Source organism: Meles meles, chromosome 7, assembly GCF_922984935.1.
Source record: "Meles meles chromosome 7, mMelMel3.1 paternal haplotype, whole genome shotgun sequence".
Classification (NCBI taxonomy): domain Eukaryota; kingdom Metazoa; phylum Chordata; class Mammalia; order Carnivora; family Mustelidae; genus Meles; species Meles meles.
Genome location: NC_060072.1, coordinates 3,566 through 141,776, shown reverse-complemented (window position 1 = coordinate 141,776; position 138,211 = coordinate 3,566). Strand labels below are relative to the sequence as shown.

Here is a 138,211-nt window from a genome sequence, read left to right as displayed (position 1 = left end):
GAGACCCGTGACCCCAACAGAACCCAGGAGACCGTAGCCTGGGATATAACTCCCTGGAGACCCCCGGGGACCAGGACACCCGGGCGATCTGACCCTCTTCACCTAAAGGCTGCGGCTCAGGCTCCTGGTCAGGGACAGAAGTCACATGACATTGACCCCCGGGTCCGGCGCGGCTGGCCGAGGCCAGTACCAGGCCAAGGAGGGGCGGGTCGCGACAGCGGACAGCCGTGCCCTCCGCGGGCGCTTCCGCCTCGGCGCGCCCCGCCCCCGTCCCCGCCCTGCGGTCCCGTGACCCTCCGCGCGCGGCGGGCCGGGGCGGGGCTCGCGGGGGCGGGGCCTCCAGGGGGCGGGGCCTGCCTGGGCCGGGACCGGGTCGGGGTTGGGCTTGGGGGCGCGGGGCGCGGGGCGCCGGGTGGCTTGCGCTCGGCCACCTTCGCACCCCGAGGCCGTTGGAGGGGCTGGAGCGGGCCCGGCTGGAGCGGCGCGCGGGGTCGGGCGGGGCCCCCACACCTCGGGCTGGGATACTCGGGTCCTTTTGGAAAGGCCCTGAGCGCAAGGGGGTGTGCGGGCATCGCTGGATGAGCCACGCGGAACGAAGGCGGCGGAACCCACCGACTGCTGGCTTTCCCCCCGACGTTACTTCCGGCGAGACAGCAAATTCTTTCAAACCCTTTCCCCTCCGTGTGTGTGTACTGGGTGCGTGTGCGTCTGGGTGTCTGGGGTCTGGCCTGCCTTGGGGTTGCCCAGTGGGACGAACCCACCGGCGGGAGATGAGTGGGCTCTGGCTCCATCACTGGATAACCTTGGACAGATGACTTCACTTTTGTGGTCCGCAGTTGGTTTAGCCGTCTCCAAGTCAGAGGGAGTGCCCAGGAGGAAGGTTAGGTGGGTGTTTTACCCTGCAGTAACTGGGGCCCCCAGCCCGCAGCTCAGCTCCCTAGGACAGCTCCCCCCACCCCAGGAAACTCTCCAGGGCAGCTTTCTGGCCTCAGTTTCCCCCACAAGCTCAGGGCATCCCTCTGGGACTTCTGACATCAGGAAGACCAGGACCTGGGTTTCTGGTTGGGGAGGTTCCTGACCCTGGAACCCACGGGAGAGTGGACAGCGCCCTGAATGGCCTCTGGGAACAAGGGTTGGGGAACAGGACACAGCTTCCACTGAAGCCCGACCCCAGCTGGGGAGCTGGCATTTTCCCAATGAAACATGAAAGCTCAAGACAAGGGGGAGTGTGGGGAGCAAAATTTGAAGGGCAGGAACTCTCAGAGATGGGGCTCAGGTTGTGGTCAAGGCTTGCTGCTGACCTTATGGGGAAAGGAAGGATCCAGTCTCTGGCAACCCAACTCCTTGGTGGCACGTTCCAGGGTGGTTTCTGGGCCTTTGCGTGGGAGCGGTATGGGGCTGAGTGGCCAGGACAGGAAGTTTTTCTGTGGCCCAGAAATCTTTGAACCTGTAATTGGAGCTATCACAGCTGGTCGGCGCTGTGAATTGGAGTTTAAAAGGAGTTAACCAAAAGCACTTTTCTTCCCTTTCAGCCGCAAGCTGGAAACTACCCCAGGCAGCCAAGGACCTGCCCTGATTCTTGGGAAGAGCCTGCCTGCGGCTGTGATGTTATGCAAATGGCTGGCATCTCCCCCTGAGGTTCCTGAAGGCGGCTCAGGTGTGTGCACACGGGACCGCTGCGCCAGCCCAGCCCTGACCTCTAGGTAGGGGGAAGGTCTGTGTGCTGCCAGCTCTGTTTGTTCAAAGCCAAGCCTCTGCAGGCGGCTGAGTCTTTTGGAGATGTGAGTTCTTTTTTGGCGTTGCTGCAGGAGCTGGCAGGAGGGTCAGCTTGGGATAGAGGCCTGATGGGAGGCAGCCTGCCAGCCCGCATGATGTGGTCTGGACGCCTGGGACATTGCTAATTTGGAACTGACGCCCACAGTCAGGAGAGGGGCCTTGCAATGAGTGGTGCTGGTCTTGTCTTTCTGTGCCTAGGACAAAGGAGGAGAGGCCTCTGTCTCCTGGGCCTGTGTGCGGTGGGTGGGGTGGGTGAGGGCTTCAGGGAGAACGAGAAGGGGTTCCGCAGTCGTTCCCGGGGCTGGCTGCTGTGGGGACCCACGACATCAGAAGCCATCTGTGGAGGCCTCCAGCTCGTCCTTGTTGCCCTCAGCAACCACTGTTCCTGTTCTGGCCCACCTGGGGGGGGGGGGGATTTCCTCCCCTGGAGCCACCTTGATGTGGTGTGGTTGGCCCCAGTTCCAGAAGGGCACAGCGGATGGGTGCATGTCTCAACCAAGGGAGGGAGGTTTCCTTGACCAAACTTTAGTCAGGCTCCTGAACCTGCTCCTAGGCCCATCTGTGCACCTCTTCGTAAATCCCAGTTTTAGCAAAAGCGCTTCCCCTCGTGTGATGAAGCTGGGATGCTGAAACGTCCTTGGCTTAGTGGTGTTGAAAAACAAAATTCAACTGAATAAATGTAAAGATCTAATTAGCTTTATTCAGTGATTCTTGGATCAGGCAGCATCCCATCCAGTACGGAGAAAGGAGCTCCAGGGAGTTGTACAAAATGGGAGGATTTTAGAGGTAGAAGAAAGGGGACAAGGAAGTTAAAAGAGTGGATTGCTTCAGGCAAGGTCACCTTTCTTTAGGGAAGGCAGGGGTCTCATCACACACATGACCTCACTGGGCTGACCAGGAAAGCCCACTACTGTGAGAGGCTGGAACCGCAGTGAGGTTAGGGTATAAGTCTTGGGGCGCTTAGCAAAAGTGACAACGCTTTGGAGCCTGTTGTTTCTTTTCAGCAGCGGAGAAAAAGACTGAGACGCGAACCTGCCCCGTTGTCCCCCACGTGTCGTTTAGAGGGCCTGGAGGACATCCCCTCACCAAGATAATAAAGGGAGGGGAGCAGCAACACTCCTGAGAGGCTCTGGGGAGGCTAGACGCTGTAGGGTGGAGATGAAACAAAATGAGGAGATAATGGGGAGGCAGAAGCCATGCGGCCAGGCAGGTGTGGTCATCGTGATGATCAAACACAGTGGTGTGGACTCAGAGGCCCTTGGCTCATTGGCCACGGAGTCACCCTCCAGGACACATAGGGGAGTGCCAGTGGAGGCTTGGGTGGTGGTGGAAAGACCCTGGGTCTCAGGAACTGGCCTGGACTTGACTCACAACGCAGGAAAGTCACTCCAGCTCCTCTTCCAATTCCTGGACATGAGTCATTCACAGACCCCGAGCCCTGTGCCAGAGGGAAAGACCTGGCAGAAACACCCAAGGCCATGCTAAGTCTTCCCTGTGGCCTCCCCTGCAGGGAGGTGAAAACTTTGCCAAGATTGCTGTGCACTGGGAGGGCGGGGGTGGGGTGTGGGGGAGGCACTTGAAGCTTTCAGGGATTGTCAGGTACTGGTTTCGAGCTAAAGCCATTCCCTGGACACAAGTCCGTCTCACGGTGGACACAGTGGCTATGCAAATTTATCTTGTATTAATTTCCCCAGTCGCCAAGATATATCAAGCAGCCAATGCAGCACTATTTGCTGGGCCAGGCAAGGACTTCCAAGGCAGGCCCCATGAGGCCTCCAGAACGCCACTCGAGTATCCGTTGAGGAAACACCACCTACTTTGACAGCTAAACCCCCAAATCTCAGGAACTAAGTACAACAGATTTTATTTCTTGTTTTCAGAAAGTCCAGTTTGCAACATTGGCAGGGATGGTGGGGGGCGGGGCTCTTCTCCATACAGTCATTTGGGGACCAGGACAAAGGAAGTGCTGCTATTTCCAACATATGGATTTAAGGTCATCCAGGATACCTACATCCAGCAAGCAGGAGGGCGAAGAGAAAGCGTGCAGGCTTGAGCAGGAGGCCTTTATGGGTTAGGGTTAGAGTAGCACATAGCATTTCTACCCAGATCAGTTCCAGAACTCTGTGACATGACCCTACCTGGATGCAAAAGGGGTTGAGAGGTGTGGCCTACTGGGGCCAGCAGTCGGGGCCCCAGCTGTCCAGCGCTCGGTCTGTCAACTGCGGCAGAAGAGTGACTCCCTGGAGAACCAGTTCCATGGTGCTGCTGGGGCCGGGGTGCATTTCTCGAAGCTCAGACCAGACGCTTCTCTTTCAGTCCTTCCAATGACTTTGTAGGCACTAATCCTGGTGTATTAAATTCCTTTTTGGTCAAATTAGCTATGCACGATTCTGTAATCTATAGCCAAACTCTAGCTTTTGCATTCAGTGAGATGAGAGGTTGGGGAACTGGGGGTCCAGTGTGTGAGGGATCACTTGGAGGGACATGCGTGTCAAAATCCTGGGGTGTTTCAGTGACTTAGTCAGTTAAGCATCTGATTCTTGATTTCAGGATCATGAGTTCAAGTTCCTAGTTGAACTGGGTGTGGAGCCTGCTTAAAAAAAAAAAAAAGATGCTGGGGCACCTGGGTGGCTCAGTGGGTTAAGGCCTCTGCCTTCGCCTCAGGTCATGGTCTCAGGGTCCTGGGATCAAGCCCCGCATCGGGCTCTCTGCCCAGCGGGGAGCCTGCTTCCTCCTCTCTCTCTCTCTCTGCCTGCCTCTCTGCCTACTTGTGATCTCTGTCAAGTAAATAAATAAAATCTTTAAAAAAAAAAAAAAAGACTGTCTCTCCCTCTCCCCTATGCTCACTCACTCTCTCTCAAATAAATAAATAGAGCTTAAAAAAAAAAAATGCCAAAATCCCAAGTGAATGAGAGGACGTAGGTGATCAGTTGGGACCCATTGGTACAGTGCCATATTCCTAGTACCTCATATTTTGGGGTCTGTGTGTGTGTGTATAGGTCTATAATAAACATTTTAAAATGTAGAATGTTCTTCTGTTATTTATGCATTCATTTAACACCTGTCCAGCAAACAATCATTGAACAGTTACGTGTGCTGACTGCTGTGGTTGAATAAGAAAAGCATTTCCGGGCGCCTGGGTGGCTCAGTGGGTTAAAGCCTCTGCCTTCGGCTCAGGTCATGATCCCAGGGTCCTGGGATCGAGCCCCACATCGGGCTCTCTGCTCGGCAGGGAGCCTGCTTCCTCCTCTCTCTCTGCCTGCCTCTCTGCCTATTTGTGATCTCTGTCAAATAAATAAACAAAATATTAAAAAAGAAAAGAAAAGAAAAGAAAAGCATTTCTGAGGGACCTGACTCAGTAGGTAGAACATGCACTTCTTGATCTCGGGGTTGTAAGTTCAAGACCCACACTGGGTATAAAGATTACTTTAAAAAGTTAGAAAAAAAAAGAAAAAGAAAAAGATTTTCAACAACTTAACCCAAATGCAAAACACTTGGAAATGTTCACTAGAATATAATTTGCCTTCTTTTAAATGTATATAGCTGAGCTTGAAAGAAAGCAAGGGGGGCGCCTGGGTGGCTCAGTGGGTTAATGCCTCTGCCTTCAGCTCAGGTCATGATCTCAGGGTCCTGAGATCGAGCCCCGCATCGGGCTCTCTGCTCAGCAGGGAGCCTGCTTCCCCCTCTCTCTCTTTGTCTGCCTCTCTGCCTCCTTGTATATTGTCTGTCAATTAAATAAATTAATTAAAAAAAAAGAAAGAAAGAAAGCAAGGGATATCCCCAGAGACACTAAATGAAATGGAAGCTAAAAGCAAGAGGGTAGGAAAGCATGTTATCAGGGACATTCTCAGGATTTTTAAAGATCCATAACTTCAGTGATGGGCTAGAAAGACTAGGAAAAAAATTTGATTTTCAAAAAAGAGAAAAGATATTGTGATGATCTCACCACAAGACGCAAATACAATCTCTCCTCAATTCATAAGGATAGACGTACCTTCAAATGGGTGTGGGTTTTAAATATGTATTACCTGGGTGGTTTGGAATTGAGCTGAAGTGGTTGTCAGTTGGCAGCACGGGGGCATCTAGCAGGAGCAAATGCAAATAATCTCTGGAGGACCACAGTCGTAACTCAGTCTCCAGGTTCTCACAGATTGGGTTAGCCAAACATGAGGTCACAATCTAAAATTACAAACCATATAAGTATGCTAAAAATGTTCACAGAGATAAAAGATGCATGAAAACCTGGACAAGAGATGAGAAATGGTCAGAAAGGATCTGGAAAAAAAAAAAAAGGGAAAGACTCTGATAGATTTGAAAATGAACAAAGGGGGCGCCTGGGTGGCTCAGTCGGTTAAGTGTCTGCCTTCGGCTCAGGTCATGATCTCAGGGTCCTGGGATCGAGCCCCACATCGGGCTCCCTACTCAGCGGGAAGCCTGCTTCTCCCTCTCTCACTCCCCCTGCTTGTGTTCCCTCTCTCACTGTGTCTTTAAAAAAAAAAATCTCTAAAAAAAAAAAAAAGGAAAATGAACAAAGTATAACTATTTTTTAAAGATTTATGTATTTATTTGCGAGAGAGAGAGAGAAAGGGAGGGAGAGGCAGGGAGGGAGAGAGAGAGAACAAGCAGGGGGAGTAGCAGAGGGAGAGAGAATCTCAAGCAGACTCCCCATTGAGTGCAGAGCCTGGTGCAGGGCTGGATCCCAGGACCCTAAGATCATGACCTGAGCAGAAATCAAGAGTCAGATACTTCATTGACTGAGTCACCCAGGTGCCCCCAAAAATATCACTTTAGAAAACAAAAATAAAATTGAAATTTCAGTGTGCAGATTAAACAGCAAACTAGACACAGCTGAGAATTATTGAATTGGAAGATGGCCCAACAGGGACACCTGGGTGGCTCATTCAGGTAAGCGTTTGCCTTCAGAGAGACCTGATCCTGAGATCAGGTCATGATCTTAGGGTCCTGGATCAAGCCCTGCATTGGGCTCCCTGCTCAGTGGGGAGCCTGCCTCTCCCTCTCACTCTGGCCCTCCCCCTGCCTGTTCTTAGGCTCTCCCTCTCTCTCTCAAACAAATAAATAAAATCTTAAAAAAAGAAAAAAAGAAGATGGGTCTACAGAAATTACCCAGAATACAAAATAGACTGGGAGATGAGAATATTCTAGAATGAGAGGGTCAAACATATTTAAAAATTTTTAAATCTTTAAAAAATTTCATACCTTATAATTTCATAAAATACATTCACAACATTGTAGAACCATTACCATTATCCATTTCCAAAACTTTTCATCATACAAAACAGAAATTCTGTACCCATGAAATAATAGCTACCTATTCCCTCCTCTCCCAGCCCCAGAAATAGCTCATAGAAGTTGATCATATGTTTGCCCAAGTTGATCATACGTTTGCCCTTCTGTGAATCAGTTATTTCACTTCACATAATGTTTTCAAAGCTCATCCATAAGATTAACATATTTTTACAGAGGATACTGAGGAGATAACAACATTTAAAAAGATGATAACTGGGAAGTTCCAGATTCGATGAAAGACGTAGGCCCTAAGACCCAGGAGTCATAACAAACCCCAAACAGGACAACTAAAACCAAAACAGCACCTATATGTAAATTGAAATGGAATCATATTAAAGACGACAGGCTCTTAAAAGCATCCAGAAAGAACAAATTACCTACAGAAAGAATAACAACTTAACAGCATGTATTTCAATGTCAGCAGTAGAACCCAGATGACAATAGAATAGTAAGTTAAAAATGTGGAGTGTAAATAACTGTTAATCTAGAATTGTACACATAGGTTGACAGATTGCTAGCTGCCTATTCTAATTTTTTAAAAAAATATTTTATTTAGTTGACAGAAATCACAAGTAGGCAGAGAGGCAGGCAGAGAGAGAGAGAGAGAGAGAGAGAAGGAAGCAGGCTCCCCGCAGAGCAGAGAGCGGGATGCAGGGCTCGATCCCAGGACTCTGGGATCATGACCTGAGCCAAAGACAGAGGCTTTAACCCACTGAGCCACCCAGGCGCCCCTAGCTGCCTATTCTAATATCCATGAGGCTTTCTTCCTTATTAACAGAGCCCTGATTTTGATGGGGGGGGGGCAGTCATGTATTCACCCAAGAAAGAACTTCATTTCCTAAGCTTGCTTGCAGCCAAACTCAGTCTGACCAATGAAATAAAGTCGAGTTATTGGGTAGGGTTCAAAAAAAATTCCTTAAGGAGGTCAGACATCTGTTCATGATGAAAAACTCTCTGCAGATGACAACTCTGCCTCTTCTAAGAGGACCTTCTAAATCTAGTAAAGGCCATCTACCGAAAAACCTTCACATCATATCATACTTAATGGTGAAATATCGGGTACTTTCCTCCCATGAGTGAGAGCAAAGCCAGGCTGCTTGCTCTGACTACTTCTATATGACACTGTATTGGTGGTCCCAGCCATTGGAATAAGGCAAGAAAAATAAATAAAATGGAGAAAATTCAAAAGGAATAAGTATTTTGTTATTTGATGATGACCTGATTGTGTAGAAAATCCTGAGGAACCTATAAAAATGCTACTAGAACTAAGTGAATTTAACAAGTTTACAGGCTACAAAGTTTATATACAAAAATATATACTTTTTTTGTAGATAACTTTTTTTTTGGCTAGTATACTGGATATACTATACTAACAAAAAACAATTATAAAATGAACTTGGGGTGCCTGGGGGGCTCAGTTGTTAAGCGTCTGCCTTCGGCTCAGGTCATGATCCCGGGGTCCTGGGATGGAGCCCCACATCAGGCTCCCTGCTCAGCAGGGAGTCTGCTTCTCCCTCTCCGACTCCTCCTGCTAGTGTTCCCTCTCTCACCGTGTCTCTCTCTCTGTCAAATAAATAAATAAAATCTTAAAAAAAATAAAAAAGGAAATGAACAAAGAAAAAAAGAGACCAGGGTGCCTGGGTGGCTCAGTGGGTTAAAACCTCTGCCTTGAGCTCAGGTCATGATCTCAGGGTCCTGGGATCGAGTCCCACATCGGGCTCTCTGCTCAGCAGGGAGCCTGCTTCCTCCTTTCTCTCTGCCTGCCTCTCTGCCTACTTGTGATTTCTGTCTGTCAAGTAAATAAATAAAAAAAACCTTCTAAGAAATTAAGAAATCTGATATTAGTGAAAATATAAATGTAGATTGAAGGAAAAGTCAGGACTAGACCTGCATATATGTGATCAACAGATTTTCAACAAACGTGGAAAGACATTTCAGTGGAAAAGCAAAGTCTTTTCAAAAATGGTGCTGGGAGGGTGCTAAAGCAGTAAGACCCATAGAGACAGAATTGGGTCCAGGGGCTAGCAGAGGGGGATGGAGAGTTACCGCATGACGGGCATGGTTTCTGTGTGGGGTAATGAAAAAAGTTCTGGAGACTGACAGACAGCGGAGATGGTTGCACAATAATGCAGATGGACTGAGCGAGACACTTACAGTGGCTAAAAGGGTGTATTTTATGTTATATATATCTCACCACAGCAAAAACCATTTTGAAATAATTTGAAAAGTGGCCCCAAACAAATGGACATCCCAAAACGGAAAACACAAATATCAACCTTTTTTGACATCACAGATAAAAACTAATTTGAAAGGCGCCTGGGTGGCTCAGTGGGTTAAAGCCTCTGCCTTCAGCTCAGGTCATGACCTCAGGGTCCTGGGATTGAGCCTTGCATTGGGCTCTCTGCTCAGCGGGGAGCCTGCTTCCTCCTCTCTCTGCCTGCCTCTCTGCCTGCTTGTGATCTCTGTCAAATAAATAAATAAAATCTTAAAAAAAACTAATTTGAAATTAATCATAGACCTAACTGTTGCAAATAAAACTTTCAAGATGAAAACACAGAGGAAAAGTTTTGGGATTTTGAGGTAGGCAAAGATTTTTTAGGACATAAAGAATATGACAAATAAAAGAAAAAATGTGAATTGATTATATAATAATGAAAGTCTTTTATTCTTTGAAAAGAAAATGCCTTTGAAAAGGCAAGCAACAAAATTAGAGAACTTTAGACAAAAAAGCTTGTGTCCTGAATACATAGAGATACTAAATTTCAGTAAGTCAAACTACTTAGTTTTTTAAAAATGGGGGAATAGACTCGAACAGACGTGTCACCGAAGAAGACGTGTGAATGGTCTATAAGCCAAAAGAGGCTCGACATCACCAGGGAAATGCAGATTTAAAGGACCAGGAGGTACTGTGACCATCCATTAAAATGGCCACAATTAGGAAAAAGTCAATGCCAAGTCTTGGCAAGGACGTGGAGGAAATGGAAGAAGTTGGAATTTAAACTGATATTACCATTCTGGAAAACTGCTTGCCAATTTCTTAAAAAGTGAGCGTCCCCCGATGGTAAGACATAGCCACTCTAGGTGTCTACCCAAGAGAAGCAAAAGCCACACAGACACGTGCAAGTGCTCACAGCAGTTCTGGTCATAATCGTTCCAGACTGTAAAAAAGTATACATTTCAACGGATGAATTCATAGGCAAATGTGGTATTTTCTTTTTTTAAAATAACTTTATTTATTTTGGTGGGGGAAGAGGCAGGAGGAGAGAGGGAGAATCCCAAGCAGGCTCCGCCCTCAGGACAGAGCCTGATGCCGGGCTCGATCTCACGACCCCAGATCGCGACCTGAGCCCGAACCAGAGTGGGACGCTCAGCCCACCGAGCCCCCCAGGGGTCCCCAAGCGCAGCATTTTCCTGCAGTGGAATCTCACGCAGAACGAAAAGAATGAAGAGTGAAGTTCACCCCTAGAAGCGCTTCCCTTGAGGCTGGAGGGCAGGGGTGGGGAGGCCGGAGGGTGCGCGGGCACAACGCCCTGTCACCGAGGAAGGCGACAAGGGGCTGAGACCTCTCTGGGCGACAGGCCCCTTCCCTGGCCCCGCGGGCTCTCCAGCCCCCTCCGCTCCGCGCAGGGAGCAGGTCCGTGGCCCAGGCCCGACGGAGCGGACTGCACCCCACTCAGCCGTGCGCCGGCCCTGGGGGGGCTTCTCTGTCTTCGGATCCCGTCCGGCAGAGGCCCCTAAACCGTGTTCCGCCTGCAAGTCCTGTGCCTGTCTTCCGACACAGGGAAGGATTTATTATTTCGAAATAGTAACACTGCTGTATTGTACACTTAAAAATGGCTAGGATGGTGACTTTGCTGTTATGTATTATTTACCAGAACAACAAAAAACCCACAGAGTTCTTGAATTGTCAGTGACCTTTGCAGGGAAGAGTAAACTTGTGGGTAAAACTCATGCTCTTGAGAGAAAAGGTAATTGGAACCCTAAATGTGAAAGGAATTAGGCAGATATTTCTGCCCTTAATTTCACAGTTAAAATAATATTTAAAATCGAATGCTCTAAGAGTATATGACGAAGATCAGTCGTCCCTTCACATCACTCTATATGAAGAATGCTCATTAGAAGGCGCTCTGGAGATGACAGAAACCAAACCGGAATCAGCTCTATGGTGTTAATAAAAACTGTGCTCATTGTGCACCAGGCCTATGGTTAGCATTTCATATTCACTGAACTCATCTAGGCTACACAATGGCCCAGGAGGCCAGGAGCCAGCCTTTGACCTGCGAAGGCAAGTGCTTGCCTCAGGTCCAGCAACTGAAACAGGACCCGGCACGTGGCCAGAATAAATGGGGGAATGACAATGCCTACCATCGTCCCCAGCCTAGCAGAGTGTGGCATGGTGTTCTGGAGACATAGGAAAGACAGAGGGAAGGTAAGAAGCTTTTCCAGGCCATGTGGGTATTTGGAGGCTGAACTGGGATTTTAATCCCGACAACTGCTCCAAGGCCAAACCTTCAACCTGCCAGTAGGTGGCCTCTCAACCGAGAAGGGAAATCTATTGGCTCTTGAAACCAAATTCAAGAAAAACTGAAGTGCTTTCAGATTCCAGGGCGTGTTTAGGGACTTACCCTTCAAAACCTCCTCTGTCCCCCGTACCTGTACTTCCCCAACTGTTGCTCTCTTCTTAAGGCTGGAATCTTGGTCACCTGTAGCTACTGAGTTCATGGCTCTTATGTAACCCAAGAGTGGAGAACAGTTGTAAGAGATAAAATCCCAGCACAAGTGGTGTCTTGTGGGCCTCAGTCTTGAAGCATCTGCCCTTGTTTGGCTCAGGTCACGGTCCCAGGGTCCTGAGATCAAGCCCCACATCAGGCTCCTTGGTCAGTGGGGAGCCTGCTTCTCCGTCTTCCTGCTTGTGTGGTCTCTCTCTCTCTCGCTGTCAAATATATAAATAAAATCTTAAAAAAAAAAATCCCAGGGCAGGATTGTCACTTGCCCTGCTTGGGTCCCATGCCCACTGCCATGGTTCGAGTCCTGGGTTCTCCACTGTCCAGCCTGCATGACTTTGGACCCATTACATTACTTACTCTTGATGGCTTTCGGTCCCTCGTCTGTGCCACAAGAATAATACCAGTGGCTTGCTCAGTGAAAGACATGTAGCGCTCAAACACCTTAGTAAGGAATGAATTTTCATAATTCTTATTGCATATTTTTTTATTTAAGAAATTTTCATAAAGCTTTGTGGTGGTCTCTCTGTAGAAAACTCCCCGTGAGGCTGTAACCCTTGCCTGCCCCCATCAGTTTTGAGGTTTGAGTTATATTCTTCTTTGTAGTCTCCACGAAATTAATGTACAAGTAGTCCGGGGACAGTGGGACTCCTCTGAAGGGACACATTCAGGCTGCTTAGGGTCCCCACATAAATTAGGCCCAACTGAGTTCATAACTTCAAATTACAAAATTTTCACAGAAATAATCTGCCACAGGTGAAGTTGGTCGGCACCGTAGATTAGATTAGGCAAGATTAGACCACCAAAAAGGTCATATAATAGAACTAAATTGACTAGAAATTTAAAAATCAATACTTTTTAAATAATTAAAGACAAGATGTTTTAAAATGGCATTAAGTAAAAAAAGACAAAAAGTAAAAAAAGGCAAAAGCCAATATAAAGAAAGAGTGAGCAGATTTGATAATGTACCACATTGAGCTTCTAGAAATAGAATCTGTGGTCATTGAAACTGAAAACTCTATGAAAAAAAAAAAACAACATATGAGGAGGGGCTCCTGGGTGGCTCAGTGGGTTAAAGCCTCTGCCTTCAGCTCAAGTCATGATCCCAGGGTCCTGGGATCGAGCCCCGCATTGGGCTCTCTGCTCAGCAGGGAGCCTGCTTCCTCCTCCTCTCTCTCTCTCTCTCTCTGCCTGCCTCTCTGCCTACTTGTGATCTCTGTCAAATAAATAAATAAAATCTTTAAAAAAAACGCAAAAAATCAAAACTGAGGAGACCAAACATGAGGAGAATTAACAGCAGGTTAAACATAGACAAAGAGAATATTAATGAGGTGGAAATCAGAATTGGGAAATTACCCAGAACAGAGCACACACAGAAAAAAAAAAATACGGTGAGGAAAATAATTGTCAATTTAGAAGTCTACATTGCTAAACTCTCACTCAAGAAAGAGCAAAATAAGACATTTCAAAGACTGAAAGAATTTCTCACTAACAGATGTTCATTAAAAGTATCTCGAGCGTGTGCTTTCCGGAAAAAGAGACTTCAGCCTCGAAGGAAAAGGAAGTGAAGTGTAAAGCAGCGCTGGGCAGGAGATGAGAATGATCAGTCGGGAGGCAACAGCGGTGAGGACAAGGACCTGGAGGGGGAGGCGAGAGATCACAGGGAAGGGATCTAAGTTCTTCCTATTCCATAGAAGGGAGGAGGGGAGAGTAATTGACTGTAGGATTTGTCAATTATGCAGGTAAAATGTTAGTGTATTTATGAAAGTGATAGAGAATGCAAAACTTCCAAGCCAATGGGAGTTGAGGGAAAGGGGAATAAAGAACACTTGACCGGTAAGGGAGAAAAAGGAAGCATAGATAAGACAGACGCCTATCTTAAAAAGATAGACAACCCAAAATAAGATAGTAAAGATCTATTAAAACCTATCACCAACCATAATAAACACACCATTAAAGGCTGAAAACTATAAGATTGATTTTTTTAAAAAAAATCTAGCTACAGAGACTGTATATCAAAAGCATACTTAAGATATAAGGAAAAGGATAGAAAAAGATATATGAGGTCAATACTCACAAAAAAGGGCTATGGTAGATTAATTATTGGAAAAAAGAAAATTAAGGCAAAAACATTATTAGGGATAAAGACCAGTAGTGTATAATAACAAAAGGAATAATTATCAGGAAGGTATAATAATCTTAAACCTCCTAGCTCTTAAAAACCGAGTCTCAAAAATATAAAACCCAAACAGGCAGATTTCGTGGAGAGATTGCTAAAACAAATAGCATAGTAGTGGGATTTTAACCCATTTCTTTTAGTTATTTCTAAATCAAGTAGATGCAAAATCAGAAAAGGCATGGGATATTTAAATAATACAGTTAACACGCTGGGTATAACGGAGATTCTGTATCTCCTTGCACACAACAATTCCTATGGAACAGATAGGAAACCTTTATAGAAAGAGCCAATGCAGCCACGCTACAAGGAAAGTCTCCACACAATCCCAAAAGATAAGGGCTATGCAGACCACCTCCTCTGACCATATACAATAAAGTAAGAAATCAGTAACTAAAGGTTAGTCCTCCCTCCAAAAAAACCTATTATGCATTTGAAAATGTAAAGAAGCATACTTTCAGCAATTCCCAAGCCCAAAGAATTGATATTAGAAAATCAGAAGAACATGAAATTAAAAATACTACTTATCAAGACTTAAGGGACATTAACTGAAGTGCCACTTGGAAATATGTAAACTTAAAAGCTTACTCTCAGAAAAGGGAAAGACTAAAAATTGAATTAAATATCCAACTCGAGAGATTAGAAAAAGAATCATAACACAATAAAAAAAAGATAATAGAACAGAATAAAACCAAATAGAAAATACAGATGATTAGCAAAATAAAAAGTTGATTCTTGTAAAAAAATATTTATTTATTTATTTATTTGGCAGAGAGAGAGAGAGAGAGGTGCAGGAGCACAAGCAGGGGGAGTGGCAGGCAGAGGTAGAGGGAGAGGCGGGCTCTCTTCTGAGCAGGAAGCCTGTTGTGGGGTTTGATCCCAGGCCCCTAGGGTTTTGATCGGAGCCAAAGGCAGACACTTAACCTACTGAGCCAACCAGGTGTCCCTAAAAAGCTGATTAAAAAAAAAAAGGTTTTATTTATTTATTTGACAGAGATCACAAGCAGGCAGAGAGACAGGCAGAGAGAGAGAGGGAGGATGCAGGCCTCCCGCTGAGCCGAGAGCCCGATGTGGGGCTCGATCCCAGGACCCTGAGATCATGACCTGAGCCGAAGGCAGAGGCTCAACCCACTGAGCCACAGGCGCCCTAAAAAGCTGATTCTTTAGAAATAATTTGTATTCCCAGAAAAGTAAAACTTAGTGTATCAGACTCAGGATGAAATGGGACCTAAGTATATTGATGGACATTAAATAAGTGGAGGGAATCAAACTTAGCCCAATATGACACCAGCCGCAGAGAGTTTGACAGTGAGCTCGACATCCGAGGGTTCCTGTCTCCCACAAACTGCTCCAGACTTTGGGAGAGGGTCTGAGCTGCAGAGAAGGTTGGGTATGAAGAGCTTGTGGGTTGGAGCTTTGGAGCCCACACCGTGTCCCGGGCACTCCTCCCGGGCCACAGACACAGGAGGGAACCACAGGTAAGAAAGTGAATCCGAGTATGTTAGGACAGGTGCTGGGGAAGAAAGAGGCCTGGATCAGAGGGAGGCGGGTGGAGGGGCAGGGGAAGCAAAGTGCAGAGGGAGAGAAGAAGGGCAGTCCGTGGGGGGCGAAAAATGCCCCACCCAGCGGGCATGGAACCCGAGGGGGAGTGGGGGAGCTGGGAGAAGCTGCTGAGGGAGGGCAGGGCTGGGATTTGGGGGAGGAAGTGGGCCCCAGGAGTGTGAAAGGAGGCAATAAACTTTGCCAGGAGAGGAACCCACCACAGAGGCCAGGAGGGTATGGACCACAGATGCTGGAAGCGGGCTTAAGAATGGGAAGGTGCAGGGAATGAAATCAAGGCCACCAGACGACTGAGGTTTGGGAGGTCAAGGAGGAAGAGCACAGGGTGGGGTGCGGTGGGGGAGGCTGTGGTGAGGCAAGGGCCTTTGTGTGGCCTATGGGCCTGGGCCAGCTGCGTGGGTGTGGGTTGGGGCCCATTCGGGGATGTGCCAGGCACTGTTCTAGGTGCTTTGCCCACATGAGTCCCCCAAGGCCCTGTGGGGCCTGTTTGCGTCTGAATGTGTGTGGTGAGAGAATGTGGGAAAGAAGCAGGGAGGGTGAGAAACATTTTTCTGGAATCTTGGCCTGGATGGAAAGAGTGGGAAGCAGACGGCCATGGGTCTGTTGACGGGACAGGGACACGGGTGAGGAGGGGCTGGGCTGGGACAGGGAGGTTGGCAGAGGGAGGCAAAGGGTGGCTCTTCCCGGGAGGCGGAGTTTTGCTGAGTGAGGGGCTGCTCAGGAGTTATGGGGGGCCGGTGAGGGGCCTGGTTCTTTTATTCCCAACAAAATAAAGGGCAAAGACACCCACCATCCTTTGGCTTCATCCTCTGCAAACCCACCATGCTGCAGGGATGGAGGGACGTAATGTGGGTTAGGTGCTTCTGGGTTCTGTTATTTTTGCTGTTTGCTGGGGTGGTGGTAAGAGCCGGGGGAATGTGCAGGCTTGGAATTCATTCATTATGTGCCCATCCTATGTGCCAGGCACTTTGTGGAACCAGGACAGAACCAAGCAAGGGCTCTGGTATCTCCTGGTGCCGGGCCCACCTAGGCCTGGAGACCAAAGATCTGTTGGTTGCCGATCAGCAAAAAAGGAGATTTTCCCCTAAAAGATTTTGTGGCTGCACTGCCGGGCGGGCAGTAGGTTGGGGGGGGGGGCAGCGCTGGGAGGCTGCAGGGGCTCCCTTGAAGTCCCAGTTGGGTGGGCAGCTTGGCAGGGCGAGTGCAGAGGTCTGGGCTGCGGGGCTGGTGGTGAGGAAAGGTGCGGCCTCCTCTTGGCCTCCTGCCTTCATCCCCCGAACCAAGCACTCTAGCAAGCAGGTTCCTGGCCTAGCAGCCAGCCACGGAGGGATGAAAGGCTGGGAGCTGGGAGTGAAGGCAGCTGGGGTGGTGGTGGGAGGTTGGGGAAGGAGGGTGGGCAGGAATTGTGGGTCTGGTGACTTGGTGGGGGGTGGGGGCAGGAAGGTAGTGGAGACAGGAGAGGGGCTGGGAAGCAGCAGTTTCCTCTCTCTAGGGCTGGGCCACAGGAAATCCAACCCTCGCGCTTCCCAAGGTGCTTCCTGCAGATAAAGTGGCCTTCTGACAGGCCCCTTCCTGCTCCCCCCTTCCCCCAGCCCTCCCATCCTGCCTCAGTCCCCAGGGGACCCTCTGCTCCCCCACTCCAGCCAGGCCGGTGACCTTGGGAAGAGTCTGGACAAGGGGGTGGGAGGTCTGGGCATCCTGGGGCCACATTTCCCGGCAGGGAGGGTCCAAACCGGCTTGAGGAGAAAGCAGGACCAGACCCGCAGACAGCGCTGGAGATTCGGCTCTGTGGGGTCAGTGGAGTCCTGGGAGGCACAGATTTTTTTCCTAAAGGGGTAGCGTATGGAAGAGGAGGGAGCCAGGGCTCCCTCAGGGGTTAGGGCTGGTCCTTGGGAAGAAGGCCTTGCTCTGGGGTGATCAGAGATCGCTCTGTGGGCAGAGGGGTGGGTATGGGGGGGGCTTTGTGTTGGGTGGTAGTTGTCAAGGTGGCTCTGTGGGGATTGGTCTGCTCTTGGAGGGGGTGCCAAGTGCTGTTCATGAGGGGTTAGGGTGTTTCCAGGTTGTCATGGGGGAGGAGTAGGGAGGTTTTCCTCTGTGTAGGGGGTTCATTCAAGTTTATTCCTGGGAGCCTCGGGGGATCCAGGGCTGTTCTAGGAGAAGGCTGGGGAGGTTGGTGGGGGGAGCCCAAAGGCTCTTTTCTAACGGGGACGAGAGGCTGGGTCATGCTTGGTTGTTCTGTGAACATTATCAAGCACGTCCAGTGAAAGGGCAAGCAGCTCCGCTATGGAGTTCGGGGCCTTTCTTTGGGGGCACAGTCAAGGCACGTTGGGGAGTTCTGGGGAAGTCAGGAGCTGTTTCTCGGGAGCCCAGGGATATTCCGACAGTTAGGGGCTGCTCTTAGCTCTCAGGGGTCTTGGGGGCGCAGGTTAGGGGTAGTTCTGTGCGGTTTATCAGGGTTGGGGGGGTGAAATGCTCCAATGGGGCGGTGGTGCCTGAGCTAGTTTCTTTACTGCGCTCCCCTCCTCTCCGCCCACTCATCACCCCCTCCCGCGTTGCCACGACAACGTAGAAAACTAAAATTCACTTCCCCAGGCAGGTGGAGACTAGTAGCGCCCCCTCCCCTAAGCCTGTCCTCATAGGTCGCGCCCCCATCCTGTCGTCGCTAAGGGGACGGGAAGGGGGAGACAGGCGTTGGTCTAGGCAGACCACGGGGCCTGGAGAGTGCGGAGGACGAGGCGGCCGTGGAGTCCAGAGCGAACTCCGCAAACTCGGCCGGGGATGCCCGCAGCCGCGCCGAACACGATTTCGGGTGGTCGTAAGGGTTAAGTCGGAGGGTTCACCGGCTCTCGCTGTGGGAGAGCCCCTAGCCCTTCCCTGGCCCCAGGTCGCCTCCGTCTCACACCCGGGGCTGGGGCAGCCTTGGTCACCGTCATGTCCCCCGGGCCTTGAGTGGGGTAGGGAGGTCGGTAGAATGGGGGAGAAGCTGCCACCCCCGGAAATTAATTCTCCCGTTTTTCTCTCCCCTTCCCGCCCTCTCCGGTCCCCGTGCCCAACGCGGACCCCACCCCAGCCTCAGGACCCCCGTCTCGCGGAATCTCCGCCGGTGGTCCGCGGATGCTCGCACGCAGCCGAAGGGCGGCGCGGCCCTCGCGGCTCAGCCACTCCCCCCACGCCAAGGCCTAGGTCTCCCCACACCCCCCGCGCAGCCCCCAGGGCCCCCGCCCCGTGGGGCGGCCCGGGCCCTCCGCACGAACCCTCCCACCTCACCCCGGGGCCCCCAACAGTCCCCCTCGCCCCCGGGCCCCGGCTGGCCCTGAGCCCTCCCGGCCCCCGCCTCCGGCGCGGCCCCCTTGCCACCCCCGCTTCCCTCTCGGCTCAGGCCCCCTCCCCCCGCCGCCCCCGCCCCCGGGGAAGGCAGGCGCCGAGCGGAGCCGGGGCCGATGCAGCTGAGCCGCGCCGCCGCCGCTGCCGCCGCTGCCGCCGCCCCTGCGGAGCCCTCGGCGCAGCTGTCCCCCGCGCCGGCCCCGGCCCCGGCCCCCCCCGGCCCCCTCCCGCGCAGCGCGGCCGACGGGGCTCCGGCGGGGGGGAAGGGGGGGCCGGGGCGCCGCGCGGAGCCCCAGCGCGCTCCGCTCCCGGCCGCGAGCCGCCCGGGCTCCGGCCCGGGCGCCGGCGCAGGGATGGACGGCCCCGGGGCCAGCGCCGTGGTGGTGCGCGTCGGCATCCCGGACCTGCAGCAGACGGTAAGCCCCACCGCCCGGCCCGGCAGCGCCCCCGCCCTCCTCGCCCAGCCCCCACCCCAGCCCCGTCCACCAGCCCCCCCCCCACCCTCCCCACCCCCCGCGCGCTCGGAGGCGGGAGCCGGGGACCCCAGGCCCGCGGCTACTCACCCCTCCCCCGCCGCCTCCGCGGAGACCCTCCCCACCACCCGGGCGGGGGCGGGGCCCCGGGGAAGCACCGCCCTCGGGGCGGGTCCTCGCGCGCTGGACGCGGAGGCGCCCGGTCCCGGGCTTCGGCTCGGGAGCCCCGGAGTCCTGCCGGGGCTCCCGGGACTTGGTCCCCCGCGCCGGGCCGGGCGGGGCCGGGCCGCGCTCCTGCGGTCCGCACTCACGATCCCGCTCCGCCGCAGAAGTGTCTGCGCCTGGACCCGGCCGCGCCCGTGTGGGCCGCCAAGCAGCGCGTGCTCTGCGCCCTCAACCACAGCCTCCAGGACGCGCTCAACTACGGGCTCTTCCAGCCGCCCTCGCGCGGCCGTGCCGGCAAGTTCCTGGACGAGGAGCGGCTCCTGCAGGAGTACCCGCCCAACCTGGACACGCCCCTGCCCTACCTGGAGGTGAGCGGCGGGCGGGGGCGCGCGGCCGGGGCGCGGGGGGAGCGCGCGGGGCACGACCCGGCAGTTCCGTCACCAGAGCCGTGAAGGGCACGGCCGTGAGGGACGCGGACCGGAGGAGTCGGCCGGGCGCGCGCCTGTGCGCGCGTGTGCGTGTGTGTGCGGGAGGGGGTCTGCGTGAGCCCCGCTCGCGAACGGTGCATACGGTGTGCGTGCGAGGCGCGGGTGCAGTGTGTGGAGCGTGTGAGGTGTGAGCAGTACGTGTGTGCAGTCCGCGTCTCGTGCTGGGAACGCGGAGGGCTTCTGCGGGGTGGGCTGTCGGCGCGCAGAGCCGTGCGTGGACTCAGCCGCGCCTTACCTGTGTCTGCACATCCGTGCCCCGCCCCCGCCCCTGGAGTCTCTGAGGGCACACCTCAGTCTCTCGTTTGCTCACCCGCATTCACGATGGAAAGGGTGTTGAGTGCGCTGTCAGGAGTGGGGACACAGACTTACTTACAGTTTGGGGTGGTGGTGGCAAGTGCAGTGAGCATTATGGTGGCTGAGCTCACAGTTGGCTTGGCCGCTCTGGTGGCAGAGGGAAATGGGGTCAGCTCCACTCAGGGCATGTCTAGGAAGGTAAGCCTGGAATCAGGTCTTAGAAAAGGAGTGGCATTTGCCAGGGAGCCCTGGGGGTGGGAGCGAGAGAAAGGGCGTTGCAGGTTAGGGCACAGCAGGCACGCGCCCCATCGGAACTTGGTTCTGGCGCTGGGTCCGTGGTAGAACGTGTGAGGTTGGTGTGGCTGGCAGGCTGAGGAAACAGGACTTGGTTTTGTGCGTGCATTTGCTCACTCAGCCCAGGTGGGTGCCTTTTCTCTGCCTTTTCTTTACCTGAGCAGTTTCGATACAAGAGGCGAGTTTATGCCCAGAACCTCATTGATGATAAGCAGTTTGCAAAGCTTCACACAAAGGTAAGGAGGAAGCCACAGAGGAGGGGACTCCAGAGGTTACCTCCCGGCCCCCATGAGCAGGGTTCCCTTGACCCCAGGCTTCACTGGATATTGTGATATCAAAAACACCGTTTAAAAATTCCCAAGAGCTCTTCCTCTGCCCCCAGCACCCTCCACCCCGGCTTGGGGCTGACCGCTGTCCTTCCAGCTTGGCTCAGTCTGTTTTCTCTTGCGTCAGGGGCCCAGAGCAGGTGCTGGGGCAGCTGGGGGGCTGGGTGTGGACTCCAGCACCATGGCTGTTGTGTGGGTGGTCTACTGACGGGCTTCAGTGAGATCAGACTCTTGCTCACCCCTCTGGGGGGCCCCTGGCTGGGCGTGGTGGTGGAATATGACAGCACGTGGTGTCTTGGTGAGAACCTGGGTGGAATGGGAGTAAAGAAGCACCTGATGTTCTGTGTAGGGGACCTGGGGCGGGGCGGGGGGGAGGACCAGGACCCTAGCACTTAGCGGTCACCCAGTGCTGGGCACCAATTATTAGGCACTCACTAATTTTCTCCTGGGAGGCACTATTGTTACCCATTTTCCAGATGAAGATACTGAGTCCCAGAGAAGTTATGTGACTTGCTTGTGGGTGTGCAGCCGTGAAACTGGGGCTGAATCCAGGTCTGTCTGACGCTGGGGTCCTGTGCTTAGGCGGACCTACTGAGTGCCATTGCTCGGTGGACCTGACCCCAAATGTTCTTTGGGGGCTACCTCACTGCCTTCTCAGAATGCAGGAGAGGCATTGTGGGTGCCACGGCCCCTACCCACAGGCAGCCTCCCTCAGCTGCCGCCTCAGGTTCCAGTGACTAGTGGACCTTTGCTTACTGGACACTTCATTGACAATCTTTGGAGCTTGTCTCTGTCTAGGAGAAGGATCAGAGCATTGGGCCACAGTGACCCCTCTGTGACCATGGAGCCTCCATGCCAGGCTTTTCTGCTGCCCCCAGGGTACATGGGGGTCAGAGGCCATGATTTTAGCTGGGCGGAGACTGTGCCTTCGCTCTCCACTCGCCCCAGTGTGATCCTGTCACTCTGCCCCCACCATGGCTGTCTCTTAAAACTGTCGTGAGCAGCTCACAGAACACTGGTGACTGTTGACCCCCAATGAGTCCCACTTGTTCTTAGATTGAGATTTTTTTTTTAAGATCTTATTTATTTATTTGACAGAGAGAGACACCATGAGAGAGGGAACACAAGCTGGGGGAGTGGGAGAAGGAGAGGGAGAAGCAGGCTTTCCACTGAGCAGGGAGCCCGATGCGGGGCTCCATCCCAGGACTCTGGGATCATGACCTGAGCTGAAGCCAGAGGCTTGACTGTTTGAGCCCCGGACGCCCCGGATTGAGACTCAACCTGCCCAGCCCCGATGTGTCTACCTGCCCCTACTCTGACCAGCCCTCGCATCACACTCGTGCCTCTGGGTCGGGCTAAGTTCTCTCCCCATCGTGAGCACCCTTCCTCCTGCTCGATGGTCCAGACTCACCTTAGGGGGCCACCTCCCGTGGGCTTCCTCTCCTATTTGTGATGCAATCTGTTTGGAGAAGATGGGGGCCTCGGCCAAGGTGCCTTGCCATGCGGCGTCTGCAGCGCCAGCCTCACGGAGGCTCTGCCGAGTGAACTAATGCGCGACTAGGTCAGCGAGTGCAAGGCAGGCCCAGTCAGGTCGCAGGAGGGGCGGCCTGCAGGTGAGGAAGGGCCTTGGGGATAAGGGTCTGCCTTGGGGTGGACGCATGGAGAAGCAGGAACGGGACCACCTCGGAGTGCCAGGCTGCGGGCTGGGAGGGGGGGCGCTCCTGCTTGGGCGCCCTGGGCTGCTGCAGGCAGGGTGGGGCCCATGCGGCTGAGGCTGGCAGCTGGGGTTTGCCCTGGGGCATGACCAGGGCAACCTGGCCTCGGTGAGGGGCTGGCCCAGCTGAGACCGGCGGTTGCGGTGGGCCTGGCATGCAGGGAAGGGCTTCAGGCAGCGCACAGGCCCAGTGAGCTGAGGTGGGCCATGTGGGAGTACAGGGCTTAAGGTGACAGGAGGGGGTGACGAGGTCATGCTGCAGGGTGACAGGCGTGAGCAGGTGGGGCAGCAGCTCCTGTCGGGTGACAGGTGGCCTGAGGCTTGCTGGTGGACGTGGGGAACTGTGCTGCTGGGCTGACCAGGACGGCTGGGCATTCCAGGCAAACCTGAAGAAGTTCATGGATTACGTCCAGCTGCACAGCACGGACAGGGTGGCCCGCCTACTGGACAAGGGGCTGGACCCCAATTTCCACGACCCTGACTCAGGAGGTGAGCAGCAGAGCAAGAAGGGGCCTGGTCTTGGAATGATTGGGACCTTAACCTTCCTCTGTCTGTTGAACCCAGAGTGTCCTCTGAGCCTCGCGGCCCAGCTGGACAATGCCACGGACCTGCTGAAGGTGTTGAGGAACGGCGGTGCTCACCTGGACTTCCGCACTCGAGACGGCCTCACCGCTGTGCACTGCGCCACGCGCCAGCGGAATGCCGCAGCCTTGACGGTCAGTGTGGGCGGGTCCCTGGCCTGGAGGGGCACAGGGCCCAGCTGGGGGAGGAAGCCGGGCCCGCCTGAATGCTGGGGCTCCTTGCCCTCAGACCCTGCTGGACCTGGGCGCTTCACCCGACTACAAGGACAGCCGCGGCCTGACGCCCTTGTACCACAGTGCCCTGGGGGGCGGGGACGCCCTCTGCTGTGAGCTACTTCTTCACGACCACGCTCAGCTGGGGACCACAGATGAGAACGGCTGGCAGGAGATCCATCAGGTGGGCAGGGAGTGGGGGCACGGGGGGGGGGGGTCTTGGCCTCTGTCTAGGGGTCGGGGGAGGCTCCCGGCTCTGTCAGACAGTGGGGGCTTGCCCGGCCCTATCGGCAGGACTGGGGTCCTGGACTGTGTTCAGGGACCCAGCTTCGTCTCCCTTACCTCCCAGGCCTGCCGCTTCGGGCACGTGCAGCACCTGGAACACCTGCTGTTCTACGGAGCTGACATGGGGGCTCAGAACGCCTCAGGGAACACAGCCCTGCACATCTGTGCCCTTTATAACCAGGTGTGACCCTGCGTGCACGTGCGTGTGTGCGCGTGGCTGCCCCTTGCAGTGCTTGCCTGTCTAGTCCTGCTCTTACTTCATGGTGCGTGTTCTGTGTCCTGCTGCGAACTGCGGCCTTCCAGGCCGGTGTGTGCACGTCCTGAGCACACCCTGAGCACACGTGCACATGTGTGTCCCGAACAGCTGGGAGTGAACTGTGCACATCTGGGCTTTCCGGGCCAGTGGGACGCTTGTGTGTCGTGTCTACGTTGTCTGCTCATCCCCCTGCTGTGCATATAGGCACTGGACACACAGCTGTGGGGGTGTGCGCCCTGGGCCCCCCTCTGTGCCCCATCCCAGCCACGCCCCTCTGGCTGCCCTACTGTGACCCCCATTCTGACCCCCCCACAGGAGAGCTGTGCTCGAGTCCTGCTTTTCCGTGGAGCTAACAAGGATGTCCGCAATTACAATAGCCAGACAGCCTTCCAGGTACAAGGGTGAGGAGGGTGACCAGAGCCCTGGGTGTTTGTCTCCGTGTGACTTGCTCTCTCTGGACCTTGGTTCTTTCCCCGTAAGGCAGTAAGGGAGCTCTCACTGAAGGACTGGCCAGGGTGAGAGAAGAAGGGGTTGGGCCAGTACAGGGCCCGCTCAGGGAGGGGCCTTCACTGTGCATGGTTCCCTTGTCTTCCAGGGAGAGAGGAGGGTCACAGGGCTCTGGGGTCAGGGGAGAACCAGTGTGGGCTTGACCTGCCAGAAACAGGTGGGGGTGTAGAGGCCAAACTGGGGTGAGAGGATTAGTTACGGTCCCTGACTCAATTCAGGTGCTATTTTGAGCCCCTTGTCCAGCTGGGTTTTGTTCTCGGCTCTGGGATGAACAGGCACACGAGTCTCTGTGTGCCCTGGAGTTTGTGGGTGAGGGAATGAAGACCGCATTATGGGAACTTTTCGACCACGGAGGAGCTGGGATTCTGTTTTCAGTGGAAGTGAGGGCCTTCAGAGGTCTCCTCGGAGACGTAAGGAAAACAGGTAGGTCCTCTGTGGCAGTCCAGCCAGGGGACAGACGTAGCAATGGAAGAGCCAGTGGGTTTGGGCGAGCCTGGAAGGGCCTGTTGGATGACCAGATGCAGAGACAAGGGAAGGGAAGAAGGAGGGTGACAGGTACGAGGCAGCGGTGGGTCATGGCTGAGACGGGAGTGATGGTGTGTCTGACGCAGCTGTTAAGAGAATCAGTAGGGTGACCCGTAGGCCTGGACTGTCTTGGCTTTAGCTCTGAAGTCTCATGTCCTGAGAATCCTCTTAGTCCTGGGCAGAATGGGGTGGTAGGTTAGACAGGGGCCAGGGTCCGAGCCTGGGGCCCCCAACCAAGGAAGACTCCCACACAGGAGCCCAGGCGGGATGCACAGGGGTTGGGGGGCAGGTTTGGCGCCCCTGAGTCTCACCCTCCCTCCTCAGGTGGCCATCATCGCAGGGAACTTTGAGCTCGCAGAGGTCATCAAGACCCATAAAGACTCGGATGTTGGTGAGTGCTGCCCAACCCAGGTCCCTGTTTGATATGGATTTGTGGGAGTTGTCAGGGCCCCAACAGGTACAGGGGTCAGTGGGGATGGTACAAGGGAGCCCCCATACCCTGAGCCTCTTCCTTGCAGCTGTGCTTTGGTCAAAGGTCCATTAATAGCCCGTGAAGGTCTGGAGAATCTGCCGAGAGCATGTTTCGGTTAGGGCTCAGGGTTGGGGCCATTGCTGAGTTTAGGGATCGACTTAGATTGAGAGTAGGGTTGAAGTTAGGGTCTAGGTTCATTTCCTGTTAGGTCATATGAAGGGTCAGCAGGGAACATGGGGCAGTGGATCTCAGCCATTGACCCTCAGTGTGTCACTCTGGCCTGGAGCAAGAGCCGGCCTAGGTGGTCCGGAGCATGCTTCAGTAGGACAGGATCACGCGAGAAAACAAAGCACAGCGGTCAGGATGCGAATGGAAAAGGGAAGAGCTATCTTCAGGGCCCTGAGCTCTGAATGAGGAGCCCAGGATATGTCTGACTCATGGTCCCAGAAGGAAAGCCAGGAGATGCCACCCGGTCTTGACTCTAGGGCAGGGAAGGAGGATGGGCATGGCCATCATGCTGGAGCCTCAAGGAGGTCCCCTCCCACTCCCACGTCAGTGGTGGGTGCCGGGTTGCTCTGGGACCTGTTCTTGGAATCCTGCCTTCTGTCTCCCATGTGCAGTAGGTGGGGCTGTGGGAGAGGGTAGGTCTCTCCTCTTGGAAAGGTGATCCCTGTGGCTAACGGCCCCAGAGGGGCTCCCTTCTTAGCTCCCTCTGCCCTGCGTGGACCAGGTTGTTCTGCCCATGGTTCTCTCTGGAACACAGACTCCCAGGCTCCCCTTTCTGCCATGGTTGCAGTGTCCCCATTAAAAAAACAAAACAAAGCGAAACAAACTTAAGTGACAGTAGACAGCAAAGGGCCCGGGCTGGTCTTGGTTCTGTTGGGAGGTTATGGCAGGGCTAGGTTGGATTTGAAGTGGGAGAAAGATTAAGGTCAAGTTCCTGTTTAAGGACTCCTCTGCTGTAGTCTCCCCTGAACAGACCTCCTTCAGTGAGGCTTGGTTCTGCATCTCTCATGTCCCAGGACGGCCAGGGGACACGATCATGGGTCGAGTCTCTACAGTTGGGGTGGGGCAGTCCCTCCACGGCGGCGGCAGTTCTGCGAGTGTCCGCAGGTCCGTGTTGAGTCAACGACTGAGCTAATGACATGGCACAGAGTTTGGGTCCAGGTTCTGGTTGGGAGAGAATGAGGATAAGGTTTGAGGCTTGAGTTGGGGACGAGAGACAGAGTGAGGGCTCAGTTAGGGTCTGGTTGTCAGCCTGGGAGAACCCCGGTTTGTATACATGTAGGATCCTCTCATCCTCTTGTGGCTGTTTGACCATGGGAAAGCTGCTTAGGACCTCTGTGCCTCAGTTTCTCTTTAGTAAAATATGTTTTTTTAATGGTTATTTGTCTGCCATTCCGTCCCCTGACCTTATGTGGGATTTGAGTCTATGCATCTGGACTCCTTGGTCCAACTGATTAGAGGGAGGAGGGTGTCTGGTCCTGGCCCAGAGAGACGAAGGCTCTAGCTGCCCCTCATTTTCCTGACCATGGGCAGAGATACTAGGGCTTCTAGGGTCCCCATTATTATGACTCACTGTCTGGTTGGCCTGGCGTGTGCTCGCCAGGCCAGAGTTGGCGTGTCGCTGCTGAGCAGGCGTCCAGTGCAGGTAGCCCCTGTGTGGCCTTGGCTTTGCTGCTGTGTACCCCAGCCTGCTCAGGGGTCGTGCATACACTCAGAGGAGGTAGCCAGACGTCCCTGAGCTATGGGTAATGTACACACGAGTGTTTACCAGGAGCCTTGTTATTTTAGTTTACTCTCTCAACAACCCTGCAAGGAGTGATGATTATTTGTCCATTTTTATAAAGGGGGTTTAGGGCAGAGGCTGTCTTTGGACCTGTCCTTGTCACCCCTACTCCCTCTGCTCACCCTCACCCTAGGGACACTCCCTCAGTGACAGTCACAAGTTGCTATGTCTCACCCTGGCTTGGGGACCCCGGACGGGCCTGCGCACAGAAGAGCTGGAGGGAGGCTCTCCCCATCTGTCCCCCTTCCTCAGGAAGGGAAGTCCTGGTGAAGGGTCTGATAGGCTGGCTTACTCTTCAAGAGACAAGACACCACGAACCCTACTGGCAGTCCTCTCCAGATTGATGGGCCCGAAGCAGAGACCTGGTCCGGGGGCTGCTACCTGGCTCTTCACCTCTGTCGCCTGGGGCCAAATTAGGGCCGCATTCTCTGCTGCGGTCTCCCACACACGCTTTCATGTTCTCGCCAACTTGCTGTCCCATTGTGCCGGAGGACGTTCTTCTCACGCTGGACCTAGGGATCTTGTTCAGTGTAAATTCTGACTCAGTGGCTGTGGGTGGGGCCGGAGAGTCTGCATTTCCGAAGAGTTTCAGCTCTGAGGTGAGGCTGATGTTCCATGGGCCACACTTTGCTAACAGGAGTCTTGGCAAATGAGGCCTCACAGGCCAAATTCAGCCCACAGTCTGCCCTTTTTTTTTTTTTTTTAATTGAGGCTTTAAAATTGAGGATTTATGTTTCATATAGAGTTAAATCCACATAACATTAATTAGTTTAAGTTGAATAATTCAGTGGTATTTAATACATTCACAGTGTCATACAACCACAGTTATTGAATTTCAAAAATTTTTGTCACCTGGAAAAAGGAGACCCTGTATATGTGAAGTAATTATTCCATGTTCCCCTCCCCCCACCTCCCTTACCCCTTAACGCACTTTCTGTCTCTATAGATTTACCTCCTCTAGACGCACAGGAGTAGAGCCCTACAAGACGGGGTCTTGGGGTCTGGCTCCTTCCACTCAGCTTGTTTTCAAGCTTCTCTGTATTGGAGGGTTTATCGCTGCTTCACTCTTTCTTTATGGCTGAATAATAGTCCTTTGTTTGTACATGTAACATTTCGTTTATCCACACGTTCTTCAACAGTTGGGTTGTTTCTACCTTTTGGCTATTACGAATATTGCTGCTGTGAACATGTGTGAAATGTATTTGTTTGGGTACCTGTTTTCAGTTGTTTTGGGTATAAAGTTAGGAGGGGAATTGCTGGGTCATAGGATAACTCTATGGGTAACTTTTTGAGAAACTGCCAAATTGGTTTTTTTTTTTTTAAGATTTTATTTATTTATTTGACAGAGAGAGATCACAAGTAGGCAGAGAGGCAGGCAGAGAGAGAGGAGGAAGCAGGCTCCCTGTGGATCCCAGGACCCTGAGATCATGACCTGAGTCGAAGGCAGAGGCTTAACCCTCTGAGCCACCCAGGCGCCCTGCCAAATTGTTTTTCACCAGTTAAATTCCTACCAGCAATGTATGAGAGTTTCAAAGTCTCCAATCTTTGCAAATACTTGTAATCCTCAGTGATTATTATTATTATTATTATTTTGTTATGGCCATTCTAGTCAGTGTGACATAGTACCTCATTGTGGTTTTGATTTTCATCTCCCTACTGGCGAATGATATTAAGCATCTTTTCATGTGTTTATTGGCCATTTGTAGATTTTCTTTGGAGAAATGTCAAGTCCTTTACTTATTTTTTAATTGCTCCTGGAGTGAGTTAGGAGGTGTTCTTTCCTCTTCTAGTTTTTGGAAGAAGTTGAGAAGGATGGGTGCGAGTTCTTCTTTAAGTGTTTGGTGGAACTCACCAGGGAGGCTGTCTGGCGCCGGACTTGCCGTTGTCGGGAGATTTGCGATCACTGAGCCGTGTCTTCGCTTGTTGCAGTCTGCTTAGAGTTTCTATTTCTTCTTTGGTCAGTTTTGGTAATCTGTATTTTTCTAGAAATTTGTTCGTCTCCTCTAACTTACCTAATTTGTTGGCACACAGTTGTTTGTAGTATTCTCTTTTAATCCTTTTTAATTCTATAAGATTGGCAGCAATGCCATAATTTCACTTCTGATTTTAGTTGTTTGTGTCCCTTTTCTCTGAGTCAGTCTAGCTATAGGTTTGTCAGTTTGATGAATATTTACAAAGAAACAACTTCTGCTTTCATTGATTCTCTCTATATTCTGTTCTTTATTTTATCTCTGTCTATCCTTATTTCCTTCCTTCTGCTAGCTTTGGGTTTGGTTTGCTTCTCTTTTTCTAGTTCCTTAAGAGGTGCACTTAGCTTATTGATTTGAGACTTACCCTTTTTTGATATACATGTTTACAGCTGTGGATATCCATTTTGGCAATGCTTTTGCTCCATCCCATAAGTTTTGGCATGTTTTTGTTTTTATTTTCTCAGTGTTTTCTAACTTCTCTGTGATGTGTTTTGACAACACTGGTTGTTTAAGAGTGTGTTGTTTAATTGTCATGTATTTGTGATTTTTTTTCAGGTTTTTTTTTTTTTTTTGTTGTTGTTCTTGAATTCTAGCTTCTTCCCTTTGTAATAGGAGAAGATATTTTATGTGATTTCAGTCATTTTAAAATTTATTGAGTCTTGTTTTGTGGCCTAACATGTAGTCTGTCCTAGAAAATGTTGCGTGTGCACTTGAGAATAATAGATATTCTTCTCTTGTTTTCTGTAGTTTTCTATACGCATATCTGCTAGGTCTAATTTGTTCAAGTCTCCTATGTCCTTACTGATTGTCCCTCTAGATGTTCTATCCATTATTGGAAGTGGGGTGTTGAAGTCTTAAATATTACTATGGAACTGTCTATGTCTCCCAATGTGTTAATGTTCATTTCATGTATTTTGATGCTCTGTTGTTTGGTGCATATATGTTAATAACTGTTAATGTATTTGATGAATTGACACCTTTATCAATATACAATGTCCTCTGTCTCTTGTAACACTTTTTATCTTCAAGTCTGTTTTGTCTGATATAAATATAGCTACTTAGCTCTCCTGGTTACTATTGACATGAAATATCTTCCTTTATTCTTTTATTTCAAACCTACTTGTGTCTTTGGATCCAAAGTGATTCTTTTGTAAATAGCATATAGTTGGATTGTGTTTTTTAAACCACCATCTGCTTTTTAAATAAAGTTTTACTGGCACTCAGCCACACCCATTTGCTTGCACATTGCCTGTGGCTGCTCTCGTGCTGTAGGGGCAGTGTTGAGTCCTCAGGACAGAGGCTATATGGCTTGCAAAGGCTGAAGTCGTTGCTATCTGATCCTTTACAGAAGTTTGCCAACCCTTGGTCTAGAACATCTTTTACAGTTTCCCTTGTTATCATTAACTCTCGATGGTCCAGTGCGGCAGTAGCCTGGTTAGATTTGTCATGTGTGGCCTGTTCTGCCTCTGCTAAAGCCTGTGACATGGGCAGTTCCAAGAGCAGATCTGAGTATGCCCAAGACCTTACTTGGCTGACCGGAGGAGCGGGCTTCTACCCCTGAAACTAGAGTTAGAGGCAGTTTGGGATGTGACCCCCTCCATGGGAGCTTCAGTCATAGGCTGGCCAACTGTCCTGGTTGCCCGGGACTGAGGCAGTTCCTGGGATGTAGGATTTTAGTTTTCAGATCTGGAAAGCAAACCAGGGTAAGTTGGTCACCCTATCTGGCTGCCCTGAGTCTCATCTGTACCCCCCCACTCCCATCCCAGTACCATTCAGGGAAACCCCCAGTTACGCAAAGCGACGGCGGCTGGCTGGCCCCAGTGGCCTGGCCTCCCCTCGGCCCCTGCAGCGCTCAGCCAGTGACATCAACCTGAAGGGTGAGGTGCAACCAGCAGCTTCGCCAGGACCCTCGCTGCGGAGCCTCCCCCACCAGCTTCTGCTCCAGCGGCTGCAAGAGGAGAAAGACCGAGATCGGGATGGTGACCAAGAGAATGACATCGGTGGCCCCACAGCAGGCAGGGGCAGCCAGAGCAAGATCAGGTAGGAGGGGTCTGGGAGGCCCTGACAGGGTCTGGGTGGGCAGGGTGTTTGGACCCAAGCAGGAGGAGCCGGCATGGAGAGGCAGGGAGAGACCTAGTGGTGCCTGGCACGCCTGCAGTGATGGGCTGAGGCTTGGGGTGGACGACTCCCAGGCCCCCCCCACAGGCCTCCCTGGATAGGAGAGGGAAGAGAGTGAGGCCTTGTGGGCTGGAGCAGGCTCCCCTATGCTAATTTGGTTGGAGCTGGGTTTGTCCTGGGGGGAACTCAGGGAAGATGTGGAAGGAGAGGGCTTGGCCAGCTCTGTGCCTCCCAAAGGTTCCTGCAGTGCTAGGGGGAGGATAAAGGCTGAGATAGGCAGGGCTGGGTGGTGTGTGGTAAGGGGTTAGGGACTGCAGCTTCATCTCTGTGAGGGCTTGAAACCTATAGGTGACCCCTAGCCCTGTCTCCAAGAGCGAGTCTTCGTCTTTCCCCCGACCTCTCCAGCCCTGTAGAACCCCAAGACCCTCTGCTTCTACTCTTTACCCCTTCCTGTTAGTGCTGGGACCCTGAGAACCAGGGCCACGGGAGGGACTTGCCATCCCCAGAACTTAGAGGAAGAAGCCTGGGCTAAAGCCCCACTGGCCTCGGTGGGCTGGACAGTGGGGAGTAGGTGGGTGGGCACTGGCTCTACAGACAGATGGTCGGGGTCCAGTGCAGACAGACCTGGTGTCTGCTGACCGTGGCCTTGGATGGGTCGACTAACCACTCTGTGCCTGGGGTCTCATCAGCAAGGGAGGAGTAATCCTCCTTGGAAACAGGTGTTTCCTTCGGGAAACCTTCCAGAACCTGGGCAGGTGAGGGGTTCCTACGGGGATCCCCTGGCCCACCGCACAGTCCAGCTGCTGCTGGTTAGGGCATCTCTCCTCCTGGCACTTGGAGGGCAGGAGCTGTCTTCCTGCTGCTTTCCCAGAGCCAGTCACACAGAGGTGCTCAGGAGACATTGTTGGATGAGTTACATGAACAGCATTTTGTTTTCACGACAACAGCTGGGCGAGCAGCATACGTGTGTCGTTTCCCTTCACTTTGGCCACGCGTGAGGCCGTGCTTTCTTAGCACTTTCTACAGGTGAGGGTCCCGATGTTCAGATGGGGGAAGTGACTTGTCTGAAGTCACAGAGCTAGGAAGCAGCGTAAGTGGGCCCCAGGCAGACCTGGTTCCCCAATTTTCTAAGCCTGAGTGTTCAGCAGAGGGCTTGGGTGCAGCAGGAACTTATGAAAGCAATTTCTCCCTTTGCCTTTGTCCCTGCTGGTGCAGCTGTAATCTGTGATGTCTCCTCTCTCTCTGTGTCTCTGCCCAGACTCCAACGCTGTCTGTCCTGCTCCAAATCACCTCAGTTCTCCCTTGAAGCTTTTGCATGTCCCATGGATTTCTTAAGGGTAGGACAGTGCAGTGGCTAAAAGAACAAACTTTGGGATGTTTCAGTTTTGCAGAAACAGAAACCTGTAGATGCCCTTGATGTATTTGTTGTATGTTCATTCATCCTCTTGGCAAACATAGAACTAAGACCTGCTCTGTGTGGGACGGCAGGGTTGTTACTGTTTTTCTACAAACATTTAGTGGGTGCCTAGAGTGCCAGATGTGGGGGGAGCTAATAGGGGGTCCTAAAGGTCTTGGAAGGACACGGACAGCTGGGGCCCAGGACTAAGAAGCAGTTAGATGGGCAGGGATTCAGGTAAGGGGAGCTCCTGGTGAGTGACCAGGAGGGGACTGAGGAAGTTCCGTGCACCATGGAGGGAGAAGACCCCAGGGAAGGAGATCCCCTTAGGTTAAAGGAGAGAGGGTGGCATTTGAGCTGGGGGCGGGGGGGGGGGGGGGGGGGGAGGTGGCGGTGAGGGCTGGGCAGTGTTGGGGGGAGGCCCAGTCTCCCCCCACCCAGCGCCCCCTGTTGGCAGAGCCTGGCATGGAGCCGCTCCCAGCAAAGTGTGGCGGAGTGCCCCAGCATCACAGAGCAGGGCAGAGAAAAATGGGGTTGTAGCTGAGAGGCAGTCATTGAACTGGACGGATGAGTAGGACTGGAGCAGCTGGAGTGTTGGGGACAGCATCATGAATAGCCCAGAGGAGGAAAAGGAAGATGCCCAACCTTGTGCCTGCAGTGTAGCTAGTTCTCACCTCCCGGAGAGCCCGGCTATTGCCTGAGAAAGTGGACCTGGACCGCCCAGGTACTGGGGAGCCAGTGCAGGCTTTCGAGCAGCGCGAAGGTGGAGGGCTTCGCGCCTCAGCCTCGGTGCCCAGGTCCGGGGAGCCGGCCGGGGAAGGTGGTCAGCACGGCGTGGTCAGCAGGGGCGGTCAGGGACAGGTGTCGAGGAGGAGAAGACCCGGGTCTGGAGGAGGATTTGGGCGCCCAGCCCGTGGCCGCGGCCAGGTGGCGAGAAGGCCGAGGCCCGAGCAGGGACGTGGGGGCGGACCGCTGGGGCAGCCCCTCCCGGCCGCGGAGCCGCCCCCCCTCCCCCGCCGCCGCCGGGCTCTGCCCACCGCGTTCCGCGCGCCCCGCAGTCCGACCTCTCCTCCGCCCTGCGCGCGCTGCGGCGCCCCTGCCCGTGGCCTCTCCCGCCGTGGGGCCGCGGCGAGGTGGCCGCCGGCGGAGCGGGAGGAGGGCCGCCGCCGCCCGCAGAGGGAGGAGCCCGGCCGCCGAGGAGGCGGGGCGCGAGGAGCGGCCGCGGCATGGAGCGAGCCCGGCGCGCCCGGGAGCGCAGCCCCGCGGCCCCGGAGCCCTGAGCGGGCGCGGCTTGTGCGCTGGCGGGAGCGGGCCGGGCGCGGCGGCGCGGCCCATGGAGCGGCCCCGGGCCGGGCCCCCGGCGGGCGGGCGGGCGGCGGCGGCGGCGGGCGGCGGGCGGCGGGCGCTGCGGCGGCGGCTGCGGTGAGGCCGGCGGCGGGGCCGGGCCGCGCGCCATGGAGGCCCCGGGCGCCGGCTTCGCGTGCCCGCTGCCCCCCGGCATCGCGTCCGTCACCTACGTGTTCGTCTACAGCCCGAGCGGGCCCGGCGGCCCCGGCGGACCCGGCCCCGCGCCCGGCCCCGGCCCGGCGCCCCCCGCGCCCCCAGCGCCGCCGCCCCGGGGCCCGAAGCGGAAACTTTACAGCGCCGTCCCCGGCCGCAAGTTCATCGCCGTGAAGGCGCACAGCCCGCAGGGCGAGGGCGAGATCCCGCTGCACCGCGGCGAGGCCGTGAAGGGTGAGGGGGGCGCGGGGGGCGGGGTCGCGGGGCGCGCGCGGTGGGGGGCACCCCTCCCGGGAGCACGACCGGGGTCCTCCGCGATCGTGGAAGGGCCGATGCCATTTTCGGGGTCTCTGTCGTTGGGGGCCTCCTGGAACTCCGAGCCGCTGTGGTCATTATGGGATGCATCAGCCACTGTGTCACCGTGAAGGGCTCCGTGTCAGGGAGGTGTCAGTCTTTACGGGGGTCCTGCCATGAGGGTCCCTCTCGGTCCTCTGCCAGTGTGGGTTCCCTGTTGTCACCATAGAGGTTCTTCTCGTCATGGGGGTGTTTTTGTGTCAGGATGGAGGTTGGTGTCGTTGGGTTTCTGTGGATTTCAAGGACCCAATCCCATCAGGGACCTTCCTCCAATTATGGGATTCCCGTGTCACTTCTGGGACTTATTCATTGGACATCCTTGTGATATGTGGGGACCCTGTCCCAATGTGCGGGAGATCTGTGACAATTATGTGAGTGCCTGTGTATTATGAAGGTTTCTGTCACTGACGCTTTCTGTGTTCTGGGGAGTTCCTGTGCCATGACAAGCTCCTCTCGTTATGGGGCCTCTGTCATTTTTGGGGTCCTATCCTCACGGGTGCCCTACGTCCATGGGATCCTGAGAAGGAGACAGCTGTGAGGTCAACCCTCCTTTGGGCCATTGTGTGGCCTAACCTCTTGGCCACAGCACAATGACCCTGAGCTTTTGGCAGTGACCCCTGGGGTGGGCAACAGAGCAAGGCTGGGGTTGGTTCAAGAGGTGGCAGGAGAGGGGTCAACTGGGAGGACAGGAGGAGGCTTGTGGCCCCTGCCTCTGCCTGGTGTCCCCCCTCGAGTGTGTCCATCTGTGTGTCTCTCTGTCCTCCACATGCCTCTCCGGTGCTGTGTCCATCTGTTCATTTCTGTCTGCTGTGTGGATCCCAACATCTTCCCAGGGAAAAGGCCGGGAGGATGAAGGAAGGGAAGGGAAGAGAAAGGGGTGAAGGGAGAGGTGGTGGGCAGACCCTGAGCCTGTGGTGGTGGGTGGGGTGATCCCTGGGTGTCCTGCGGTGCCCTGACAGCTGTCTGGCTTCTGTCCCTCCAGTGCTCAGCATTGGGGAGGGCGGTTTCTGGGAGGGGACCGTGAAAGGCCGCACGGGCTGGTTCCCGGCTGACTGCGTGGAAGAGGTCCAGATGAGACAGTATGACACGCGGCACGGTGAGTGACCCCACGCCCCTGAGCAGCTCCGAGGGGCACTGCCCTCTGTTCCCCTTTGGTCTTGCTCGGAGCTACATACATGGATATTCACAGAGGAAAGCCTAGAGTAAACTCAAAGACACGTTCAAAGTGGACACAAACTCATGTACATGACAGACACAGCGTGTACACCGCGTATGTACTTGTGGGTGCATGTGGGTGTTTCACAGCCATAGAGACACATGGGACCTGCTCACGGGACACACAGTATCATGGTGCCTCTTTCTGTGACCCCACACGTGACTCCCAGTGACCATAATCCACCCCCCACCCCCATAGTCCCCACAGAAATCCTGGGTGTTTGGAGTGCGAGACGCCTGTGTGGCTGGCAGACAAGTAAAGAGGTCAGGATGAGAAAAGAGGCGTCATTCCAAAGTGGACAGATTGTCCAAGTGGGCAGTGCAGGGAGGCCTGGGCCAACCAAGAGGAAATGAGGCCAGTGGGGCCCAGAGGGGCTGTTGTGGGTGCCTTGGGGCCGGGATGGTCTGAGGGCAGCAGTCGGGGGATGGCTGCAGCCTTCTCCTGGAGGGAGGATGTGAGGGCAAAGTTGCAGTTTCTAAGGCTGGGGAGCAGCTGTAGTCGGACCTTGCCGACTGCCTGGGCCTCCAGAAAGGAGCCTTCTGGGTGTTGGGATCCGAGGTGGTCCTGCCAGTAGTGAGTAGTGACTGCCCTTTTCGGAGCTCCCAGGCCAGGTCTGGCTGTGTGTCTGCAGTGAGTACTCAGGGCTCCTAGGAGGGCCCTAGACCCATGAGTGTTATTTCTGCCTTGGAGGTCTGGTGTCACACAGGGAGCCCCCGCCTGAGTGGTGACCAGTGGTAGTTAGCTGTGGCGTGTCTAGGCCGAGGATGCCCACGTCCCTCCCTCTGCACATGGAGGGCTTGGGCCCAGGGCTGTTGGTTGAGGGTTTCCCAAGGGGAGCCAAGCCCTGTGTATCCTGGACCTCTGCTCTATGTGCAGTGTGGCCAAGGCCCGGCGAAGCAGGAGCGGCTGCTGACCTCCCGAGCAGGTGCCCCTCCTCCTTACTTGACCTTTCCCTGTCTTGCCCTGATGGCTCTCCTGGTGGTGGGGAGCACGGAAAGGGACACCCACCTCCTGTTTTCTGCCTCCGGAGGGTAGGTAGGCAGTGTGTCCAGGTGTGGAATGGTCTCATAGGTCTGGGTCCTGGTACCAACTTCATGGAGGGAGGTGGGGAAGAAGGGGCCTCTGGATTCCTTGAATCGGGCCTGGGCCCTGTGCTCCCCGTGGGAGGGCAGTAAGGTCTCTGGTGTGAGAACTGTGTGGCTCCAGAAGCTGAGTTTGAAGCTGGGATTTGAGAGCAGCAAATCTCGATAATGCGTTCGATGTACACTGGGCCTTGTGTTAGGAGCGGGGTCACGGAGGCCAGCTATCTGCCTAGAGAGGGGCAGGTGTGCACAGCAGTGACCGCTGGTATGTTGGAGTGTTCCTGTACCTGCGGAGTGGGGGGAGCACACGGGAGCCCCCTGGGGTTGGCTGGGAGGAAATTGGAGAGCAGCCTTGCAGGACTGCTGGAACGCCGCTAGGTGGTCAGCTGCTGGGGCCAGGGGCAGAGCCTGTCCGCTGGGGCATGGCCTGATGTTCCAGATCTGCATGTGCTGGGATCTGGCGTGCTGGGATCTGGCTGAGATCTGGCGTGCTGGGATCTGGCTGGGATCTGGCGCGCTGGGATCTGGCATGCTGGGACCTGGCTGGGATCTGGCGTGCTGGGATCTGGCTGGGATCTAGCTGGGATCTGGCGTGCTGGGATCTGGCGTGCTGGGATCTGGCTGGGATCTGGTGTGCTGGGATCTGGCATGCTGGGATCTGGCTGGGATCTAGCTGGGATCTGGTGTGCTGGGATCTGGCTAGGATCTAGCTGGGATCTGGCGTGCTGGGATCTGGCTGGGATCTAGCTGGGATCCGGCACGCTGGGATCTGGCTGGGATCCGGCGTGCTGGGATCTAGCTGGGATCTGGCATACTCCTAGCCGCGTCAGGATGTCCGGTGTATGTTAGCACTTTTACATAAGAGAATCCTCTGACTTGTCGCACAGGTCTGGGAGGTGTGCAGTTGCTAGTTCCTTTCTAGGAAGGCAGAGTCTGGTGTAGGCTGGGGGCGGGGCCTGTAGGGTCTGTGCGGGAGCTGCTGTGCCTCAGGGGCTCTGGGTGGCTGAGGCTCCGGTGGGCATGGAGCAGTGGCAGGGCTGGGGTGGGGGTGTGAGGCTGGTCAGGGGGCCGTGGGCCCAGTGGAAGAGCTTCACAGCTTGTGGCAGGGCTGCAGGAGACTGAGGTGCCCTGTCTCGATGGTGCAGGCCATTTAGGGCTGGGGCAAAGGCCCAGGGCGAACAGAGTGAGGAGGTGGAGAGAGCTGGTGCGAGGGGTCACCTGGAGAGGGAGCTGCAGGCCTCCGGGCGAGGGCAGGGCTGCGAGGCCAGGGTGGCTCTGCTGTGTGTCGCCTGAAAGAGGGTCAGAGGGTGCCTGGCCGGTGGAGCCCTTTCCTGGGCGGGGAGAGGGCAAGCGGCCTGAGGGGGCTGCCTGCTGGCAAGGGGTAGGAGTAATCGATGTCCTCAGCCCAAGTCCTAGCCACCAGCTGCTCTGGTGTATCGTGTCTAATCTGGGACCCAGGGGCCGAGTTCTGCCTGAGGCCAGAGGGCAGCCCAGGACTGGGAACCCGCTTCCAACAGGCCCAGATCCAGAGAAAGATCTGCCTCTGAGACTGGAGCGGGGACAGAGAGGGACTTAGAGGCCAAAAAGGGGACACCGTGCCAGCACACACGGGCCCGGCTGATGCCCAGGGTCATCAGACACTGCCCCTCCCAGGCCCCTGGCTGGAGCAGGACGGGTGAAAGGGGCAGCTGCAGGCAGAGCCGAGAAGTGAGGGAAGTCCTGTGTGCACAGGGGGGTACGTGGGATACGGGGAAGGCTCTGGCCAGGTCCCCCTCCCCTCGCCCCTTCCTTCTTCCCTCCTCCCCCTCCTCTCCTCTCTCCCTCTCTTTGAGTACTTGGGGGGTCATGCTGTGTGTTTTCACTTCAGCTGGCTTCTATGTGTCTGATTAATAAAACTGGAAAATGAATTTGTGTTATGTAATAAATATAATTTGACAAAATCTAAAACCTGGAGGCTAATGAACTGCGGTTTGAGGGGGCTCTTCTGCAGGAAGGCGCTGTGACCATTTAGAAGTGGGGTTAGTTTGGAGAAGGGTGTGACAGGCAACAAGGGGTCGGATGCGTTCCCCCCCCTCCCCCCCCAGCAATGACAAGGCCTGGCCTGCTCTGGCCTTGGGAGTGGCAGGATGGTGGGTGCAGGTGCGTGACTGGCACTGTGTGGGAAGAGAAGAGAAGGGAGCAGATGAGCTGCGGGGAGGGTTAGGGTGATAAAGGCCATCAGAACCTCGAGGACCCTCCAAGTAGAATTTTCCATCAAGGAGAGGCTCTAAGGGGTCTGTCGACTTACCGAGAGTCATGTTAGTGGCAAGACCCTAAAAGCGAGACCAGTATTTTTGCCGACAGCTGTGTCTTCTGATGTTAACAGGAATTCCTTCACTTTTTCTGTCTAGCCACCACTCCGTCTACTCTCGTATCCGTCTATCCCTTGACTTACTCACCTTTCCTGCCGTTCGTCTGCCGTCCTGCCAACCCAGCCAGCCTACCCCTCTCTCTGTGTGTCCGTCTACCCACCCATCCATCCGTGGACTGATCAGTGCGTCCCTCTGACTACCGGTCCGGCTGTCCCCTCTCTCTCCACCCACCCAGCCCACTGACCCGTCCGCTCGCCCGTCCGCTGCCCTTCCAGTCTGTTCTCTTCTCCTTCATCCACTTCTACATCCATTTAACTTTGGTCAGATCTGTTTTTCTAGCTATATCTTGTTCTGTCTGTCCATCTGTCCTCCACCCGTCTATCCTTCCAGTCGGCATTCAGAGGGTCTGTTATGTGCCAGGCACTGTACGAGGTGCTGGGATCGTAGAAATGCATGAGATGTGGTCCTTACCCAGGAGGAACTCAGTCAGTCGTGCGTTCTGTCTCTGATCTCATCTCCTCTCCCTCCCTCCCTCTGCCCCAACTATACGAGCTGCTTGCTGTCCCCTGAGCATCCCAAGCCAGTCCTGCCATGTGGGCTTTGCCCCGTGGGCCCCTGCTGCCAGGAAGCCCTTCACCCAGAGCCCTCGGACTGCTCCCTAATGTTCTGGGCCTCTCCTCAACTGTCCCTTCCTGATGAGCCTTTGCGCGACCACCCTGGGACCGCAAACTTTCTCTGTGCCCTGTCCTGCTGGCTTCTCTCCTAACATCGGCCATCATTTGACCTGTCACACACATACAGTTTCCTGTCTTTCTGTTCTCTTTCTTCAATAGATGGTAAACTCTGTGGGGGTGGGGGGGGGTTTGTCCTGCTCTGTGCTGTTTCCTCAGAGTCCGAGACGAGTAGTGCTTGGTACCTAGTAGGTGCTCCCTAAACACTTGTTGAATGAATGAGTGAATCTTGAGAAATGCTGGATGATAGGGCAGGAGAGAGGAGCCGTGGCTGAGATGGGAGGCGTGCAGAGCTGTCTTGGGGTCCTTGGGGGTCCTGGAGAGCTGGAAGCTGGGGGGCAGGAGTGGGGGTGAGGTGCAGGGGGGTCTTACTTCCAGGAAGCTGGACAAGAAAGCCGGGAGCAGCCGGGTGGCTGCAGGTGTGGGCCGGAACCTGTGGGCAGGAGATCGGTGAGGCCATGGTGGGGCAGCAGGGGGACAGCTGGCCAGCCCTGTGACGGCTGTGATGGAGATTGGGGTCGAGAGTGAGGTGGCGACAAGGCTCTGTGGGGTGCAGTGACATCAGGAAGGGGTCCCAGCCCCACAGGGACCTCCTGCCCAATCAGAGGCAGGCCCTGGAGGAAGGGACCCTGGGAGGCTGAGCCTCCGGGGGCTCTTGTGAGGCTTTCAGTGAGGACGTGGCGACCCCTCCTGCCAGCGTGTGTCGTCTACAGCGCGACACGCCTGTAGGAACACAGCACTTACCCGTGACTCTGGGTCACACACGTGTGCCTACACAGGGTCACGCCTCCTTTGCTCTCGCCTCGGGGCTTGCCAGCTTTTTCTGAAGGCGGCCCTGGCCTCGCCCCGTCTGCTGTGTGCAGCCCCTCAGGAGAGAGATGAGCTGAAGCTTCTCCCCTTTATGGACCCTGAACCCCCAAGGCCAGGGTTTCCAACACGGTCCCCTCAGCCTTCTCGCCTTAGGGCCATGGGGCCTCCCACTTCCACAGGGGGGTGTGTGTGTGCGGGCAGAGGCTGGTGACCAGCACGCTGGAGGGGCAGTGCAGGTCAGCCGGAGGACGCGGCCCTCCATCTGCTGACACTTCCCTCAGAAACCCGGGAGGACCGGACCAAGCGCCTTTTCCGTCACTACACAGTGGGCTCCTATGACAGCCTCACTTCTCACAGGTAGGGCGGAGGGGGTGTGGCGCGCGGGCAAGGGTAGGCGTGCATGCGGGTGGCCGTCCCACACGGAGGGAGGACGAAAGCTGGTCGAGGAGGCCTGGGGGTGAGGACGGCAGAAGGGGGAGGTGACCCCAGCCCACCTCTGTCGTCTGCCTTCCCGCGTCTGTCCGGGGACACCTTCCCGGGGTGGGCTGTGCCTGTTGGGTCCTGTCTGGGGCACATCTGGGGTCCGCTTGCTAGCCAGTGCTCTCCGGCGGGGCTCTCCTCACCCCTCCCTGCTTCCCCCCCCCCCGCCCTGCCAGTGATTATGTCATTGACGACAAGGTGGCCGTCCTTCAGAAACGCGACCACGAGGGCTTTGGTTTTGTGCTCCGGGGAGCGAAAGGTAAGGAGGGGTGGGGTCTGCGAGCGAGCTGTGGGGCCGGGGTGGGTCCAGGTGTCTTATCTCGCTTCGACCTCGCTGTGCTCCTTCCTGCCTCCCCCTGCCCCACAGCTTCGCTGCTGTCCCTCACCCCTGCCCCATCCTTTGCCCCTGCCTACCCCCACTCTCTCTCTCCCTGTTCCCTTGGCCCCTGTCCCCCTGTCTTGCCCCTGACCCTCTCTTCTGGCCCCACTCTGCCTCGCTCCCCTGCTCCGACTCTGGCCTTGGTTTGGAACGTCCCAGTGCGAGGCCGTGGTCCCTTCTCTCCGCCCTGTTGATTTCCGAGGTCTCTGCTGGAGCGTGTCTGCTGGCCCGGGATCCTCTCTGGGGGGCTGAGGGCGGGTCTCCACCCTGGGCAGCCCCCGGGCACCCTGCCTCAGTCGTCTTCGGCTCAGCATGTTGAACCCCTTGTGGGAGGCTGCCGCGTGCCCGCTGCTTCCGCCCGGCTCTGCCGGCGAGGCACCCCCCTACCTGCCTCCCCCCACAGCGGAGACCCCCATCGAGGAGTTCACACCCACACCGGCCTTCCCTGCGCTCCAGTACCTGGAGTCGGTGGACGTGGAGGGCGTGGCCTGGAGGGCCGGGCTGCGCACCGGAGACTTCCTCATCGAGGTGAGGCTGGGCCTTGCCTGTGGGGCCAGGCGGGGTGCTGACCTCCAGTGCCCCGGAGGAGCCGCGGGGAACGCCCCCACCACCCCCCTGTCTGTCCCAGGTGAACGGGGTGAACGTGGTGAAGGTCGGGCACAAGCAGGTGGTGGCCCTGATCCGCCAGGGCGGGAACCGCCTGGTCATGAAGGTTGTGTCTGTGACGAGGAAGCCAGAAGAAGATGGGGCCCGGCGCAGAGGTGAGGGGCCGGGCTCCAGACCCGAGACCTTTGACCCCAGGCCCCGGTTCCCCTCTCCACCCCCGACCCCAGGCTGTTGACGTCAGATTGGTGAAGTGTCCAGCGTCCGGGGACCCGGGTGGGGGGGGGCTTCCCGGTCCCCGATGACAGACGACCAGCCCTGGGCCCCCCAGCCTCTGACCCCTGACCCCAGGTCGCCCCTCCTCAGATCCCCACCCCCTCCTTCCCGGCGTCCCCCAGCCCCTGGCGTGGAAGAGCCCTCCTTCCCGACAGTGCCAGCAGCTGCCTGGAGGCCGGGGTTGCCATAGCAACCGTGAGGTTGCCGCCGCCGCTTATTGTCGGAGGGAAGGGGGAGGCGGCACCTGAGGGAGAGGAAAAGCGTCTTCTCCCCGCGACGTCGCGGCACAGCCCGGGGCCGGGAGGCTTTGCCAGCTTGGGCCAGCCCAGCCCAGGTCCCGATTCGGCTGACCGCAGCCTGGTCCCCCGAGGGGCAGTGGCCTCCAGGGCTGGTGGGGGGGGGGGAAGCGCTGGAGCCGCAGGAGTCCAGCCTGCCGGGAGACCCCTCCCAGCCCCCACCTCATGGCTCCCGTGCCCCCCGGCTCGGCCCTCGGAGCCTCCAGGGTGGGCACCCAGGCAGGAGCTGGCTGGCGCCGTGACCCCTGCTGGGGCGCTTGACCACCCGGCTCCCGAGGCCCCAGCTCCCCTGGCCCCCGCCGGGCCCTCAGCACCCCCTAAGCTCCCAGCGCCATGAAGAAGTTTGCATCCAGCCGCAGCCTGAACAAGATCCTGGCTCAGTGCGACTCGTCGTCCCGGGAGTACGAGGAGATCCAGGCGGTGGAGCGCAGGTGGCACCTGCACCTGGCCACCCCCCGCTGCCTGCCGCTGGACAGGAGGGCCAAGGCCTCCCTCTTCTTTGCAGCCCCACCGCCCCCCAAGAGGGCCCCCAGCACCACGCTGACCCTGCGCTCCAAGTCCATGACGGCCGAGCTCGAGGAACTGGGTGAGCAGCAGGGGAGGATGGTGGGCGGACAGCCCCAGCGGGAAGCTAGGCAGTGTGAGCTGGGGCCAGAGCCCGGCAGGGAGAGAGGGGAGGAAGGACAGACCGACAAACTTGCAACGGTCAGAGGGAAGGGGGTGGGTGCTGAAGCGCTGGGCGGGGGGATGACACGTGGCTGGCACGAGGGCTGGAGACTGACGGGGAGCCGACCGGGACAGACGGTCAGGGAGCAGGACCTGGCCTTCCGGTGGGTCTGCGTGCATGTGCCCCTGCTGCCTCCGGCCGGGCTCAACCGCTACATTTCCTCTAGGGGTGGGAAGAGCAGGGGTCAGGGGACCTGGGCTCCCTCTGGGCGCTGCTGGCACCGGCTGCGTGGTCTTTTGCTTCTTGCTGCCCGCTTAGCCCCTGTCCACTCGTGAGTTAAGCAGGGGTTACGGTGAGCCGCTGACCTGACAGGGCCGTGGGAACATCTCAGTGTGAGGGTGGGATAGGCCCTCGTGAGCGATAGGAGGCGAAGAAGAGTGTGTTAGGGCTTTGATGAGGGCATGATCCCAGGATGACCCCCAGTAGTCTCATTGTGGGCCTGTCTCATTACATGTGACCCTTAACAGCCCCATCGTAGGCATGTCCCAATATGCAGGACTGCTCACATGCTCTGACTTCCTGTAATTCGAACCCAGTTCTAGTCCCAGACTTGACTAGGGCTCTGGCTGTGGAAAGAATGCTGACTCTGGTCCTAGGCTGGCTTCTGACCTCGTCCTGGCCGCAGGAAAGGCCCTGGTCCTGGTTCTAGATTGACCCTCAACCCTGGCTTCAGGCTTTGTTCTTCCCCAGCCATAGAAAGAACACTTACCTGTCCCCCCTACATTATTGCTGACCTTACTAATAGAGAGATCCTTGACCTCGTCCTGGCCACACACGTTGAGCCACCCTCCTTCCACGCAGGTGCTCTTGTCTGCATTGTAGGAGGAGGACAGTCACCAAGATAGACCAGGCTGACGTGGTCATACTTTTCTTCCCCATAAATACTCTGAATAAAGTAAAAGTCAAAAATAGATAGCCAACTCAAAACAAAGGAGGAGGAATTTCCCAGGTCTCAAGAAATAGAGGAATCAGTGAAGAAAGTGAGAGGAAGCTGCCGATGCTTCCACAGTCCAAGAGGGCTGGGACAGTATATAGACCCTGAGGGCAGGGCTTGAGGCTCTGATGCTTCCACAAAGCCAAGAGATGGGGCTGTGGACCCATGAGAAGTGGGAAAATTAGAACCAAGCCCAGGGGCTGGCATTAGCATCAAAAGAATTGGAAGTCACAGAAGAATAAGTAAGACACAAAATGAGGTGTTTAAATATGAAGTTTAAAGAAGTAATAGAATTCATAAAGGATAGCCCTTTATGACAGCCCATAAAGGACTGTATTCCTCTCCTCCCCCCCCCCAAAAAAAGGAATAAGCAGGTTTTAAAAGGATCCCTAAAGAACTGTTACTGAAAGTGTGTAGTCACTGAGATTAAAAAAAAATCCGAGTGGGATAAGCAGTACACTAGATTCAGCTGAAGAGAGAAACAGTGAATTAGAAGATAATTCTGAGGAAATAACCCAAAATGCACACAGAAAGATAGGGAGAGGAGAACTATCAAAGAGAATATGAGAGATAATGGAGGACAAGCGAGAAGATCCTGGTATGATGCGAGTTCCAGAGGAAAAGAACGAACTGATTGGAAAGAGGCAATATTTGAAGAGTAAATGGCTAAGAATTTTCTGAAATTGAACAAGGGTTCCGTTTGGAAGAAGTGTAAGTTCCAAACAAGGAGATCAAGATCAGTCTGCATCTAGACCTGTCACACGAAAACTTCCTGACGTCACGGACAAAGACAGGTCTTAACGACCAAAGCAGCCGGATGACTCGGAACCAGAGTTGTCAGCAGCAGCAGCAGATGCTAGAAGACGGTGGAAAAATAACTTAAGAGTCTTGAGCCAAAATGCTTTTCCCCCTAGAATTCTGTACTCAGCTAAGCCTGCTCATTGAAGACTGAGGCGGAGAAACCAGCAGACTTCTGGCCCCAGGGTCACAAGGGTCCAAAACTTATCACGGGGAGCTGATCCGTCTCACTGGTAGAGGGCCCAGACTGATGGATAAACCAGTACCAGTAGGCAGCTGGGTCTGTCTAGACACCAGACCAAGGCTGTGGTGGGTGGGTCCCGGGCGTTTCTTCCAGAGGCTGGCACATAGCCATGTTCAGCTACACATTCAGAAAGGATCCTCCTAGTTCTGCGTGAAGAGGGGTGTGGGCCTCCAGGGGCCGGGGGACGGAGCCCCGTGGAAGCAGAATTGCCTTCTGCTTCCTGGGATGCTTCTGTCTGAAGAAAGCAGTGAGCAGGAGAGCCTCCGGTCTCCGTGCACTGGTCTGGCTTCTCCTGCTGCTGGGCGGCAGGACTGTGCTGCACACCCTCGTCTTCTCGAGGGGCTCGCCGCTGCTGCCTCGGCGTGGTTTCCAGCAGTTCGTACCTGAACGGAGTGTGGGGGAGGACAAAGGGCCAGCTTTGCACAGAGGCTCCATCCACACCGCTGGGTGAGGAGGGGTCATCACTCTTGTTGAAGCGGGACCCAGACTCTCCCTGTAGCTCCATTCGGAGAAGGAGAAGCCCGCTGCCTCCAGAGGAGCTGCCCGGGGAAGTCGGACCGCGGCTGACCTTCTGTAGGGTTGAGGGGGCCAGGCCGGCATCAGGGTTTCCCCAGGTACCTGAGGATCGTCCCAGGTCTGGCTTTGTGCTTTCCTCAGATAGAAACTGGACCTGTGGGTTTATCGACAGCATGAATGCGCCGGCTCTCGGCCGCGGTGCTGAGAAGTGGCCGAGCCTGTTAGGGTGCTGTGGTCTCTTGAGAAGATGACCTGAACACATGGGAAGAAAGGCAAGTGTGAGGCCACAGAAAGGCAGGTGGCACGGGTGGGGACTCACGCCCAGACGGTTGCACACTGCTCCGTGGGTGTTGGGGAGAAGCCAGGTCCTGCAGGAGGGAGAGGAGGTCAGGAGTGCCCTGGTGGGGGATACTGTGAGCAGAGGTGATGCCCGGAAAGTGAGGGCCTGAGGTGGCCGGCAGAAACAGGTTTGAGAGGAACAGGTTGGGAGAGGAGCCCTCCTCCTGAGTCAGGTGGGGGGGAGGGGGAGACGCACCCAGTGCCCTCCAGCATGGGGGTTCCTGGTGACTACATGCTTGTCTGCTTGAGCCAGAAATGTGCTGGGGCTGCAGAGATCAGTGGAGACACAGACCAGGGAGGGCCTGGGTGGGTCTGAGTCCCTCCTGTTGATCTGCTTTCCCATGAGAAGTCTGGAACTTTGGGTCCCTTTTTCTTTTGTGATGAGAACGTCGGGGCAGGTAACGTGCCCGTGTGTGGCCCTGATGGGCCATGGTCTGGTGGAAACACTGTGCATGGAGCACTCAAGACTGAGCACTGCAGCTCTTAGCAGCCTCTGAGCTCGTTTTTGGTGGTGGTGGGGCGGTTGTGTCTTTTCTGAACAAACAGTTGATAGTGTGGACGCGTCCAGAGCATGTCTGTGTGTGCATGAGCGTCTTTATGCATGTGCGTGTGCACGTGCCTGGGTTTGCACGCACGCAGATACACGTGCCTGCTTGCGGTGGTTTCTACCTGAGTTTCAGGTACTGAGTTTCAGTGTACCACCTTGACATTTGGGCACAGTTGCCACTCGGGCTGATAGGGGGTGTAGGCCAGAGGGTGTAGGGGATCTGGGGGGTCCTGGTTGTTGGGAGGGGTGGGAAGTGGGGAAGCCGGGGACATGGGAGTGGGAAGGGGGCCCGGATGCTGAGGGATGAAGCCTGCCTCTTACCCGCTTTGCTCTGTTTCTCGATTGCAAGCCTCCATTCGGAGAAGGAAAGGGGGTGAGTCTTCTGCTCGGTCCCCAGGCTCCAGCTTTACCCCTGTCTAGCGAAGTGCTGATGTGTGAGGAGGTTCCATTTCAAGTCAGGGTGGTCGAGAAACCTGGGCTGTACCTTCCTGTTGGCCTTCCTCCTGGGAATCTGGTGTGGGTACAGCAGAGGGAGCTAGGGAAGGACGCATGGGGAGTTCCCAGGGGTGTGGCTGTGTGGGGGTGTCCTAGCAGGCAGAGCCGTGGGCTTTGGGGTCTCAGGTGAGTTGGGGTAGGGTGGGGTGTGAAGGCCACTGAGGCAGCCTGGTGAGGCAGAGCTGGGAGGGCCTCCCAGTGGAGGCCACAGCCTGTGTGGTGTCCTGGAGCTAGGTGGGGGAAGGGTTCCGAGTGCTCAGCTGTGGGTCTTCCTAGGGAGCATGGTGACTGGGCCAGTGGGGTGAGCAGCACTGGCCCATGTTGCTCCTTTCTGCCCGTTTTCTGGGGGCTCCTTGCACCTGGTGTGTGGTTCCCCTTTCTGTGCTGGCCTGTTGTGGGGTCAAGCCCAGTGTTGATGGTCACCCCTTCGGAGCAGAACTGGGGAGGAGCTCGGAGCTCCTCCGGCCCATATGTCCCCCTGCTGCTCCCTGCAGGCCTCACCGGTACCCTTTGAGGCCCCCTCCGGTATGTGGTGTGTGTCCAGCCTTGCCGCGAGGAAGGCAGCCTCCCTGTGGGGTCAGAGCCTGAGGTCCAGCCTCTGGTGAGATCTCAGGGCCTGGCCTCTGCGAGCCTCCTCTGTCTCTGGGTTGGGGGCCTGACAGGGGACTCATTTTTGGCTAAACAGGAGTCAGAGCCAGATGGAAGCCTGTGGTGGCTTTGTGGCCCCAGGCAGGTGTATCCACACTTTTGTCTCTGTGTCCACCCTCCCCTCACTCTGGGATCCACAGGGCCTTCCCTGTGCCAGGGCCGTGCTGACCCTGTCTGTCTGGGCCCCGGCTCTCCAGCACAGCCCACAGTCTTGCCCTCGGGGCTCTCCCATTGCTCCTTGCCCCAGTCCCAGGTTGGGTGCTTTCCCCAGTGTCTTTCTAGGTGTTGAAACTAGGTGTCCTCTAGGAACGCTTTTCTTCATCCTATGAGGCAGACGTACAAGCTGTTTCTCGAATATTTTGGCTCTGTCCCATAGCTCATCAGTAGGACTCTCAGGGTGCTGGGCTGTGGGCTGCACACTTCTTCTAGCTGGAGGGGAAGTGACGGGCAGTTCATCGCCCCTGCGGCCCCTCCTTCCTGCTTGGGTTCTGAGCTGTGTCCCCACCGCGGATGGAATCTTGAGAGCCAGTGTATGTGCGGCTGAGGGGAGGGTGCATTTCCCAAGCCCCAGACCTGGTTCTTCATGGGCTTCGTTTTCTTTCTTTCTTTCTTTTTTTTTTTTTAAAGATTTTTACATTTTATTTATTTATTTGACAGAGAGAGACACACACACAGCAAGAGAGGGAATGCAAGCTAGGGGAGCAGGAGAGGGAGAAGCAGGCTTCCCACTGAGCAGGGTACCCAATGCGGGGCTTGATCCCGGGATCCTGGGATCATGACCTGAGCTGAAGGCAGACACTTAATGACTGAGCCACCCAGGCGCCCCTTCATTTTCTTTTTTAAGTATCTAAAATACTTTATTGAAGACTGTATTTTCTAATAATGGTGGATGTTGTTGTCCACCTCACCAGCTTGGAGTTTGCAGAATTCTTGCTTCTTTTCTCTTTTGGAAATAATTCTTGGCTGGCCCCAGCAACACGCCCCCTCCATATCCAACAACATTTGCTTTGCTAACCTCACGTACGCACTGCTTTGGTTTCTGGGATTGCGTTCTTCTGGACCTAGAGATGCAGCCTCTAAAATCCACAGCTCAGGTGAACTCACGCCGTGTGGAAATGTTTCTTCTCCGTTCGTGTCTTTATGTCTGCGGTTTCTGGATAACATGGTGGTTAAGTCTGATCTCTTACTTGATCTGTGATCTGGAGCGCGTTATCTCCCAGAGCTTCCGTTTCTTCTTGGGTAGAATGAGCATCTTCTCTGTATGATTTGGAGGAATGAGAGAAGGGTTATGGGAAGCTCTCCTAACCGGAAGTCACCGAGGACCGAACCAAGGGTGGTGATTGTGGGTTCAGCTTCCAAAGGGAAATTCCTTGCTTCATTACAAAAACAAAGACGACGACCTCTTTCGAGCCCTCTCAGAGGCGATGGGAGCCATGCACAGGACCTGTGAGCTAGTCTGTAGGTGGGTTAGAGTTCTGCTGGTGAGCTGTCCCCTTTGTTGAACTCCTGTATTACTCAGGGCCCAGGCTGGACACGCAGCACATTCTGGGAGCACATAGGCTCTCTGGGGAAAGCGGGGCAGCATGTCTTCAGGGCTCACCCCGAGCCAAGTGGAGGTGTATCACTTCTCACGTCTGTGCCAGTTCTTACAGCTGACATGGAAGCAGTGGCCATTTTCACGCTCGCTTTATCAGATAAGGAAACTGAGGCACTGAGAGGTTAAGTCAGGACAGAGTGGGTACGCGGTGTGGGTCTAGTCTGGGTTGGGGGCCAGCTGGCTGGAAGGAGCTGACTTCTTTCCCCATGGCGACCGCTGAGTAGGGGGTGTTGGGGCTGACTGTGTCCTCTGATGGGGGGCATTCTGTGCGAGGCCGAGTGCGACCAACATACGGTCCTCTAGTCTTGCCAGAGCCTCTAAGGCCTTGGGGATTCAGAGCGTGAGTGATGACGCCGGTGAGCCGGCCCCCGCCCTCCTGCACCCCACGTGCTGACCCGAGTGCCCACCCCAGTCAGCCAGGCTCAGCTGCTCTTCTGGGACACACGTATCTAACAAAATTTCCAAGTTATGGTGATAAGCAAAAACACCACTTGTAAAAACATGAAACAGCTTTAATAAAAATAAGCAAACACAGCTCTTCTTTAGGATGGGTTTGAACACTGCCCAAGGCCTCCTGGTGCCTTTCTCCCTTCCTGGGCCTTATTCCCCGTCAGCCTTCCTCCTTCCGCGCCTTCCCTCCCAGGGCCTTCCTCCTGTCTCAGCACCTCCCTCCCAAGGTGGGGCTGCTCTTGGGACAGGGACTGGGGCGGGGTGCAAGGGTCTCTGGTCTCCTAATCTGCATTAGGGCCTTTTTAAATTTTTTTTTGTCCCTAGCCTGGGACCGAGAGCTCTGTTTTCAGAAGGCTCCCCTGTTCACTTGTTCTTGACTTACTTGCCTCTTCTGTGGGCGCCGGCTGTAGACCAGGCTTTGTCCTGGGTCTGCAGCCCCACCAGCAGCTTGTCTCTTGGTGCAGCGGCCCCGACAGACGAGGAACGCCAGGTGCTGAGGAGAAAAGCGAGAGGGCGAAGGGAAACAAATTCAGGACGTCCCCGGGCTCTGAACAGTGCTGTCCCTCCCCGGGTCCTCTCCCCAGTAGTCAGTCAGGCTTCTCCTGGAGTGGGGCTGGAGGGGTGACCCGGCCCAGCTGCTGAGGACAGAGCGGCCACGGGACTCAGATGGGATGTATGTTGCTTGGCTCCCGGTTTCCCCGGTCTTGCGTCTGGAGGAAGGGACGTGGGGTGGGTGGGGTCCAGGGGCTCCCTGAGCAGCCCCAGGTGGACCAGGCTTTCTGGGAGGACTCAGCAGGGGGGCTGCACAGGGAAGGAGCCAGTTAGGGTCCAGGTTGCTGAGACGGTGCCTCCCCCGGCTGCGCAGAGAAACTGGATGAGATCCTGGCGGCCGCCGCGGAGCCTGCGCTGAGGCCGGACATCGCGGACGCCGACTCCAGAGCCGCCACCGTCAAACAGCGGCCCACAAGTCGGAGGATCACCCCCGCCGAGATCAGCGTAAGTCACCCCAGCAGCCGGGGGGCACGGGGGTCAGAGCTCCCTGTCCCCTGCTGCTGTGTGTGTGTGTGTGCTTCTGGGGTGGAAGCCCATCATTTGGCCCCTCCTCTCCGGGGCAGGGGTGAAGGGCCGCACGGCTTCTCTGCTCACACATGGGCAGATCGGAGCCCCTAGAGCCACAGGTTAACACAAGGCTGGGTGCTCACTGCCCTGGCTGTGGGTTCAGTATCTCCTGCACAGTCACACCCAGGACCTCCTAGAGCACCCCGGCCTTGTGGAGGGTACAAGGCAGTGTCCCCCCCCCCGGCCACTCCCCTCACCCGGCATCTTCTGGGCGACTCCTCCAGCCTCACCCACATCAACCCTATCCATACTCTATGCCCAGGGCCCCCCTGGCTGTGTCCTGCTCCCTGGAGACCTCAGGACCTGGGTCCGCGTCCTGGGTCAGGCCCCATCTGCGCTGGCCCCACTGGAATTAGTGCTTGGGGTGTTTGACCTCAGGCTGCGGAGGATGGCTGGGGCTGGATGGGCAACTGGGAGCCCCAGAGCCTCCGTGTAACCCCCCAACTCCCACAGTCTTTGTTTGAGCGCCAGGGCCTCCCAGTCCCGGAAAAGCTGCCCGGCTCCCTGCGGAAGGGGATTCCACGGACCAAGTCTGTAGGTACGGCTGGGCTGGGGGCTGCACGGGGCTGGAAGGAACGGGGCGGGGGCTGGGGTTGCTGTGGGGCTGGAGGACACTGTCTCCCCTAACCCTCCTACTGGGGCTTCTGGTTTTCCTCTGAGAACTGCCTCTCCCAAGTCACAGCCCAGGAATCTCCTTGTTTGTGGGCATACGTGGGGTCAGTCCTTCCCCCAATCCAGATACACTATGCCAGAAGAGACCCTGAGGCTTCCTTACTCCATCCGCCGCTCCCCGTCCCGTGTGCCCCATCCACCGCTCACCGTGCAGTGTGCACACCCCTTCTGCTCCTCTTGTCCCACGGTGTCACCTTCCTGTGCCTTCCGTAGACACCGCGTCCCTGTCCCTGGGTTTTCTACTCCTGTCCTGGTTTCTTCCTCCGTAGCGTGAATACATGTCAGGTCTCTAACCCTAGACTTGCCTTTGAACCTGCCTGCCCCTCGCCCTTGGTATTGCTCTGTATCTCTTTTCTCCTTCACAGCCAGTTTTCTCCAGAAGCCACCTATACGTGCTGTCCCTGTCCCCAACCTGCTCCTCAGCCTGGGGCAGATGAACTCTGTCCCTGCCTAAAACGGAAATCGCTCCCACTAGGGGCACCAGTGGTTTCCAGGGTATTCTTTCCAGTGAACACATGACCATCCCTCCAACCTCAGCTGGCATTTGTCTTTCTGTTCCCTCCTCCATGACACTCACCTTCCCAGGGCTTTAGGACATTTCTCGGTTCTTCCTTCCGCTCGCAGGCTGCTCAGTCTTTAATGCCGCTCCCCCGCCCCAAAACACACCCCACTAAGTGTGGGTCCTTCGAAAGACTGTGTCCTTAGTTTCTTTGCCTTCTGCACCTGTCTCCTTGGGACCTCGTCACGCCCAGCACTGCTCTCACATCCCCACTCAGCCATCGCTCTTGGCCAGGTCATCTCACAAGCCCCACCCACTGCTCATCGCTCTAGGCATCTAGGCACCCTCCCCGCCCACCTGTGCGCCCACCTGTGCATCCGTTCACCTACAGACTCGTCCACTTCTCCGTCCGTCTGCCCATGTGAGCCCCACCACACCCGTGATCTTTTCACCACCAAGTAACGCTTAGCACTTACTACAACACTGTTTCCTGCACACTGGCTCATTTAAGACTTCAGCAACCCTGGTGAGGTAATATTATTAATACCTCTGTATTACAGATGAGGAAACAGGTAAAGAGGTAAAATGACTTGCCCAAGGTCACACAGCTGCCTTACCCGTCTTCTGGTAAGATATCAGGCCAGCCCATTGCTCAGGCCTGGCCAATGGGGGCTTTCTGCTGAGCAGACATCACCTTACGTCCCTCCGGTTGACCCACAGGGGCTCTTCGTTGCCTTGGGATCCTGTGGCCCGGCCCCAGGTCTCTCCTACTTCATCTGGGAAGCATTTATCTCCATTTCCCTCTTACCTGGTGTACCAGAATTTGCTATTTCGCACCTGCCCTCACTCTGCCTAGATGGCCTGTCCCTCAGCCTAGCCCAGTGCTGGGACTGACCACCACGGGTCCAGATCTCAGTGTCTGCCCTGTAGGATGTGAGCCTCTTGGTGGGGTTCCTCCTGGACCCTCCTGTGCTGACTCCGTGAGTGACTGAGAGGGGTTCATCTTCAGTCTCCTGGCCCTGGCTTGCTATGTCACCAACATGTTGGCCGAGGTGTCAGATTCCCAGAGTTTTCCCCCCTTGTGGCCCTGGGCACATGATTCGGTCCTTGAAACTTCAGGGTCCTTTTTTTTTTTTTTTTTTTTTAAAGATTTTATTTATTTATTTGACAGAGAGAGATCACAAGTAGATAGAGAGGCAGGCAGAGAGAGAGAGAGAGAGGGAAGCAGGATCCCTGCTGTGCAGAGAGCCCGATGCGGGACTTGATCCCAGGACCCTGAGATCATGACCTGAGCCGAAGGCAGCGGCTTAACCCACTGAGCCACCCAGGCGCCCCAAACTTCAGGGTCCTGATCAGTAACTTGAGGACCGTCTCGTGTCTGCCTTCAAGGCTGCTCTGAGGCTGACTCAGTGGGCTGTCCTACGGGCACAGGACAGGCAACAGCTGCTGGAATTGTTGGTAGACACAGGCTCTGCACCCTGAAGCTGGCACACAGTAAATGTTGGAGAAATGCTTGCTGTGTTTGTTGGGCAGGTGTTACAGGATTACCTGGGCTGGTGACAGAACCGATTCCCCGTTTCATCCCAGCCGAGTGACTTGTCCGCACCCTAAGTTAGGATTCGGCATGGCAAATCTGCTTAGGGGCGCTCGGCGGGTGTTGACGTGCTGTATAGTAAGTGCAGTGGGGAGGGGACCTGCAATGAACCCGGCCCCGACGTCTGTGTCCAGTGGAGGGGGTGGAAGGCAGATTAAAAATGACGACAATGAATGGGGAACTCAGCCTTCTCGCCGGACACTTCTAGGTGCTCAGTCCTGTGCTGCAGGCTTTAAATGGCCCTGCGCTGGCACCCCAGCCCCGGGGCCAGCACCCCTCCCGAGGTCAGGAGGTTAAGGAACACCAGCCGGTAACCCTAATGCTGGGGTTCAAGCCCCAGTCTTTCCAGGAAGGCCCGTCTCTGCTGTGCCCTGGGTCCAAGAGCTGTCGTGCAGGACAAGATGGCAGCGGCTTGGTGTTGGAGGCCTGGGCCAGCCACACCGGTGGCTAAGCGAGCGGGTAGCCGGGAACAGGCGATCTGCACAGTAGCGAGTTCATAAAAGTGTGACCAAGCACCGAGTGAAGCCAGGGGTGCATCCCCAGGGCGCTCCGCCAGACACCGTGTGTGTCCGCACGGACGGGCCATCCGTCCATCTCCTCAGATCCGGCCAACACTTGCAGCCTAATGGAACACACCTGTAGCGCAGGGGTCCATACCGTGTCCATTAGGACACCTGGGAGGTCTTGCCGGGTTCTGGCCCGGCAGAGGACAGTGCGGCCCCTGAGCACTCCAGCCCCAGCCTGGCGCAGAGCCGTACCCAAGCACATCAAGGCAGACAGCGTGGGTGTCATTTTAAGATTGTGTTGCTCATGAGATAATTGAGTTTCAGAGGGGCTCAGGGCCTGGCCTGGGGTCGCACAGCCAACAGGGAGTAAAACTCAAACATGTATCAGGTGCTTAGTCTAAAGTTCCATTTTAGTCCTTCCTCCTTCCTTCTCACGCAGCGTTCCTGAGGTTTAACCACTAAGGTTACCACAGTGACCGGGCAGTGTCCCCCAGGCAGTCCATCTGGGTCTCCGGGCTTATCTCTTCCCAGAGCACCTTCTCACCTGGGCACCAGCTGTCTTTCTGCCAGATGCATGGCACGGGTGGCCACAGTCGGCTTCCCCTGTGACTACAGTCCCTGTATCATTCCTGCTCTGGGAGTGCGTCCCCCTAATTTTTGACCCTCTCCCTTCCTCCCATCTCTGGTTGCCACCAGGGAACTCCCAGCTGCGTCGTTCCACCTGCTCGTTCCACTGTTGTGGTGTGGCCTTGCTCAGTCTGGGATGGAAGCCAGCAGCCTGCGTCTTCTCTGCGGCTCTGTCTTCACCACTGGGGACGCTTCTTGGGCCCTCTCAGTGTGGTGGGGCTTGGGCAGGTCTTGGCCCCAACCCGATATACCCGAGTCCTTTCTCAGTCCATTGGTGGAGCCCTCCTTGGCCTTGTATCAGAACTAATACCTTCCCCAAGTCTTCCCAAGAGCCCTCCCAACCCAGCCGGGGGCTTGGGGTGCAGGGCCTGGGTATTGGGAGAGGAGCCCAGACTGGGGGCCTTCCTCAGATTCCATGCTCTGGGCTCTGCACCTCCCCTTTTGGTCCCCAACCCCAGCCTCCAAGCCCTCCCTGACTCGTCCTCCCAGTCCAATTAGCGCTTCCCGCGGATTTCTAAGGGGGCGCCTTCGCAACCCTTGCGTCTGGGACCACGGCTGCCCTCTGCAGAGGGCGGGCGCTGGGGTCCGCGAGGGCCTCGTCTCACTGGCCCCGCTCTGTCCGCAGGGGAGGACGAAAAGCTGGCGTCCCTGCTGGAGGGACGCTTCCCGAGGAGCACGTCGATGCAAGACCCTGTGCGCGAGGGCCGCGGCATCCCGCCCCCGCCGCAGACCGCGCCGCCCCCCCCACCCGCTCCTTACTACTTCGACTCCGGGCCGCCCCCCGCCTTCTCGCCGCCGCCCCCTCCGGGCCGCGCCTACGACACAGTGCGCTCCAGCTTCAAGCCCGGCTTGGAAGCGCGCCTGGGCGCTGGGGCCGCAGGCCTGTATGATCCCGGCGCGGCCCTGGGGCCGCTGCCCTACCCCGAGCGGCAGAAGCGCGCGCGCTCCATGATCATCCTGCAGGATTCGGCGCCGGAGATGGGCGACGTCCCCCGGCCGCCGCCTGCGGCCACCCCGCCAGAGCGCCCCAAGCGTCGGCCGCGGCCGCCGGGGCCCGACAGCCCCTACGCCAACCTGGGCGCCTTCAGCGCCAGCATCTTCGCGCCCTCCAAGCCTCAGCGCCGCAAGAGCCCACTGGTGAAGCAGCTGCAGGTGGAGGACGCCCAGGAGCGCGCCGCCCTGGCCGTGGGCAGCCCGGGCCCTACCGGTGGCAGCTTCGCCCGGGAGCCCTCCCCAACGCACCGGGGGCCTCGGCCAAGCGGTCTCGACTACGGCCTTGCGGACAGCCCCGGCCTCGCCTTTGGGGGCCCGGGGCCCGGCAAGGACCGGCGGCTGGAGGAGCGGCGCCGCTCCACCGTGTTCCTGTCGGTGGGAGCCATCGAGGGCAGCCCTCCCAGCGCCGACCTGCCCTCCCTGCAGCCCTCCCGCTCCATCGACGAGCGCCTTCTGGGGACCGGCCCCACTGCCAGTCGTGACCTGCTCCTGCCCTCCCCCGTCTCTGCTCTGAAGCCATTGGTCAGCGGCCCAAGCCTTGGGCCTTCAGGCTCCACCTTCATCCACCCACTCACCGGCAAGCCCCTGGACCCCAGCTCCCCCCTGGCCCTCGCCCTGGCTGCCCGGGAACGGGCTCTGGCCTCCCAGGCGCCCTCCCGGTCTCCCACGCCGGTGCACAGCCCTGACGCTGACCGCCCTGGGCCCCTGTTTGTGGATGTCCAGGCCCGAGACTCTGAGAGAGGGGCCCTGGCCTCCCCAGCCTTCTCCCCCAGGAGCCCGGCCTGGGTTCCTGTGCCTGCTCGCAGGGAGCCGGAGAAAGCACCCCGGGAGGAGCGTAAGTCGCCGGAAGACAAGAAGTCCATGATCCTCAGTGTCCTGGACACGTCCCTGCAGCGGCCAGCCGGCCTCATTGTCGTGCACGCCACCAGCAATGGGCAGGAGCCCAGTGGGCTGGCGGCTGAAGAGGAGCGTCCGGGCACCCCAGAGCTGGCCCCCACCCCCGCGCAGTCCGCAGTGGTGGCAGAGCCCCTGGCTAGCCCCCGGGCTCAGCCCCCTGGCAGCGCCCCGCCCAGCGACCCCGGGCCAGGCCAGGGCAGCTCCGAGGAGGAGCCGGAGCTGGTATTCGCTGTGAACCTGCCGCCTGCCCAGCTGTCCTCCAGTGACGAGGAGACCAGGGAGGAGCTGGCCCGCATTGGGCTGGTGCCGCCTCCCGAAGAGTTTGCCAACGGGGTCCTGCTGGCCACCCCACTTCCTGGCCCAGGTCCCTCGCCCACCACGGTGCCAGGCCCGGCCTCAGGGAAGCCGAGCAGCGAGCCACCCCCCGCCCCTGAGTCTGCGGCTGACTCGGGGGTGGAGGAGGCTGATACGCGCAGCTCCAGCGACCCCCACCTGGAGACCACGAGCACCATCTCCACGGTGTCCAGCATGTCCACCCTGAGCTCGGAGAGTGGGGAGCTCACCGACACCCACACCTCCTTCGCCGACGGACACACTTTTCTACTCGAGAAGCCACCAGTGCCTCCCAAGCCCAAGCTCAAGTCCCCGCTGGGGAAGGGGCCGGTGACCTTCAGGGACCCGCTGCTGAAGCAGTCCTCGGACAGCGAGCTCATGGCCCAGCAGCACCACGCCGCCTCCGCTGGGCTGGCCTCCGCTGCCGGGCCTGCTCGCCCTCGCTACCTCTTCCAGAGAAGGTCCAAGCTGTGGGGGGACCCCGTGGAGAGCCGGGGGCTCTCTGGGCCCGAGGATGACAAACCAGCTGTGATCAGTGAGCTCAGCTCCCGCCTGCAGCAGCTGAACAAAGACACGCGCTCCCTGGGGGAAGAGCCGGCTGGTGGCCTGGGCGGCCTGCTGGACCCCGCCAAGAAGTCGCCCATTGCGGCAGCTCGGTGAGCAGGGCGGTGTGGGGAGGGTCCTGTCCTGGGTCCACAATCCCTCTGTGGTCTTCCTTTCGTGCGTCCACAGTATCCTCTGTTCCGTCTCCACGGTCCATCCTGCCCCACCCCTTCCCTGTCCGTGGCATCCCTTCCTGTCCACTTCTGACCTCCCTTCACCTCCCTTCACCTCCCTTGCCGTCTGTCTGAGACAGAAGTCTCTTTCCGGGGTCTGAAACGTCAGGGCTGCTGTTCTCTCCATCCCTGTTGGTGCTGGGAGTGGGAGCTGGGTGCCGAGGAGGGGCCCCCGGCGGGGCGTGAACACCTCCCCAGCCCTCCTGGAGACTCCCTGCTGCGGGTTCCCGTGGGCTGTCACTCTCTTGCTCCTGACTAAAGTTGCCTCGGCTGTTAAGGTTGTTCTCTGGTCCATTCTGGAGTTGCCCCCCGCCCCCACCCCATGGCCACACGGCTGGTACCACCACTCCTGGAGCTGCCTCCAGCCTGGCTTCCTTTGGGGGCTTGGGGAGCACGGACTCCTTTTCCTTTCAGGACGCACCACCAGCTTCCTGTTCGCTGTCCCTCGCTCTGCCTCCGTGTGCCTTAAACGGGTCCAGTGCATGGTTTTCAGAGTGCATTTAGAAGCCATTCTTTGGTGGAAGTCACACTGCCTCTGCACCCTCCATCTGCCCTCTCGCTTCCTCCATACCTCCCCTGTCTGTCGTCTGTCTTCTCTTCCTACCTCCTAGCCAGGGTGGGGACCCAGGCAGGGCGGGGCTGAGCAAGGGGCTGGGCTGCTGCTCTGGTAGAGAGAGCCGCCAGAGCCCCTGGGTTGATCCCTTGGACGGTTCCTCGAGGACCCCATTCCCAGGGCTCTGCTCCTGAAAGGGCCTCTTGGGCCTGTGGGCTCCATAACCCTGTGGGAGAGCTGGTTCCTGCCCATGGGTGCTGGTCTGAGGCAGAGCTGGTCGTCCCCTGCTGGCCCTTGTCGGCCCTCTTCAAGCCGCCTTTGCCTTCTGTGCCCCTTAGGCCCTCCCCCTCTTCTGGCTCTGTGGGGAGTGTGCGGGGTGCCACCGCCTGGCTCCTCCTTCTCGTTCCCTGAAGACTAGCTTGGCGGCCCTTTCCTGTTGGCCTTGGAAGGCAGATTTCCCAAAGCAGTGAGGGTTCGGGTCTTATTCACAGAGGCTTGTCTGATTTACTGTCTGCCAGTTAAGGATTCAAAAGATAAACTGGGGCTTGGGGAGCTCATGGCGCCTCTCCTAAGTAGTCCAGGATGTTGTCCTTCAGCCCCTGTCATCTCGGGGGCTTGCTCTGGGGCTCTCTCCCCGTTCTGCCTCTTCCAGCTTCCAGCTGAGTGGGAAAGCCCTCTTTCCAGCAGGGCCCTGTTGAAAATGCCCCGAGAGGAGGCATGGCCGGCGTGTCCATTTGGGATGAGCGGTCCAGATCCTGGGCCTCTGCAGGACCTGGCTCCTGAGGGTGGGGGGTTCCCTGGCCCCCCCACCCCTGACCAGCCGCCGTCTTCATCTCTGCTTCTCCTCCCTCGACAGGCCCTCCATTCCTCTGTGTCCCTTGGCCCCAATGCAAATTGAAGCCATTTGAAGTGGGCAGCACCGTGCCTGGTACCGTGCAGGCCCTCAATAAACATTTGCTGAACAGACGAAAGAACTGAGCCGAATGTCAGCACTGTCTTTTGTGACGTGAGATCTAGGGAGGTGGCCTAAGACTAGGACCACCGGGAACAGGTGCAGGGTCGGCTCAGGGTTACTGGTTCTTGAACCCCGCGGTCAGGCTCAGGTGAGCCCGGGTCTTGTCATCTGCTCTCCCGGCTCCTGTGGGCGTCTGGGCGTCCTCGCCATTTCTTCTCTGTCAGGGGAAGGATCTCTTGTTCCGTGGCTCTGGGTGGCACCAGGACGCTGGTTTGTTTTCTCTCCTGGACGCAGGCTGGGCAAGGCCCACAGCTGCAGACTCCACGTCCCTTCTGCTCCACGGGTCCGCGGGAAAGGAAGCCTCTTTCGCTCAGTAGTTTGTACAAACCTCCAGCCTCTGACTGGCTTCACTTGGGTCCCCTGCTTTCCTCTGAATGAATCACTGGGGTCAGGGAGAAGTGAGGCTGCCGTTGGCCAGGCCCGAGTCATCTCTGTCCTGGGAGCCGAGGCTTGGGGTTGCCTCATCAAGCAGACAGATGCCAAGAGTGAGGGAGGGTGGTTCTTGGGTTCCAGATGCCAGATGACCTAAAACAACAGAGGTCCCTGTGACACGGCCCTTGCCACCTTCAGCAGCTGGCTTCATTCCTTGGCATCCGCTTGGGGCCAGAGGACCCCGGACCCCACCTCTCAGCTGGCTGCGTCTGAGCTCGGTAGTCTTCAACCAGCCCCTTCCCTTCTGTGAACGTCAGCCCTTCCCCTGTGACATGACGAGGGTGACCCACGACGTCACCCTGAAGCACGGAGCTCAGGCCTGCAGCATGGCGGGCTCTCACTGTGTGTGTTCAGCCAGGCCCTTTGTGGGAAATAAGAGTGTCCGGTGCTAGGGGCACCGCAGGGGCGTGGCCGTTTGGGCGTCCGACTCTTGACTTCGTCTCAGGTCATGATCTCAGGGCTGTGGGATCGTGCCCCGGGTCAGACGCCGCAGTCCGTGGGGGTCTGCTGGAGGTTCTCCCGGGGCCCCTTTCCCTGCTCTCTCTCTCTCTAATAAGTAAACTGTTAAAAAAGTGCCAGATGCTAGCCTAGAAAACGTCAGGTCCCATTTTTCACCTCTGCAGCGGCTCTGCGGGAGGGACAGCAGCAAAGTCTCCATTTTCCAGGCGGTAGAACGGAGAGCGTCAGGAAGTTCACTGCGGCCAGCAGGCGGTGGTGTGGTCCGGCCCTGAGCCCGAGTCTCTGCTCACTGTGGTCCGGAGCCTCTGTCGCTAAAGCCCCTCTGGTGACAGCCGTCGTCCCTTCCCACGCCTGTTCATCCGCTAGACTGATACCTTAACGGTCACGTGTATCCCGGACAGCATGCGTTCTCTGAAGGCCCTGATGCCCGAGTCCCCACAGTGCCACCAGATCAGTCCCACCTCCTGGGCCGTCGTCCCTCTGCCCTGCCTTCCCGTCTCCACTCCCCCCTGCACTCCTTTCTGCTCCCGCTCACACTCCTTTCTCCCTCGGTGCCCCCCTCCTGCCCTCAGACCTGGGTGAAACCGCTGCCCACCCTTGGCTTTTGGCTCCAGGCCGGGGGCCGAGAAGGGGATGCTGTGGCCACGTGGAGTCCGTGTGGCTGGCGGGGGCCCTGGCGCCTTCCCCGCGCCGCTCTTGCTCTGCGGTTGGTAGGGCCAGAATCCAGCACTCCCCTCTCGCTTCATGCTGAACTGCTACGACACTGTCTCTTAGAGGGGTGTTCGAAGTGTGGGAGTCCTGACATCTGGCTGGGGCTGCCTTCTTCCCGGGACCGTTCCTGGCAGAGGCCCAGAGTAATAGCCTTGGCCACCTGGGGGGCCACACCTCTGAGCCTTGGCCCCCGGGTTCCCTTGATTTCAGCTCCAGGCCTGTCCCTCTCTTCACCCAGTGGGCATCCCAGGACAGTAAACACCCCTTCCGCTCACTTCCCCACCGACAGCCCTGATGCCGTTTAGTCCCAAGACATTCCGCAGCCCAGGATCTTCTGGGCAGCTTAAGCTGTCCTGTGTGCCACAGACGGGAAGCTCAGGAACTTGAAACGATCGGCTCTTCTGTACTGGGGCCATCTTTCCGGGTGGAAGGTCCAGGACCTCTGGCTTTCTGGAACATCGGTCCCAGACTAGCCACCGGCTTGATGCTTCCAGCTTCACGTCTAGCCCTGGTTATAGACAGAAGCTCCATCTTCTCAGAGCCCCACCGTGGTCTTTGAGGCCCACGTGTGCACCCAACTCCGTTTGTCTTCCACACTGCACGGGGGGATTGGAATCCCGCAGGTGGTGGCTCTGAGCTCCACAGGGACACTGAGTTCTGCTGCAGCTCTCAGTTTTACATCCGTCTGCCCCCACGTCAGGTTTTACTGGAAGACGTTCCTGGAGACGTAGCTTTGGAAATACGAAGTCAGGGCTGTATGTCCTGCACACGTCTTCGCCCTCTGATGTGCTCTGTGCTGTGGCCTCTCAGCGGTCAGGTCTCAGACAGTCACTAATAAGGGTCACACTCTCCCATCATGGGGTAGGAACCTCACTCTGGTGACCTTCTGTGGGCCCTGTTTTTCTGCCACAATTGGCAGGGATCTGGATCCAATGCAGTGTGACGGCAGGTGGTAAAGGGCTTCTCCTGGGACCCGGGTTGACACCTGTTGCATGACGGCCGGGGCACTGGGGCCAGGATACGCTTTGTCCTCGCAGCTCCCACGCACGTGGGTCCCTTGCTTCAAGAGCCCTGAACTCTGCTGGGAGGGCAGGAAGGGCTTGTGGATGAGGGGAACGTAGGGACATCTGGAGTGTGCTGAGGTCGGAGCTGTGAGCGGATGTGGGCAGTGAGAAGGCGCAAGGCTGGAGAGGACGCGGCTCAAAGCCTGCAAGTCTGGGTCTAGTTGTGCTGCTGTTGAGCATCCTCTCCCCGGCAAGGCTCCCAGACCGCAGAAGTCCTCAGGCCCAGACCTGCCCTGCGTCGAGTGCAGCAGCAGAAGGCCAGAGCCAGACGCCAGGACCAGAGCTTGGCTTTTTCTCGTCTGTTGGTACCAGTGGGCCAACAGGTAGTCAAGCCTGGGAGAGACATGTCAAATGATTTTTGTTTGATGGCATTTTTTTCCGGTATAAGTTGTGCTCCTGGTTTTGTGCTAGTGGAGAGTCGAGGAGAACAATTAGGAAATGAGGTGAGAAGTCCTGAGCGAGACCATCAAATGACTGGACCCTTAGGTGGCTGAGGGGCTGAGGGGATGGGGATGAGGACCTGGGTGAAAGCTAGGAGCCCCCCAGGGGACAGGAAGGAGGAGCTGATGACGGCTCCCAGGTCCCTGATGTGGGGAGGACTGGGGGAAGGGAGAGCGTGTTTGGTGGTCCCCCTGGAGATCTGGAGCTCAGAGATTAGCTGGGCCTCACATGTAGCCATAGCCAAGGGGGGAATGGACCACATAGCCCAGAAGAAAGCGGGAACCAAAAGGAGAACCCACAAAACCCATCTAGGAAGGAAGGGGTGGAAGAAAGGTCAGCAAGGGGTCCTGCTATTCCTTTGGTAGCTACAGGGGTGTGTGTGGGGGGGCCTGGGGGGCAAGGCCAGACCTCAGTGGCTGAAGAGTCACGAGGCAGCAAGATAGTACCACGTTCAGATGTTGGTGGAAGAGACGCCCGGGGCACGGAGCCTTGCTGAGCCATCTGGAGGAGGCTGCTGGCGGCATTCAGGGTGCCTGGTGAGGTCCCGGTTGTTAGAGGGTGGGCAGCCCAGAAGCCGTCTGGGAGGCTGGAGGGTGCTGTGATGGGACCATGCCATGGTTGGGCCTGGCTGGGGGTGGGGTGTGATCAGACAGCTGAGAGCAGTGATGGACAGTGATGGGTATGCAGAAGGGCATGGAAACTTGTCCATGGACACTACTGGAATCCCTGTCCAGGGGACGATGTGGGCAGTTCCCTGTTCCCCACAAGGAAGGGGAGGAGGAGCAGGCACTGGACCATGGGGACCCTCGGCCACTCCCCGCTGTGTCCGGGGGCCTTGGAGCGCACAGACTTCCTTAGGCTCTTCTTCTAGGCATTCTCCCATGTCCAGCCCGCCGGGGCACCTTTAGGACTGGCTATCTCTCCCCACTCCCAGCCTGGTGGACCAGGGCACCTCCTGGCATCAGCCGTCTTCTCTGGCAGGGGCTCACCTCCTTGCCCCCAGCACCTCTCCTCAGGAGGTCTTCGTGGGCAATACTAGAGCCGGCTGCCCCTCCGCCAGGCAGAAAGGCCTCCTGGAACCCAGACTCCGCCCTGGGCTCAGGCCAAGCCTCTCTTCTGCACTATGCAGCACCCACCTCATTCTCTCTGCCTTCACAGCTTGGCTGTGGTCCCGCCAACTTGTCAGTACGCTTCTGTCCCACCCATGGCTCCAGGCACACCCACATGGTTCCCCTGAAACCCAGCCCTTGGGGCAGGGCTAGGTAGGGTTCCCTCCTGAGATGCAGGGCTTTGAGCTGGGGTCACTGTGAGGGCTCTAGTGGGGCTACCCTGGGCACCTCAGGGTGATTTCCTCAGCGTCTTACCCAGCACTGCCCCCCCTCCCCCGCCTCCAGCAATCACCACCACCCGGGCACCCACCCCTGCTGCAACATCTCCCTGGGATCCTCCCCCTTCCCCTTCACTGCTGCCCTACTTTGCCTCAAAGCCTAGGTGGTACCAGGGAGGACAGGTGTGGTGGGAGTAGGGAGAGTCTCTTCTGGTTGGTGCCTGTCCCCTGAGCGCACCCCAGGTGTCCTTAGGAGCCCCTCTCCATTGGGGGCCGTGTGTGGGGGAGGCCTGGTCTAGTCTCTTCCAGAGGCTCTGCTGTGGGTCTGAGCGATTGGGGGGAGGCGGCAGGGACAGAGGCTGAGGAGAGAAGCCAGTGGGAGGTGAGGGAAGTTGGAGATTGGAATCGAGGTTGAGTGGGAGAGACAGAGCTGGATCTCCAGGGAAAGGCTGACCTTGCACAGGTGGGAGAGGAAAAGAAAACCCACATTAAGGGGAGGAAGGGTGCTGAGGGTGCCCTGTGCCCTATGGGACTGGCACCAGTCAGGATTGCACAAAGGTGGATGGAGAACCCAGAGGAGGGTCCTTAGCCCAGCTTAGGCAGGGGCAGGGAGAGGGAGGTGGGATGGCAGCTGGAGAGAGGCCGGTCAGACCACAGAGAGTATAAGGGGACATGAAGTGTCACCCCACAGTGTTCCAAGTAAAGCCAGTGGACGGGCACCATTCTGATCTGTCCGTCATAAACTCGAAAATAGGTCCCACAGGCAGACCAGGGATCCACCCAGATCTGCCCAGGTCTGGCCTGCAGTTCCCTTTCCCCAGTGGCTCCAGGTTGGCTCCCTCCCACCACACCTGAGTCCCTCCCACAGTGGGTGTCTGGCCAGGGAGCCCTGCACCTGGCTGGCGCACCGTAGCTGTGACTGGGGGCCACGTGCCTGCCGTGCGGCCCTGGCTGCTAACACTCTCTCTCATTGCTCTCTCCTGCCCATCTGCATGTGGCTGCTCTGTCTAGCTGCGCGGTGGTCCCGAGCGCCGGCTGTGTAAGTGAGCATGCCCATCCCATGCCTCTCACTGTCCGTGCGCTGTCCCGGGCGCCCTGCTCTCCGCTGTCCACGCGCTATCCGGGGTGCCCTGCTCTCCGCTGTCCGTGCGATGTCCCGGGCGCCCTGCTCTCCGCTGTCCCAGGCGCCCTGCTCTCTGCTGTCCCCGTGCTGTCCCAGGCGCCCTGCTCTCTGCTGTCCGCGCGCTGCTCCTGACCGCCCTGCTCTCCGCTGTCCACGCGCTGTCCCGGGCGCCCTGCTCTCCGCTGTCCCAGGCGCCCTGCTCTCCGCTGTCCCCGCACTGTCCCGGGCGCCCTGCTTTCCGCTGTCCCTGCGCTGTCCCAGGCGCCCTTGCTCTCTGCTGTCCCCGCGCTGTCCTGGGCGCCCTTGCTCTCCGCTGTCCCGGGCGTCCTGCTCTCCGCTCTGCTGTGCTTCGTGGGGCTTCTGTCCCACCGAAAACACCCTTCCCCGGCTTCCCCGGGCGCAACTGGGGCGGAGAACGGAAAGGACGGGGGAGGTACGAGGGAGTGGGTACTCTCTGGAGGTCCTCCCAGGTCGGCCTCCCACTGCGGCCATGCTGGAGAGGGGCTGCAGGTCTGGGGTCCCGTCAGCTGATGTTGGGTAGGGAGGCGCCGTGTGTGTGTGTGTGTGTGTGTGTCCGCACATACGTGCGTCTCTCACGAGCAGTCCACTGCCAGTCCTGCCACTCTTCTGCATGTCTGTGACCCGCGTGGGTGCTCCTGCGGCTGCAGCGTGCTGTGCTGTGCAGGGAGGCCGCGTGTCATGGGTGTGTTGCTGCCTCACACCTGTCCTGCACACGCGGCTGCTCTGCGTGGGCACGAACGCTGCCTGGTGTCTGTCTCTGACTCATGGGCTTGGTCAGTCTGTGCCACCAGCAGTCGTCATCACGACTCAGCCGTCCCTGAAGTCCGCCCAGGTTCCTCTGGGTTTCCTCGGGAGCGCAGAGCTGTGTGTGGGAGTGGTGAGGGGTAGTGCCAGGGCACGGGTGGATGGGGCATGCCCAGGGCCAGTGTGGGAGGCTGTCAGGGTTGGGGCGGTCTTCCCTTTGCCCCGAAACGCTGCCTTTCCTCCGCTGGGCTGCGAAGGGGGCCATTGGCTTTACTCTATATTCCATTCTGTCTAGTCCCCTTCTCCCCCAGCAGGGCCCTGGCTCTGACCCTGGGGGCCAAGTGCGTAATCCTCGGATCCCACCTTTCCTCCGGTGGCCCTAAGGCTACCGAGCCCCAAGCTCCGCCCCCAGCGTCCTCCCGGCCGCGGGCCGCGCCCCCTCCGCCTGCCCCCGCGTCTCCTGGCGCCCCTCACCTGGCCTTGACCCCCTCTCCCTCCGCAGGCTCTTCAGCAGCCTCGGTGAGCTGAGCTCCATCTCAGCGCAGCGCAGCCCCGGGGGCCCGGGCGGCGGGGCCTCCTACCCGGTGCGGCCCGGCGGCCGCTACCCCGTGGCGCGCCGCGCCCCGAGCCCAGTGAAGCCCGCGTCGCTGGAGCGGGTGGAGGGGCTGGGGGCGGGCGCGGGGGGCGCGGGGCGGCCCTTCGGCCTCACGCCTCCCACCATCCTCAAGTCGTCCAGCCTCTCCATCCCGCACGAGCCGAAGGAGGTGCGTTTTGTGGTGCGCAGCGTGAGCGCACGCAGCCGCTCGCCCTCGCCGTCGCCGCTGCCCTCGCCAGCGCCCGGCCCCGGCCCCGGCCCCGGGGCCCCCGGCCCGCGCCGGCCCTTCCAACAAAAGCCGCTGCAGCTCTGGAGCAAGTTCGACGTGGGCGACTGGCTGGAGAGCATCCACCTGGGCGAGCACCGCGACCGCTTCGAGGACCACGAAATCGAGGGCGCGCACCTGCCGGCGCTCACCAAGGACGACTTCGTGGAGTTGGGCGTCACGCGCGTGGGCCACCGCATGAACATCGAGCGCGCGCTCAGGCAGCTGGACGGCAGCTGACGCCCCCTCTCCACGCCCCAGCCGCGCCCTGCCGGCAGGGCCCCCCACCCCGACCCCCGGGCCGCGGGCTCGGCCCGCCCCCCACAACGGCGCCCGGGCCAGGAATGTTGCATGAATCGTCCTGTTTGCTGTTGCTCGGAGACTTGCCCTGTACATTGCTTAGTGCCCTCCCCGGCCGGCGAGTCCCACCCAGCACACGGTCAGGAAGGGCGAGGGCCAGGGGGGCTGGAGCGGGAGAGGGTTGGGGGTGGGGTGCTCCGGCCTGACCATCTCCCGCACAGCTTCTGGTGGCTACTTTCCCAGAGGGGGGGACCTAGTCCAGCATGCGAGGTCAGGACACACCTTGGTGACTCGGGGGGAGGGGGGAGACTTGGGGTTCTCGGTTGGGGGCCTAGGAGCCCCCCTGTTTTGCATATTTTAATCCACCCTATATTTGGAACGAGAAAAGGAACAAATATCTCTGTCCTTACTAGCTTCCCTTCCCCTCCCCGACAGCCCCCCACTGGTTCCGCTGCTGCTGCCCAGTCTTCCATCTCTGCCCCTCACTGCCACCCCACATGGGGCGGGGGACGCTCCAGCTGGTCTGGGGTTGGCCAGGGTCCTAGTAGCCTGCCCTGGGGCCCGCCGCTCGGCCCTCTCCCCTCGCTGAGCTACAGTGTGCCCCACCGACCCTTCAGGTGCTGCGTGGAGGAGGGGCGGCAGGCAGCAGAGTCCTGCCGGGCACTAGCAAGGTCAGGTGACCTGGGTGACCATTGCCCTGGGGAGGGGCAGAGCCCTGGCGTCCGCCCCCCAGCCGAGTCCCTCACAGGGCCCCTTCCCAGGAGGGGTCTAGCCTCCTCCCCACACTGTTGGGCAACCACAGCAGAGAAGCCTCCCTGCCTCAGACCCCAAAGTCTCCTGTTCCTGCCCTGTGTGTGTGCGCACGTGAGCGAGCGTGTGAAGCTCTGGGTGCGGCTGAGTGCATGGGAGCCCTGTGTGTGCCTGCTTGGAGCGCGGTCCCCGGGGCCACTCTGGACCGGGGTGGGGTCTCCAGCTGTGTGTGCAGGGTGCGCGTATGGGTGTGCGCCACGGAAGCACATCCCCACTTCCAAAGAAAGTCAGAGGCACCCTAGGACCTGCTGTCTGCCCAGCCTGTCCTTCCAGAGCCGCCTCCATGGTGAAGCTCTGCCACTGGGACAGGCTCCCAGGGGCCCTTGGAGGCAATGCCCTCCCTCCCCCCACCTTGGGCTTCTGGGGGGATCATAGAGGACCCCTAGAGTCAGGCCACCGCAGGCCCTGGGGAGAGGCAAAGACCCCAGAGGACACCCCAGCCCCCCTTACTGTGACTCCTCACACTCAGCAATGATCTGTGGGGTGGGGGGGCCCTGGGACGTTTTTAAACCTAGGGTTTGGAGTCTGGACTAAGCTCCATCCACGTCACTCACAAGTTTCTGTTTATATTTCTAGCTTTTTTTAATAAAAATAAAAAAAAAACACAGAAAACTGAAGTTTTCACAGCCCAGGGGCCTGGCACGCCGGTCTGTGCCCGCCCGCCCCGCCCTGGCCCACCGGCCCCATTCCCTGGGCAGAGTCACACCCAGTAACCCCTTCCCCGACAGACCAGGTCACACACACGGCAGCAGTCACTGTAACAGACTGCCACATACACACTCGGCCTCACACTCACCTGTGGGTTTTGGTTCCGTTCAATTTGGGTTTTTAACTTTACAGGGTCAGTTCCGCTTCACCCCTCCTTTTGTATGGAGTTCCATCCAGGGGATTTCACCCCTGCTCCAGTCCTGAGGCCTCCTGACCCTGATGTTGTGATACACCCCACAGAGATCTATGTTTCTTATATTATTATTATTGATAATAATTATTATAATATTATTATGTAATAAATTTATAAGAAATGAAACTTTCTCAGTTGCCTGTTTGAGGAACTCTTAGGAGCATAAACTGCTGTCCCTTGGACAAATCTCCCCAGCCTTGTCACAAGTATCCAAGCCTGGGCGCTGGTGACCCTCCGATCTCTGACCTGGTGTCCTTGTTGGCCTCCATGTCCACATGCCACGCTTCTCGTCTCTTCTGGAACTGTTGCGGGACCTCAGCCTGGGCTTGCTGACTGGGAGGTTTCTCCGTCTGTTTATCAGCTGACCGAGGAGCTGCCCTAGGCTAGAAGTCCGGTTGTCTGTCCTCTGTGACACCTGCCGCGACCCCTCCCCCACCACGTCCCTTTGTTTCTGAATCCTGTGGCTCCTGTCTTCGAACCCTCCCTTGTCTGTCCCAGCTGTCCTGCCCGCGCGGCTCCTGCTGCTGTTCAGGCTTTCCTTCTCCCCTCGGAGTGGACAGTCTCGGGAGCCTGCAGCTGTCCCCGGCCAGCCCAGCCCTGTGGCAAGTCTGCTGTGGCACCCGGTGGGGGGTGCTCCCCCCACAGGAAGGGCAGAGGCATCTCGGCGGGTGGGAGGAGGAGTCACAGTGTGGCGAGTGGGTGGGCGGGCTCCTGCAGAGTGGGCGCAGGAGGCCCCACAGGAGCTGAGGGACAGCGGGCGCGGCTGGACCCCCCCCCCCCTCCGCCGCAGACACATCAGGCACCGGTCAGGTCACAAGACGAGATGGGGCGCAGATAGGACACAGTGATAAATGTGGACCTTGACTGAGGCTATTGCGGGTCAGGGGCGGGAAAGTGGGAAGATCCCGGAGTGAGCAAAGTGGGTAGAGGAGGCGTGAACTGCGGCGTCTTCACTGAGAAGACGTGGGGGCGGCGGGGGGCTTTGAGGGTGTAGGCTGGGTCCGGACGGCCTGGGAGGAAGTGGGGAAGGCCCTGTGAGGCTTGGACCCTGAAGGGTTTGCCACTTGTCCAGCAAGCCCCACGACTTCGAATTTCCAATTTTTTCAAATTTTTAATTTTCACCTTCCAGTTAGAAACTGTGGTCATCCAACAAGAGGCCGTGAGGGAAGTCAGGGATCTGGAAGCAGGGACTCAGGCGAGGGGCTCTCAGTGTGGGGTGGAGCAGGACCCTGACTTGCTCTGGACCTGAGCCTGTGCTGGGGGTAGGGACTGTCGTCCTCCAAGCTGCACGCGGGGCCCGCGTCGCTCTGGGGCTGGGTCCGAGCTGGGGTGGGTGCAGCTTCCCACAGAAGACTCCGACAGCGGAGTGAGCAAGGGCAGAGGCAGCCTTCTGCGGACACGGCAACACCCGCTCGTCTCCCAAGAGCTTTGGGGGAGAAGATGAATATGCCCCTCCCCTCAGAAGGGGGGGTCAGACCCTCCCCCCCCCGCCCCCCACCCGTGAGAGAAGACGTGGAAGAGAAAAGTGTAGGTTCAGGGCTGGGAGAGTTGCAGCCCCAAACGCTTTGGGGCAAAGACATCCTCACTCAGGGCAAAGGTCTCCTCGTGGCCTCAGGATGTCCTTTTGGGGCTCCCAAGAAACTCACCAACGCTCTTCCTCGAGCCTGGAGCAGAGGCTGGAGCCCTGACCCTCCCTCACTCCAGCCACCCCTGCCTGAGGTTCTGTGGACAACTTGGGCTGGCTGGATGGACATGGCGTCCGCTCTGCAGAGGACCTCTCTGGAGAGGGTTAGGGACTAGAGTGAGGGAAGATGGGTGGGAGTTGGACGGGTCAGGTGGGCGGGGTAGGGTCCGGAAGTGAGGAGCAGGAAGCAGCTGGGGTAGGCAGGAGGGCACAGGGGTGGGGAACCCCTCCTCCTGCTCCTTGCGATGGGAGCTTTGCCTGGGCCTGAGTCAAGCCCCCAGTAGCCCCTGAGACCGTACCCTCTGGCCCTAGAGTCTTACCTGTCTGGCAATTTCCTACCTCTCTCCCTTGGGCTTTGGAACACTCTTATTTGAGACATTTGCATCTTCCATTAGGGTTAAGGACAAAATTAAACCTGGGGGACCATGTGCCTATCCTGTGGCCACAGGGACAGGTACTGTGACAAGCAGCCCTTTCTAGAACCAGAAGTGAGTGTTACTCTGTGGGGTCAGACAGCTCCTGTCTTTTAGAATCTAGGCTTTTCGTCTTCCACTGTGTCATTGTGTGACCCTAAGTGTTTTGAAAAACTAGGCACTGTTTTTATCTGGAAGCTTAAAATATTTTCTTTCTTTTAAAAAATTTTTTGACAATTTTGTTTGAAGAGAGAGAGAGAGAGCAAACACAAGCAGGGGGAGCAGCAGAGGCAGAGGGAGAAGCAGGCTCCCCGCTGAGCAGAGAGCCTGATGCGGGACTCGATCCCAGGACCCTGGGATCTTGACCTGAGCCGAAGGCAGTGGCTTCACTGACTGAGCCGTGGAGGCATCCTATTTTTATCACATGTTGAAATACTTGCAAAGGTTGTGATTTCTGGAAAATTATATGTATTAGCATCAAAATAAATGTTTACATCATTCTGCTAAATGATTCTCTTGGACCTAAATACCACATCAATTTTACGCCCATTACAATCCTGTAAAAACTCCTGAAGAGATGTTTTCTTAAACAGACAATATTTTAATGACCTCGTCTTGAATTCCTGTTGCCATTTCTTAGACTATAAAATCCCAAACCTCTTCGGCTCCCTTATCAGGCACAGTCCGACACTCGGGTGTGTCAGGCCTCCAACGCTCCCTCGGCGAGTTGTGAACCGCTAAGACTCCGGCTGGTGAAACGCGGCTTCCTGAATGCAGGTAGAGGAGCGGAGACCACCTGCGGTGACGGCCACAGGAGAGAGGGAAGAACAAGAAAGGCCTGAACACTTCCATGCAGGAGCAGGGGAGGGAAGACATAAGTGCAGTGACACTAAGGTCAGAGGAAGAAAAAAACCACCAGTCGGGGAAAGCACACAAGGGCCCTGAAAACTCCCTAGGAGACGCGTGTCCTCCTTACACTCAGGTGGAAATGGGGGAGCCTTCCTGACGCGCAGGGAGCAGTGATAAAAGCCACGAGACCCTCACAAAGGGCGTGTTACTGAGGCCCAGTTACGTTCCCACTTACGTTTCTGCAGGTGAAACCCCGCTTGCTGCTTGGCAGGAATGGGAACAACGTACCCAAACTCATAAACCCCCCGGCCTTGCCTTTCCCTACCAAGCGAAGAGAAGATGTCCTGGCCCAGTGTTAGAAGGCGGAGGAGGGACAGGAAGGGGTTCCCCAAACAGAGAAGGCACTTGGAGACTGGAAGTCCCAGCAGGCCACTCCACGCCGTCGGAACAACTTTGTCCAGGTGACTCCCTGGCAGGTGCCCTGGTGGAGGAAGGTCTGCAGCGGCCACAGGGTTCCTCTCCAGACCTTAGCCCGCAGATTTCACAGAGCAACGGGGCCCGCAGAAGGACACTGCGGTCACAGCCAAGGGTCACATGCAGCCCAGAGGACATGCATGCCCCGAACTGACAGCTGGCCTGCAATTAGATCTCGTGCGGCCACCCGGCCTCAGCGACGGGTGAGAGAATCTCACTCTGAGAGATTCTCACTCTGAGAGAATCTCACTCTGAGAGATTCTCTGAGAGAATCTCTCTCTGAGAGATTCCTGGAAGGCCCAAACAAGCCTCCCCCGATCCCGGCCTCTGCAGGCGCTTCTAAGGGTTATGTCAGTCTCCACAGGGCCTGGAACACGCAGCCCCGAGAGAGGTCACTGAGCAAACATGGACCGAGATGGTGTCGGCACCCGGCACCCCATAACAGGAGAGGCAAGATCTTCTGGCCTGGAGGAGACTTGGGGACACTAATGGAGAGGAAATAAGAGGTCTGGCAATGGAGATGAAGAATGCAAACTCCTGGCCTGCAGGTAGGGGAGAGAAGACCCTTTGTCTCTAAGAGACCAGAGATGGAAGCTCCAGATCTAGCAGAAAAGGTGAGACAGCATCTCCTGAGGCTCAGGGGGAGGACACAAAGTGGGAGCACTCAGGGAGGGCGTGGAGGCCTCCTTACACTCAGATGGGAGAGGGAAGATTTCGTGATCCTCAAGTAGGGGAGACGAGACCTCAAGACCCCCAGGAAGGAGATAGAAACCTTCAGACAATCAGGGAGCTGGGATGAGATTGTCAGACATTTACCGAGTAAAGGAGACCTTGTGATATTCGGGTAGAGAAGATAAAAGCTCATGACTCTTAGGCAGGGAGGGAGACTGTACTCACGTAAGGGACAGGAGACTTCCAGCAGCCAGGTGGGGGCACGAGAATTCCCGGCACGTCAGTGTGCGAGAAGCCTCAGTGCCCTCCCACAGGAGAGATGCAGCTCCTGACCTGCAGGCAGGGGAGAGATCATCTCTGGTTCTCTGGTAGAGAAGAGGCCACAGAGTGACACTGAGGTAGAGATGAGGCCTTTGGCCTTGAGAGGGAAGAAGAGAGACGCCCTCAGATTCAGGAAGAGGCGGCGGTGGTTCCTGATGCCAGGTAAAGACACACAAGACCCCACGAATGTTCAGTTGAGGGGGACGTGACCTGAAAGTTATGTGAGATGGGGCGGTATGACATTCAGTTCGAGAAGGTCGTAGAAGAATAAAGGATCTGACAATCGGAAAACTCTTAACACTCAGGAAGAAGCTGCGAGGTGTCCTGACACGCAGGGAGGCGAGGGACCCCTCTCGCTGCTCAGATGCTCTAGTAGAGAACCTACGCTCGGTGGGGGAGGGGATGCTGCCCTTGGTGCAGCCATGACCTCCTCCCAGTCTTGAAGGAAGGGGAGGCTCCTGAGCTGCGGTGTGAGGTGAGCGTTTGTCTTCCCCGTGGGGGAGATGCCGCCTCTGACAATCGCAGGAAATGAACCCTCATGGTGCTCATGTGACAGTGATGAGCATTCCTGGCCCTGAAGTGTAGGGACACAGCGGGGTGCGTGGAGGTCCCGGAGAGGAGACCTGGAGGCACGCAGGCAGGAAACACCAGGTCCTGCGGCTCTGGGCGGTGAAGAGAAGGGTGGGCTTTGCAGTCCTGAATGGGAGAAATTCAAAGTGGCTCCTGGAAAATCGTGCTGATACTGCGTCCTGGGAAGAGGGAAAGACAACCTGCCCCATGCGGTGTTAAGGATCAATCAGTCTGGGAGCCTGACACCCTGTGACCCCTGACAGCCTCTGCCATCTCGACACGGAGGGACAGAGCTGCCCCCCAGCCGACGATCTGGAACAGGAACTGTGGTCACAGCTTGCCTGAGAGGGGCAGACCCTGCCCAAAACTGGAACCTCTGATCCTCTGGGACCTTCGAAGGGTGACTGGGAAGGACGATCTTGGCCTTGGGACAGAGGGTGGGGCTGGATAGGAGCCCCGTGCCCCGCGGGGTGGGAAGGGGTCTGTACCAAAAGCTGGGATCTTGTTTCAGCCTGAACCAGTTAAGCTAAAGGGCTCCCCGGGCCTGACTCCTGGGGGGAGGGGAGCAGCCCGGCTGATTGGCCAGCAGGCCTCAGAGCTCTGTGAGGTCACTAGGCTCCCAGGCCAGGCTGGGGCAGGAGCGTGGTTAGGATGCTGCCAACTGCCGCTCTGCTGCTCTTGGCAGTGTCCGCCGTTGCCAAAGATAACGCCACGTGTGAGTAAGTGCCAGGGACACCTCGGGGCGGTGGAGAGAGTGTCTTCTGAAGAGCAGGCCCCACCTGGATTCCCTCTGTCCAGGGCCGGGGAGGAGGCCAAGCTTGGGCCTGGGTGGTGCCCTGGGTCTCACAGGTGTGACCCATATCCCCAACTCAGACCATCCCTGCTCCCAGCTTCTTCCGCCCGGAGGCCCCCGGCCTGACCCTGGGCTGCTCTGCCTCTCACAGGGCAGACGGGGGTCCCTGTCCTTACCCCAACCTCACTGCCTCTTGAACATCAAGTCCTAATTTTTAGAAGCCCCTTTCTTCCCACAGACGCTGCGGTGCCCCCTCCTGTGGCTGACCCCCAAAGACCCCAGGGTATTGTCGTGGCGTCTTCTAGGGTCCCCTCTCCCTTAGACTCCGACAGCCCCTGTGGTACCCTCCGAACTATTGTGGCCTCCCCCCGACTCCCAGGACTCCCATCCCTGGACACCTGCGGTTACTGGACCTGCCTGGGGCTCTCCCTCCTCCTGCCACCATCGGCCCCACCCTGAGGCCCCAGGGTGCCTGTGGCTGTTCCCTGAGTCTCCTGCCCAGAACTGGCCCTAACGACCCCGAGCCATTACCTCTCACCTCCCCCCTGCCTAGGGATCTCCCGTAGGTCTAGGGCCCTTGTCATCGGTTCTGCTTCCTCTGGCCCCTTCTTGCCTCGTCTTGTGGCTCCACCCATGAGACCCCAGAAATCACACTCCTCAAAGCCATTTCCTGGAGCCGCGGCTTCCAGCCTCGCCGCCAGCAGCCCCTCCCACCCGCCCCTCTCCGTGGCCCCACTTGGCCCAGCCCCCCAGCCCCCTCCCCAGGTTGTGCAGGTGCGAGGACAGGCCGTGCCTCTCCTTGGTTCCAACTGTGCTCCCCGTCTCTCCTCAGTGGCCCCTGTGGGTTACGCTTCAGGCAGAGCTCCCAGGGGAGTGGCCGTATCGTCGGAGGGCAGGAGACGACAATCGGGGCCTGGCCCTGGATGGTCAGCCTGCAGGTCTTCACGTCCCACAACAACCGGAGATACCACGCGTGCGGAGGCACCTTGCTGAACTCCCACTGGCTGCTTACTGCCGCCCACTGCTTTATCTCCAAAAAGTAGGTGTGGGAGCGCCTGCGGGGAGGCTTCAGAAAGGGACCTGCTCCAGGGCCCTCTGCGCATTTGGTCCTGGGGCTCTGGGCCCTGGGGCAAGCAGACAATGAGTGGGTGGGCGCAGACCCTGGCGGGGGGGGGGGGGGGGGGGGGGGGGGCTCTGAGGGTCACGGTCACCGGAGGTTTCCCGTCCTTTCTGAGGGTGACCAGGCTTGCCTCTGTGCCCACAGGAAAGTGTATGACTGGAGGCTGATCTTTGGAGCGAGTGAAATTGTGTACGGGAACGACAAGCCGGCGAAGCCGCCTCAGCAGGAGAGATATGTGGAGAAAATCATCATTCACGAGAAATACGTCCCCAGTTTGGAGCACAATGACATCGCTCTCATGAAGATCACCCCGCCTGTCCCCTGCGGGCAGTTCATCGGAACAGGCTGCCTGCCCCAGTTTAGGGCAGGCCCACCTCGAATTCCCCAGGTCTGCTGGGTGGCCGGCTGGGGGTTCCTGAAGGAGAAAGGTGAGTACAGGAGGGGCTCTCACAGGGGTGGGTGCGCTGCTGGTCATGGCCTCAGTGGTCTCTGAGGTGAAGGGGCCGAATATGGGCCCTAGTGGGGATGTCCACCAGCATCCAGGGCCCTGTCCCCTTTTATAGCCGGAGAAGCCGGCAGCTGGGTGCCCTATCCACTGCCTCGATGGCTCGTGTGGTCGCCGGAGGGAAGGGTGCACGCAGGCACTGGGGAGCCTGGGCACTTTGGGAATGGGGTCGGGCTGTGGCTGTATCTGGAGCTGGAGTCCCAGTTGCTACCTTCTGAAAATGGGGGACTGTCACCTGAAACGACAGTTGGAGAAGAGCTCTCCATGGGGTTTTGTGGCTGAGGGCCGTGCCCCCCGCCAACATCCATTTCCCTGTCTGTGAGTGGAAGGGCCAGGTCACGTGGTCTCTGAGCTCTGAGACCCCAGAGCCCAGCCCTCCTGACCTCTGTGAACCTGGGCTCCCCACCCCTGGGGAGTTATGATGTGAGAATCTGCCTTCCCCACCCGAGCGACCTCGTTTTCTCTGGAGAGAGGGGACAGGTTTTTTTGGAGGTCAGCTGTGGGCAGCAAGAGTTTGGCTAGGCCTTCCAGATGTCCACAGGCGACCACATGGACTTTTTACCCAGCCACGCTGGGAATGTGGAGAGAGACTGAAGGCTCTTCTGTCCCTTGATAGTGGAAAACTGAGAGTTCCTTATTCAAGCACTTTAGTCACTTGGGGTTCAAAATTCAGCCTTTTCTGGCGATGAAACCCTGGTAGTTTCAGGATGCTTCCTGTAACTCTTCTCCCCTCTCTCGAGGCCGCCCCATCTCTGATGGCGGTGCTTTTCCTCCCGAGTAACCCTGTTTTCACTGGCCTCTGGCCCTTCCCTCCCCAGCCTGGGCTGTCAACCTCCCGGCCCTGCCGTGGCCTCTAGAACATTCTTCTTGTCCCACCCCCCAGCCGACCCTGCTCTGCCCACCCACCCACACATGCGCACAGTGTCCCAGGGTCTTGTAGTCCCCAGAGAGCTGGTCTCAGGGTTCCCGTCTATACTCCCATCCTTACGCCGCCTTTGCTGTCTTACTGCTCCAAAGGGTTCCAGGCTCCCACCTGCATCCTGGACATCGCACAAGGCCTCTTTTGCTCTAGAACCTCCTCAGCCTAACAGGATTTCTAGCATCTTCTGGTGACGACATCCCCCACTTTGAAGGATATGTCTTAAGGAAATCCCCAGCCTCCAAACTTCTAGGACATTCCTGCAGACCTTCCTTTTTCTGCGTTCTCCTTGAGCCCACATGCTTCTGGGCTAGTCCTCTTTTTCTACTGAATTTCAAGTTCTTGTGGACTTTTTAGCATTTATCCCCTGACACCTAAAGGGGTTGGGATTGAGAAAACCCTGTTCTCTTCCCCGTCGTCTGTCTCTTATCTAGATCTAACAGGTCACGGTAAACAACCAGGCTTGTTGTGGTGCTAATTTCCGTGTCACCCCTGCCTTGGGGGCCGTGCAAGGACAAAACCGGCCTCTGCTTGGGTGATGCCGAAGGCTGAGCTCAAGACACTGGAGACAGAGTCGAAGCAGACAAACGCACAGTCAGCCGTTTACGGGGTGCCTGCTGTGCGCCCAGCCCCATCCACTTTGGTCCCCTTGGTTCTGGCTTCCCGCTTGGCCCACACCGCCATGTTCCAAGCACGATCCGCCACCCCTCTCTTGCCCCCCAGGCTGTGGTAGGGCCCTTTTGCCTGGGGTTGGCCACTTGATGAGGAGGGGCCAGCTGCCCCTGCAGCCGGGTGCGAGGTTGGCGGATGGAGGCAGAGTCTAGGCTGGGCCTTTCTTAACCAAAGGCAGTGATGGAGCGTCTGGGCTGTAAAGGAATGTTCGGATCTGCCTGCAGGTTCTTCCGACGCCCACGCCCCCGACAAGTCTGTGTGTGGAGGCAATCCTGCCTCTCCTCCTCTTCTCTAATTTCAAAACGGATGGGAGGCACACGGGGAGGGACTCATCTGCCCAGCTCCAGCGGATCCCGTCCAGAGCTGAGCAGAGGGGTCCTAACGGGGGATCCAGCAAGCAGGGCGGGTGACTCACAGCCATGCTATGCGGGAATGAAACGTGAGTCCTGGATTTGTGTGTGGTCCAGATCCAAGCCACACCACAACCCTACCAGCTCCCGATTGGAGGACAGGCAAGTCACAGTGCTTAGCACGGGGGTCACTGTGGGGCGTCAATGAGGCGACGCAGCACGCATTCCTTCAGCCTCCAGGCCCTGGCCCCCCACACCCGCCCACCTGCACACCCCTCCCCCTCCCCCCACACCCGTCAGACGCATCTGAGGGGAGGCAGGGTGGGGCAGAGGGCATTGGCTTTCATGGACTTGAGGGTTGACTGAGCATGTGGGGATGACAGGTTCCGTGGGGGGAGGGGCTGGGCTCTCCCAGAACGTGGCTTCTGTGACCGCTGACCACCGAGCTGCCCGGCTGTAGTCTACAGGGTCACACCAACGCTGCAGGAGGCGCGGGTGAACCTCATCGACCTCGACCTGTGTAACTCCACCCAGTGGTACAATGGGCGCATTCGTTCCACCAACGTGTGTGCGGGGTACCCCGAAGGCAAGATCGACACCTGCCAGGTAACTTCCCTTCGGGCGCCCTGTTCCCTGCCCTCACCTCTTTTTGAATCCTGAGCTCCCCTGTCTCCAGGTCCCTGCTTCAGTGACCCTTTCCCTGGTCCCATCTTGTAGCAGCGAGGATGGGAGGGGACGCCTGCTGTCCCCACACAGAACCGGTCACACCCCGAGAGCTGTATCCCATCATAACACAGAGCTCATGCCACCCAAATAGCACCCCAAGAAAAGGCTAACCTCCCCTCTCCAGAACACGAACCCTGCAAATCCGCTTGCCCACACACGCCCGCATGTGCATAGAGCCTCCCTCGTGGACACGCAGGTCGCCTTTCTCTCCTCCTCTCCCTGGAGACCCTTCTTGCGTCCACCCGAAGCTGTTGGTACTAACTCCAGGGTCACCGCCGCCACTTGGGTTCAGGGAGGCCAGAAGCCACGTGACTGCAGACTCTGTCCTTCCAGGGCCTATGGCCCTTCTGGGCAGGGAAGAGTGGCTCAGACAGTGACTTCTGTGTCCTTCCGGGCAGGGGGACAGCGGCGGGCCTCTCATGTGCAGAGACAACGTGGCAAACACCTACGTGGTCGTGGGAATCACGAGCTGGGGCGTAGGCTGTGCCCGAGCGAAGCGCCCGGGAGTCTACACGGCCACGTGGCCCTATCTGAGCTGGATCGCTTCCAAGATCGGCTCCGGCGCCTTGCACATGGCCCAGCTGCCCGCCCCTTTCCACTCGACTTCTCAGGCGCCCCCGGCCAGACCCCCCTCCGCCCACCCCTCTGCTCGCCCCCCTTGGTTCTTCCAGCGCCCTCCTCGGCCGCCTCCCCCCAGCCCCCCCGCGTCGCAACCTCAACCCGAACCTCGACCCAAACCGCCGGCCCCCCCCCCACCGCCGCCCCCGCCTGCACCCCCACCCATCACCAGACCTCCCCAGGGACTGTCTTTCGCCAAGCGACTGCAGCAGCTCATAGAGATCTTGAAGGGGAAGACCTTTTCCAGCGCCAAGGGGTATTACGAAATGGAGACCACAGGTCTCCCCGAGCTGACAGCCGCCTCCTGACCTGACCCCACTCCCAGCAGATCCCATGAGCCCTTAACTCCCAAGAAAACAAAGATGAAATAAAGAAATATAAATATAAAGACAGAAAAAATATATATCCTCAAAGACATGCTTTCTGGACTTCTTTCTCCCTGCCCTCCCCGACGCAACCAAACCCTCCCCCAGCAAGTCTGTCCTCCCTCTGTCAGACTCCAACAAGGTGGAACGGCTTAGATGTCCTTGGCATTTGTGGTTTCCTATCCCTTGGGTCTAGTTGGAACAGGGTGATCTTGGGCAGCAGGCCAGGTCAGAGTCTCTGCAGATTAAATCAAGGGCCGGTGGGCCCTGCAAGGTCTCCTAGGAGGTGGCGGACTCCGAAGGTGGGGTGTGGGTCTGCATCCACTGGAAGAATGACCCCAGGGGAAAGGTTTGTAACGGGGCTATCTGACGCTCACTCCATGTGGCTGACTCCAGGCCCAAGTCAGCCCTCAACCAGAACTGCTCATGTCCGTTTGGGAGTTCCTGAGAAAGAGGTCTCTATGGGCTCAGGCCAGCTGCCCACTCTGGTCAGGGCCTAGATCAAGCCTGCACGCTGGATTAGCCGCCAGACGATGCAGGACGGCGGGCCCCGGAAAGGACGCCCCGGGCTCCTGGCAGCTGCTGCAGGACCAACCCCAGTCATGCCCGCTCACCAGCCCACCCTGCATGGGCTTCAGCTGCTCGACGGACCTGTGCTCAGTCTGCAAAGACAGACGGCAGAGGGTGCAGGAGCAGGAGGGAGGGACTTCGGGTGTGGAGGAGCAAGGACTCCGTCCTTTTCCTGCTGGGGCCGCCACAGCAGCCAGGAATCCACCTTCGGGATCTGTCAGTCTGCCTGGGTTCAGACAAACCCCTGTGTGGCCCCCCATCAGCTGTGTGGCCTTGGGAATGTGGCCGGAGGGTTGTGTGACAATGAAATAGGACAGAGGTGAAGGTGTCCGAGTGGGACACACTATAAATGCTTACTGATGTGGGCTCTAACTTAGAGCCAACGGGTGACGAGACTCTGGGTAACCTTCTATTTCAACAGGGGAGCTCGGGAGTGCACCGTCTGTGCGCTTACAACTCCTGGGATGCTTAGGCTATCAGGAGGGCTTGCACATTGTTCTGGGTGGCCCAGAGCTCTGTAGGGTCGCCACATTTGATTATATTAAAAACCAGATTCTCTCTGCCTGGGCTAAGCGCGAACGTTGCTAAGATTAGAGTTGTCATGTCTGTGATTCCTTTGGTTGGCTTTGGTCTTTCTCTTCTAAAGTCTGTTTCTTAATCTCCCTACTGGTATATAAGCTTTGTACCCTGGTGTCGGACACCAGTTACCGTCGAAACACTGAACTAAACTCAATGGCAGTCACCGAGTGACACAGAAACCACACTATAGGCCGCATGGTGCAAAGTGCAGAAAGAGCAGCAGCCCAGGGCCTGCCCTCGCCCTTCTTGAACCCCAGGCTTGCAGGTGGGAATGGCGGGGCAAGGTGTGCTCCGGCTGGGGAGGAGGGTGGCTGGGGAGGGTTTGGGACACGTTTGGAGCTGCAGTACCAGAGGCTTCGGCAGCTCCTCCCCCCTCTTCAGAGCTTCCCAGGATTCAGAACCAGTTCTCCTGGCACTTGCTCCTTGTACACACTCGAATCCTTGTCCTTCGTGTTCCACCTTCTCTCCTCACCGGGCCCGTCCTCTGGAGCTGACCCTTGGGTCTCCTTCCTGGAGAGACAGGGCTTATGCTCAGGGAACACTGACAGGAGGTCATGGTTTGGGTAGAGCATGATCGATCCAAGTGATGGTTTCTTGTGTATCTTCCGGAAACTTCCCATGCCCACGAGTATGTCTATGTATGATACCCTTCTTATTTATTCACCGTTCATACCACTCTGACGTCGTTTCTCATGGAACAGGTGGGACTTCCGTATCAGCACACCCGGACTCTCCTCCTCTAACTATGTGGTGCAGCAGGGTAATGAGGAGGCCTGCTGTCCCCTCTCCTTCCTGGCAGGGGACATCAAGCCGCCTGCTTGAGCTTTCCCTCAGCACACCCATTTCCCTCCATATGAGCCAGTACTGGTTTGTATCAAATTCACTGGTTTTTGCAACACTAATTGATGTTCTAATTTTCATTTTAAAATTATGAATGAAGTTGACAAGTCCTGTGAGACTCTGCTCTGCCTTCATAACCCTGTGCATAGCCAAACCGGGAAAACGGCTCCCAGGCCCTGGGGCGTACACTGCTGGGCACGGAAGCAGGAGGCACAGAGCACGGCTGGACAGGCTGTGCCGCGAGCCAGCACCCAGCGCACTGGGCAACTGAGGGATATGCTCACTGTTCCCTTGTGGGATGGCTTAGGCAAATATCAAGTCTTTTTTGAAAGATCAGAATTCACAATTTTACAACCGTATGGCTAAGAACAGTAACAAAATGATTTGACCGTGGCTAAACTTGTGACGTGGCAACACCCTGATTCCTGAGCATTTGGGAATAACAGACCGAGGACGTGTGTAGGCACAAGGTCTAATTGTGAATTTGATAAATTTAAGAAATCTTTTTTTTAGATTCATTTACTTATTTGAAAGCGAGAGAGAGAGAGAGTGCGAGCGCATGAGCAGAGGACATAGAGGGAGAGGGAGAAGCAGCCTCCCCACCAAGCAGGGGGTCTGATGGGGGACTTGACCCTGGACCCTTGGATCATGTCCTGAGCTAAAGGTAGATGTCTAACTGACCAAGCCCCCAGTATAAGAAATCTTACATGTGCAGGGAAAAAACTGGTCTCAGTGAATATAACTTTAGTACATTGTAAATGGAAGTGGAAAAAAATGGACGTAGCTCATCTGACGTGTAGAAAACTGATCAAGAAACAGAACTTGGCCTAATGGAGCTTTCTGCAGAAACTACATTCTTGGTAAAGAGTCATCAGTGACCTGCTTCTGGTCTCTAGAGTCGGGCCTGTGTCCGTCTCCTGGGTAAGTGCTCAGAGAGTGGAATGGCGGGTTCCACGGCATAAGTTCTGGCATATGAACGCACCACAGTCAAGGCTGCCTTGTCCCTCTGCCGTCCCTCCAGCCCCTGCCCTCCCTGGCCCGGCAACTTGTGCTCTGTGGCTTTCACTGCAAGTCCGTTGGCACTTCCAGACTTTTAATAAACGAAGTCATACAGCAAGTGCTCTTTCTGTCTGGCTCCTTTCACTCGCTGCGGCCAGCACATCCACGTGGCAATGTGTCCCGGCCCTGCCACCACCGAGTGCCCCCCAGTGCGTTTCTGTCCCCCGGCTGAGGGACTTCCGACTGTTCCCAGTTTCAGGCCACTAGAAATAAAGCAGCGATAAGCCTTTGGACACGAGCCTCTGTGTGGGCACATGCTTTCACATTTCCTGGCTAAGGGTGCCTCCCTGCAGTGTCATACGGTGGGGGTGTGGTGAGCACTTTTAGGAGCTGCCAGAATGCGTCTCAAGGTGGTTTCAACACTCCGCGAACCCATCAGCAGCGTCCGAGAGTTCCCGCTGCTTTAGCTCCTTGCCGACACTTGGTGTGCCCTGTCTTTTTGCCTTAATTTAACTTTAAAAAGTTTAAAAATTTTATTTGAGAGCGAGAGAGCACAAGCAAGCACAAGCAGGGGGAGCAGGAGGGGTAAAGGGAGAAGCAGGTTCCCTGCTGAACAGGGAGCCTGACGTGGGACTTGATCCCAGGACCCTGAGAGCATGACCTGATCCGAAGGCAGAAGCTCAACCCACTGAGCCATCCAGGCGCCCCTGAGTGTGGGATTTTTATCCACAAGTGTAGTCTATAAATACATTTAAAGCATTCTAAATGAATATAGTTAAGACTTATCATTGGGTAATAGGGCGCTAACTTTTGATAGTACAAAATGTGGAAGGCCACCTAGGCAAAGAAGGAAGTAGGAAAAAGCATAAAATTAAATTCATCCAAATGGAATTTGGATTTTTTAAGCATGACAAACATCTGAAAGACATACCGATAGCAAGAGTCATAGAACAGTTTCTCCAGTAAGCTAGGTCTATCCTCTCTGAAGACACTTCAGAGTCTCCAAATTCCTAGAGCTTTCCTGTCTGCTGAAGTCACTGCACCCAAACAGCAAACTTAATATTCAAAACAAAACCCTCAGGATGCGTGGCTGGCTCAGTTGAGTGTGTGACTCGATCTTGGGGTCCTGAGTTTGAGTCCCATGTTGCATTGTAGAGATTACTTTTCTTTTTAAAATTTTTATTTATTTCTTATTTTCTTATAAACATATAATGTATTTGTAGAGATTACTTTTTAAAAAGATACTAAAAAACCCCAAATTACCACAAATCAACACCTTGCCCACAGTCCGTCATCCTCCACCTTTAGGGTGATGGATGGGTCTGCCTCTCACAGGAAGCGCCCTGGGCCGCCGCCTTGACCTTTATAAGGTTCATGTACTTCCAGCGTATGCTTTGATCTTGCTCCACGAATTCTTTCCTTTTCCCCGAAGCTCTAGAAAATTCCAGTTTTGATCTGCACACTCAGAATTCATTCACATCCATGCTATTTTCAGAAAGATGTAGAGTGACAGTGCAGAACCCAGGGGTGGGACCAGCCGGCCAGCACGCGTGTCTCTCCCGGCTGGCTGAGCTTTCGTTGAACTGACCTTGCTGGGCAAATGTGTGCCACAGTGCCCAAATCGTGCCAAATACATGCCCAGACAGACTCAGGAGTGTGGCTAGGCTCACATGATTCTTTAGGCTATAGTGCGTCAGGAATATAAGATTTGTTGATTTTGGATTTTTTTTTTTAAAGATTTTATTTATTTCACAGACAGAGATCACAAGTAGGCAGAGAGGCAGGCAGAGAGAAAGAGAGAGAGGGGAAGCAGGCTCCCCGCCAAGCAGAGAGCCCGATGCGGGGCTCGATCCCAGGACCCTGAGATCATGACCTGAGCCAAAGGCAGAGGCTTAACCCACTGAGCCACCCAGGTGCCCCGATTCTGGATTTTTTAAAAAAAGATTTTATTTGTTTATTTGAGAGAGAGAATGGGGGCGTAGAGAGAGCATGAGCAGGGGGAAGGGCAGAGGGGGAAGCAGACCCCCAGCTCTGGGATCATGACCTGTGCTGAAGGCAGTCACTCAACCCACTGAGCCACCCAGGTGCCCCCTTAATTTTGGATTTTTAAATTTCTGAGATAAGAATCCAAACTTCAGTAACTTTTCCTTGATGAAGATGACGTAAGTGTTGCATTATATTAAAGCAGTCGAACTGTTCTCCGTAGAGAACGGCTTCGTGAATTCAGTGTGGTCACGGTGACGTGGCTTTAGCGATGAGGAACGGGCTGTCGGAGTTCCTCCACTCTGCTTTACTCTCCAACCACGGAAGCTCCGGGTACTCACACCCAATGTACCTATTTTCCATGTACACGGCATTGTTCAGACCGCTTTGTAGAATATAGGGCACTTCCAAAATTGCAATCAACGTTCCTAAAATAGAATAAAACAAAAAATTCTACACATTTCTTCTTTAGTGCAAAGCCTTTGAAAAGAGATGTATGCAGAAAAGTGGCCCTCTGCATTCAGCTAGCTATTACCCAATGAGGCGAGACTGTCTATAAGAAAGTAAGGAACAAATTAATAATAGTGGAAATACAATAATTTGAAGATTATGTTTGGATCCTTTGAGTTCGAATATTAGCTGACCGCTGCAACACACCGAGGTTTAAAGAACATTCCAGTCATTTCAAACCTTACATTGTTCTTTTTAAAGGAAACAAGTTCTCTAAAACCACTGCTATCCCCTCTAGGTAAATTGTTTCGTGTGGTCCTGTCTGAGGCCTGTGATTGCTGCCTCCTAACCATGCCGCTGGCGCCCGGGTGCTCTGTGAGTGAGGTAGGATGGGATGCACTCGAAAAAGATCAGCAGCTCAATAGATCAAAAGATCAATAGATCCTCTATTGGGTCTTGTGCAGAAGACCACAGAATCCACTGGAAGTGACCTTCCCAAACGTTTTTCCCCACTGAGGATGATAAGTTGAACTCAAGTGATCGCAAATTCTATAGAGGCCACAAAATGGTAGAGTAAACTGGCCCTTAGGGTTAGTGATTCATTAATACCTAAAATCTGTTTTCGTTTCTTAGTAAAATCAGCATTACCTCATCTGATAAAGGAATCTACTTGTAAAACTAATTCAAAAGTTGGACTTTTGAATAGATGCAGAACTTCTTAGATTTTTTTCTTAAGTCAGCAAATCCATGTGACGTAAAGAGGAGGCACGCGTGTAGTTCGAAAGCATGTTCTTTAGCTGTCTGCAGAAACTAATGCATACTCGAGGCAGGGACAATGCTCCGTCCAGCCAGACCCTGAGACGGCACTGGGAGCGTGACAAGAACAAAGCTAGGAGTGCTGCCACTGTGGCTCTGTTCCGTGGACAGCAGAATTGCAAATGCGTATAAACGTGGGCTACACTAAGAGCATCTTTCACAGGCGTGCAGAAGGACACGCTATCGCGCTGTTTTAACCCTCAAATGCTAGGGGTGCCTGGGTGGCTCAGTGGGTTGCGTGTCTGACTCTGGTTTCAGCGCGGGCGTCAAGCCTCACGTCAAGCCCCCTACGGAGCCCGGTGTCCCCCACTCAGTGGGACGTCTGCTTGAGAGTCTGTCCTCCCTCTGCCCCTCCCCCTGCCCCCATGCTCACGCGTGTGTTCTCTCTCTCAAACAAATCTTAAAAAAAAAATGGCAAATGCTAAAACACCCTATTTCAAATACTCTAATTTGTGAATTTATATCTATGATGTAACAATGGCACTTTGCCACAGTGATTGGGGAACAGTCCACTTTTCTGCCAATTTCATGAATAATTTCCTGAACTAACCCTACAATTTCATAACACTTACATGCCTTTAAAAAATGTGTTGTGCACAGTTATAAGACTACGGAACTAAGCTTAATCATAGAGTAATTAGAAAACTCACGTTTGTATTGTTATGTTTCTGTTAAAGGAAAAACTGTGTTACTATAAGACTTTTAATGTAATGACTTTGGTTCAAGATTATGAGAAATTTGAATAATTTCTCTCAAGACCATTTCACTTTGAATTTATACAGTTTGTTTAGTCAGCTCACCAGAAAGAAAGGGAATAGAAAATACTTGCCCCGATGAGGTAGAAATGTCCACGCGAGTTCGAGGCACTGTCCTCTGGGAGGTTGTTTCTCACATCAGTGCCAAGTTCTGATGGACTCGTGAACTCCGCAAAGGAAAACTGGATTGTTTCAACCTTCCCCAGGCCCAAAGCAGTTTTTTTTTTTTTTAAAAGATTTTATTTATTTATTTAACAGACAGAAATCACAGAGAGCCCGATGCGGGGTCGATCCCACGACTCTGGGACCACGATCGGAGCTGAAGGCAGAGGCTTCACCCACTGAGCCACCCCGGTGCCCCCAAACCAGTTTTAAATCAGAGCTTCAGCTCCTTTGATTCTTCTTCCAACAGTGCTCTGTCCCTCTGGTCAGGCAGAGGGATTTGTCTCTGGTTCTGTCCTGCTCGTCGGGGCAGCCGCCCAGCAGTCTGGAGAAGGAAGTGTCCTCACCCGCTGTTGTGATTGGCCGGCGGCCTTGCTCTCCGGCTTGGCCTGCTGCTGGGGTGTCCTGGTGGTCACGTCTGCTCTACGCGGCGTAACAAGTATCCCCCACAGTTTTGCATTTTCTTTAGGAGAATGAAAATTGTGAAGCCTTTCAAATACACTTTTGATGTTAGCTGGGTCACGACACAAGAGATAAGAAAACTCTGAAACACAATAACCACGGTTTCCCTAAGTCCTCATCAGCGGCTGTTGCAGTTCCGCACTTGTGGCCTCCGGGTCAGACCGTCTCCGCAGCAGGTGCACCCAATGCACCCTGATGCCAAGAGAAGCCGCGCACACAAAACCAACAAACTTTTAAAAAAAGTTTATTTATTGGGGCGCCTGGGTGGCTCAGAGGATTAAGCCGCTGCCTTCGGCTCAGGTCATGATCCCAGGGTCCTGGGTTCGAGCCCCGCATCGGGCTCTCTGCTCCGCAGGGAGCCTGCTTCCTCCTCTCTCTCTGCCTGCCTCTCTGCCTACTTGTGATCTCTCTCTGTCAAACAAATAAATAAAATCTTTAAAAAAAAAGTTTATTTATTGTTTTATTATTATTTTTAAGAATTTATTTATTTATTTGAGAGCGAGAGAACGAGAAGGGGGAGGGTCAGAGGGAGAAGCAGACTCACGGCTGAGCGGGAAGCCCCATGCGGGGCTCAATCCCGGACCTGGGATCCATGACCCGAGCTGAAGGCAGATGCTTCCCCGACTGAGTCCCCAGGGCCGCATCCAGCTCCCTCCTGTGCTCCTGAGCCATGACCGACCCCTACTGCTGGGTCCCTTCAAGGTCTACAGCAGGAGGGTTTGACCAACATCTGTTGTGAAGTCACCATCGTTGTAGGTTCAGGTGACGTCCATCTTCTCAGTATGGATCTAATAAAAATAGAAGAAAGAGACGCGTTTCCCGTGGGATAAGAACTCCTAGGGCTTACTCTCCTGCCCTACCCTGCCGTACCCTGCCGTACCCTGGCAGCCGTCACGTTGCCCCACAAGGCCTTTTATCCCGCTCCCAACCCCTTTAAAAGCTGCTCATGTTTCTTCAGAATGAGACCTGCTGTAGGTGCAGAAGGCTTCGCGTGTTTGGAAGAGCCTGAGTTGTGTGACACACACACGCCCTTCACATGGGCACTTCTTGGTTCATTTTTTCCTCCTGCAGTCGGAGGCCCACCCCTAACAGAGCTGCTGACGTGACAGCGTTGCGGTGGCCGGTCCCCTGAAGTCGGCCACTGCCATGGGGATCAGCGGCTGGCACTGTCTGGGCATGACTTGCTCCGCACAGCAAGTTCCAGCGCCGGGTCTCCTTCAGGCTTTGCGCACCTAACCTCAGTTTGCTCTTCTGTTTGGAGATTGTTTATTGGGTTAGTGAAAAGGATACAATTCCGGAAGAGATAGAAGGGAGAGATGAAGAGGGCAAAGTATGTGGGGGACTGGCTGGGGGGCTTTGCCTTCTCTCGGGACCTCCCCCACCCGCAACATCGCGGCGAGCCCACCAGCCTGCAAACCATGTGGTTTCCACGTCCCCTAAGGCTAGCGACGTTACACATGTTTCCGTGTGCTGACTGCCTCTGACCTATCTTCTCTGGTGGTCTTTTCAAACCTTTTGCCTTTTTTTTTTTTTTCCCTTTTTATTTATTTATTTTTTTTTTCAGCGTAACAGTATTCATTCTTTTTGCACAACACCCAGTGCTCCATGCAAAACGTGCCCTCCCCATCACCCACCACCTGTTCCCCCAACCTCCCACCCCTGACCCTTCAAAACCCTCAGGTTGTTTTTCAGAGTCCATAGTCTCTTATGGTTCGCCTCCCCTCCCCAATGTCCATAGCCCGCTCCCCCTCTCCCAATCCCACCTCCCCCCAGCAACCCCCAGTTTGTTTTGTGAGATTAAGAGTCATTTATGGTTTGTCTCCCTCCCAATCCCATCTTGTTTCATTTATTCTTCTCCTATCCCCCTACCCCCCCATGTTGCTTCTCCATGTCCTCATATCAGGGAGATCATATGATAGTTGACCCTAACCCTAACCCTAACCCTAACCCTAACCCTTTTGCCTTTTTAAAAATTTTCATTGTCCTTTTTTTTTTTTTTAGAGATTTGAGAGTTCTTTTTATATACTGAACGTAAGTCCTCTATCAGATAGATACTTTGTAAACATTTTCCCCCAGTCTATGCCTTTTTAAATTCTCCAAATAGTGTCTTTTTAAGAATAGAAGTTTTAAGTTTTGATTAAGTACAATTAATATGCTCTTCTGTAGGTCATATCGAAGAAATTTTTGCTTAACTAAAGGTCTCAAAGATTTTCTTTGAGGTTTTCTTCTAGAAGTTTAAGAGTTTTAGGTTTTCCATTGAGGTCTACGGTCCCTTTGGAGTTAGTTTTTGCTTATGATAAACTACGGATTGATGCTCGTTTTTCTGTACGGATAGCCAGTTGCTCCAGGGTTGGGCTCTTCCCCCCGACTGTGTCTGCGTATCTCTGCAGAAAATCATTTGTTCACATATGTATGGTTCTACTTTCGAGCTCTGTTTTGTTCCTTTGAACAAGTTTACCTTGACACTATCTTACTATGCACAGCTTACAAGAGGTCTTGATATTAGGTAGTGTCCATCTTCCAAAATTTTTTTCAAAGCCGTTTTGGTTGTTTTTGGTCCTTAGCGTTTCCATGTGAATTTTAGAATCACCTTATTGATTTATTTATTTTATTTTTTTTTTTAAAGATTTTATTTATTTATTTGACAGAGAGAGAGATCACAAGTAGGCAGAGAGGCAGGCAGAGTGAGAGGAGGAAGCAGTCTCCCTGCAGAGCAGAGAGCCCGATGCGGGGCTCGATCCCAGGACCCTGAGATCATGACCTGAGCCGAAGGCAGCGGCTTAATCCACTGAGCCACCCAGGCGCCCCAGAATCACCTTATTGATTTATAAAGCAAATCCTGCTGGAGTTTTTATTCTGATTGTGTTGAATCCCTAGATCAATTTTTTAAAAAAGGTTTTATTTTATTTTAAGTAATCAACATGAGGCTTGACCTTACTACCCCAAGATCAAGAGTCACATGCTCTACTGACTGAGCCATCTTGGAGCCCCAGATCTATAGATCAATTTGTGGAGACATGAGATCTCAACAGTATCGAGTTCTCTGAACCATTCATGCAGTGAATTTTCCAACAAAATTTGTAAGATTTCTTTAATTCCCTTGACAATGTTTTCGTCTGAATGTGCAGGTCTTTTGTCAAAATTATTCCTAAGGATTTCATATTTTGATACTATTGTAAATGATATTTAATTTTAATGTTCAACTTTTCATTGCTAGTATATAGAAATATAATTATTTTCTGTGTATTAATTATATATCCTGAAACCTTGGTGAACTCACTTATTAATTCTAGCAGCCCCCCCCTATTTTTTAAGTAGGCTCCATGCTGGGGCTTGAACTCATGACCCTGACATCAGATCAGACCTAAGCTGAGATCCAGAGTTGGACGCTTAACCCACTGAGCCCCCCAGGTATCCCTCTAGCAGGCTGTTTTTTTTTTTTTAAGAGTTTCATTTATTTATTTATTTGACAGAGATCACAAGCAGGCAGAGAGGCAGGCAGAGAGAGAAAGGAAGATGCAAGCTCCCTGCTGAGCAGAGAGCCCGATGTGGGGCTTGATCCCAGGACCCAGAGATCATGACCTGAGCCAAAGGCAGAGGCTTAACCCACTGAGCCCCCAGATGGCCCTGTCCTACATTTTTTTTTTTTTATCAAAGTGTCATTGACGCACACCGTGGCGTGTTAGTTTCAGGTGGGCAGCACGGGATCCGACGAGTCTGTATGTCATGCTCCTCACAAGCGCAGCTGCCGCCTGTCACCGTACAACACGGTCGCAACACCCCTGACCGTATTCCCTGTGCTGTACCTCTCATCCCCGTGACTGACTTCTTCTCCCTCTTCTCCTCACTCGTGCTGCCCCGCCCCTCCCCCACCCCTCTGGCAACCCTCAGTTTGTCCTGTGTTTATGATCTGTTTCTGCCTTTTGTTTTGTTTTCAGATTCCACACGTCAGTGAGATCATATGGTATTTTTCTTTCTCTGACTTCTTGCACTTGGCATAACACCCTCTAGGTCCATCTAAGTTGTCTCAAATGGCACGACTCCATCACTTTCTACGGTGGAGTAAAATTCCATCGTGTCTATACGCCACATCTCTCTCCATCCATCAGTCGGTGGGCCCTTGTGGTGCTTCCGTATCTCGGCTGTTGTAAATAACGCTGCAATAAACATCAGGGTGCACACATCTTTTTGTTTTCTTCAGGTAAACACCCAGTAGTGGAATTGCCGGGTCATATGTTATTTCTAATTTTTTGAGGAAAGTGTATGGGTTTCCATGGTGCACTAGTTTACATTCCCACCAACAGTGCCCCAGGGTTCCCTTCTCTCCACATCCTCTCCAAAACTCATTTCTTGTCTTTCTGATCTAACTATTCGGACAGGTGTGAGGCTATCTCATTATGGTTTTGATTTGCATTTCCCTGGTCATTAGTGACATTTGACATCTTTTCATGTGTCTGTTTGCCATCTCTCCCAGGCTTTTTGTACATTCCTTTGGGTTTCTACATAGAAAAGCAAGTCATCAGTGAATAAGAGAGATTTATATATTTTTTTCCAGACTGGATGCCTGCCTGCCTTCTTCCTCCGTTGCTTTACTGCACTGGTCAGACCTTCAGAACAATGGAGTGGAATGCTTGTCTTGTTTCTGATCTGAAGGGCGTAGAAATAAGCCTTTCATCATTAAGTATGATATTACAGTTTACCCTTTATTAGGATGTTCCCTTCTACACCTACTTTGCCAAGAAATTTTTATTTATCTTTTCAATATCAAGAATGAGTGTTGGATTTTATCAAAACTTTTTCTGCATCTTTTGGAATGGTCGTGTAATTTTTCTGTTTTAGTTTGTTAATCTGGTGAATTATACTGATTCCTTTTTTTAAATATGCTTTTGTTTCAGAATAATTTTAGATTTATGGAGGAGGTAAAAAGTAGTACAGAGTTTCCACACACCTCCACCCAGTTTCAGGCTCCCCCACCATTGGCCTCTGACATTCCCACAGTATGTATGTTAAAATTATGAAATCAACACTTGCACATTGTTATTAGTCAAACTCCAGACTTTACTCACATTTTCCTATTTTTTCCATCATTGTCCTCCTCCTCTTCCAGGGTCCAATCCAGGGTGCCACATTGCTTCTGTGTGTCAGGTCTCACTGGTCTCTTGTGCTCTAGGACAGTTGCTCACTCATAATTATTTTATGTATATTAATTATGCATCCCCAAAGTGTTGATTATATTATAATCATGCATGTGATTATAATAACATAACAAAGTGTTGCTTTGCTTTTAAATGACCTTGACAATTCTGAGGAATACTGGTTAGATGTTTTGTAGAATATCCCCCAATTTGAATTGTCTTATGTTTTTCTCATGATTATTGGGATTATGAGTTTTGGAAAGAATGCCATGGAGAGGAAGTACCTTCTCCTCCCTCCCACGGGTGGGTTCCTTAATGTACACGGGACATCAGTGGTGAAGCAACCCTGGTCACGTGGGCAGTCAAGTCTTCCAGGTTCTTCACCGCTCCCTCTCCGTCCTTTATTCTTTGAAACTGAGTGGCTCTGTTTAGCCACCCTTGAGGGTGGTGTTGATGAATGTCGGCTCCTGCAAGTGTCCCTATCTACCTCGATTACCGAGCATTCTTCTGGGGGCACCTGGGGGGCGCAGTTAGTTGGGCGTCTGACTCTTGGTTTGGGCTCAGGTCGTGATCTCAGGATCGTGGGATTGAGCCCCTCATTAGGCTCTGAGCTCAGAGGAGAGTCTTTGAGGAGTCTCTCCCTTGGCTTCTGCCCCTCCCAGTCATGCTCTCTCTCTCTCTCAAATAAATAGATAAATCTTAAAAAGAATCAGAATTCTTCTTCGGGAATATTTGACTCTTTCCCCCTATTTATTATTTTCACAGTATAGACCCGTATATATATATTTTTATACTTTGGATTATAATCCAATACTGTATTATTTAATTTGCTGGCTACATTGTCCTAGCTTTGGCCATTGGCATGCTTTTCACATGGCTACTGTGTCCATTTCGTGTGACCCCATCCTTTTATTTTATTTTTAAAGATTTTTTAATTTTTTTACTAAGATTTATTTATTTGTCAGAGAGAGAGAGAGAGAGTACTAGCAGGGGGTACATCAGGCAGAGTAGGCAGAGGGAGAAGCAAGCTTCCCGCTGAGAAAGGAGCTTGGGGCTCCATCCCACCCTGTGATCATGACATGAGCAGAAGGCAAACGCTTAATGACTGAGCCCCCCAGGCGCCCCTCATCGTTTCATGTTTTGAATATCTCTTTACTTTCATTTACAAGATGCTCCAGGCTTATCTTGTATTTTCCCTGACTCAGTCCTGGTCACAGTCATTTTTATAAGATGACCTAGTTCCTTTAATTGGACAATGTTAATTGGAAACCAAGATCTAGACATGAGGCATGCTTGCTGCTACTGAGATGTTATAGCCTTTGGCCCCTCTGATCGGGTTAGACAAAATTCGGTGATGTAGGCATGTGCCCTAGCCCACGTGTACGTGCCTATTGGTTCTGTAGCTATTTTTCACTGCTATTGGTTCTGTAGCTACCCATTTGATTCTAGATACAACAGGAGTTTTCATACTGATTCCAAAGAAACCCAGTACCACAGGGTTCATTTTATCCTTCACCTCTTGCTTATACTGAGTAATTTTTGAATGTTAAACTCTTTTTAAAAAAGATTTTATTTATTGATTTGACAGAGAGAGCACAAGCAGGTGGAGAGCAGAGGGAGAAGCAGGCTCCCCGCTGAGAAAGGAGCCCCATGTGGGCGTCAGTTCCAGGACCCTGGGATCATGACTTGAACCGAAGACAGACACTTAACTGACTGAGCCACCCAGGCGCCCCCGTTTTTGAATGTTTAATCAGCATTGTATTCCTGGAATAAACTCCACGATGATTATAGTGTTTTTATATATTATTGGATTTCATTTGCTAAAATTAAAAATAAACCGGTACATTTATGTTCATGAAGAATATTGGTCTGTCATTTCCTTTTTATGCAACATCTTTCTGTTAATCTTGCGATGGGGGAAATCCTGGCTACATAAAGTAAGTTGGGAGGTGTGTTCCATGCTTCAGCTTTTGGGAATGGTTCATGTAAAACTCATGTTATTTCTTCCTTGCATGGTAGACCTTGCCGGTAAAGCTGTCTGGACCAGGAGTTCACTTTGTGGAAGGGCATGGAAGTGGGAATTCAATTTCTTTAATAGGTATTTAGAAGGCAATTCGAGCCATCTGCCTTCCTGAATGAGCTTTGGTAGGTTTTATCTTTCAAAGAATTTATCCCTTTCCTTTAGCTAGTCTGATTTTTTTTTTGAAGATTTTATTTATTTATCTGACAGAGAGAGAGATCACAAGTAGGCAGAGAGGCAGGCAGAGAGAGAGGAGGAAGCAGGCTCCCTGCGGAGCAGAGAGCCTGACGCGGGGCTCGATCCCAGGACCCTGAGATCATGACCCGAGCCGAAGGCAGCGGCTTAATCCACTGAGCCACCCAGGCGCCCCTAGCTAATCTGATTTTTAGGCCCAAGATTGTTCGTAGTTTTTCCTTTTTATCCTCCCAGTGACTCCCTCTCTGCTTCCTTTGTGTGATGCCATCTTTCTAACTCCTGGTATTGGTAATTTTTAATCTGTTCTCCCTTTCTCCCCTGGTTAGTCTGACTAAAGTCAGCTGTACTGATCTTCAGTTTCATTAACTTTATTTGTTTTTCTTGTTTTCTGTTTCATTGATTTCTTCTCTAATCTGTTATTTCTTTTCTTCTACTTTGGGCTTAATTCATTCTTTTTTTCCATTTTCTTGAAGTGGAAGCTGAGGTATTGATTTGAAATCGTTTTCTTCTAATATAGGTATTTAACACTATAAATTTGACTAAGATCGCTCTAGTGACATACCACATTTTATACGTTATACATTTTTAGTTAGTTCAAAATACTTCCTAATTTCCCTTTTGATTTCATATTTGATACATGAATTATTTAGAAGCATGTCATTTAGTTACCAAATAGTTGGGAATATTTCCATTATTGAGTTATAATTTAATTCCATATTATGGTCAGAGTACATATTTTGAATAGGTTGATTCATTTTAAACTTTCTGAGACTTGTTTTATGGCCTAGGACATAGTCTGTCTCTGTAAGTGTTCTGGGTGCACCTGAAAGAGATGTATGTCCTTCTGTTTTGGGGGGAATATTCTATAAAAGTCAATTAGTTCAGGACAGTAGATAGTGTTCACATTTTCTATATCCTTACTGATTTTCTGTACATTTGTTTTATGAATGACTGAGAAAGGTTATTGAAATCTTGGAATATAATTGTAAATTTGTCTACTTCTTGCAGATCATATATATTTTAACAGTTATATTGATAAAATAATTCATGTACCCTACAATTTACCTATTTAAACGGTGTAGTTCAGTGGCTTTTAGGAGATTCATAGAGTTCTGCAGCCATCACCGCAATCAATTCCCCTAAATTCCTCTAAATCCCACACCCGTTAGCTGCTAGGAAGGCAGTTACGCTCCCCGCTATGCCACTGCTGCTTTCTAAGCTGCTAGGAATGTAAAATAGTGCATTCCCTCCGGAAATAGTTTGTCAGTTCCTCAAAAGTTCAACACAGAATTATATTACCCGGGAATGTCACTCCTAGATATATATCCAGAAGACTTGAAAACAGGGACCCAAAGATACGTCGGCACCCGTGTTAATAGCAGCACTATTCACAGTAGCCAAAAAGTGGAAACAACCCACGTGTCCATCAACAGATGAATGAATAAACATGCTGTATATACGTACAATAGAATATTATTCAGCCATGAAAAGGAGTGGAGTTCTGACACATGGTACCATATGAGAGATCCTTGATAATATTCCAGGTGAAATAGGCCAGATACAAAGGGACAAATATTGTATGATTCCACTTATATAAGGTATCTAGAATAGGAAATTCAAAGGAACAGAAAGTAGAATAGAGGTTACCAGTGCCCAGAGGAGGGCAGAATGGGGACCTACTGTTTAATAGTCAGAGTTTCTGATTGGGATCATGAAAAAGTTCTGGAATTGATAGTGGTGGTGGTCACACAATACTGTGAATTTTCTTTTTTCTTTTCTCTTTTTATTAACATCTAATGTATTATTTGCTTCAGGGGTACAGGTGTGTGAATCATCAGTAATATGATTTTTATTAAAGCTACCGAGTGTAATTGTACACTTAAAAATGGTTAAAATGGTAAACTGTTATTTATATTTTAATTAAAAAGCTGGAAAAAATAAAGTCCAGTAGGGATGCCAAAAAATCAAATACAAAAGAATGGAGAAAAGGAGGGACAGAAAAATATAAGAGAGGCTGTCCTAGGTGCACCCCCTGCACTGTGCGCCCACCTAGGCGACTGGCCAAGTTCTGCTGGGGGTGCCGGGCTGCTCCAGAGGTGGGTCAGGCAAGCTGCTCCAAGGAGCTGGGCGTCTGCACTGTTAGTGTTCCTGAACAGGTGCTGGTCCCGCGGTTCATGTGTTCACTGCGAGCACTGTGACCGGGCCGGTGCTGCACGTGGAGAGGCCCCGTGTTGGTGACGGGTGGAGGAAGGCACCCAGCCTGCAAGAATAGGAAAATCCCTTGAAAAACTGATGGAGACTATTCAGAGGGGACTTCCTGGGTGTCTTCAATGCATCCACCTTTGGCGGCTTCAGATCAGAAAAGAACTTTGATTCTTACAGTCACTTACTTGAGCGATTTGAGAGCTATTGAGGAAGCTCAGAAACAGCTAGACTTACCAGAATGTCTACTCAAAGGAGACAATGTCTTCCAGGTTGCTAAAAGCAAACTAATGAATGGCCACAGGGGAGAAATCACCTATCTTCTTTATTCATTCACTGCTTGGAACTATGCAACTTATTTTGCTTATATTCCTAAAGCTGTGCATTGGTTTAAACTGTATAATGTAGTTACCATATTGTTCTTTAAATCCATCATGTGTCAGTACTATAGTCATCCAAAAAAACCAAGATTTAAAAAAATGTTATGTATTAATTAAAAACCCTTTCAAAGCTTTCTAAAATATACCACTAGAGAGGTCTTAAAACTGCCTTATGATGGAAATAAAATGTACCTCAGTATAGGTTAAAAGGCAATTTTTTAAAAAAGATTCTCTTTATTTGTCAGAGAGAGGGAGGAAGAGAGAGAGAGAGAGAGATTGCACACAGGCAGGCAGAGGCAGAGAGAGAAGCAGGCTCCCTGCTGAGCAAGGAGCCCAACGCAGGACTGGATCCCAGGACCCTGGGATCATGACCTGAGCAGAAGGCAGTGGAAAAAGGCAATTTTTTTAAAAAAAGATTTTATTTATTTATTTGACAGACAGAGATCACAAGCAGGTGGAGAGGCAGGCAGAGAGAGAGGAGGAAGCAGGCTTCCTGCTGAGCAGAGCCCCCAATGTGGGGCTCTATCCCAGGACCCTGGGATCGTGACCTGAGCAGAAGGCAGAGGCTTTAACCCACTGAGCCACCCAGGCACCCCAAAAGGCAAATTTTTAATTTGAGTTGAGAACTGTAAAGTCCAGTAGGGATGCCTTTGAATAGTTCATGTTCACAGAGGCGGCTTAGGAAAGTAAATGTACTGAGCAGAGGTTTCAAGTTTATTACAAACCTAAGGGGGAAAATCCAGACTTTGTGTTTTGTATGCATTTTGAATTAATGTTTTATTATTGATATCAAGGCTTGCAACATTTCATTGTATTCATTTCCTCACGAGATCAAATCATTGTACCACATTCCCTGTTGGTCTAGGTCTACCGCAATTCTAAACAATCCAGGCTCTCTTCCTCGTCTGTGTTCTGCCCATTTTGTTAAGACAAAGTAGATGACTGGTTTTTGTTCCATAGGTCGCATTTTTGTGTTACCCCGTCTCACTCCACTGTCAGAGTCCATGTTCTTGTTCTCCAACCTTCTCTTCACTTTGGTGCTTCTTTCCTTGAAATCACTGTCATTGTCATTTTTTTTCCATTTAGAATATTTTGCAACTATACTTACCAGAGATCGACTCTATTTATACCATTTCATCCTCTCACTGGATTAATGACAACGATCATGCATACCTGTATTGCATTATTAGAAAAAACTTTTGTCTTTAGGTTTCTTTGGACTTTTTTTTGGACTTTTTAAAAAGATTTTATTTATTTATTTGACAGATAAGATCACAAGTAGGCAGAGGCAGGCATAGAGAGAGGGGGAAGGAGGCTCCCTGTTGAGCAGAAAGCCCGATGGCGGGGCTTGATCCCAGGACTGTGGGATCATGACCCGAGCTGAAGGCAGAGGCTTTAACCCACTGAGCCACCCAGGTGCCCCTTTCTTTGGACTTTAAATGAATACATAGCAGTTCACTTATATATCTAATTCTTAAAGAACATAGAATGCTTGTTTTCCCCCGGGGAAAATTATTTAGGAGCAAATTATATTATGAAATGTTTAGAAGGTTTTTTATTTTAATGCAGTGATGCGTTCCTAAGCAAGCCTAAGTTGTTATCGGTGTGTGTGCACTATAATTTGATGACAGTTTAAAGAGAGTTTGTAGCTTGAAATACATAATAAAGTTGTAGTTAAATAATCTTTGTACTGATACATTTTTCTTAAACTATATGATTTTTTTAAAAAGATTTTATTTATTTATTTGAGAGAGAGAGAGAGCGCACATAAGCAGGGAGAGCAGCAGGCAGAGGGGGAAGGAGAAGCAGGTTTCCTGCTGAGCGGGGAGCCCGACATGGGGCTCTGGATCCCAGGACTCTGGGATCATGACCTGAGCTGAAGGCAGATGCTTAACGGATTGAGCCACCCAACTATAATATATATATATACTAACCATAGCCCCAACTATGCGATTTTTGACCACTTGAGTCTTTTTGTTTACACTGGTAGAAATTTGAGATCACTGAGCATTTAGGAATCTAAGAGTGCAGACCGCTTTGGATTCCTGAAACAGTTGATTGCATCATCATTCACCTTAGCAACAGATCTGGTAGGCGTCTGGGGGTGGGGAGAAGTATATAGAAGGTACCTTTAAAGGCGATGATATTATAAATCAGTTTCCCTAATTTACATAAATTAATGAACTGATTGCAAAAAAGAGACAAAGTATACAGAAAAACATCTAAAACTGTTGTTGAGGTGTGGGGAATGGATAATGCAGCTGGGTCATATTTTCCTTTTTGGTGTAGGAGTTTGTGGCAAACAAAGTAGTTTGTGGCTTTTTCGTTTCTTTTTTATTAAAATATGTAGAAATCCCAGGGCACCTGGGTGGCTCAGCTCAAGTCATGATCTCGGGGTCCTAGGATCAAGAGCCCCATGTCAGGCTCCCCACTCAGCGGGGAATCTGCTGTTCCCTCTCCCTCTGCCCCACTCCTTGCTCACTCTCTATTTCAAATAAATAAGAATTTAAAAAAAATTTAGAAATCCCATACTTGAGGGCACCTGGGTGGCTCAGTGGGTTAAACCTCTGCTTTCCGCTCAGGTCATGATCTCAGAGTCCTGGGATGGAGCCCCACATTGAGCTCTCTGCTCAGCAGGGAGCCTGCTTCCCTCCCCCCCCCCCACCCGCCCAACCCCGCCTGCCTCTCTGCCTACTTGTGACCTCTCTCTCTCTGTCAAATAAATAAATAAAGTCTTAAAAAAAAAGAAATCCCATGCTTGAAAGATGCCTCAATTATCAGTGGCTTTATGAAGCAAAGACTAAAAGTAAACATGAAAAGTGTAAAAACAAACTTGCATTTGGTTTGTTTGAATCACTTGCTGCTGGTTCTGTCCTCATCAAGGACGCGCAAGTCCTGGGCTGCCTTAATTTGTTGTCACGGTCGGTTTTGTTAAGTAGCCGAGGACTTCGCAACTCTTGCAACGTGCTGTCGCCGGTCACTGTCCTGTGTCTGAAAATCTCTGTACGAAGTACTAAAGAATGCTAAGAAATGACAGCAACACCCTTTTGATTCGTCAAATGTTTGCAAGGTTGGAAATAGATCGGACTCAGCGCAGAGAAGATTAAGACGCACAGAAAACACATAGGAAATGACTGAAGTGAGTCCTTCCTTCTCATTTGCATTAGAAATTGCTTCTCATGTAAATGAGCGGATGTCTCCAGTTAAAGGCAGAGCTTGGCAGAATGGTTTGAGACAAGATCCAGCTGCATCTGTCCACAGGAGCTTGAGACCCAGTGACACAGAGAGGGTTACAGGGAGAGGGTGGAAAAGATCATCCAGACAGTAACCAGCAGAGACGTGGTGTGGACATACCCATATCAGACAAGATGGACCAGAAGTCGAGGTGGTTGGAAGTGGCAAAGAAGGGCATTAGATACTGAAAAAACGGCCAATTCATCAAGAAGATAATTAGAAGTATAAAGGATAAAACACAAACAGAGATACTCTAAAAAACACACATGCCCATATGCACCAAACACAGAGCCTCCAAATATTTGAGGCAAACGTTAACATACCGAAGCAGCGCTACGGTACTAGTCAGAGGCATCGGCACGCCGTTGCCCACAGTGGACGGAACGTCTAGACAGAAAGTCCACAAAGACACACAGGACTTTTAACAACACTGTTAATGAACAACCTGTGACAGACACACATAGCACACTCTCCCCAACAGCAGAATACACATTCTTCTCACACCTATATGGAACATTCCATAGGACAGACCATGTTTTAGGCCACAAACAATTCTCAAGAACTTTAAAAAGACTGAAATCATATGAAGTATCTTTTCCAACCACAATGGGTGAAGCAGACATCAACAACAAAAGAAAAACTGGAAAAGTGACAAATATGTGGAAATTAAGAAATGCTCTTAAACAAGTTCAATGGATCACAGGAGAAATCACAAGAGTATATAGAAAATACTTAGAGATAAATGAAAATGAAAACACAACATGCAAACATTTATGGCATGCAGCAAAGGCGAGGTGCAGAGGGAAATTTATAGTGATAAATGTCTATGTTAAAAAAGAAGAAAGATTTCAAATGAATAACCTACCTTTACCCTTTAAGGAAGTAGAAAAAGAAGAGCAGACGAAAGCTAGCAGACTAAAGGAAAGAATAAATATTAGAGGTAAATGAAATAGAGAATAGAAAAACAATACAGAGGGAATAATTATACCATAAGTTGGTTCTTTGAATAGATCAACAAAAATGACAAACTTTTAGCTATAATGACAAAAAAATAGGTGAAGATAGTTAAAATAAAAAATTAGAAGTAACATCACTACTAATTATACAGAAAGAAAAAGAAACATAAGAAAATACTATAAACAAGTAGATACCTCTCAAATGATATGATGTAGATGAAATGATACCTGATAAAGGCAAGAAAAATTCCACAGCTAAACTATACTCAACAGTAAAGAACTGAAAACCTTCCCCCTAAGATAGGATCAAGGAAAAGACAACTGCTTTCACCACTTTAATTCAACACAGTACTGGTGGTTCCAGTTAGAGCAATTAGGCAAGAAAAGGAAATAAAAAGCTTCCAAATTGTAAAGGAATAAGTAAAAACTTTTTCCATAGGCACGTATGATTCTATTTATAGAAAGTGCAAAGTATCCACAGAAAACTAGGGTTAAAAGAATTCAGCAGTTTCAGGGTACAACATCAACACACAGAAGTGAGCTGTGTTTCTATAACCAGTGATGAGCAATAAAAAAAGGAAATAGCATCCGCAGAATACTGGGAAATAAACTTGACCAGGAGGTGAAAGATTTGTACGTGAAGACTACAAACACTGCTGGAACAAATTAGAGACTCCAACAAAGGGAGAGACATCCCAGGTTCGTGGATTGGAAGACTTCATATTGTTAAGATGTCAAAACGATCTTTAAAAAGAACAAAGTTGAAGGACTTTCAAAACTGTACTATGAAGTTACAGATCTAGACCACAGAATAGAATTGAGAGGCCAGAAATAAACTCATACAACTGGGACCAAGGTGGCAAAGCCATTCAGAGAGAAACAGTCTTTGCAAGAAAAGCTGCCAGGACAACTGGATGTCCACAAGCACAGGTGTGTGCTTTTGCCTCATGCCATGGACAAAAAATAACTCAAAATGGATCAATGACCTGAATGTAAGAGCTGGAGCCATAAAACTCTTAGAAAAGAACATAAAGGTTAAGTCTTCATGATCTTGGATTTGGCAATGGATTCTAGATATGACACCAAGAACATGAGCAACAAGCGAAAAAAAGGTCAAACTGGAGTTCTTAGAAATTAAAGACTTTTGTGCATCAAAAATATTATTCACAAAGTTTAAAGGCCATCTATAGAATGGGAGAAAATAGCTGTAAATCATAAATCTGATGAGATCCAGAATATATAAAGAACTCTTATAACTCAACAATGAAAAAGACAATCCAATTTAAAAATAGGCAAAGTACTTGAACAGATATTTTTCCAAAGAAAATTGACAAATGGCTAACAAGCATATGAAGAGAGGCTCAACCTCACGGCGTTAGGGAAATGCAAATAAACCACAATGAGGTGCCATTTCACAACCACTAGAAATGGGTTAGATTTGTCTTTAAGGTAGAGAACAACACGGGCTAGCTAGGGAGTGGAGAAATTGGAACCTTTGTGCATTGTTTGTAGGACTGTAAATGGTTCCACTTTGGAAAAGACAGGAAGTTCCTCAAAAGTTTAATTGTGATTAAATGTAATTACCATATGACCCTGTAGGCCCACTCCTAGATATACACTGTACCATGGCCAGAATTATGGCCCTCCAGAACTCATATGCTGAAGTCCTAACCGTCAATGTGACTGTATTTGGAGTCCAAGCATTGAAAGGAGTAATTAATGTTAAATGGGGTCATAGAGCTTTGTGTCAAAGGCTGTGTGGCTGTTTAAGAAGGGGACGAGAACGAGATCTCTGCTGAAACACAAAGAGGAGGCCATGTGTGCACTCAGCAGCTGCCGACAAGCCAAGAAAAGAGGCTTCAGAATGAAACCAACCTTGCTGGCACCCTGATCTTAGAGCTCGCAGGCTCCAGAACTGTGAGAAATAAATGTCAGTCTGCGGTGATTGGTGATGGCGGCCTGAGCAGACTGGGACAGCCAGATCGGAACACTGAGGCCCCTGCTGTGAGCCCACACGCAGTCCTGGCCGTAGCAGCAACATTCATGCCGCTGAAGGGTAGAAACAGCCCACATGTCCACCAGCGAGCATGGGCAAGCAAACTGTGGGATGTATATAAAATGGGACGTATTCAGTCCTAAAAAGGAATGAAGGATTGAAAATGTGGATGAATCTTGGAAACATGACGTCAAGTAAAAGAAGCCAGACACACAAGGTCACAGTGTAGGGTCCCACTGATGTGAAATATCCAGGACGTATAAACCCAGACAGAAAGCTGACGAGAGTCTGCCAGGACCTGAGGGGAGAGGCTACTGGGGGAGAAGCTGCTCGATGAGCAAGGGGTTTTACTTCTGAGTGATGGAAATAATCTAGAACTAGAGAGAGGTGAGAGCTGAACAGCACTGTAACTGTACTAAATGGGACTGCGTCGTTTACTTTAAAATGGTTAATTTTATGTTATGTAAGTCTCACCTCAATAAAATACTTAAAAAAAGATCCAGGGGTGGCGTTCCCTGTCTTAGGATGGAGTGAACTTCCAGGAGCATGTGAGGGTGGGTGGCCACAGATGCTCCTGGCACCCTGCCCAGGCAGTCCTCCCCTGGCTGCTGTGAGAATTGAGGGTTATACCTGCCCTTGTTCCCAGAGGGCTGCCCTTGCTAAGTGGCCAGGGGGCGGAAGCCCCTGGCCATGGAGGCTAGGTGCCATCACCTCCCCCTCCCCCACGTGTGTCTGACTACCCCGGGAAGGTCCCCTGGTCCCAAGTGGGACCAACTCTATGGGGGCAATTTGCCCTCTAGAGCTTCCTAGGGGCGGGAAGACCACACCCTTGCTGCTTTCCGGCTTCCTGCCCTCTCCTGCTCCCCTCTCAGACGGAACCTGATGCAAAATGGTTATGTAAAACTAATACTGATGGGAAATTTTTTGGTATTTGAAGCAAATCTTGATAAAGCCATTATGTAAAAAAAAAAAAAACTTATTGGTCATTTACAACACCAATGGGCTTTTTTTTTTTTGTACTTTTTATAAAGATCTTATTTATTTGACAGACAGCGATCACAAGCAGGTAGAGAGAGAGGGGGAAGCAGGCTCCCCGCCGAGCAGAGAGCCCGATACGGGGCTTGATCCCAGGACCCTGGGACCAGGACTCGAGCCACAGGCAGAGGCTTTAACCCACTGAGCCACCCAGGTGCCCCCTTTTTGGTAGTTTTTAAAAGCCCACCTCACCAGGGTAGCACATTCCTCAAAATTCCGGGTCAAGTAAATATTTTCAGTTGAAATCGTAAGTATTAGCAATTTAAAGGCAAATAAACTTTGTTCTTGTTTCTTGTTCTTCCCAAATAAATACTTGTTCTTTTTCAGACTCTGAAGTCCGGGGCGCCTGGGTGGCTCAGTTGGTTGTGTCTGCCTTTGGCTCAGGTCATGATCTCAGCATCCATGCCCTAACCCTGCTCAGCAGGGAGTCAGCTCCTCCCTCTCCCCCATTTATGCTCTCTCTCTCTGAGGAAATCTTAAAAACCAAAAACAAAACCCACTAAATTCCACTGCAGTGGTCTCCGTGAGGGCAGAGCTGACCGGGCTCCTCACACGGCAGGTGGAGGCAGGGCCCTCATTCGTCTAGCTGATGATCACGGCTCTCCTGGGGCTTTTTGCTCAGTGAAATCCAGACCTACAAGCATGCACACACATGCGATGTTTACGTTAATTCGAACTTTACTATACAAATGAAAGCACCGGAAATGATGACGACGATGGGTGAGGCGATCGTACAAACACACTACTGACCCGTGAGTCCTGGAGAGAAGTGGGGGAGGCAGCAGGGTGCCCCTCTCCCCACCCGGGGGCAGTACTCATAACAGTCCTTAAGAAAAGGCAGGAAAGCATCATCTGCTGCAACAGGGACTGTGAAGGGAAGTTCTCTGAATCCACGTGGGCTTGCTTCCCAGTACTGCTAAGGGTGATAGGACCCGTCACCCATTTCCCTGGGCTTTAAAGGCAAACCTGTCCTGTGACAGGAACAGATGTCTGCTCAAAACCATTTCTGAAAAAAAGTTCATTGGGAGACGAAAGAGGAACGAGGATGGGTGCCCCTGAAACTGTAGGGATGGGAGCCGTGGCCGTCAGGGATTAGAAATCATTCCCTTGGTGGAAAGGCAATGAGTAGGCCCCAAGGTCAATTCTGGGTGAGAAAACACCTCGATTTCCTTTTATTGGAGAGACACACAAAGCATGTTTCTGAAGCTCTTCCCAGCCACTGCACAAGCTGGGGCGGCTGAGGGTACTGATCTCTAACCCTGCTTCAGGGGCTACTGTGCCCGCCTTGCACCAGCCAAGGGTGCTTGCTGGTGCAGACCCCACCCCGGTTCCTGAGGACAGGGGAGAGGACAACTGTGGAAGGGTCAGGAGTCATGGGCCACGGTAGGCGGGGAGGCAAACGGAATGGGTGGGCTCGCAGGAGGGAGAGGGGACGGCCGGCAAGAATTCTTCAATCCCTAGCTGCAGGGGTGCTGACCGGAGGGTATTCTGAAGGACACCCCCACCAAAGTCCGCGAGGAGAGAGGCTTCCGTCTTAGACTCAGGAAGGGGAGGGGCTCTCTGTGTTGCCACGCTGCGCTTGGTCTGGCACTTCCTCCTCCTTCTGCTCCAAATCAAAGTTCTGTGGACAAGGCTGCAGGTGAGGCCTGGCCCTATGTGGGGGTCTGACTCTGCCGGGGGCGCATGCGTGATGAGCGTGCATTGCCCAGAGGGCTGGCAGGAGCCGCTCTACTGAGTTACGTTCTGCAACCCTCTGCAGAGAAGCTTTATCCCGTCCAACATTTCCCCTGACCTACCTCAAGCTCCTGCAAAACCTCGTCCATGAAGTCCTGGGAGTTGTGTTTGTAAGACACAGCTAATCGAATCGCGTCGTTGAAGAGCTGGGGGTAGGTGGCCGTGGTGGGAAGGAAGACATGGCAGTGGGTCCCAGTGCCCTGTCCCCGTCATATGTCCACACAACACCCCACCCCTAAAGTCAGCAAGTTCACCCCTCAATTCACCTCCCGATCAATGTACTTTTTCCGCTGAGCCCAGGTCCATCATCTCCCCTACTGTCAGAACAAACCAGGACCCATTCCTATCACCACTCATGGCCCCTGCAACAACGCCTGTCCTCTCCACCATCCCTTCTCTTTGCAGCTTCCCTGGTCCCTTAGTACGAGGCCTTCCCTAACCTCTGCAGCCCACCGTTACCTTCACGACATTGGTACCATCAGCAGCTGAGACAAAGTACAGGGGAAGAGAGAACTTCCTGGCAAAATTGAAGCTCTTTTGGGTCATCTTTACGTCTGCTGTAAAGAGAAGGTAGGACATTGGCCTGTCCATTAAGGGAAAGGGAGAGGGTTCTGCAGAGTGGGTTGCCGGAGGCCATTCCAGAAGTGGGACAGGGAGGGGCAATCAGGGGACATGTCCTAGAAAGAGTTCATTTAACAGGGATCTGTATCTTTGAAAGAGGAAAGATCGGCTCAGTTGGCTTTACTGGATAGAGACTGATGGAGAGCAAACAAGGGCTGTATTTTGGGAAGGAGGACAGATCACTGAAGGTTCACTGCCCCAGGAATGGAGGAGGAAATATGTGGTGGTGGGTCCCCCATGGAGCGTGGACACCCAGATGCAGGGATGGCCCCACCATCAATTTTATTGGCCACCACGATGCATGGGATCTCTGGCCTGAACTCCCGAAGCTCTGTGTACCAAGTGCTCAGGTTCTTGTAGGTTACTTTCCTCTGCACGTCGAACACCTGCAGTGAACAGAGGACGGAAAATAGCTCAGGGCCATCAGTGTCTGCATACCACCACACCTGACACACACAAACCGCTGAGCGGCCCTGGGCCCACCCTTCCCAGGGAAGCCCCCAGAACCTCCCCATCCAAAAGGTGCCTATAGTATGTTTACTCCTTTTTTGTCATCTTGCCATCAGTGTACCTATTATAACTACGATGTATCATTGTACTAATCAGTATAGTCTGTTGCAAACTCTAAATCTTTTTTTTTTTTTCTTAGTCTATTACTGTTATTGCTTAAATTTATCTTGAGATTCCTTATGTGGAGCGTCTGGGTGGCCCAGTTGGTTGGGTGTCTGACTCTTGGTTTTGGCTCAGGTTATGATCTTTGGCTCGTCAGACTGAGTCCCACGTTGGGCTCCGTGCTTAGCAGGGAGTCCGCCTGGGAGATTCTCTTCCTCTTCCTCTGCCCTTCCCCTCTCCACTGCCCGCACACGCTCTTCCTAAAATAACTAAATAAATCTTTTTAAAAAAATTCCTTTGTAATAACTTTAAATGCCTCCAAGATTTCCCCATAGTTACTATCAGTGTACTTTAAAAAATTATTATTTTTATTTACTTTTTTTTAAAAAATAAGTATTTTATTTTTTTGAGAGTGAGTGAGACAGTGCAAGCAGGGGGAAGGGGAGAGGAAAAGAGAAATTCAGGCAGACTCCTTGCTGAGCACAAGCCTGACACGGGGCTTGACCACATGACCCTGAGATCATGACTTGAGCTGAAATCAACAGTCAGATGCTCGACTGACTGAGCCATCCAGACACCTGCTATCCATGTACTTTTAAGTTTGAAACTTTTGTTTAATCTCTTGTTCATTTTGTATCTTAAACCTTTTACAAGTAATTTTTATCTGTTCCTGTTATTTGGAGGTGGTTAACATCCTTATTACTTTGGAAGTGAGGGGCAGGTGCCCAGGAGCTCTTGGCGGGGCAGCGGGCTTCCTCATCCCCACCGCGGGTGTCAGGGTGTGCAGGATGGTGCCGATTCCGCAAGCAGCAGCCACGTGCCCATCGGGCTGGTCCCTGTTCTTGCAGATCACGTGCCTGATGTTGCGGAGGGTGGCCCGGCCTTCCGGATGGCGGTCTGCACGGGGGAGGTGGCAGGTCTTCACTGGCCGGATCTGCGCGTCAGGACCACCTGTACACCTCTGCCTGTGGCCGCTGGCTCACGCCCACAGCCTGGAGGTGAATCGGATGCTTGAAGGGAAGGAGCTGCTTGGCCTCAAGGCTCCCGGTCTGCATGTTGTTCTGGTTGATCGGGAAGCTGGAGCCATTCTGCACGACCACCCACTGCAGGGGAGTGGGGTGCACAGCGCAGTGGTCCCTCTCACTGCATTGGCCGGAGTCGGAACGACTATCTTTTATTATTGTGTACCTTGTAATTTGATTAGTATTTTACAGTGGACAGTTTTCACCTCTTTTAAAATAGCAACATGCCCAAGCACAGCAGACTCGCTCTAAGGGCAGGGGAGGCCAGGGGTCCTGACGTGCTTGTAACGACTGCTGCAAGGACAGGGCTCTCAAACCCCTGGCAAGAGCTCCTTAAAGGCCAGCCTCCTGCTTTCAGGCCCACACGGCCCCAGCGCAGTGGTGGATGCAGGACAGCCGGGGACTTGCTGGAGTGGCTGCTCTCCCTTCATGGGAGTAAATGCGCCTCACCCAGCACAGGGGCTACTCTGCATGGCAGGGGGCTTGGGGCAGCAGCTGTCACAGCTGAGGCAGCAGGAGGTCTGCCTGGGAGGCCCTTCCATGGTACACCTAGGCCCCATTTCAACAAATGACCACGTTGTCTTGAATCCCTAATAAAGACTTCTTATAAATCACACTTGTAGTGAGTTTTCCGGAATCTGCTTCACACCAGCCTGCCTCCCACGATCACCATCAGTCAACTTCCATCCAGGTCCCATCTTGTTTTGAGAGCTGAGGAAGAGTTGGTGGGGACAAGGAGCAGCCCCCTCGTCTCTGAGCGGAGCCCCTGCTGAGACTATCGGATCCCACATGGTGACCACAAGGCGAGCACTTTCTACCTGCCAGGCCCCATGCAGCAGACAGCTGCACTGAAAGGCATGAAGGAATGCTGGCAGGACAGACACCCGTCTGTCCTGGGCATCAGAGGAGTGTCCAAATGGGGCCGATGGAGAGGTGTCCGAGTAGGGGGGAGGCTCCTCCCAGAGAAAGAGTGGAGGTCAGCTCAGAGCTCCAAATGCCAGTGCAGAAGTGGGACACGGCTGGGCTCTACCCTCCTGCTCTCCGGGGTCAGGGGCGTTGACCATGCGAGCCTCTAGCTGGGACTGCACTGCCCCCTGTGCCGTACCCAGTCGCCTTCTCGTTCTGTCCTCTTACAGGTATTGTAATCCTAGTATTGTAATCCTAGTATTGTAATCCTAGTATTACAATTTGGGAAATGTCAAGAGATTTTGTTAAGGGGTTAGGGAGCTGGAGAATGGAGCCGGGGCTCTGGGCAGGGGCCCTATGCACACAGGCTTGCCCAGCTCTCCTGCACTTCTTTAGCCCTCCCTCAGGTCCTTGTATGGCACTTTTTACCCTGCGGCTATGGGGAGCCCCCGAAGACTGTGTTTTAGACAGCATAGAGGAGAGGAGTTCGTTGCGAGTAGGACCAGGTGATGGGGCCGAGGGGACCTTGGAAGCCTGTGGAGCAGATGGCTCCCATCAGGGAAGGACTTTCCTTGCCTCTTAGATGCCAAGCCTGATGCAGAGGCCCTGGAGGTGCTCCACCCCTGGATGGGGGTCCCTCATCCAGCCCCACTTGAAGAGAAGCTCACCCGGGCATGTTCTCACTCTGGAACCTCCCCAGGCTGTCCTGATCCCCTCTCTCCCAGTACCCAGCCTCAGTGAGGCGGGCTCAGCACTGCTGGGTCACCCTGCAAGCTTCGCAGAGCCTTTGTCCACTGCCCGGCGGGTCTCATACCATGATGCAGGCGTGGGCCTTGTGGTAGTAGGAGGCATGCATACTCTGGAACCGCTCCTGGCCTGCCGTGTCCCAAAAGTCTGCAACAGGAACACAACTCTGTCTGGTGCGGCTGGAGAGCAGAGAGACCCGGACACGCTGAGCATCTCTGTGCAGATCTGTGTGTGCAGGGACACAACACGTGGGAGGACAGGGAGGAACAAAGGCTGCAGAGCTCGCACGTGTGCGTCATCAGGACGCAGTGCACCTGGGGGTGCCACGGAAGGTCTGTGTACGTGTGTGTGCATGGCAGTGAGTAAGAGGGAAACACGTGGCCAGGCCAGGAGGGAGGAGCATGCAGAATGGAAGTCCTGAGAGGGAGAAGGCAGGTTCCCCCCGTTCTCCCACCCCCAAGATGCAGAGCCCTTCCAGGTCGAACTATGCTGACTTCCCACGTGTGCTGGCCACAGGTGGTAGACACAGCCAGGCAGGATGCGTGGCCTAGCCAAGCAGGAGGCGCTGACGTCACAGAAAGTCAAAACCTTTTGTGGAAAGTAATACTCAGATCACAACTGTTACTTCTTTCCACTGGTTAATTAGAATACCAGGTCAGAGAGCTGGAACTGAGGCCTTGTGCACCTCCTCCCCTGTTCCCTGGGCTCCAGGATCCCAGGCTCTTCCCTACCACCCCTGCTCTCTGCTGGAGGTCTCACTGCCTTCCTGCCTCTCTCCCATGGACTTCTCTCCCCTCCCCTCCCCTCTCCCTCGAGAGTCCATGGCCCGGCCTGGCGCTGCTTACCCACAAGGACTGTCTTGCCATCCACTGTGGCTGTGTGCTTGTACAGGGTCAGGGCGTATGTGGACAGCTGCTGTGGCCGACTGCATTCAGGTTAAGGAGCAGAGACGAACAAAAGGCAGGCAGGGAAGGTGCTTGGGCTGCGGGCCCTGGAAGATGAACTGGCCCTCTCCTTTCCCTTCTGGAGTTCTTCGTATTTTAAACTGAACGGACGTTGCACACAGAGGATCAGCTTCAAACATCATGGCCACAAACTCCCTGGGAAGGCGAGGGGCAGGTGGCGCTGGGTGTGTCCTGGCCGTCTAAGTGCCGGGGACAACACAGAGTGGAATTTTACAGAGAAGCCGTCCCCAGCAGTATCATGCAGACTGCCCTAGTCCCTTTATGGATGGGGCCCCCACGGGCCCGAGAGGAGACCCAGACCGAGGCAGCATGTGACCATCCCAGGAAAAAACCCTCCAGAAGCCAGACAGCTGACAAGCTGTTTATGAACGGCCCGTGTGTGAAACCCTGACAAAATCCTGGGGAACGAGACTTCCGAAGCTGCGAGGTGCGGGGTGGTTTAGCCAGGAAGCCGCAGGGGGTGGGTGGGTGGGTGCGAAGGGGCACGTGGTATGAAGTGAAGCGAGATCTACTCAGACTCCTTGAGGGGGAGGGGGCAGGGCCCAGGGCAGGGAGGAGGGTCACTCCGGGGATCTTTCCTGCCATGGTTCTCCGTAGGTCCATCCGGGAAGCTTTTTAAAGCCATCCTGGCTGCCAGGGAGTGTCTCCCTCCAAACCCAGTGCGGACAATCCACGGGAGGAGGGCGCGGGTCCTGTTTGACAAAGTTCATTCCCACCAGAGAAGTGTGAAATGTCAGCCCAAGTTTTGAGGTCAGAGAGGCTACCAGAGCTCAGGAGGAGGAGGAGGTGGAGTTTGAATCCAGGCACCAAAGCCGGAGCTACAGCCATTCTCCCGTCTTGCCGATAGAAAGCAAATGCAAACGTCAGGAAGCTCCAAAGGACGCAGCACCCATCCTGTGCGGGGCCACGGGCAAGACATGAGCATGAACGGACCCCGTGCACTCACTCACCTACCCCCTCCCCGGACCTCGGCAGCTAAGTGGTGCACAGTGAGGCTGAGGGGGCAGGAGGGGAAGGGTCGCAGAGACAAGGGCTCCAGAAACCTCGAAGGATACAATCCATCCATGAGAAACCTCTCCATGAGTCTGTAAGGACAGTGTCAAGGTGGTCAGGTACACACGCTCCAAGCCCCCTCCTCCGTGCCCCAAGGCATCACCCCCTCCAGGCTGACAACATAGGGCCACCTGTGGCTCCCCTCCCCCATTCACTCCACAGCCACGGAGCTGCCTTTCAGGACAATGCCCAGGAACTGCCCACCCACCAGCTTACTGACTCCCCTTAAGGCCCGGGCCCCCTTTAGCTGTAACACCCATCCAGCAACCACAGCGGCTTTGCCTGAGGGCAGGGACTCCACCTTCCAGGGCAGACACAGCCAGACAGGACGCACACTTGTAATGACCAACAACAACTGGTCACTGCTATGAGCTGAAGAAACAGAGACCTGTCTTTGGAGCTCTGCCACGTATCTACACCGGAGAAGTCTGTGTGAACGATAAACTCAAGAAATCTAAAAGTGAGTTTCTTTAACCCACTAACCCTGTCTCTGCTCCTGAATTATCCAGTTAGTGGCATCACCCTATCTCCAAGCCTGGAACAGGAATCAGAATTAACGCCCCTCACAGTGAAACCGCCGACGTCATACACGTGTGTGCGGCAGTGCACGTGAGGCCCCTGTACCACCGCCTCCGCACCAGCGCGGTGCTAACAAACACCCCCTGCTTCTTCATGCGAAACCGATGCCAGGGAGGCTGGCCTGTCACCCAAAAACCATGTCCCTAACATTCTGCAGGTCCTTCAGGGCTTCGCTCAAATGTCACCTGAGCAAGGACACCCTCCCTTATGATCTTATTTGTGACAGACAAGGTCCAGCTCCCCTGGTACTCTATCTCTGCCCTGAGCGTGATCACAACAGAGGCAGTCAGTATTTTACTTACTGACAGTCTATTCCTCTCAACTAGAATGGGAGGCCCATGAAAGAAGTTTATGAAATTTTAGTTTATTGCTGCATACCCAGTGCCTAGGACAAAAAACATTTGGACTACAGCCACCATGCAAACACCATAGGAGAAACAGTAGCCTGCGTGGAGAGCTTAGACTCCCACTCTTTGAGAACATAATGAGGTGCCTCAACAACATTACCAAGACGCACTGGGATCAAAGAAGGCCAAACAGGGAGCTAGAACTTTCCACCCTGCCAGACGGCGATGAGACCCCTGCCCCCACTGCATGGGGCCTGTGGAGACAGCAGTGTTGCCTCTGCCCCTTCTGCTGAAGCAATGCCACAGGAAGCCAGACAAAACAGAGGGTTGAATAAGATCCAGAGTCTCATAACAGGATATTCAAAATGTCCAAGTGTCAACCAAAAATCATTTACTGTATAGAATCAGGAACATCTTAAAATGAATGAAAAAAGAAAATCAATAAAAGTTTTTTTTTTTTTTTTTTAAAGATTTTATTTATTCATTTGGGAGACAGAGAGTAAGAAAGCATGAGAGGGAGAGGTCAAAGGGAGAAGCAGACTCCCTGCAGAGCTGGGAGCCTGATAGGGGACTCGATCCCAGGACTCCGGGATCATGACCTGAGCCGAAGGCAGTCGTTTCACCAACTGAGCCTCCTCGGTGTCTTCAACAGAAGTTTTTAAAGCAGCTGTCATAAGCAAACAAGTACGGGGCACCTGGGTGGCACAGTTGGTTAAGTGGCCGACTCTTGGTTTCGGCTCGGGTTGTGATCTCAGGGTCGTGACATCAAGCCCGGCACTTGCCTCTATGCTCAGTGCAAATCTGCTTGGAGTTTCTGTCTTCCTCTCTCTGTGCCCCCTCCCCCACTGTGAGCATGCATGCTCTCTAATAAATAAATAAATCTTAAAAAAAAATGAACAACTACAATGTGCTTGAAATAAACGAAGATACAAAAAGTTTAAATAATGGGCCAATTCATAAAAGCACAAATAAGCAAAACTAACCTAATCATAAACAGATCATTTGAATAGTCCTAGAACTATAAATCTCTAAGCCCAGATGGTTTTAGGGTAGATTTCTACCAAACACTGTAAGAATTAATATCAATTTTGTACAACTTCTACCAGAGAAGAGGAGGCATTTGTTTTATGAAGTCAGTTTATCCCAGTATCAAAAGATAGTACAGAAAAAAAACTCTACAGACCAATGTCTTTCATGAATATAGACACACAGCATTAACAAAATATTAGCAAAAAGAACTTGGGAATGCGTAACAAGAAGATGTACACCATGATTTATTTCAGGGGTGCAAGGCTAGATCAGTACTTGAAAGTCAATCAATGTTGTCTCCCACAGTAACTGGCTAAAGAAGAAAAGTCACAGGGTCATGTCAATCGAGGGGGACAATACATCTGAGAAATACAATGCCTGTTCATGATAGAATAGACAAAGAAAGAAACAGGAACAGAGGGGAACTTGTACACTGAAAAGTGTAAAATACTGGTGAAAAATATTAAAGAAGATCTGAATAAATGGAGAGACATACCATGTTAATAGACTGGAAAACTCAATATAAACATGACGTCGATTCTCCCAAAAGTGATATACAGGTTTAATGCAATGTCCACTAAAATTCCAGCAAGAGTATTGTCAAGATTATGAAAAATTTATGTAGACAGGCAACACAGCTTTAAAAAAGCTAAAACAAACTTGAAAAAAAATAAAGTGGGAAGAATCATTCTAACCAATCTAAAGACTTATTATGGCTCCCTTAGTCAAGACTGTGTGGTGCTGGTGGAGGGACAGACACATAGACGAATGGAACAAAAGAAAGAATCCAGAAATAGCCTCACAGAAGTAGAGCCAACTGATTTTCAGCAAAGGTGCAAAAGCAATTCAATGGAGGAACGACAGCCTCTTCAACGAGTGATGCCAACTGAGTATCTGTAAGGAAAAAACAAACCTTTACCCTAAACACTCACACCTTAAACAAAAGGTAGTTCAAAACTGATCACAGACTTAAGTATAAAATGTAAAAATACAAAACTTTTAGAAGAAAACATAGGAAAAAGATCCTTTGGAGTCAGGGCTTGGTGAAGATCAAAGTCCATGACTTTGGTAATACCAAAAGCATGACCCGTAAAACAAACAAGTGGGAAACAGACTTCATGAGAAGTGAAACCTTCTGCTTTATGAAAGAAGCCTCTTTATGAGAAAGCCTGTAATAAGACAGTGGGAAGACAAGCCCTAGATAGGAAGGACATGTCTGCGAGCAGCAGATTCAACAAAGACCAGTTCCTGGGAAAATAAAGAATTACCAAAACTCTACAGTTAAAAAAAAAAAATCCAATAAGAAAATGCGCAGAAGACATGAAGAGACGTTTAACCAAAGAGGAATGTACACATGGCTAATAAGTCCAGAAGAAGAAGGTGTTCCATTCCACGCCACCAAGCACCAGGGAAATAGAAACCAAGACCACGCCTGTCACAATGGCTAGGATAAAAAATAGCAACAACACTAAACGTTGGCAAAGGTGCGGGAAAATCACATCTTTCATATACTGCTTCTGGGAAAACATTCCCATTAGACATTCTAGACATTCTAGAAAACAAATCAGTTTCTTTTTTTCTTTTTTTAAAGATTTTATTTATTTGACAGAGAGAGACAGGAAGGAGAGAGGGAAGACAAGCAGAGGGAGTGGGAAAGGGAGAAGCAGGCCTTCCGCAGAGCAAGAAGCCTGATGCGGGGGTTGATCCCAGGACCCTGGGATCATGACCTGAGCCGAAGGTAGATGCTTAACGACTGAGCTATCCAGGCGCCCCTAGATTGAGTTTCTTAGCAAATGAAACATATACTCACTGTCTGATCAACCAACAAAATTAAAACTCATGTCCATACAAGAAGCCACACACGTGTTCACAGCAGTTTCATGTGTAATAGCCAAGACCCAGAATCAACTGAAATGCCACTTAACAGGTGACTGGAACAGTCTAGAAGACCATACTGTGGCCATCTACACTATGGAATGCTACCCAGCAACAAAAAGGAACAAAGTATTGATAGTGCAACAACCTGGATGGGTCTTAAGGGCACTGCTCTGTGGAGCAGAGAAGGTCATAGGTTGTGTAATTGTACTTATACAATGTTGCCAGGAGAACAGGATTATAGAGATGGAGAAAAGATTGGTGGTTACAGGGTTAGTGGTGGTGGGAAGTGAGGTGGGGTGGGTGTGACTAAAATGGGTAGCATGACTGGAGTTTGGTATCTTGATTCCAATGACGGTCGCAGAAATCTGCACATGTGATAGAATGCCACAGAATTATGCATGCACTGAACCAATGGCGATGTCCTGATTTTGATGCTGTTCTATAGCTACCTAAGATAGGATCACCGGGGCAGCTGGGGGAAGGGTGCACAAGCTCTCTCTATACTCTGTCTTTGCAACATCTGTGAATCTATATTATTTCAAAATGAGAAGTTAAGGAAAAAAAGCAAACAAAAACCACACAGACAGGGAGAAGATACATGCAATGCCAACAACTGACAAGAATAGAAAGAAAATATAAATGGCTGTTAAGAGAACACACAAACAACCCGTGTACTAAGAATATGAACAGATGAACAGGTAACAGAGCTACAAAAAGATGCTCAATGTTTAAATTTAGTGATTTGATCATTTTAATACAGACTGGCAAAATTCAGAAAGTCCTAGGGTAGGACTTCTGGGGATTTTGCAGAGCGACAGAAACTCCGACACCGTGCCAGCAGCAGGGGAAAGGTGAGAACTGTTTCGGAGAGCCATTCGGGTATCTTAAAGTCTGAGGTAGCCCTAAAACTCGGCCATTTCCCCCCAGGCCGAAGTGTACTCAAGATGGTAGGTGTGAAAATATTCATAATATCATAAAAATGATAACATCATAAATGTTCTGTTGTGACTAGACAAATAATTTCAGCACAAACTAGTTAAAACACATTTACTGAGTGCTGAGCACTGGCCAGACACTATGCCAGGTGCCACGACACCGGGCAAACGGGATGGAGGTCCCTGTGTTCATGGAGCACACACTGGAGCAGATGAAGACAGACAACGAGGAAGCCCTCAAAATAGATTCCGCCATATGTGTAGTCCCTGCCTTTAGAACAAGGGCATCACTGTGATTCGGTGGGGTTAGAACTGTTTCATCAATTAGTGGTGTCCGAGCAGCTGCATATCTGTCTGGGAGAAAACAAATCTTTAGGCTGTTGAATGCAATGGTGGAGCAGGAAGTTCAGGGGGTTCAGCCCCTAACTGATCTATCCAGCAAACTGGAAGAATGGATCCGAATCAACCATTTCTGACCTCTGGAACCTGCCTGGACACACAGCACGCAGAAGGGCACTACGTAAAAGCAGAGTGCTGAGCCCAGCTGGAAGAGCAACACAGGCCAAGTAGCAGCCACCAGCCACTCCTCAGGCCCGCTGCACTGACCTCGTGATCTGTGCTCCAAGGGTCGGGCTAGGGTTGCCCTCAAAAAGTCTGGGTGGCATGTTTGCACAGTTAGGTCTCAGCTCTCTCAGGCTGCAGGGCTCCCTTGCTGGCGTCTGCAGGTCACTGTGGGTGGACCACAGACAACAGAACATCATCACAGATCTCACAGGTAACAGCACAGATAACACCAGTGACCACACACAACAAGGAATACATACTTTGCAAAAATAGTTTGGAAAAGTTATAAATAGATAAACCCAGCCCCAAACAAGCAGAAATCAGCAATCCCTGAGAAGTGGGAGGACCTGATTTCTAAAGTTACCATATTAAAATACTCAGAATGCCTAATTCTCTTCAAAAAAATGCCAAAGCAAACAAAGAAATGAGAATATATGGGCTATTCTCACAAAAAGAGACTTGGACAGAAATAATCCCAGAAGAAATACAGACACCGGAATTATCTTAAATATACTCAAAGAACTAAAGGAATTCATGGATGAAGAATTAAAGTAAATCAGGAAATGATATATGAACAAAGTGAGAATGTTAATAAAGAGATAGAAATTATGAAAAGGAACCCAACAACACTTCTGGAGCTGGAAAGCACATTAATTATAATGAAGAAACCAAACCAAACCAAACCCTCACTAGAGGGTTTTCAACAACATACTTGAGCAGAAGAAAAAAATCAGCAAACTTGAAATAAGGCAACTGAAATTACCCAGTCAGAGAAGCAAGAGAAAAAAAAAAAAGAATGAAAAGGAACAGGGCCTAAGGAAGGTGTGGGACAACATAAAGCATACTAGGATATACATCATAAAGAAGAGAGAGATTTGAAAAAATAATGCCTACTAATTCCCCAAACTTGGGGTATCTGGATGGCTCAGTCAATTGAGCATCCAGTTCTTGATTTCAGCTCAGGTCATGATCTCAGGGTTGTGAGATCGAACCCTGCGTCAGGCTCTGTGCTCAGTGCGGAATCAGCTGTCCCTCTCTTCCCCACTCTGCCCATTCCCCGCCCCCTCCCCTGTGCACACAGGCTCTCTCTCTCGCAAATAAATAAATCTTAAAAAAAAAAACAAAAACCAAAACCAACTTCCTAAACTTGATGTCTGCACACATCAGGACATGAGTACACACACCTAACAAACAATAAACTCCAAGCAGGATAAAGCCAGAGACCCACACTGAGAAACATCACAGGTAAACTGTTGAAACCTAAAGATACAATCCTCAGTAAGACAAACAGCCACTTTCTCCTCAGACACTCCTAAAGTCAGAAGGCAGTGGGATGACATATCCAAAAAGCTGTCGACCAGGATTTCTACATCCAGCAAATGATCCTTCAAGAATGAAGTTAAGACATTCCCAGATAAACATAGTTGACAAGGCTCATTACCAGTGGATCTGCCCTATAAGAAATGCTGAAGTGAGTCTCTTTGAGGTTCAAGTGAAAGGATATTAGATGTAATTTGAAGCCGTATGAAAGATTAAAGATCTTCAGTAAAGGTACGTAGGTACACATAAAAGCCAGTACTCTTGTACTTTCGGTTTGTAATTCCCCTTTCTCCTGCGTGACTTAAAAGGCAAACACACAAAGCAGTAATTACAAATCTATGTTCACGAGCACTTAATGTATGAAGATGCAGTCTGTGCTGAGACAAGGCAGAGGTGTGGAACGGAGCTCTCTGGGCGTGAGTGTGCGGTTACAACAACCCCGTGTTACGCAAACAGGGTGTTTTAAGTCTAAGCCAGTAGCTGTAATCTCTAAGATAACCACTAGGAAACAATTAAAGAATTACATAAAACACAAAGAAGAGAACGAAAATAGCACACTTCAAAAAATCAGAAAACAAACAGGCAGCAGTGAAGTAATGAGGAAAAAAAGACAGAAAAACAAATAGCTGAATGGCAGAAATAAGCCCCTCTTTACTGATAATTATTGTTGTTTCTAGTGTCAGTGGGTAAAATTCTCCCATTACAAGTGAGAGACGGGCAAAATACATCACAGCACCTGGTTCACGCACGAGCTGCTGTGACAGCCTCCCTGTAGACACAATGTCACAAAAAGCCTGAAAATAAGAGAGCGAGATGATCCATGCAAACAGTGTCCAAAAGGAGCTGGAGCAGCTCTACTTAGTCAGACAAAATAAACTTTCAGTCACAAGTTAGGAGAGAAAGGAGGATAGTACACAGTGATTAAAGTTTCAATCTAGCAAGAATACATAAAAGCTATAAACATACATGCACCTGAAACCGAGTCCCAGAAGAAAGGAAGCAAACACTGACGCTGCTGAGATTTCCAACCCCACCGTCAGTAATGGGCAGAATCAGAGACAGACCAATGGGGAAGCCAAGGACGTGCACAACACTACAGCCAGTGGGACCTACCCTAAGTACAGAGAACACTGTACCCGACAGCAGCAGAGGACACGCTCTACTCAAGTGAACATAGGTGAGGCCATAAAGCAAGTCTTAATAAAATTAAAAAAGACTGAGATCATGCAAAGTATCTTTTCCAATAACATGGAGTGACACCAGAAATGCATAACAGAAGGAAAACCAGAACATGCGCAACTGTATATTAATTAAACAACACAGTATTAAACAACCAATGGGTCAAAGACAAAATTACAAGGACAATTAGAAGATGCCTTGAGATGGATGAAAACGAAAGCACAACAAACCAAAACTTAAGTATGAAACCAAAGATGTGCCAAGAGCAAATATTATAGCTATGAGCAAATACCTTAAACATGAAGAAATATCTCAAATCGACAACTGATATGTATATCTTAAGGTACTAGACAGAAAAGAGCGAACTCAACACGAGCTTGCTAGAGGGAGGCAGTAATGAAGACTTTAGTGGAGATAAACAAAATGAGGATAGAAAGACAAGCGAGAACATCATGAGATAAAAAATGAGCTCTCTGAAAAGATCAACAAATCAACAAGCCTTAGGCAGGCCAAGGGAAGAAAGAGAAGACACAAATGATCAAAATCAGAACTGAAACTGTGGACACTCACGTCAATTCTGCAGAAACAAAGTGCATTGTAAGAGAGCACCATGAACAAGGGTGTGCCAACAGACTGGACGATCTAGAGGAAGCGCACACATCTCCGTGAATACACAAGCCACCAAGCGGGTTGAAGACGTAGAAGGAAGTATGAACAGACCAACACCAAGTAAGGAGCAATGAATAACCTCCCATAAAGAAAAGCCCAGGACTGGGTCGCTTCCCTGGAGAGTTCTACCAAGCATTTAATGAACTAACACCAATACTTCTCAAACTTGTCCAAAAAATTGAAGAGGAGGGAACATTTTGTAATTCTTTCCATGAAGCCAACCTTACCCCGATTCCAAAGGCAGACAATGCCCTACAAGAAAACTGTATCTCCAAATACAGATGTCAAAATCCTCAACAGAGTAATAGCAAACCAAATTCATATTAAGAGGCCTATACACCATGACCAAGGGAGATTTCTTTTGGAATTTGAGGGTGGTTCAATTTAAGAAAACTAATCAAGTGTATTATATTAATAGACTGAAAGGAAAACCCTACATATTTATCTCAAGAAATGCACGAAAAGCATTTGACAAAACCCACACCATCCCATGACAAAAACACTCGAACTAGCAACAGAAGGTAATTTCCTCAAAAGGATAAAGGCCATATATGACAAAACACAATCAACCTCATACTCAGTTGCAAAAGAATGAAAGCCCGGCCCTCAGGTGCCTGACGAGCATGACAATCCCGCTCACACCGAGTCTGGATGTTCCGATAAGAACCTGAGCCTAGGATGCCCACCCCAAGCGCCCACTTTGCTTTTCCCTGGCACGTTTTAATTAGCAATAATCGCGCCTCGGATAAACCTCATTGGCTACGATACTGCCACTGCGCAAAGCTTTCCCTGGAACCTTTTAAAATAACCACTTAGGGGGCGTGCCTGGTTGGCTCAGTCAGTAGAGCATGTGACTCTTACTCTCAGGGTTGTGAGTTCAAGCCCTATGCTGGGCATGAAGCCTACTTAATGAAATAAGTAAATTTTAAAAAATAAACGAAATAACCACTTAGATTTGAGCATGCAAATAGTGTGACCCAGAATGGAGGACGGCTCTTCCCCGGGCTCATTTCACTCCCACTTCTGGGACTTGTATGTGATGACTCTTGGGACTTGACTTCCTTTGTGTGGGTATACTGAGAGTGCCCTCAGTCAAAACAACCCCAGGAGTTTCACTTCCCCAAAGTGGGTGCTCAGATGCTGAGGGGACCACCTGCTGACCCATTCATCAGGGACCTGTACACTCTTAACTCAGTGCGTCAGCTACAAGAAGCCCTCAACGTAAGCACCCGGGCAAGAAAAGCAAACAGAAGGCATCCAAATTGGAAAGATGGAAGTAAAATTATTTCTCTTCAAAGATAACATAATTTTATACACAGACAACTAGAGAATCCACAAAAAAGTAACAGAGGTAATAAATTCAGCAAAGTTGCAAGACATAAAATCCACACACAAAACTAAATTGTACATCCATGATGGCAACGAGCAACATGAAATGCAGCCCAGATGACGAAACACTTGTGCAGAACTAAGATGCTGAACAGGACTTAAATAAGTGGGAAGACACTGTTCCTGGGTTTGAAGGCTTACTGCTGCGAGGTAGATAACTTGACCCAAAGCAATGCACAGATTCCATGCAATCCCTATCTGAATCGCAATGACATTTTTGCAGAAATAAAAGAACACATCTCAAAATTCGTATGGAACTTCAAGGGATCTCAAGTACCCAAAATTATTTTGTGAAAGAATAACAAACTTGAGGAACTCATGTTTCCCTGAGGGCAAGACTTCATTGAAAGCTATAGTAATCAAAACAGTATGGTATTGGCATAAATATGGACATACAGACCACAGCTCAGAAAGAATCCCTCACATACATGGTCAATTAATTTCTGACAAGGGTGCCGAAGACCATTCAATGGGAAGAAATGATGCTGGGAAACCTGGATATTCCCACGCAAACGAATGAAGGTGGGCCGCTTCCCTCATACCAATATACAAAAGTTAACACAAAATGGATCAAAGACCTAAACTTAAGAGCTGAAACTATAAAACTTTTAGAAGAAAATATATGATCAAATCTTCATGATTCTCCCATAAGAACAGATACATAGACCAATGGAACAGAATAGCACAGAAATAAGCCCACACGTATATGGCCAAATATTTGACCATGGAACCAAGAACACACAATGGAAAAAGGATGGTCTCTTCAATAACGGGTGCTAAGAAAACTAGAAGTCCACATACAAAAGAATGAGATTGGCTCTCTGTCTTACACCATTCACCAAAAATCAACTCAAAATGAGTTAAAGACTTTTTTCTTTTCTTTTCCTTTTTTAAAGATTTTATTTATTTCTTTGACAGAGAGAGACACGGCGAGAGAGGGAGCACAGGCAGGGGGAGTGGGAGAGGGAGAAGCAGGCCTCCTGCTGAGCAGGGAGCCCGATGCGGGATTTGATCCCAGGACTGTGGGATTATGACCTGAGCCAAAGGCAGACGCTCAATGACTGAGCCACCCAGGTGCCCCAAGACTTTTTTCAAACTGTGAAATGATCATCAAGATAAGCCTAGTTAACATCCACCAGCACACATAGCTACAGAATTTTTTCTTGTGACGAGAGCTTCCAGACTGCAGGACAGTGTTACCGACTAGAGTCACCAGGTCATACATCACATCCCTAGGACTTATTTATTTTAAACCGGAAGCTTGTGCCTTGTGACCTCCTTCCCCAACCCCTTACCCACCGCCTCTGGCAGCCACCAATCTGTTGTATCTATGAGCTTGAATCTTTTTTTTTTTTTTAAAGATTTTATTTATTTATTTGACAGACAGAGATCACAAGTAGGCAGAGAGGCAGGCAGAGAGAGAGAGAAGGAAACAGGCTGTCCGCAGAGCAGAGAGCCCGATGCGGGGCTCGATCCCAGAACCCTGGGATCATGACCTGAGCTGAAGGCAGAGGCTTTAACCCACTGAGCCACCCAGGCGTCCCGAATCTTTTTTTTTTTTTTAAGTAAGATTCCACATATATGTGAGATCATACAGTATTCGCCTTTCTCTGACTTATTTCACTAGAACAACGCCCTCAAGACCCAGCCATGTTGTTGTAAGATTTGCTTCTTTCTAAAGGGCTGAGTACTATTCCATGGCATAGAGGAATGGGAGGTGTTGGTCAAAGGGTAACTTGTAGTTATAAGACGGGCAAGTTCTGATGATTCTGTGCCCAGCGTGGTGACCACAATGAACAAGACTGTGTCACGTACTTGCAAGCTGCTAAGAGAGTAACTCTTCGGGGCTTTTATCACACACCAAAACAAGATAACTCTGCGAGGTGATGGATGTGTCAGCAAACCTCACTGCGGCGATCACTTCGCAGTACACGCGTATGTGAAATCATCATGTCATACACCACCACAGTCTTATATATTATATCTCAAACATTTTCTTTAACTAATTTTTTAACAGTTCAATTTATTAAAATTAAGTGTTTCTGTTCATCAAAATACACCAGTAAGAGTAAAAAGCTGCAGACTGGAAGAAGGTTCAGAATGTCTGAAGATATTCCCACGAGTCAATAATAAAAAGACAAACAATCCAATAAAAATGAGCACCTGTCTTAAAGAGACATTTCACAAAGGAGGATTTCCAATGACCAACGAGCACCAGTAAGTGAAAAGGTGCTCCTCAGAATTAGTCATCATCTTAGAAAGTCTTAAATATAATCTCTATGAAATATCAGCCTTGATAAATGTGCTGTCAAAACGTCTCCTTACTACATTTTCCCTGCTTGATCTATTGGTGATTGAGAGGAACACCTATTCTGAACTTGACCAGTCATCCAGCTAAAAAATTATTCAGACTTGGTCACTCCTCTGCTTAAACCACCCATATTTTTCCATTTCTTTCCGTTCAAAGCCTCCTCAGATCCCAAGCCCCAGCCCAACTCCTCTCCCGTTGCCTTCCTGCTGCTCCCTCTGTTCCAGCCACTAGCCAGTCCCTCTAGCTGAAACGCTCCTCCCCACACATGGCGTGTTCCCTTGCCTTGTTCAGACCTTGGCTCAGACGTCACCTTCACAAACGCGCCTGCCCTAACCACTCTCCTGAGGGGACAACTGCGCTTTCCCCCACATATTAAGGGCTACTCTGCATCTGTCTATAAACTGAATACATTATAGCCATGATTTTATATTTCTAAGATTTAAAACTGTAGCAGTTTGGTACAGGAGGATGGTAGATTCTGTTTGCAACTGAACAGAAACAGCATCCGTATTATAAAGAAAATGCACCAGCGTCTTACATAGAAGCAGGAAACCCTCCCAGTGCAATCATGGCCGCCAGAGGCGCAGGGGCCCAGAGACAGAGGCGCGTCTAGACCTGCTTTGAGACAGCACATGCTCACGATGCGGAGGGCAGCAGAGTTTGAGAGACTTGGCTCATCACAGCGGGCAGTGAACAAGTGACTGTCCCTATACTCCCGTCCCAGAAGCTTATGAAGTATCACAGGGGCCAAACTCCTCGGGGGAACAAGGCAGGCGACAGGGGTCAGGCTGTGCAGTTTCTGCTCACTAATCGCCCCTATGTGACTCCAGTCTGTGCTCACACCGCGTGGTCCTAGAGGGTGTGCATCTCTGCCCTCTTTGCATAGTGGTGGACAGTGCTCAAGGGGGAAAATGGCATCCTATCACTTGAAAAAGGCAATGCATCTGGAGCTAACTATTCTGTTTTTGAACAAAGATTTGTATTTATTCATTTTCTTCATCAGGTCAAACTAGTGGCAGAGATGAAGATAAAACTAAGACCCACTGAAGACCTACCATGTGTCAAACCTTGGGCTAGTCACTTAGAAAGCACAGCGAGGAAAGCCTTGTTATCCTTCTCCCCCCCACAAATGGAGGCCAGAAGCTTCAGTGGTTGAGTCAGGGGCAAACCATGTCTGCAGCTAACCTCTCTTGAAGAGTGGCTAAGGAAAGGCCATTTATTTGTTATTAGACGGAGGGAGCATCTGGCTCCAAAGAAATCTTTAAGAAAGGTAAAGCCCAAGGGGCGCCTGGGTGGCTCAGTCAGTTAAGTATCTGCCTTCAGCTCAGGTCATGATCCCAGGACCCTGGGGTCGAGTCCTGCATGGGGCTCTCTGCTCAGCGGGGAGCCTGCTTCCCCCTCTGCCTCTTCCCTGCTTGTACTTTCTTTCTCTCAAATAAATAAATAAATAAATAATCTAAAAAAACACATACGCACAAAAGAAAGGCAAGGCCCAAAATAGCCTGAAGCACCTCTGTCCCCAAGGGGAAGATGACTCCTTGAGCTGCAGAAGGAGAAGCTACAGTGGGAGCGTGGGTTCCTCTCAAGACTGGTCGGCAATGCTGACCATTACCTGTACCTGACCTGCACCCAGAGGGTACAGAAAACATGAAGGAAACGTATGGAGGACTGGCAGGGTCTCCAAGTGACAGGGTTGTAAGTGCGCACACAGAGATGGCTCTTCCTGATCACCGAGAGCAGGGTTTGAACCTGGTGGTACTCAGCACTTGCAGAGTTAGTGCCCGTTAAAGTGGACCCAGGCTAGACAATCAGATCACGAGCTGGCCAGGTCAGAGGTTGCTAGGGGAGAACATCTTGCAGTAGAAGCCGACTCAGGAAGGGGGTGTGTGCGGGAGTGAAGGCAGTGAGGGAGCTAGGTCATTAGGTCAACAGAGGCTGAGGGGCCAGAAACACAGATGCAAAGAAGTGGAATCAAGAGGCATGAACGTGCTGCCCGAGAAAGGAGAGCCCCTCAGAGAAGCCTGGCGCATCTGCCCAGCAGGCCCGCTTGTTCCAGATGCTGTGGCTGTAGAGGCCAATGCTGCGTCCTCCTGGAAGTCCTGCTGACCTCCTGGACTCCTACTTTTTTTGTCCTAAGCGAGGCTTGTAAGAAACCAGCACTGAACCTGGAGCTGGGCAGTGCTGAGGAAGCAGGCAGGCCACCTTCGGCCTCACACTGAGCTATGCTCTCTGAAGCCCTCACCTGCTCTTCATCTCCCTGCCATTTCTGCTGTTTGCTGGGAAACACCACACTTGGCTGGCACATGGGGGTGTTCCTGACTGTGCCATCTCCCCAAACTGCAGCACTCACCCTCATTTTCATTGTACACACACATTGTACACTGAGGATGGTCAAAGCGACAGTGGAACCCTAACCCAGATGAGCACCGTGTGCACACGGGATGGGCAGAGAGAGTGTGAACCCACGAAGATGGCCTCAGACCCCGCAAAGCCCCTGGAGCCAACGATGAAGCTTGGAGACAAGGCGCACCTGGAGCACCAGGAGACAGGACTCAAGGTGTCTGGTCTACCCTCCTGCGGTGAAGGCAGAAAGGGACATGTAGGATGTCCCTTCAACCCTCCAGGTGTGGAGTCCCAAACTGTGCACATGGGCAGTGGGGTCAGTTAAGAGTCAGCCAATCTCCAGGCTGACCACAGTCAGTCCTCATTTCCTTCCATTCTGCTTCATCTTGGGGAGCTCCTTCAAAAAGGCATCTGCACCACCTCTAATCAATCTGTCATCGGTCTCCATTCCCACTTGCAGACTCTCTGCCCACACAGAACATGCAGGGTCCCTGAGCTCTCACCGCCTCACCCTGCACTGCTACAGTAGTCTCCAGGGTGACCCGTCCCATATCTGCTGCTAAGACCCCTGGAGAGAGCTCTATTTATTCAGTCCTTATGACTTGCTCCCCCTTCCCTAACACACACAGCTGCTATGATCCCCCTAGTTCCCCGCCACACACCTAGGTTCCAGCTAAGACTACTCCCTTATCAACCCTGTAGAAGTCATGCTCCTCTGTGCCAGCCTGACCTGCTTTGGGCCTGGTCCTTCTTCCCTCATCTCCCAACATACTTGGACTTGCCCACAGCGCTGTCCCCTAGGCAGATGATTTTCACATTTTCATCAGCGTCATATTTGTCTTGGTTGAGCTCACAAGGCTTGGCTTTGTCGCTGGCCATTGGCTCCTGGCTGTTCAGCCCCGGGGAGGTATGTGGGTGTGGGGACTTGTCGTTGTCTGGGAAGATCAAGAGGAGACTACTGTTAAAGAGATGAGAAGTTTCCTCAACCAAATCTACATTTTCTTCTTCCTGGACAGGAGAGAGAAGATGATGAGATAAAGGGCCAAGGACACACGTCCATCCTTCTCTATTCACTACCAACCCGGGTGCCACTAGCTGAACTGTGGAGGTGTACTCTTGTCCCCATCCAAATCCTCTTTGGGTGGTTAACTCTGTGTCATGTCCTACTGCAGCTCTCTGGTCAGGGCCACACCTCCCACTCCCACCTGGAAAGACTATATCACAAGTTGCAAGCTTTCTCACCAGTAAAACTGGACCCCCCCCCCCAAAACAAAAACCCAATCGCTGTGAGACAGAGACAGTGCTCTGTAGGCCTAAGCTCTTACCACTGAATGACAGACTATACAGCCAAAGACATCTACGGTGCAGTCCTGATCACCTACCTCAAGCCTCCACCTCCCCTTCAAGTTTCACCCTGCTGCAGTCAGTAGCTGCCTCGTTCTCTCTCAGTGTGGCCGCTCTCCAGACCCTCTTTTCTAGGGTTACTTCAGTCTCTGCTAGTTTCAAGTATCTCCTAACTACGGATGGCGCCAGACCTGTACCTCCACTGAGACTGCCTCCCTTGGCAGCAGACTCAGGCAGCTGCCCACCAGACTTGGACTAGTGGGTTCTGCCACACAGGGACAAATAACATGTAAAAAACCAGATACTTAATTCTTGCCCACCCAACATCAGTCCTTACGTTCGTCGTCCAAGACGTCACCCAATGCCAACACCTAGGTGTGACATCACCTCTAGCTCTGTTCTCTCCTCACTGCCAAAGACAACTTTTCAAACTACTAAGTGTGCAACACACAGATTCTGAGCCAGTGAGGCACACAGAAATGATGCCTTCAGGTTCCCACTGAGCAGGCACCATTCGCAGACCTTGTGCTGGGTCCAGAGGAAAGGACACGATGCTGGCCGAGCCTACTGCGGCAAGAGCTAGGACCGGGTGTGCACACCGTCGGGGTGGGAAATGCCAGCAGGACCCTGGCTGTACCACCGCTCAGGCAGGGACTGAGCCCGGTTTAGCCAGGTGCCCTCACCTGGGAAGTGACATGCTTGGTGAGCATAGCGAGGGGCTGTCCCTTCCACGACGCCCCGGAGCAGAGTGACCTGTTCCAAAGCCAGACCCAGACCTGTAACTCCAGGCTCCACGATCTTCAACGGCTGTCTCTGTCCTCCCCCAACCGCTGCGGGAACCCACTGACCCGTCCTTCTCCCGCCCAGGGCCCAAGGACGGCGGATCCCGAGGCTGGGCCGCCACCTGCGGGAAACGAGGTACGGCCCCGGACTCCCCAGGTGGCCAGCCGTTCCCCAGTGGGCGCCCTTCTCCCGACCCCGCCCCGAGCCCACCCCAGCCCCGCTCCGCGCCGCTCTCGCCTCGGACGCACCCGCCAGCCGGGGCTCCCTCTGCGCGGCTCGCCGCTTCCGCCTCGCTCCGCGTCCTCGCAGCTGCTACGCAACCGCGCGAGGACCCGGAGCAGGGCTGCCCGGCCCGAGGCCTGAAGGACCCCTCCGCGGCGCGGGCTGGCTAGCGCGGTGCCGGGACGGAGCGCGGCAGGTGCGCGCGCTTGCGCAGGGCGGTCCGGCTTGCGGGGGGTGCGGGCTGCCCCTCCCGCCAGGCTGACGCGCGAGGCGGGCGCGCGCCGGTGCTGCTGGGTCGTGTTTTCCTTTCCGGCGTGGAAGTTTGTGGCCAAGTAGTGTGTGGCTTTTTTGTTTCTTTACCAAAATATTTAGAAATCCTGTTCTGGCCTCAATTATCAGTGGCTTTACGAAGCAGACCAGAAAGTAAACCTGAGGGGCGCCTGGGGGCTCAGTCGGCGCAGGGTCTGCCTTGGGCTCAGGTCATGGTCCCGGGGTCCCGCTCAGCGGGGAGCCTGCTTCTCCCTCTCCCCCTCCCCTGCTGTGCTCCCTCTCTCGCCGTGTCTCTGTCCAATAAGTAAATAAAACCTTAAAAAAAAAAGTAAACGTGAAAAGTGTAAAAACAAACTTGCATTTGGTTTGTTTGAATCACTTGCTGCTGGTTCTGTCCTCATCAAGGACGCGCAAGTCCTGGGCTGCCTTAATTTGTTGTCACGGTCGGTTTTGTTAAGTAGCCGAGGACTTCGCAACTCTTGCAACGTGCTGTCGCCGGTCACTGTCCTGCGTCTGAAAATCTCTGTACGAAGTACTAAAGAATGCTAAGAAATGACAGCAACACCCTTTTGATTCGTCAAATGTTTGCAAGGTTGGAAATAGATCGGACTCAGCGCAGAGAAGATTAAGACGCACAGAAAACACATAGGAAATGACTGAAGTGAGTCCTTCCTTCTCATTTGCATTAGAAATTGCTTCTCATGTAAATGAGCGGATGTCTCCAGTTAAAGGCAGAGCTTGGCAGAATGGTTTGAGACAAGATCCAGCTGCATCTGTCCACAGGAGCTTGAGACCCAGTGACACAGAGAGGGTTACAGGGAGAGGGTGGAAAAGATCATCCAGACAGTAACCAGCAGAGACGTGGTGTGGACATACCCATATCAGACAAGATGGACCAGAAGTCGAGGTGGCTGGAAGAGGCGGCAGAGGGTGAGGGACTGTCTGGCCCATTTTCAAGAAGGGAGACCCGGGGCTGTTCAGGAAGCCAGTCCAAAGGGGGTCTGACTCCTGTGAATCTGAAGGTGCTGCTTGAGAGAGATTTTCAGGGGTGTCTCTCTCTCCCTGGGAGGTATGCCGATGGTTCAGACTGGTCCCGGTTCCACAGACCTGTGGGTTTCCAGAGGCTGGCCTCTGCAGGCTGAGGGCTGTGTGCTGTGTGTGCCCAAGCTGGCTGGATCCAGGCAGCCAGGGAGCTGAAATAGGACAGCTCTAGAGAGAGGCCCTGTCCTAGGAGCTGGCTACTTGGAGCACCTCATATCTGCCTAATTCCAAAACTTACTCTCTTCAAATGCGCCTACTTCCCCCAAAGGCAGAGCCAGAGGAAGCTGCGGGGCGTTGCCAGTATGGGGCTCCACAGACTCGCTGGGTTCCCTTCTATAAGACAGCTGGCAGTGCTGATTGGGGTGCAAGTCAGCACCCCCAGCGTGCGGTCACTCCAAACATGGAAATCTGCCTCTGCGGGACAATTTTCAGGCGTGTGCTCCCTCCTTTCAAGAGGTCATACACTTTGTTGGGGAGGTCAGAACTCCACTGGCTTGTCTGGCCCTGGACACACAAGGCTAGCTTATGAGTGCCTGCCGCACAAGCCTGTCCCACGATTCAGCCAGGGACCTGTGCAGTGAAAAGTCCAGCAGAAGCCTGGTGTCAGGAGCGGCCCATGGGGGTGTGTGGGATCCCCCCATTTCCAATGCGAGCCAACACAAATGCACCTACTTCCTTTGAAGGCTGAGTTGGAGAAGAGTGAGCATCCTTAACGGGGTGCAGCTGGATTAAATGTTAGGTAACTCGGTATCATCCTGTAAGAGACGCCTGAGAGGGCTGACGAGCTGAGGAATGGAATCAGGCAGCTGTTCCAGAACTGACTGTCACCAGATTAAAAGTGCTGCTGAAGAAATAGTGGTGGGGTTTTGAGCTCAACAGCCAGATGATCGAGTAGGTGAGTGCAGCCTGCTGGTCCTCCACGGGCCTGAAGGGCCCCAGCCAACACTGGCAAGCTGAGGAAGTATGTACTGCCTCTGCACAAAATATGGAGGTCCAGATCGGCAGGAACGTGGAACAGGGCAAGAATCTTGAAAAGCAGGATGCCTGGGTGGCTCAGTGTGTTAAAGCCTCTGCCTTCGGCTCAGGTCATGATCCCAGGATCCTGGGATCGAGCCCCGCATCAGGCTCTCTGCTCAGCAGGGAGCCTGCTTCCTCCTCCTCCTCTCTCTCTGCCTGCCTCTCTGCCTGCTTGTGATCTCTGTCAAATAAATAAATAAAATCTTAAAAAAAAAGTTTGAAAAGCTAGGTCTTGGGAGTGGACATTTGGGTAAAGACATGCCCTTTTGTACAAAAATGTGCTTATCTCTCTAAAGGTAAAGATGAAGGAGATTGGACTGATTTCTAGGACACACCTACACGGGCTGTAGGAATATTCCTAACAAGGACACCTGGGAAGTATAATTATAGGGAAGCCCTAGACCCAAGGCAAAGATTCTGAATGGGGACTGAGTTCTACTGGGTTAAAGATGTGAAAAATAGTTTGGGTAGAGACCTGCCCCAGGCCAGAAGGCGATGTTCAGGTTTGGAAAAAGAACCTTCGTAGCAAAGGATGAATAATATAGGGGTGAAGACTCAGGGATGAGGGTTACAGTCTTGGGATAGGGTTAGGTTAGGGCCTATGGGCACGGCAGGCAGTACAGGCAGGCCTGAGGCGAGCACCCGAAGAGGCTGACATGAGGAGATGGCTCGGGGGAAGTGTCAGGCTCTGGGTTTCTGTCAACGGTGATGTTGAACGTGAGGGTGGCTTCGGGGGGGGCCGTGCAGGTTTCTCTCGCTCTGAGGGTTTTGCGTAGCTCCACATGGAACGGTTCCTTCTGGGGGGAAGGCAGAGTCCTGGGGTGTGGCTGGAGGGCTTGGGGGTCAGGTCTCTGGGGATGGAAGCCTGAAAACGCAACCTAGGGTTAGGGTTGGGGCCTAGGGGCATGGCAGGCCCGATCTGTTAGAGCTGAGGTGGGAACCCCGGAGCGCTGACTTGAGGGCGGGGGTCAGACGGCACATCAGGCTCCAGGTTTGTGGCCAGGGGCCCGCCAAAGGTGGGGACTGGCTTCCGGGGATTAGGGTAAGGGATGAGGTGGGCTCCCCAGGGGGCTGAGTAGAGGGCGTGGGTGGCCGGCGTTCTGAGGTGATTCGGGCTGTGCACCCACCTGGCATTTTGAGCACTTTCTTGCAGGATTCAGGCTGCGAGCACTCAGGACCATGGGCCAGGCGATTATTTTGGGCAGCATTCTCATTAGAATTGCCCGAGTTCCCAGGAGAATTCAAATGTGATCTTCCAAGCTTTGGAGTAAGTTCCCATCTCATATTTGGGTGAAAATCTCACGAGTCCTGCCTGAGTTCTCAAAAGATTTGGACTGAGATCTCATACCTCCTGTGGTGGGACCCGGCAGTCAACCCCGTCCAGAGGCACACGCTGCAACTCACCAGTGCCTACGCTGGCGACAAGCTGCACAGCTTCGCAATCACTGGTCCCACGCTGCATCTCAGTACTGCCTCTAGTGGCCGTAAGAAGCTCTGCAAAGCCTTCCCGTGTCTCTCTCACTGCAGCTGGCCTCTGCTGTCGGAACTGACACTGCCCCTCCTTCCAGTGTCCCACACTGTAGGCCACCACTGCATCCCTGCTCTCTCACGGTACAGCTCACTACTGCCTCCAGCGGTGGTCATCAGCACTGCAAAGCATTCTGGCAATACTCCCCCTGCAGCTCACCACGGCCTCCAGGGGCGGGAAATGGCATTGCCACTCCTTGCCAAGTCCTAAACCGCAGCTGGTCTGTGCCTCCAGGGGCGGGACACTTCACGGTCACTCCTTCCAGCATCTGCCGTGGCAGCTCAGCACTGCCGACTGTGGAGACACGCTGCCCGACGCGCTGCCCATGGTCTCTCACTGATCTCAACATTGCCTCTCATGGCCGTCAAAACCACTGCAAACCCTTCTGGCGTTCCTCACACTGCAGCTGAACCACTGCTCCAGGGGTGGGAACCGACATTTCTATTTCGTACAGGGTCTGGCACGTCTCCCCGCAGCTCTGCCAACGCAGCTCCGACTCCCGCGCTGCCGTCAAGCGACTCTCATCACTCATCTTTCCACGACGGGAGGCAGTGCTGAGCTCCAGCACAGCCGACGCTGAAACACGAGGCAGTTCAGCTTGCCGCCAAGGGAAACAGTGCTGAGATGCAGTGGGTGACGTACTGCCAGACGGGCCGCTCAAGGGTCACGACAGTGGACGTAGTGGACAGACACAGTGCTAGGTGTGGGAAGGTGAGGCAGTGAGGATTCCCTCTACTGGAGGCAGTGCTGAGTTGCAGTCTGAGGGAGAGTGGAAGACAGGCCAGTGTGGCTGGAGACCAGTGCCGCAGTGAGCTGGATTGGGAGACACTGGAAGGCCCGGCAGTGCTGGTTCATGCCACTGGAGGGCGTGGTGAGCTGTGGTGCCAGAGTCCCTGGAAGGCGTGGCAATGCTGCTTGCCACCACTGGGGGCAGCGGCGAGCTTCTGTGGCCAACACACCTGACGAGGAGCCTGTGCAGCCTGCTGGCTCTGAGAGCCGTGGACAGGTGCTGGGTGAGGGACCCGGAAACGTGAGGCACTGCTCTTGTTTTTCCAGGACAGAGTGGTGAGCTGAAGACTGTTTCCCCAGGCTCAACAGTGCTGGTAAGAATGGCTGGAGCCGGGCCCCCACTCTGTGGGCACTGTGCCCCGTTTCCCCAGGTTGGATGGAAATTGCTGTCAGGATGGTTCAGGGGGGTCCTCCCGGTGCGGGTCTGGAGCCGGGGGAACCAAGTTCAACCCATGGTGCCTTTGGAACCGAGGAGCTGAGTGTCTGTTTGGAAGAGTCTGTTTGCTTCTCCAAAAAGGACAAGGGATTGGCCGCCTTGAGAAGGAAGTGAATGACCAGTGAAGAAACAAGCAGGTGCCTCTCCTTCTCCCAGAAAGTGGAGCAGGTGTGTAGGCTTTAGGTGGGAGGTGCCTATTTCTCCTCACCTGATAACCCTTCTTTGCTCTGGCTCCCCGAGACCTGAAGTTTGGAAATCAGCGTCTGAATCCGTCATGCAGCTTGTCCCAGGACGTCAGCTTTCAGAGAAAACAGCAGGCCCTTGGGGGCACAGTAGCACATCCATGCCAGCCTGGGAGGTAAAACTTCCCTTTCCCCCCAAACATCCTGGGTTTTCTCTCATCTCCACTGGAGCCAAAATGTCACATGAACACAGCTGTCAGCCATGGAGAGTGGGTGCTAGGGTTCCTGAGTTTCCTTGCAGGGAACACCTGGCAGGGATCTCAGTTTCTTGTCTTATTTCTGGCTCCCAGAGATATTTGGAACATCTCTTTCCTAGGTAATCCCTTGGATTTGAAAGGGAAGATGAGATGGACTCGGCGTGTGTTTGGGACCTAGAATGCGTTCCTCCATCGAACAGTGTTGACTCCACGGGTCCCAGGCTGTGGTGGAATGGCCGGCATCTAGAGTGAGGTGGCTGTTTGCGGTCAGGTAGAGGCTTGGATGATGGCTTCTCCTTTGTCCAAGATATAATGTGTCCTAATGAATTCGTCTTTTTTATTCAAAGAGTTCCGATGAGGGCAGAGGGAACATTCAAAAGGATTCCAAGGAGCCTTGGATGATTTAAAAGGGAAGCTTGACTTTCTAGTTTCCCTCAGTGGACCATCTAGAGAGTTGGCCATGGCATCTTTTCTCTGCAGTTTCATGTGCGGTGAAGTCAGAAGGAGGGTCTTTGGGAATGCTCCTGGATAGAGGCATTCTGGCAGCTTCAAGGGGCTTGGCGTCAGGAACCCTGGGGTGAATTTCAGGGCTTGCCTGATGCTGGGAGAGTCAGGTTATCCCAGAGATTTCCCATTTCCTCCTCAGGAAATTGCTGGCAGGGAATGTTCTGCTTCCAGTGGAACCCTCCTGCACTGTCGGTGGGCATGTGGGATGTTATAGCCACCCTGGAAAAGAGCATGGTGGTTCCTCCAAAAGCTAAGAACGGAACAACCCTAGGATCCAGCAGTTGCCCTCCTAGGTATTTCCCTAAAGGGCACAAAAATGCAAATTCAGTGGGGTACAAGCACCGTGATATGGACACCAGCATTATCAACCATAGCGAAACGATGGAGGGAGTCCCAATGTCCACTCAATGATGGATGGAGAAAGAAGATATGGGAGATACATGTATATGTGCAAATATATGGGTATAGATAGACACACACACACACACACACACACACACACACACTGGAATAAGACCCAGCTTTAAAGCATGAAATGAAATATTACCATCTGCAAGGATGTGGATGGATCTAGAGTGGATTTAGCTAAGCAAAATCAGTAAGAAAAGACCAATAACCTATTATTTCACTTCTGTGGAATTTCAGAAAGAAAACAGATGAACATAGTGAGGGGAGAAAACAGGCCAATGAGGGAAGAGACTCAAACTTAGAGCACAAATCGAGGGTTGCTAGAGGGCAGGGGTGTGGAGGGGAAGGGTTCAGTGGGTGATGGCTACTAGAGAGGGCACTCGTTGTGATGAGCTCTGGGTATTCTGTGCAGGCAAGGAATCACGAAATCCTACCCCTGAAGCAAAGGAATGAACACTGCATGGAAACGAATTGGAATTGAAGTCAAGGAAGGAAAGAAAGAGACCATGTTCTACTTCATGAAGACTGAGGTAAAAAATGGAGGGATTTTCGGGTGCCTGGGTGGCTCAGTGGTTTGGGCCACTGCCTTTGGCTCAGGTCATGATCTCAGGGTCCTGGGATCGAGTCCCGCACCGGGCTCTCTGCTCGGCAAGGAGCCTGCTTCCCTCTCGCTCTCTCTGCCTGCCTCTCTGCCTACTTGTGATCTCTCTCTGTCAAATGAATAAATAAAATCTTTTTAAAAAATGGAGGGATTTTTGCTCTCCTGTTCTGTCCATGATCATTTTCAAACACAATATGGTAGGATACAGTAGTTTCTGTTTGCATGAGGAGCCTCAGAAAGCTGCGAGGGAAGATTCAGATGTCAGAGCATGTCCTTGTTCCATGGATATGTTCCTCCCAGTGTGCCCAGGTATGAAGGTAAGTGGAGAGAAATAGGGCAGAAGAGGAAAGGAGGTGTTAAGCTTTCAGGAAGGAGTCTGTTCCCTTCCTCATGAAAGACTTGGGCCGGCGTAATTTTGGAAGAAGGAGGGGGGATCCCAGAGCTCTGTGGCAGGCATTGGAGTTCCAGGTCTGCCTAGTGCTGACAGGGGTCCCTGAGGTCCCTGGGCATGGCAGGCCCAATCTGAGGCAGGATCCCCGGGGGGCTGAGTTGAGGACTGGGGTCAGGTGGCAGGTCAGTCTCCAGGTTTGTAGCCCAGGGCTGCAGAGGAGTGTGTGTCCTCAGGGCGGGGGCATGCAGGTTTCTCTGGCTCTAAGGATTTTGCACAGCTCGAAATGGACTGGTTTCCTCCTGGTTGGTAGGTGGACTAATAGGGTGTGGATTTGGGGTCCCCAAACTTGAGGGGTATTGAGACAGGCCCCTGGGGATGGAAGTCTGAAAACAAAGCGAGGGTTAGGGGTGGGGCCTAGGGGGTTGGCAGACTGATCTGCAAGCACGGAGGTGGGCTCCCCTCAGCGGTGAGTTGAGGGCTTATATCCAGGGGCGCAGCAGAATCCAGCTTTATGGCCAGTGGGGCTGCTGATGGTGGGGGTGGCTTTAGGGGGGTATGTAGGTTTCTCCCCCTCTGAGGGTTTGGTGCAGTTCCAAATGGCACAGGTTCCTATCACATGGCTGGCGGAGTACTGGAGTGTCACTCAGGGGTCCTTTATCCAGGGGGCTTGGGAGCCAGGCCCCTCAGAATGGAAGCCTGAAATCCTAATCTAGGGTTAGGGTTAAGGCCTAGGGGCATTACAGGCCTGATCTGCCTGTGCTGAGGTGGGCCCTTTCAGGGCTGAGTGGAGGGCATTTGCCTGGTCCATGGCAGAATCTGGTTTTATGGCCAGGGATCCGCTGAGGGTTGGGGTGGCCTTAGGGGGACATGTAGGTTTCTCCCTCTCTGAGGGTTCGGTGCAGCGGCAAATGGCACCATTTTGCTCTAGGCAGGTGGTGGAATGCCAGCATGAGTCTCAGTCATCCCCTCTGGTTTGTTTGGGAGCCAGCTCTCTGGGCATGGAAAGCTGTACACCCCTTAGGGCCTAGGGGATGGTAGGCCTGACCTGCCAGTGCTGAGGTGGGCGCCCTCACCCAGAGTTGAGGGCATGCGACCGGAGGTGTGGCGGAATCCAGTTTTATAGCCAGGGGTGCCAACATAGGTTGGGGTTGCGTTAGGGGGTTATGTAGGTTTCTCACCCTCTCAGGATTCGGGGCAGATCCAAACAGCATGGTTTCCTACCATATGGCAAGGGGAGTTCTAAGATGTCATTCAGGGGTCCCTAACTTGGGGGTTTAGGAGATAGGCCCAACGTAATGGTAAGGGTTAGGGTAAGGATAAGACGGTTAGGGTTAGAGGGTTAGGGATAGGGGTTAGGGTATGGGTTAGAGGGTTAGGTTATGGGATAGAGGGTAAGGGAACAGATTAGGGATAGTGGACAGATTAGGGTACGGGTTAGAGTACGGGTAAGGGTTAGGGTAAGGGAATGGGTAGGGTTAGGGGGTTAGGGTTAGGGTTAGGGAGGGGTTAGGGTACGGGTTAGGGTATGG

General features: G+C 53.3%; 4 protein-coding genes, 1 long non-coding RNA gene and 1 pseudogene across 20 annotated transcripts in view; 3 read left to right on the top strand and 3 right to left on the bottom strand.

The window, feature by feature from the left end:
- Positions 1-254, bottom strand: part of ARSA (arylsulfatase A) — a 4,506-nt gene extending 4,252 nt beyond the window's left edge. For 2 of the 3 annotated variants that reach the window (XR_006819759.1, XM_046013707.1), the window contains exon 1: positions 103-254. The gene's annotated coding sequence lies outside the window, so the exon portion shown is untranslated. The remainder of the gene's footprint in view (positions 1-102) is intronic. The other variant, XM_046013708.1, reaches the window with a different exon arrangement.
- Positions 255-412: 158 nt separating this feature from the next.
- LOC123945907 lies at positions 413-1,609 on the top strand. The gene is made up of 3 exons (XR_006819528.1): positions 413-696; positions 837-885; positions 1,533-1,609. It is a non-coding gene; the product is annotated as an uncharacterized LOC123945907 (long non-coding RNA).
- A 15,608-nt stretch (positions 1,610-17,217) lies between these two features.
- SHANK3 (SH3 and multiple ankyrin repeat domains 3) lies at positions 17,218-69,009 on the top strand. Of its 6 annotated transcripts, XM_046011947.1 has the most exons (24): positions 17,493-18,352; positions 18,614-19,283; positions 19,670-19,873; positions 20,746-20,817; positions 23,002-23,110; positions 23,186-23,337; positions 23,432-23,599; positions 23,765-23,881; positions 24,272-24,349; positions 25,313-25,379; positions 30,986-31,259; positions 34,265-34,467; positions 35,570-35,683; positions 41,059-41,134; positions 41,434-41,516; positions 42,040-42,164; positions 42,265-42,397; positions 43,317-43,397; positions 47,266-47,289; positions 50,972-51,102; positions 51,679-51,763; positions 55,749-58,002; positions 65,136-65,163; positions 66,515-66,663. In XM_046011947.1, the coding sequence occupies exons 2-24, from the start codon at positions 18,984-18,986 to the stop codon at positions 66,533-66,535; spliced, it is 4,899 nt and encodes a 1,632-aa protein (XP_045867903.1). In that variant the 5' UTR covers positions 17,493-18,352; positions 18,614-18,983; the 3' UTR covers positions 66,536-66,663. The 6 variants fall into 6 exon arrangements, with proteins under 6 accessions (XP_045867898.1, XP_045867897.1, XP_045867900.1 ...); XM_046011942.1 differs by lacking the exons at positions 17,493-18,352; positions 65,136-65,163 and adding an exon at positions 17,218-17,336 and having other exon boundaries at positions 66,515-69,009; XM_046011941.1 differs by lacking the exon at positions 65,136-65,163 and having other exon boundaries at positions 17,492-18,352; positions 66,515-69,009.
- Positions 69,010-74,514: 5,505 nt separating this feature from the next.
- ACR (acrosin) lies at positions 74,515-79,877 on the top strand. Its single transcript, XM_046013400.1, has 5 exons — positions 74,515-74,585; positions 75,492-75,698; positions 75,924-76,207; positions 78,686-78,831; positions 79,350-79,877. Exons 1-5 carry the CDS (start codon positions 74,518-74,520, stop codon positions 79,875-79,877), a joined length of 1,233 nt encoding a protein of 410 aa, XP_045869356.1. The 5' UTR covers positions 74,515-74,517.
- A 16,987-nt stretch (positions 79,878-96,864) lies between these two features.
- On the bottom strand, positions 96,865-129,379 carry RABL2B (RAB, member of RAS oncogene family like 2B). 9 transcript variants are annotated; one of them, XR_006819715.1, is made up of 10 exons: positions 129,282-129,326; positions 127,679-127,914; positions 112,366-112,395; positions 111,191-111,270; positions 110,413-110,570; positions 107,333-107,444; positions 106,897-106,994; positions 106,500-106,583; positions 105,204-106,324; positions 96,865-97,160 (listed from the first exon to the last, which is right to left on the bottom strand). XR_006819715.1 is itself a non-coding variant. In XM_046013215.1 (9 exons), exons 2-9 carry the CDS (start codon positions 127,783-127,785, stop codon positions 106,244-106,246), a joined length of 750 nt encoding a protein of 249 aa, XP_045869171.1. In that variant the 5' UTR covers positions 127,786-127,841; positions 129,282-129,379; the 3' UTR covers positions 104,777-106,243. The 9 variants fall into 9 exon arrangements, 8 of the variants coding, with proteins under 8 accessions (XP_045869171.1, XP_045869170.1, XP_045869173.1 ...); XM_046013215.1 differs by lacking the exon at positions 96,865-97,160 and having other exon boundaries at positions 104,777-106,324; positions 127,679-127,841; positions 129,282-129,379; XM_046013214.1 differs by lacking the exon at positions 96,865-97,160 and having other exon boundaries at positions 104,777-106,324.
- Positions 121,466-121,648, bottom strand: LOC123947731 (annotated as a pseudogene).
- Positions 129,380-138,211: the final 8,832 nt, after the last annotated feature.

Bases quoted from the DNA above. Each gene is read 5' to 3' on its own strand.
- SHANK3 (XM_046011942.1), top strand. From the start codon at position 18,984: ATGCAGCTGAGCCGCGCCGCCGCCGCTGCCGCCGCTGCCGCCGCCCCT. The intron at 42,165-42,264 runs GTGAGGCTGGGC...TGTCTGTCCCAG, and splicing joins CCGGAGACTTCCTCATCGAG to GTGAACGGGGTGAACGTGGT. The intron at 58,003-66,514 runs GTGAGCAGGGCG...CTCCCTCCGCAG, and splicing joins TCGCCCATTGCGGCAGCTCG to GCTCTTCAGCAGCCTCGGTG.
- ACR (XM_046013400.1), top strand. From the start codon at position 74,518: ATGCTGCCAACTGCCGCTCTGCTGCTCTTGGCAGTGTCCGCCGTTGCC. The intron at 75,699-75,923 runs GTAGGTGTGGGA...CTGTGCCCACAG, and splicing joins CACTGCTTTATCTCCAAAAA to GAAAGTGTATGACTGGAGGC. The intron at 76,208-78,685 runs GTGAGTACAGGA...GCCCGGCTGTAG, and splicing joins GGGGTTCCTGAAGGAGAAAG to TCTACAGGGTCACACCAACG.
- RABL2B (XM_046013215.1), bottom strand. From the start codon at position 127,785: ATGGCCAGCGACAAAGCCAAGCCTTGTGAGCTCAACCAAGACAAATAT. The intron at 107,445-110,412 runs GTATGAGACCCG...TGTTCACTGCAG, and splicing joins AGGCCCACGCCTGCATCATG to GTGTTCGACGTGCAGAGGAA. The intron at 106,995-107,332 runs GTGGGGCCATCC...TTCTCTTTACAG, and splicing joins GGTGGCCAATAAAATTGATG to CAGACGTAAAGATGACCCAA.